We start from the raw sequence: 144,179 nt of genomic DNA, 5'->3' as shown, positions 1-144,179 counted from the left end.
TCCACCTGCACAGAAAGAATCTGGGTTTTGAAGTACAGTATTACAATTATCATTAGTAGAAATGAATTGCTGAGCATTGCTTCCTAACGAGAGATTATCAGTCAAGGGTATCTACCCTGTGTAGAAAAATTACGCAGGAGCACAAATCCTAGATGACAGACAAATGGGCAGTCACAAATCATGATATACTAAAGGACCCTCAGTCGATGGTGGAGAAGGAAAATCATGCAGTACATGGTAACTAGCAGAACCTGATAGGGTCAATGACCCAAAACAAAAATTAACCACTACCTTTCTGAGTAATAAAAGGAAAAAATGCTTTATTGTATACAAGGCATGAAAATATAATAAGAGGCTTTATATTAAACAGAATCATATTTCTGAATATCAGCGCACCTTTTCACATAGCACTTGTGAGATGGATTGATCAGTTTGCACTTATTCTTTGGGTAACAGCCACAAATTTAATTTTGCAGGTTGTTCATGGATCACTTTAATGGCAAGGGCTGCACAACAACAGAGGTTGGTAATGCAGCCTGCTTAATGGCAGACAGCCTTTTTGAATGCCCCTTTTGCATCCTGCCCTTTGAACTAGGTTTTCTGAATATTGTTCCACATTTTAGTGTCACACACTGTTAACTGCTGTTCTCAGTTGGACCATGTTTATAGAACCAAACAGAAAAAGATAAAAATCCTGGCTTTCTAGAAATTCAATGACTTAGTCTTTTAGGGAGTTATGTTGAGCTCAAACTTTGGAATACTTTGGGAGCCTGCTGGATAGAGCGTGCTGAACAGATATCACTCTATGTTAGACTAGATTCCTTCAAATACCCACAATAAATCAAAGTTAGCAACACAGATTTCAATTCTGGTTCTGGGCAACCAAACAAGACATATTTGAAAAGCATGATTTTCCCAAAAGAAAGCTCAGACCTTTGTCATCTCCTTCAAGCCATGTGAAAAGCAGCTACGCTAGCTCTTTTACAACTTGATTGGTGCAGCAGTGACTTAATTTGGCTGATTCTATAATTAAGAAGATACTTAGACTTGTCAGCAACAACACAGCCAGTTTGTTCTAAGTTTAAGCTGCATGACAAGGAAGATACCAATCTTCAGGCTTCTGAGCATAACACATTAATATAATTGTTAATGCCCTGGTGTCTTTTTTTCTCAATTTTCTTTTTCCCCCTCCTCCTTTCCTCCCTTCCATTTCTTTTTTTCACTATCAAGACAAAACTGCATTAGAAATGGCTCTTATCGTTTTATTAGTCTTTAAATTAGGCTGACACAGCCTTAAATAAAGAGATATTTTGTGGAAGAAAAAAAAAAAGAGAGAGAAACTGTTTGTAAAACATAACTCTTGTGCCCAAAGGGACATATCATTTTCATATTTTAAATCTGAATGCATTTTAGTTATTTTGTGTTTTTGCAGCAATCAGTTCACATTATGAGAATAGGGTAGTATAATTATGGAAATTAAGTACAGATTTCAGTTGAATGAACTCATCAGATGGAATTACAGCCTTTCTAGATTGGTCGTCTGGCTTTATGTCAGATGATTTGCATAAAACATTTAGCTTAATGAGAAGGAAACAACAAGACTGCGGAATGTATTAACCCAAGGGGGTCTGAGCTGACATGTAAGAAATATTAAGGCAGTAGCTTCCTTTTTTATTATTATTTTAAAGACAAAAAGGAAGCCTTGAGAGCAGATTAGGGATAGAAAGGTATTTCTTGCTGGTATCATAATTCTTCATGAGTGGTATTTTTCAACACCTACAGTCATACACTGTAAAATAATTTTTCAGGTTTATTTACTTTCATTTGCCTGTAAGCAAAATCTGATATAATCTAGTTACTCTGTCAGATAGTGTTCATGGCTGCAAACATGTCTTTGTGTTCAGTAGTTGAATTTTCTTCTGGTCAGTGGTCTGGAACTTGCTCAAATTATGGTCTGGGATATCTAGCCATTTATCTGTAATCTCTGGAGGGTCCAATTTTCATTGGGAAGTACAACACCATACTTTTGCATCTTTAATCATTAAGCTCAGAAATGCTACCAACCTAAGAGCATATTGATAGCAAATCTACTCAATGCACAGAATATTAAAGGGCTCTTTCTTTCTGTTCCCATGGCAGCACCTACTTCTGGGAAGGGATTCTCCAGGAGGCCTAAGATGCTTTGAAATGACTATTTTTCCTCTTCAGATTTCCAGGCTCTACCTGTGGGCTGCCTTCTAGCCTGATACAGCTGAGCATCTCCTATTTTTTCTGGATATGCTTTTTCTGATTGTAGATTGCATTTTGACATGCCCCCTTCTTATGTTAGAATTTGAATGTGGCCACCTGCAATAAACCATTGTTGTTCTTGTGCTAAGGGAGAGCCTTGTTCTTTGTCTACAGCACTGTGAAGCCAAAAACTGTAGAAGGGAGCAGAATTCCCTGATATTTAAGACTTGAGATTTAATTAAGCGTTCAACACTGTACCTCCAACAAGAGTAAGAATGTACACAGATGATCACAAGAGACCAAGTTAGGGTGTCTTAAGACATAACGACTCATTAGTTGAAAATTACCACCCTTGGCAGGTGGGCAGCCCTGCTTCTGAATTGGATTCCTTGTGATCATCTGGCCATACCTGTGGAGCCTTCTTCAAACTCCAGTCCCTCCAATTGCAAATCCAGCACTTGATTACTTGAAAGAAATGTCCCCAGTTAAGAACGTACTGTTCACCAGCCTCAAACAGGGAGAGAAAAAAAAAAAAAAAAAAAAAAAAAAAGTGTCTGAAGTGTCTGCAAGGACAACTTCAGCCCCGTTGTGCAAATTCTCATTTAACCTACACACGTGAACATGTCAGGAAGTCCAGATTAGCCAGTAAAGTAGCAGCTAGAAATTCTGTGGCAGGTATTTTGATTAATGACATTCTGACTTAGAGGCATGAAATAAACTTCAGAGTTTAGACAGGATCCTGGAAGTGTAAATTTTACTGATTTTTTTTTTCCTCCAAAGAAAATCACCGTATGAGACTGTGTGAATAGAAGAATATGAATAATTTTTCATCTAGGGCTTCTGTTACCCTAGCCTAGAAAGGAACAGTATTAGGAGAGATTGCCTTTCCCTAGTTCATGATTGCTGGTGACAACATACAGAGAAGCAAGTTACCAATTCATTGAGTTGAAGAACAGCATGCTACATGTTGTGCTTAGATTTCAAAATAAAAAATCACATGGCAGTAGGGAATGGAAAAAGCCACTCTGCCTTTGCTGCCACAAGTGTTCTTTCTACTGCTGAGCTCTCCTTAATGAAAAATTGGCCCAGGCTCAAAGAAGCAGAGAAAGAGATGAGAAAGAAATGGTGGTGCGGAAAACTACTGACCCTTGTATCTAGTTGAATACAGAAGCAGCACAGGTAGGGGGTTCCTTAAAAGAGTATGTCTGAATCTATGAGCTTATGACTGGTTGCACTTAGGGATAAAAAGTGAAATGAGAAAACTTTGGTGTGCTGGATGAATGTGAAGATCTGACTAGAAAAGATGAGCTGTAGCAAATTAAAGGCTGCTGGTTCAGTGACCACACAGCCAGCATGAGGAGAACATGACTGCTGGTCATTTCAGAAACACATTAAATAAAGAGCCTTTGGGACCTGTCTTATAGAAATTCAAATCATGGGAATTTTGCTTGCTGTATAGCTGATTTAGTCCTCCATTTTGAATTCAGACCATGTGCCGTCACCATGAACATCCTGGAGATTCTTTCATCCTTCTTGCTGGTCTAGTGAATACCACCCAAAAAATATTCTCAGTAACTCCCTTGTAGTTCATCTTTCTAAAATTGGCCCAGATTGACCTTCAGGTAACTCAGATTCAGGGCATTCCCACCTGCCTCAGACTCCCCAGAATGGTCCTGCTCACAGTGAGCAATTGCTGCCTTCTGTCCCACCAGGAATTTTCTCACAGGGACGTGATTCCTCTACACAGTCTTGATACGGAAACCACTATGGGATCCCTGATCCCTGGGGTGAAGAATACTACAGGAGAGTCTGGGACTGCTATATTTTAAAAATGTGAAGAAAAAAGTTTCTTTTCCTGTTACTGGAGATAATGAGGGGCAATTCATACAGCTAGCATAAAACAGCTGCGGACAGGCCTCTTTGTATTTGTAATTCATCTGAATGATAGTTTCTTTGTCTTTGCTTTGTTTTATGCTCTGCTATAAAGCTGTACATGGCCCTCAAGTTAAACATCAACTAAATAAAGTGATACTTCATGCTTAATAAACACACTCTACCCATTGGCCACAAAATGCTTTCCAAAGGTAAATGAGCATTGAAAACATGGAGAAAACCTAGATCCAGTTATTTTAGATTATAAAATAAGATTGAGTCAGAATATAGGTACCTAAGTACAAAGTATACTCATGCTCCCATCATTTAGGACCATCCATCCCAGAGGTAATACAGTTTCTACTCAAAATTTCCTTGAGTATCTAAAAATTTTATTTCACAGCATATGGTGCAGAATCATCTTTTTTAAAAAAATAAATAAATAAATAAATAAATAAAAAAGGAATGTATTTCTTGCTCCTAGTTCAGGCTGAGCAACTTACACGTGTGATTGCAAACAGCATTCGGCAAAATTGTGAACTCAGTGAAACCTGGCAACAAGACAGCTTCTGCCTTGCAGAGAGAGTGATGATGATACTGCTCATCGGTTGATTGGCAGTAGCTTATCCCTTTGAGATACATTATGTTCCAGCTCTCACAAAGTTTCTAGCACTATCCTTACCTCTGATTTGAGAATAATAATAAAAAAAAAAAAATAATAAAATACAGTCTTGCATGTTACCATGAAAGATTTCAAGACACTGCCCTAGGACCAGCTCCCACTTGGAACTTTGCATGATTGCATGTTCAGAAACTAGATGTCTACCGATGATTCCTGTGATTGAATTGGTATGGTCTCCCTAGCCATTTCTGTCAGAGATTGAGTTCAATGAGTTTTTCCAGAACACCTATATTCTGGGGATTGGGAAAGGATCTGGAAGAGGAGTTTTCAGAGGAGGAAACACTGTCAGAAAAGAAATACCCACCAACTGTTCCCTTAGATCTGGCCCCTGTGCTGAGAAGAATTAAAGATTCATTAACACAGAAATGGAGCACTAGAAAACATAGTCTGGTGATTATAGAATTCAGCTAGAATAGTTTGGGAATGTAATTTAAAGATTATGAACAATGTTCAAACTGTTTACTGCATGTGGCCCCAAGTCACTTGTCCCATAAATCAGTGTCAGAGCTCCTGATGCCTCTACTAATGCTTTATCCATCTGTGTTCCATAAATCCCTCTTTTATTACCTACCACTTTTACCAATCCCGCAGCAAACAAACACGTAGGCAGGGAGGAAAATGCCCTGCCCTTTTTGGAGCCAAGAAAGCAATGAGGAAATAACAAACTTTCAGAACTATGGGAAGGAAAACTGAATCAAAACCTGAATCCCATCAAATCATTCCCTCTTGGCCTGTTCAGAGTCACCAGGACTTCCTACATCTACACCTTCTCCTTACAATAATGGATCTGAGACTCCTCCATGAGGTATCTGCTCATGCTGCTGATAGACAGTGCTATGCTGCTCCATTCTTAAAGGAGGAAAACAGAATGGCATTACAGAGAACATGGTTGCTTTATATTTGGAACATTAAGTGATAACTAATTTGATACTGTGAAAGACGTTTTCACGCCATGTCTTCTGTTTGAAGTATGTATTGTCAATTAATGTAACGCTTTGAGCTTATTCACAAAAATATTTGCTGTTCATTCCACAACTTCCCCCACATTTTAGATTATGCCTCTTGTGACATGAACTACTATACCGATCACGAAAAAGGAACATTTCTTGTAATCATGATTCCTTGTTTGATGCTGTCCAAGGGTGTAGAAAGGAAACTGCAGGTGGAACTGCAAGTTAGTTGTGTTTCAAAAGCTGTTAAAATCTATGAAAATAATATTTAGCTTTGAATAGAGTTTGCCACTCCCACACATCAGGCAAATGTGGCATTTCTAAATGACACCCAAGAAAAAGAAGGAAACCTACTTTTGCACGTATCGTCTTCATCAACAGATTCGTTGCTTGGCCCTCTAACTACTGAAGAGCCCAGCTGCAGGGACTGCTCTGACACCTCTGCATCACCGAGTAACTATGTCACCTCTCCTAGCACCCTCTATGCTGCAGTTTATACATCACAATGGGAAGTGAGGGTGTCTGACAAGTTAGGCCCAGTCTGTTTTAAAAGGTGACATTGTTGTCTCTTTCCTATAATTGAAAACATGCTGAAGTTTGAATTCTCTCCTTATATAAATACTGCCTGCCCACACACTTCTATTTCTCTATTTATTTATTTATTTAGGGGTGGGGGTGCTGAGCTTTAAAAGCACACACATTTGAGCAGAGCGTGAGCTGTGGGCGTACTTCTCAATTAACTCCTCTTTGAGGTCTCTTAACAGTTCGGTGAGGTTTGTAAAGATGTTGAAAAAGACCTGGTGATTGCATCTGTTTGTAATTACTAGTTGTGGAATGTGAATATGCAGTATGTATTTATTGAATTATGCTCTGAATTTGAATAGTATACTGCTGCTTCTTAATTCACTACTCCAATAGGTGTCTGACAATGGGGCTTTTCATCTCATCCCACTTCTTTAGGATAAAATAAATACACTTTCATTTTATTTTGTTGTTGTTGTTGTTGCTTAAAAGTATGCTGACATTTTGTCATCTAGAGCACATACTTTTAGGAAATATCACTTCAATACCAGTATTGCTTAGTAAAGTTTAAAAGGGGTGCAGGAAGAATCAGCAACAACAGAGATAAAATGACTCAAAAGCAGGTTTTAAGAATAATTTTAGTGCTTCATGAAGTGCCCATGGAGGTTACTACAATTTTCTGTAAACTTAAATGAATTTTGCATTGGGTTCTTATGTGTTCTGCTGTGTTTTATTTTCCACAAAATAGGGCCAATCTTTTTCTGCAAATTTTAAGTGATGAAGCTCACTGAAGTCTTTGAAAATGCACCAGCTTCTACCAGAAGCACATGTTGTGTATAATATTTCTACAGAACAACTAGACTCAGGGCAAACATGTCTATGTGAAGTTTCTTCACCCACGCTACAAAATAAATTTTATAGTGATCATACTCACTTATGTATCTATGCACACGAACACTGCTCAGAAGTCCTAAAGTAGAAAAATTCTTCTTTGTCTTATGGCATACCCTTGGTTCTATTCTGTAATAAATATCCTAAGTATTGATAAAGACATATTATCATCTCAGCAGTTATTCACACTAGTTTAAAATGAGCTTCAACAAAGGGCACCTTAGGACACTGTTTAGAGATATTGACAATTTTCCTGATTTAATGCATTACCACGTCCCATATGTGACAGTAAAAGTATTATATTTTTGACAATAAAGGAGACATGCAGCCTAATTAAGTTCAATTTAGAAGGGCTGTAGAACAAGCTGGATACACTAGAAATTCTCTATTTTAGAGTAGTATTGTAACAATTTTTTTTAGCAGTAGTTGAAACTCATTTCCACAGTTCTGACTTAACAAAAGAAAACACAACCAGGGCTCCCAAGTATAATTAAATTGGTATTCATCATTCAGCAATAAAACATACTATACCACTGTGATGCAAAATCTCTTGCAGGGGGTCTCTGCCCTTCTGTTTCAACTTCCTGAAGGCCAGGACAGTTGAAAGAAAATAAGCAAACATCCCTCCAGAAATAGGAAATAAGAATGTACTTCTGCTAAAGAGTGGAAAAACAGAGGCACAGCAATGAAAATACTGAAGTGGTTACAAATACTTCAGAGCAATGCTCTGAATTTGGGGACATGGATAAACTCCTTTGCTTTTGAGGAACTAATCTAAATCATGCTGAAAGTCATGCAAAGAACTGTAGTTCCGGGTAGATGGAGTGTAAGTCCCATATGAGCTATTCCTACCTTCATCACCCAAACTAGAGGACCACGAGCTCACAGTAATCATTACAATATTTCTGCATCATCTATGGGAAAGTTCAATCTACAGATGTCTCTGCGAGCCAGAAGCACAATGCTCCTTAGCTTCTAGCATCGCTTCCCTTACACCTTTAAATCACTGAAATGAACGCAGAATTCTTCCTTGTTGCAGAAAACTAAAGCCTAGCAGTCTTAAGAAACTTTTTTCTTAAAGCACAGAAACAGACACGGCTGAAAAGGGGGTTGATTTGTTTTCAAAATCACACTAATTCCCAAAAGGGAAAAAAAAAAATACTGCATTTCTTTGAGCAGAACTCTGTCATTCCAGGCAACGGTTCTTACTTAATGGCTCGGTATTGCTGCAGTTCCTTCAGCCCTAACACTGAACTTTTGCAATGCTGGTGACTGTGCTAATAAATGCCATGTGAGCAGCATTGTTATCTGCACTGTACCAAGTCTGCATGCATTAGCAAAGCAGAAGTTTTAATCATTTACGTAAATGTATGATATAGCACTTTATGGTATATTAGTGAAGTATTGATTGCTGTTTGAAACTTGTGTTTATGCATTTTGTGCTAATGAAATTTGTACCAAAGACCAAATTGGACAGTGATGTCAATATACATATGTATAAACAAGGGTTATTTTGCAATGGTTCAGTCTCCACAATTATTTTAAGTAGTTTTATGGGAATAAAAGCAGTAAGCTAGTTAAACTATCCTCTAATGACCAATGAAAACAATCCTGATTTTCTGTTTTAAATGCTTGCTTCACAACATAAGTATCAGCCAAGCAGCCTTTCCCAAATCTTTTGCATTGTCAAAGTATTTTGGCTCAATATGAATACACAAAGAGTGGCTCCTGAGACACTGGCAAAGGCATCTGTTATGCAGCATGTTGCATCCAAAAGCCACCTGTGTGTTCATAGATAATGTGAGGCGTTCACAAGTCAGAATGGATCCTTTGTGGGATTTTCTGAAGTTATATCTAAATAATTTTTTCCTGCCAAGTACATTTGATGGGTTTTCCAACCAAAAGATAACATGATTTTTCTGAGTCCCTATTAACTTGACTGCCTCAATGTCTGTTTTTCACCTGCCTTTCTGCTTTGATTTGCATTGCTGTTATTTTTTCCCTCTGGCTTCATTCAGGCTTTTGTATTTTCCTGACTATCTTGCTGTTGCACAACCCTTACTTTCCTGCTCTCTCAGGCTCACCTCTGCACTGGACCAGAATTCAGGTGAAGGGGGTTCTCTGCTGTTGCTGCTTTCACAGTCTATATTGGATTTTTTGGCACTGTTCAGGGGCCAAAAATAAGACTAAAATAGGCAATTTTCAGACATGGCAGCTGAAATTATGGTCACCTTAAACCAGATTTATTAACAGTATTAGAAGAGTTATAAGAATAAAGCCTCCCAAAATCTTGCCGTCAGAACAGAATTCAGTACCTATCCTTAGGGTCCCAAACAAGATAATAATAATACTACTAAAAATATCCAAGAGATGGGTAGAGTAGGGAGAAAGAATTATCACAGAATCACAGAATTTCTAGGTTGGAAGAGACCTCAAGATCATCGAGTCCAACCTCTGACCTAATGCTAACAGTCCCCACTAAACCATATCCCTAAGCTCTACATCTAAACGTCTTTTAAAGACTTCCAGGGATGGTGACTCCACCACTTCCCTGGGCAGCCTGTTCCAATGTCTAACAACCCTTTCGGTAAAGAAGTTCTTCCTAACATCCAACCTAAAACTCCCCTGGCGCAACTTAAGCCCATTCCCCCTTGTCCTGTCACCAGACACGAGGGAGAATAGACCAACCCCCACCTTGCATTATAAAGTAGTGCTGAGGGCAATGCAGTTTTCCTTGCCCTATGAAAATCTTTCAAATTTTGAAAGTGTTTAGATTCTTGGATACAACAAAAGGGAGGCAAGACAGGGTGCTTTGGTATGTGAATATGCTGAAAAATTAAGCACACACAAATAAGGCTTTGTGTTCTGTGAACACAGTAACCTCTTGTTCTCGCAATGAGAGGAATCCTGGCTGATTAAGTTGGCAAAGAAGTGCCCTGATAGCTGCCTTGTTTCCTTCTGTAGTAGGGTTAATAAACTAATGAAATTCTACCTGAGGTCTGAGACTTCCTTCCTGTCAAGACTAGTAAATATATCCCCACAAAAAGTTTTTGGTTCATGAGCAGTACATTTCTTCCACTACAAAATTCCTAACAGGTTGTCCTGCTGAAGCAAACATGGATAACAATGCTATCAGAGAGAAGGTGAGTGAGGATAGAGAAATTCTGGTCTACCTTGCAAATGTAAGCTCCGCATCCTTCCTAACAAGGACTTCAGGGCTTTCTGTAAAGGTTTTTGCATTCAATAAAAATACCACAGTGATTTAATGAACTTTGAGTCATATTCTGGGTGCAGATGTTGGACTACCACCATTAAAGACTGAAATCCTGTTTCCTTGCTAATGAGGTGCAGCTTTGTGTCAAAGCTCATCCATACTGCCAGCCAGCATGCCCCAGTTCAGTGTAAAGGGCAATTTCCAACCAGAGCCATTTGGTTTCTGTGTTGACACCATTAAAAATGATGCCAATGGCAATAACACTTTTCATACAGTGGACACCTGTATGCTTGGAATAGGATAGAGAACATCAGCTCATTTCATTTTGGCTTGCAAACGGCTGCAGGTGGCAAAGCTATTTGCTTGCTTACAGCAAAGAACAGACTTCAAGCAAGAAGCAAAAGGCACTATTACCTCACAGCTCTCTTCTGTCCTTTCCTTACATGCTCATTTAGAATTTAGTAAGACCCATGCGTAAAATGAAATATGTTCCTCAGGAAAAAAAAAAAGAATCGGGAGTGACTTTATACAACTCTGTGAAAGTTCAAGCCACAGAAGTCAGGGATCACTGCATCATGTAGCGTGACTACCACTTGTCACAGAACACATATCAAAGACACTCCCCTAGGTTTCACAGAGCAAGCTTTACGTAAGTAGGAATGTTCCACAGTGAAAAAAAAAGAAAAAAAAAAAAAAAAAAAAAAAAAGGAAAAAGAAAAAATAAAAAGAAAACAAATTGAAAACAAATGCTAAAAGCATGGATGGAATCTGAGTTCTGGTTTAGACTCAGATGTGAGTACACAAAAATCACTTAAAACCCATTCTGTCATGGATTTGTTTGGTTATCAGGTTGCATTATATATTTATTATTATTTTGAAATAAACTCAGAGTAACCTTTTGTATGGCAGGTGAAGAGGAATGGATGTTGCTGGATTCAGACAGGCAGCTAAGCATGCTTTGGGGGTTTCAAGGTTGATAGGCAGATTGGCATTGCAGCTTGGAACCTGCAGCTCATGCTACGAATACAAAGAGCAGACAATCAGACCCCAGACAGGGAAGGAACACATTTCTGGAGCTATGGGGAGCTGGGTTTGCAACAACTCAGAAACTCGTTGAATGAATTAAAACCAAACTTGGAGGCAGGAACCAACCTGTTTGTACACTATGGACAAAGAAGTCTTCATATTTTCCCTCCATTTTTTAAAAGGAGGCAAACTACATTTAACTACATATGAGTTTGAGAAAGCAGTAATTTGTGAAGCACTTTCAGATCTTCAGAAGAGAAAAACTATTTCCAAGGGAGGAACAAAAAAACAGCAAATGAAATTGAGTGGTAGGAACAAAAACATTACAAAATATCACTGTTCAGTTATTTTCTACAAATGGGCTAGTACAATATTCAAAACATGGTTTGTGGAAATCAGAATGCTTTTCTCAGCCGAGGTCATTTCACCTCAGCCAACATTTTTGCAGCCACAGCCAGATAGGCCTTTTAGTTTATGACGTACAGAGCAGAACAAGACAAGCAGGCAGAATGCAATAGAAGCTCATTTTTTTCAATAAAGGAAGCAACTATGAACTGCAGCAAGACTTCCAGTAGGACAAACACAGCTTTATTTACCAACACTGACCTAGCCCTGCCAGTGAATTCCCAATGGTCAAAGAATATTTGCTCTCCGCTATACTTGCAGGCAGCTGCACATGAAGGAGAAAGGTTTGGGAGAGGTCTCTGCAATAAGACCTGGGAAAGCAAAAGAAAGCAAAAAGGAGACAGAGCAAAATCAGCATGCTTCATCTTCACCCTGGTGGGCAAAGTTGTAGATATAAAGGAAGAGTCAAGGATGTAAAAGGACAGTGGCAGATGTAGAAGTGAAGCATATGGTGAAGGAGTCACCATTGTACTGTCACTCAGAAATGACATAGGCATCTGCCTCTACCACAGCACTAAAACAGGATGCAAAGCCACCTACCAGCTAAACCAACAACTCTTTTTTTTTTTTTTTTTTTTTTTTTTTTTAAAAAAAAACAGGAGGCACTTTTAGTTTCATTTCTGTCACATAATGAAGCTATATTTTCCTAGAAATATGCCGGTAATCAATAGAAAAATAAATAATTCTACAGAAGCAGACATGAAATATGAAAAAAACATTTTTATTCCTATTATTATGTAATCTTATTTAATTATGTCTTAAGAATGACTTTTCTCCTGCCTCATACAATGCAGAACTCTACTGTTTATCTTGTTATATCTAAATTAGCAGCATCCCCAAGCAGGTGTTACATTTGGAAGACAACATACAGTAAGCAATTAGAGAATTGTATGTAAATACATAATTTGTCTGAGGAAAAGAAAGCTCTTTGGTATGATTAAGCATCATTTAAAAATTTCATGTTAAAAAAGGTAAACAACTACCAAATGGGATGATGCAGAGTTTGAAAATGCGCTTCCCTGAAGGATCAGCCCAAGGAGCACACTGTGTCTCTGTGCATAGCCAGTGAGAGTTCTGGTCTGACTATGCTGTAGCATTTTCCAATTTTCATACCCAAGAGACTCTGATTTTTGAGAAATTGATGAACTAGAACAAGATTGCTTGTCCACTTGCTCCTTATTAAGCATGCTCACATGTGGTGCATGTATACACTCTTGGGGTACTCCAGCTAGCTCAGGATGAAAAGGAGGCTGTGACAGGAGGTGTGAGCAAACAGGAGAAGCACAAGCAAAGGCAGAAGGACACGATGTAAGCTTTGGCTGAAAAGCCACAGATGTTAAAACTGAGACCAAATATAGAAATATTTTTTCTACATAAATGTTACCTACAGTAGGATTAAAAACAAAACAAAAAAACCCTTCAGAATACCCAGAGAGGGCAGAGAAGAGAACCATAGCCTTTCAGGCAGCTGCATACATCTAATACCCAGCCACAGATTTTTATCTTAGCTCATAGATTCACTGTAAAACTTGGCAGGAAATTTGAGAAGGACTTTGGAAAACTCCTGCACTCCATAGTACACCTGCGAGAGTATAAACAGAATTATCCTTATTTTACTACTGGATAAACTACTGGAAAAGATCATTCTTTCTGCCTAACTTCAGGTATCCTGTGTTTTCCAGATGAAGGAAGACATCCACCCCGATGGATCTCTCCTGTCAAACGAACACTTTTTGACATGAAGCACAATGAAAAATGAATGATTTTTATTATTCGTAATGCTGCCACTAGGTATTGTAACTTCACAAGCTGTGTGGAGACTTGCCACCTAAATTAGACCCTTGAGGCCCCAAATGTTTCTAATGACTTACCAATAATCCTACACCAAAGAAGTAGTAAAAGCAGTTTTATTTTTTCCATCCCAATGCTTATTGATATTATCTATTAAGCACACTGGTGTACTTGTACAAATCATCTTAATAGCAGAACCAGAGACTTCCACCAGGGAAGAGGTTTCCTTCTCAAGTCAGAAACCTGTTATCCTAGTGATTGTTACAGCTAGCAATCATGACCACAGCATAACCATAATAAAACATGACTACAGTGTGACCATAACCAACAGTGCGATCATAGCACCAGAATGTAGATTTGCATTAAAAGACTGCCCCTCAGCCAAAACAACCTGCTCAATCTAGGAGAAGATTCTCCAAGTCAGCTTTATTTATTTTCAGGGCACATGAAATACTGATTTTTTTCTCTGTTTACCTGCCTAAGATATGCTTGCCTCTCTGAAATGACAGAATTGCTCAAGTCCAAGAAATTAAGTTTTCCTAGTAGAAAAGCATGAGATATGGTGTCAGATTAATTTAAAATATGTCATTTCAGGATTTAAATCTAAATATTTGTTTGTTTCCTTACAGTCTATCACGCACAGGGAATTAGTTGGGGTGGTTGTATACTACTGCAGCTGAAGTGCCTTTGGTATCTGACCTCGTTCATTTGACCTTACCTTGGGTGTCTTTACCATACTGCACTTTGCAATGCAAATATATCCTGACTTGATTACATAGAAGCTGTTCCACAAAGATATTCACTGACCCCACTAACAACGGGAACTGCATTTCTTTGCTGAGGGCAAAAATAAACTCATGAGTATTTCTTTAGACACCTCACAAGGAAATAAAAGCAATTCTTGAGTAATTTAGGAGCAAATCAGCATACTTCTAAGAGTCTTGGAGATTCATACCTTCTCTCATACATCCATCACGTCAAACTGGTTTCTACTAGTAAGCTACAGCAGTGCTTTGAAGAGTATGTAGTGATGTCATGTCATCTGATATTGTTAATCCAGTACTTAAACTTGCTGTGCAAATGGGCACTAGAAACTATGTCATATTCATGTTTGTCAGGAAGCGTGGGAGATGCAAGACTAAAGAACTGGCAACTCTGAACCTTGGCTGAAAAAACTACTTTCTCCTTTTACTTTGGATCCCTGATTTTGCCTCTCGTTCAGAGATTACAGTGTTGCACATGATGAATAGCATACAGCAAATTAATATTTAAGAATTCAGCACCAAGAGGTAATTACTCAGCTAGCACAGGCTCATATTATTGATGCTTGGCTCCTTAAGAGATTTTTTTTTTGGAGTGCCTATAAAGTAAATTAAGACATTTAAAACATTATAGTATTACACATCATTACATTTCCTGATCTGCATATTTTAGCAATTGTTTATGTTATGTAGCATGAAGAGCTGTTTCTTGCAAGTTATTTCTGAGAAAGGCTTGAACTCGATTATCTATCTGTAAATTCTGAAAAGGGAGAAAATATCCTCCATGTTGTGGCAAAAGGTTGTAGGCAAATGTAAAAAGTACCTCCTCAGTGGCCTCTAAAAATGTATTTTATACACCGAACTACAGGACAGTGTGGTGATTCAGGACTTTCCTGAATCAGGGCACAACTGATTCAGTCAAAGATTGATCTGTCAGATTGCACCATCTGAGTGGGTCCAGTGTTAATCTTGCTAGAATCCAAATGGAAGCAACTATTACTTTCCAGGAAACTTCAGGTGCTCCAGAAAACTGTACTCTGCAGCTCAGAAATACAGTCTAGCATAAGACACCAGGCTCATTTTCTACTTTATTTTTAGACACATCAAAGTATAGGTAAGGGCTTGAGGACTTGAGAAAGCAAGAACGGAGTCTTGCTAGACAGGAGGTAGCTACAACTTATTCAATAGGTTGTGTTCAGCATAAATAATAAGGGCTATGGTTAAATATTGCTGCTTCTCTGGCAGTAAGAAAAATTTTCTAACAGGGAAACCCATCGCTGTAGAAAAATGAGCTTTCATAAGAGCCATACCTTTGGCTCCTCTCCTCCTCCCTCCCAAAGATCTAAAGAGCATCACAAATTTCAGGCCCTTCCAATCCAAGGAGATTTATCCTGGCTTTCTTCACCCAAAACTTCTAGAACTGTTCTAGAATACTTCTTATGAGGTGAAGTGAAAAGAAAAAAGTAAAGAAAAAAGAAAGAAAGAAAAAAAGAAAAAAGAAAAAAAAAAAAAAAACAACGCAGAAGAGATGTTGGGAAGAAATTCTATGGAAAGAACCTCAAGAGTTCATTTAATCCAAGCTCCCACTCCAAGCAGGGTTGGCTCTGGAGCTGTATAAGGTTGCAAATGGCCGTGTCCAAGACAGAAATGTCCACAGACTCTTTTGGCCCCTGTTCCAGTGTTTAAACAAGTGGTTCACACGTGAAGAGTTTTTTCCTCATAACTCATTGGAACTTTTCATGTTAAAATTTGTAACTCTTATGTCTTGCCTTTTTGTTGTACCCTTCTGAGAAGAATCTGACTCTTGACTTATTTCTAATCCTCTTTTATGTATTGGAAGGCTGTAATTAGAGCTCCCTCAGTCTTGTCTTTTCAAGGCAAAACAAATCCTGTTCTTCTGCCCTCTGCTTATGTGTCATATGCTCCAGCTCCCTTCTGAATTATGTGCTACTCAAAATGGATTTGGTGCCCCAGTTAATAAAGGTTTTTTGGAAACATACTTTACTTGCATGCATGGCTGCTTGTATGTAATGCAATAAATGTATCAGGAGTTTAAACAGAAGGACGTAAGGGCTCTGAAAATATCAGGGGCTAAAGTGAAGAAATGGGAAAATTGTGTCAGGTACATAGGAGATGTCTATGAAAAACTGGCAGCATACAAGAGATCAATACAAATTTTTGCAGAAGGCCACTGACAACTAGAACAGTGTTTGGATTTCCCTGCACAGATCATCATATGTTGAACCGAAACCACAGACACTGGTCATAGTTGAATGAGAGAATCAGGATCCTGAGGGCTTTATGTGGAATGGTCTTGGGTTAAAGCCAGGTAGAGTCGGAATCACATTTGGATTGATGCCACAGGGCAAGAGGACTGTACAAAAATAATTACACCAACAATATTTTGCACTGTTAAGCAACAAAGGCACGATTTTGAGTGTATAATGTCTATTCACTTGTAATCTATCCAAATGATATCTCATTCTTCACAGAAAGGGCTTGGAGAAGGGCCTGACAAATTGTCATCTTTGTGCTGTACCTACATATGTTCCACAGCATACAGGGGTATAATCTTAAATTAATGCATTTTATAACTAGAGCAAAACTCATCTCATTCTGTGGTGTAGAACTGAATGGCTGCACTTGGCAGGCATTTGTGGGCATTTAAGACCTCTTTATAGGCAAAATAACAAGACTCATCAATCCCATATTGTGCTCTTTGCAAAAAAACAAAACACAAAAAAATCTGAAATTGGAAATAACATTTGTGAAGTAATCTTGCATTAAACAAAAAGCTTTAATTGATCTTGTTAAATTTTATCTGAATAAACGTGCAACCAATAATTCAGTAGAACTCTCTATATCAGCTATCAGTCCTCACTCAGACTATCAGCTTGCCAAGTGCTGGTTTATTCTGTGTGAAAGTTTCTGTGTCATGATAGTTTCATAATTACACATTATGACCAGGGGAAAAACTAGTAATAATAAAAGACACCTACACTTGACACTGGTGCCCAAATGAAAAGGCAAAAATGTGTACATCCATTTTGTGTTAAAGGTTTGCTTGAGACAAAACACAAGTTTGCTGGGGAGAGGTGGAGGAGCTGCAGGACAGTCTGGTATATAATAATGGAGCCATCTACTGGAAAGCTGCTGCTGTGAGCACCTCATCTCTGCCTCACTCACCTGCTGTCAGCCTCCTCAAAATTAATCCTCCAACATTTACATCTGGCTCTTATTTGCTGTCCTTCCTTGTTCTACAAGGTGCAGAGGAATACTAAATATCTGTCGTGGATTACCACCTATGTAGTGCAGAAAACAGTAAGGGATCCCTGTGTTCAAGCTGGGTTTACACAGAAATAGTGTTGCATGCCTTTTGTGATCTGGTAGTTTACTTTTGTATATGTCCTGCTGTTGGCCACGCTCCAGCTATGGTTGAGAAAAGGAAGTCAAAGCAGGAGAAATTTGTTGTGTTTCAAGATTGTTGCTTGTTTCTACAGGGGAATGGAAAAGTTTATCTTGCTTTTACAATGCACTAAAACTTCTTTTATGATGGTTTGATTCAACAGTGTTGAGAATCATTCTTCCTGCTTTGTTGTAAGAAATATTGAGTAATATCAGCTCCTACTGAGGTGGGTTTTTCTTCTTTATTTATTTATTTTTTTTTTTCCCCTGTGTTTTTTCTCTTTTTCTTTTTGAAAGCAACCTGTTTCTCTAACCAGACAAACCACTTGTTTGGATAGACATGTTACTTTTGCCCCAGCAACAATTACATTTCCTGACGCAGTTTTAAACTGTCTTACAAGTTGTGATCAACCACCTTTTCAAAGATAGCCAGACTTGTATTTGCATCTATCATAATCAAGGTGCTTGCAAAGTGAAACAGCACTCCTAAAATGAAGCTGATTGCCTCTCATGTCATGTGAAATGGTTTGGATAGACAATAACTGAACAAATACTCTCTAATCTGTTTTGATAATATTCTAAAGTTCATATTTAAGTTCAAGCTTACTGTTACATTGGTGCTTCCGTGCCTTCGTCTGGTGGAGAGGAATAGCTGAAGAGGCCAAGCGGTGCCGCAGCGTATCAGAGTAAACAGGCAATATGTAGTGTTGCAGAAGGACTCTTCTTCAGGTAACTGAGGAAACAGCAAAGCTGTAATTTAGACACAAATTCAGTTCCACATAGATCATCAAATTTATATATATATTAAATACATATTATAATGTTAACTACTATATTTAATATTAAATGTTAGTATTTTAAAATAATTTTATGGTACACAATGAGCCTTTTTCCTGCTCAAGCTAAGCTCTTGTAGACTATAAGGGCGGCTGAGCCAGAATAAGGGCAATGAACTGAAGGGTTTGGATCAATACAAACAGAAAAATTATGGACGTTTCTATAGCTGCAATGTAAATAATTATGTTCTCTAAGAAGCTGCTTGTTGAACCCCTACCAATCACACTGCCACTTTACCAGTCAAGGTCTCCTGCTTCACAAATCCAAAAGCCAACCTGCAAACTGGCAAATTATATTTATGAGAATTTTCCATACAGATTGCCTGGCAGCTACTGATTGCCCACTGCAGGCAGTTGTCAATTAGCTCTGTTTAATTTGCTTGTTCACCCTTGAATTTGACCCTTCAGAGCTGGCAGATAAGCAGTCTCTGTCGTACAAAACCTATATATGTGATCTGCCTGAAGAGAGTAGGCACTCATTTAGTCCACCTGCTAAATGTGGTCATATGTCCACATATCACATTTAAAGAAATAATAACAATATAGGTTGCTGTCTTTCCACTGACAGTAGAAAGACACTGAAGCAACACCTACCCACTTTCTTCTTTCCTTCCTAAGCTTGCTCCACCCCACAGATACAAAAATAGAGTGCATTCTCCAGAGTTTTAAAGCAAAAGAGTCTTGGGGTTCTTATTTTGAATTTCATAAATATACACCTAAGATGACAAAGTTAGAGGAAAACTGTCAAAAATGTCTTTCTAAAAGAAAAACTGTATCCTTTCACCAAACCATTTCATCTTCAGAAAAGCATCCTTACTTTCACTTCATGGAAGATTTGTCTTAGAACCATTTAACAACCATTAAAAAAAAAAAAAAAAAAAAAAGGAGGAAAAAGAAAAAGACAAAAATGCCTTAGATCCTGAAATCGTGATGAGCTTGTAATTAACCACAGTTTGTAGGGGATTTGTGAAACTATTATGCTGTACTATAAGGACACACACTTTATCAAGGCTTGAGCATGGTCTAATTAATAGAGATCGCATACAGCCCATTAATTAACTCAACATGGTAATCAAACATCCAGAAATACTGCTTAACTAACCCCTGGTGTACTCAAGGGCAATGCATTCACTGAAGATGTTATATGTCACGTTGCTGTATGGAACATGTGTTACTTTTGAGGGTGGGGAACTCAGGGGTTAATGTGACAGAAACTATACAATAGCAAAGAATGTATTTTTCATGTGAATTTAAGTGCCCAGGAAAACTACTGCATTAGCCTTAATGGAAAGTTAAGGATCACCACCCTCATTAAATCACAGCTACAGATCTTATTCCCTAACCTATGTTGCCCATATCTCTTGTACTGCTGTAGACAGATTACATCAAACGCTAACAAGTTTTCCAAATACAAATCCTCTTATTCATTTGGCTTATTTATAGGTCTTGCGATCAGTGTGAGCACCTAGGTATGGTTCTCCCCCAGCTTTAGCTGCTCAAGGCTACAAATGCACTAAGATTTCCTGGGCAGCAGCCCCCACCTACTCATCGTCTTGCTCTACTTATTCCCCACCATCTCTCCTTGCCCTCTATCATGCCCTTCCAGCAGGGAGTAGGACAGTTCCCCAGTGATTTGTGACACAGCTCTACAAACTACTGTGCTGATGCTACTAAATGGGCATCATGGAAGTTGATATCATAGGCAGAGACAAGGTTGCTCAAGTCAGCAAGTATTTTTTTCTGTTGGAATCTGAAAGTTAGGCACCTGTTTAAGATGACTCTAATGATACATAGCAATACAGATATCTCCAGAAGTTGTTTTGGCCCACCTATCTCAAAAACCTATCTTATGATGGGATGATCATCTTTGGAGAGGCTTATTCTTTCCAGTGGACTGTAGAGAATTTGTATTCCTAAATTAGATTAGATCTACCTTATACATGGGCAAATTAAATGGTATAAATTTCTTCCTGCTATCTGAGTACAGAAACCTGTCTTACCAGTGATTACTGAGTAATCAACATTAGCTGTTAGCATCTTTACAGAAATTACAGAAAGAGTTCATTCCAAAACTAATCAGTTTGTTGTAAAGTCCATTGAATTTCCTCCATCCCTCTGGAAGATTGCTGTTTCACTAGTTCTACATTTCGGTGAGTCATAATTTAAAGAAACATTTCACATCTCTATTATACAGAAACTCTTATGCTCAAATGAAGGTCACTAGAAAGAACTAAGGAAAAATAACTGAGCTAAGTAAAAAAATAAAATAAAATAAAATAATTCTAAAACAACTTCCTCTGCTCTGATTCAATATACTTATATTACTAAGTAAATCAAACAGTAATAAAGCATTGTCCTCTGACATGAAATCACCCTGCTATAATTCTGCCTCTAATCATCTGTGGTGCTAGGAGACAGCAAATGCTATCATAGCAGGCTGTGATCTCATTCAGCCTCATGGAATTTTTATACCAGAAGGGAATACTACATTTATCTATTTGACTTCCAGTATAATCCAGGTCAAAACATGTCACTTGGTAACTCTGCATCATCATCCTATTTTGTGGTAGGAGTTAATAGATTTCTCGAAAAATATTAAAACAAACAAAAAAAAGGAATAATGAAAACACTTCTATAGCTCTCAGCAAATCATCCCAATGTTTAGTTATTTCTTCTGAGACATGTTAGCACCTGAAGTCTGACCTGTATTTCTGCTGGCTCCAGTTGTCTGCCACCGGGTCTCAGCCTGCTTTCAGTTGCTAAGTTACTGTATTTTGGCTCAAAGTCAACACAGGACAGTTATTTTTCCACTGACCTGTAGGGCCATATCTTCAATTAGAATAAGTCACTATAGTTTAAGCAAAGTTAAGGGGGATCTTATCCTGACTTTGCTTGTTATGTTAAGGAGTTACCTGCTGTGCCTCATGCAGTCTGTTCCCTCATACAGGCTATGACCAAAACACATCAAAACCTTCTCTTCAGACAGATTAATAGGTTGATGACCTTGAATTTACCAATTCAGATCTTTATATGTGCGTTATGAACCCTTTACAAAGGGAAATAGTGATGGGTTAGCCTTGGGCTGCATCCAGGTGCCCACCCAGCTGCTCTCTCTCTCCCCTGCCTCAGCAAGGCAGGAGGAAAAAACAGGATGAAAAAGCTCATGGGTCAACAGAAAGACAGGGGATCTCTTATCAATTACTCTCACAGGAAAAACAGGCTCAACCTTGGGAAAATTAATTTATTCCCAATTAAAATACATTTGGATAGTGAGAAGCAAAGACAAAATTCAATCCTCACTTTCCCCACCCCTTTTTCCTGAGGCTCAGCCCACTCCTTCATTCCCAGCTCCTCCCCTCCCCTCAGCAGGAGAAAGGAATGGGAACGGAGCTGTAGTCTGTACCTAACAGCTCCTCTCTACCAACTGTTTCTTCCTCACACTTTTCCCGTGCTCCACAAGCTGCAGTTTGCTCAGGAATATCCACCTGTTCCCATGTTACGTCCTCCACAGGCTGCGGGGGCATACCTGCTCAGAGCACCTCCTTCTCCTTCTCTGCCCTTGAGGTTTACATTGCTGTTTCTCACACTTTTTCCCCTCATCCCTCACTGCCAGGCAGGATTTTTTGCTGTTTCATAAATACGCTGCCCCTGAGGCGCCGTTGTTACTGAGTGCCTCGGGTGTGCTGAGGTGGGGCTGCCACAGAACAATCTGGAACCAGCTGTGGCCTGCGTGAGGCAGCACAGGCTTCCCCTCACAGAGGCCCCCACTGCTGGCTCCCAGGCAGGGGCACCACTCACAGAAGAAAAAATTAAAAAGGGGAAAAAAAAAAAAAAAAGTAAAAAAAAAAAGTGCAGATTTCAAAAGCTGACACGGTGTCTCTCTGTCAAACAGAGGCTGCTATTACAGAAGTGGTTCACCATGTCTCACCCTCCTTGTTCATGCGGCCACACATCAGCCTCCTCAGTTACCACACTGTTCTGAGGGGTCACATTCAGCTATGTTCACGTGATGTCCTCCAGCATTTTCAGATTAATTCACTTCTATTGTACAGCACTTACTGGAGAAGTATAGCCTAAATTATGAGCCTGGGTTTTGTTACATTGAAAGCAGACACTGGATGATTTCCGTCCACTGCATGACCTGACTTACTATTGAAATCAGCCTTTTGTGTCTTTTATAACAGCCGTTCTTTGCTGGATCTTCTGCTCTGTCTCACCAAACCTACACTTAGACCCCAGAGGAATTGGAAACCTCCCCTGAGTGATGATTCCTGATTTACAGCTCCCTTCCACAAGCTATCGTTGAGACAGTTTGGGAGCCGTTTAATATGTACAACACCGATTTTGTATAGCGATAATTGTTTTTAATCAGAATGTTGTGCAGTACTAAGTCAAACACATTACAGAAGTCTAAATATATTATGTCAACACAGCTACTTTAAATTAAGCAGAGCTAGGCCCAACTCAAGAGCTCCACAGAAAAAAAACTGCTATTCATTAGGAAGTAATGTTGATTTAGGAGGTAACTATCTTGCCCCAGAAGAACCATTATCCTAATAATGTTTCTTGGGATGGATCTACTGGGATGGAAAGAGGAAAGGTTAAGGGACTGTGACCCCTCTATTCACTATGTGATATGAGGTACACACAGTAGAGGATACAGCAGCATTTCATATACATCATAGCAGACCTGGTTATACTATCACTGTTGTCTTTTCAATAGCATAGATACTGCAGACATCCTGGTTGTCTGCAGTAATTAAATATCAAGATGTGTTTTCGAACTGTGACCATGTTATTATGGAAGGGAGAGAGCCTTGAAAATTGTCCAGGGGTTAATTTTGTAGATATATTGCTTTTTAAAAAATGGTTCATAAGGACATTTTGTATAATAATGGACTCATTTTTCAAAGGTGCTGATCCATGGAGTTAGCATACATGCAGCAGAGTATACAAGCTTAAAAGAAAGGGTGACCAAGATACTTTCTCTGCTGTTCCCTGATGTGAAACAGACATCTCTGCTTATGCATTCCTCTGATGCTTATTTGAAATCAATTTAAATTGGGCATTAAAAGTTGTAGATAGTGTTCAGCATGCAGAAAACAGACACGGGATAATGAAAAAGGGACGTGGCATGAGTAAACAGGCTCCTGTCTCCTGCCCTTCCCTCTTCACAATGCCTTTTGTGGTCTCATCAGGTAAAAAGGGAGGAAAGGAAAAGAAAACCATTTGCTTCAGCTGATGGGAATATCAGAAACAAATTGTCTTGAGCACTACTCTAAGTGAATTAAAGTAACTAACCAACCTTAATGATCATTCTGGAAGAGGATCAATCCTTCAGTATTTAATTTTCCTTTGATTCTAAATGGAAGAACAAACAACATCTGTTTTTCCTCAGTTTTGGCCTGTTTACTCTTTAGACCACAACTTTAACAAGGCTATATTTTTGCCCCCACCCCCATGCCTCCATGAGAGTGAAGCATGCATAACCTATCACAATCTGTTCATATTAAAGGTACCATTACAATTAAGCATTTTAAGGGCTTTGAATTTTTCAGTTTACAAAACCGCCCCCCTCACCCCCTTAAAAAAAAATATAGCATCTTCTTCTAACAAGAGCAATGAAATAGAATAAATATGGACATTTCCAGACCATATATGTAATAGAAATTATCAAACAAGGAAACTTGGAAAAATGGCATTTTAAAAGCAATCTCCAGATTATTATTATTTTATGCATTCATAAAATAGAACTTTTCTCAGGTTGTGATGCCTGAGACTAATGGTACAGGTGTCTCTGAAAGAAATAGGACTACTAGAATGTAAAATCGTGTAGCTTGACTCTAGATGAAAATTTTCAGTTGTCATTATCACAAGCCTACTAGAGTCAGCATTCTCATGGGGCAAGAATTCTTCCTAGCATTCCTCACCATTCCTACTCAGAACCCTATGTTCCAAAAACCTTAATACAGCTGTAAAGTCCATGGTGTACTTCACATAATGCTCTCTATTTCACATGCCACGTGCCCATGTCATTTTCCCTAGCATGGCAGAATGGGCAGTGAAGGACGAGCTCACTAGCAAAACTTGCATGCACCAAGAGATAATCAGTGATGGCTACATAGAACTAACTGTGTTAAATAAATTAACTTCCTTTATGCCCAATAGCATATATCCTTGCCTAGTAATTTCCTGAAAAAAAAAAAAAAAAAAAAAATTCAACAACATGAAGGTTGTAGTACATTTTCATTGAACTATCACAGAATCACAGAATTTTCTAGGTTGGAAGAGACCTCAAGATCATCGAGTCCAACCTCTGACCTAACGCTAACAGTCCCCACTAAACCATTTCCCTAAGCTCTACATCTAAGCGTCTTTTGGAGACTTCCAAGGATGGTGACTCCACCACTTCCCTGGGCAGCCTGTTCCAGTGCCTCACAACCCTTTCAGTGAAAAAGTTCTTCCTAACATCTAACCTAAAACTCCCCTGGCTCAACTACTTGTATTTTTTCAGGAAAAAGACAGAGACTCAAAACAGATGGAACAGTCTCTTATTGTCAGTCACTGTTATCATGTGCAGAGAGGATTTGCATGAATGGAAGACAATAGAGAGTGTGTATCCACCAGTACTGATGTCCCAAACCACACCGGTGTAGTGATAATTTCAGTGTTAGCCCCTACCTGCTGTACCACAGTTCCTGTGAAGAGAACACTATTGTTTAGCAGACAGTGCCTGCCATTGCACTGTGAGCTCAGCCTTTTCTGTGGCCCCATACACAGAGATGTGAAATCCTGCACATGAACCATGTTTTCCTCTGTGCCAGACCTTCCAGATCAGTAAGTGGAAGGGGACAACAGATTCACCTGTTGTGTGACCACTGCTCAATGTGCAGAGTGCAGGCTTCAATTGGAGCTGTTAAAGGCAACTGCCTATCACATTCTCCCCATCTTCTGTGATCTTTTACAGTCTCTTTCTCTCACAGGCTCATGGTTTTGGACACAACCCAAGGTTCACCATGTGTGTTGAGGCTTGTGCTATTTCGAACAGTGAAGTAGAACCACCCACCACCCTGGCTAAAATTCAGATTAATTAGGACCCCCTCAGTCCATCCTTTCTGATGATTAAAGGCTAGAGATAGCCTGTAGAGATGACACCTGTCAGCATGAGTTATCGAAATACATTAACCAGATATTTAGCGGTGGGTTGGTTTGTTTTTTAACTAAAGGTGCCATTCTGTTTAATTCAAACAGTTTTAACTACCACCAGAGCTTCAGCATAAGAAGTTATTACAAAGCTATAACCCATTTTGAAATGGGAAGACAGCAAGGCCAAATTAAACTGGCAGGTCTGGAAATTTAAATTCAGTAGCAGTTCAGGTTATACACTACACTTAGGTAAAAAAACCCTAATTCTATTTTAAAGGCTCATTTTCCACAAATGGCTGAGCTGTTTAAGTTAAAGTGAATAAATACCTAATGAGTCATTAAAGTCTATAAGACTGTATGGCCTCCAGGCACTGGTACCTGGATTCAGCCAATTATAGTTCCGTAAGATAAGATGAAGACATCAGGTTGTTATTGGAATATATAAAGGTTGAAGACACTGTTAATAAGTCACTACAGAATGTGATAAAATTGTTTAAACTGTTTAAAAACTCTCAATGTGTTTTGCTAGACACATTTTTACTGCTAGGTTTTTCCCCATAAAGTCTAATCCTTTCTTTGCACAGACTTGAGAACTACACTCTGCAATATTGCATTAATACCAAAATGTGATTTGTTTCTACATTTCCACGTTTTTAGCACGTACTCTGGAGGTTATGAAATATTAATGGTAGCAATTCCTCAACCATGGCATAAAGAGAATATGAAGGAAAAGAAAGAAATTAAGGAAATACCAAAAACTGTTTTTAAAAACCAAAGCAACTGTCCAAGAAAAGAGTCATAAATAGTGAAAGCTATATTTGCTTTTTTTTTCCAACTTGATGGAAATTATTTGCACATAGCTCCTATATATCTATCCCTACATCTTTTCAAGCTGAAAAATTGTGCCTTTTCATAATTAGAATTTTATTGTGCTGAGTCTGTTTATTAATTTTCAATTATTTTACCCCACAGAGCTAGGTCTATAGCTCTGACTATACCACTCAAATACATTATGAGAAACCTGTGAAAAACCACCCTGAACACATAGCTACTGGTCTTGCAGATTTGTACGTGTGAATAGTTTTCATCCCACTGGTTTAAGTTGTTCAAGGGGAACTATAATTTGTCCTCTCACTGCCTCACCCCCAAGGCATGCATTCTTTAAGTACCTCTGAAACAATTTTTTTGTCCTTTTTTAAACCCTTCAGTGCCATCAAACCTACCAAGAGTCAGGCCTTTCTAAACCAGCCCCTTTCAGACAGACCACAAAATGTTGGTGCTTTCCCTACTTCTCTCAGAGCTTGCTTCTCTTGTACCCACTTCTTTTCTCTTGACTCCACCTGGAAGATTTTTGGAGCATTTTTATTGTGCGTCTGTACAGTACTTAGTGCAGTAGCATCCTGATGTCTCTCCAGGGTTACTTGCTCTTGCTGTTACCCATCTTAACTAACTAATATAAAAGCAGGGCATCGGGGGCAGTTAATGGGACAATTCACAAAGCCCAAGGTTAAGCACATGAATAAATACAGAATAAGAAGCTGCCTGATAGGGGCTGAAACATTTCATTTGTTAAATTCACCAAGATTTTAACATCAGAAAATTCTCGGTACAATTTTCTTTATGACTTGTTCTCCTATGACTAAGTAGCAGTTATTTTAAAAATTGTGATTCTGTCTTAAGAACTACCATATAAAAGCCATAGACCATACTATATTTTTACAAGCACATTATAAACCTCCCAGACTGATCAAGATTTCTGACAGGCACATTTATACATTTTCATTCCCCCTGCTTTCTCACATAAATGTACTGAAGGTTAAAAGCACACAACATTGCTAGCATAGCTTTATTTCCCAGCAGCATAACTTGCAGAAAGACTTATGTTCATGCCCTGAACTAAGGAGCATCTTGCCTTATCCCCTTTTGTGCCCAGAGCAGAGCTTTGGGCCAGAGCACTGCTGAATTATCATCTATGACTAATTCAGTTTCCCACTGTTGCAGTTCTGTTCTGTTTTGGCTCAAAGTCACCAAAGGGGAATAATCTTTCTACTAACTTATAGGACCAGAACCTCAGCTTGAGTAAGCCATCGTAATTCAAATGACATCAACAGAAATAAGGCATTGTGTCAGTTTAGGGGCCAGCCTGTGGATCCTAAAGACAAACTAGCACGTTTGTTGCACCAAATCATGGATCCTTGCCTCAGTATTGCAACATGAAATATTATCCTGTAAATAAATGAAATATTATTCTGAAAGTTGGGGTGTTCAACTACTTCCAAATTACTTTTGCATGAGCCCTGCTTTTTTTGTGTGTGTTTTAAATATTGTTCATAGCTGCAAATTAAACATTTCAGGTATTATAGATAATGGAGAGCCAACATCCTAATGGCACTTGGAGTCATGCCTATGCAATTCAATCTCATTTTTAATAAGGGAGATTATTTTCTTGTTTCTTGGTTATATTTCCCAGTTATTTATTTGCATTTTATTTACTATTATATTTTATTAGGATACTGTTAGCTACAGGCCAAGAACCTAATTTGAAACTTGCTTTGAACAGCTGTGTCTAAGCTGTTAGTCTAAAACATATTGTTTTATAAGTCCCGAAGTGTATTAAATATGTATAGGTGACAAGAAAAAAGTGCAGCTTGGGTTCAGAATTGAATACTGCTGAGATGTGTAAATTTTTTTAAGATTATTACAAATATTTTTTGTAATTTAAAGGATAGATTACCCATGGGTTGAATGGAAGGGTAAGTTTTTATCATTGTTATTTTTAAAAGGGTCCATTCTTTGCATAGAACAAGTGGAATAAAGTAAGGGGCATTTAATAACAAAACAGTAATATGCATGTTTAATTTTCTCCAAGAAAAGAAAGACAGTCTTTATTTTGGTTTGCAGCTATGAGAAGAAATTTAGAAATGAAAAGATTATAAAGTATAATAGTAATTTCATATAGAGTAAATTATAATTGCACTGCAATTTACATCCGTCAAAAGAATGTAATGTGAGAACTACCTGAAAAGACAAACTGAGCTGGCTAGGGAAAACTTTCCCATCTGGAATGGGAGCTGAAGAAAAAGAAATAAATGACTATCTTTAGTAAGCATTGTGCTGCAGATGAAGACCTCAAATTCCCCTCCTTATACTGTTGCCCTGCTTTGTTGGGCATCTGCTTGGATGAGGCACTAGATTATTTTCTGTTTAAGGACAATCTACTAAGGCACTGACAAGTCATCTAGGTCCCAAATACCAGAGTAAGAATTCTTTACATTTTTTAAGCATCCTGCATAAGTAACTGAATCCATACTTGATGCTGCTGCACTTTTAGCTTGACAGTGTTTTGAAGTTATAAGGCAGCTTTCATTCCAGGATCTCAGTGTACCATTAAACAGCGTTTATGTGGGCAAGAACAAAATGCTACCCGTTTTGCAAAGGAGCCAACAGAGATTAAATTTTTTTCTGAAAAATCATTCAGCAAATATTAGCCAGAAAGAAAGGAGGAAACAAGCACCCCCTGCCAGCCTTGGTCCATAAGCCAAAGAATTAAGCAGTTCTCAGTCATGCTTACGCTCCTGCAACTACATTCCTTTGCTTACTACATCCATGAAATGGAAGGTCCGCTATGCTGGATGAAGTGCTCAAGCAGTGACTCTGTATTTATGGTGATGCTGTACAACTGAACCTGCACGGATACCACAGGAAGAAGGGAAAGTCTTCAGTTATTTGCAGCATAATCCAGAACAATGCCTGTACTGAAGTACATACAAAATAAACAGCAAGCAGCTGTTTATTTTCAATAACCCTATGGAGCAGAAAAGAAAATGCCACAGAATGACTGCAGATATAGTCTCCCCAGATCTAAAGAGATAGTGAAAAAATAAATAAATAAATAAAAACCCAATAATGTGCGTTATTAACCTGTTTGTTTTCTTTTTTTTTTTTTTTTTTTTTTTTTTCCTTTTTTCTTTTCCCTAAGAGCTCTGAAGGAGAATTTATCTTCCGGCAAACCCTGTTTTCTTTAACATACGTAAAAAATTTCCTCTCTGTTTTGATGTTTATCTGACTGGGCAACAGGTAAGCCTAGGCCTCAGCAGCATGCAGGAATGGTGTGGGTACACAGCAAAACAGAAAGGCCAGTGAGGTGTTTCCTCTGCTACTGACACAAAGCACAAAGAATCAATTGCACACCTGAGTGCCACTTTAGCCTTGAATGAGGATGAATTGTGTTCTGTGACTGCATTGCTCAGCTGCAGGACCGCCAGAGCACTCAGCAGGCCTGCATGGTTTGCTTTGTTGCTCGCTGTCCCTCCAACCTTCTGTCCAGGTGGACGGAGACTATCTGCACAGACCGGGTCCCAGCAATTCTGGTCCAGATGGTTCTGACCTAGATTCTTCAGTCTCTATTTTTCTACCCTTACTTAGTGGGAATCCTCACTAGTCAAACCAAGTTGAACCTGTAGTCCAGGAAGTGAACAGTAAGTTATTACAGATTCCATTTATAATACAAATGTCTCCTCTAACTCCGAACAAATGAAGAAAACAAAACAAGGTCACAAAGACATAACTAAGGAAATATTTTTGTCCTTGGATTCATTAAATTTGCTTAGATATAACAAGAGAATCTTCCCATCCAGGCATTTTTTTCCAAAACTATTTTAATCAGAAGAATTGCTGACAGAAAATGTCATTTAACTTAGCACCCATCAGCTGCAATCCACTCAGAGCTGTGAATGTTTCACAAGCCTTAAATAGACTGAATGCTCCTTCCTTATAAATTAGATATTACAACCATTAAAAAAAAAAAAAAAAAAAAAAAAAAAAAGAGAGAGAGAGACATACAGGAATTAAGACTAACAAGGCTGATTTCTGTGGCTCAGCTGACCTGCTTTTCAGTGACACCAATAAAATATCTGTCTTCCTGTGTCAGTTTAAGTTGTAGACTGATTGATTTTGGTTTACAATCAATTTATTAAGCTAGATACCTACAACTTTTTATTGATGATTGCTCAAGAAAAATGGGAACTGTGGAAGTTAATCCAGAAAGGGAGAGACTTGAGACCTGAATCTTAATTTCCTCATCTAACTACAAAACTGATCTGCTCCTAAAATATTATTATAAAAAGGGTTGGAAAGCCCTCTGAACTTACAAAGAAAATAGATAAGGCAAGAAGAAAAATTAATACACTTAAATTAAATATGGCAAAAACAAATAAAACAACAGACTATTTGTTACATACTATGGACTCCATAGGAAAGCATTATACCCATTATTTCTTATTATTGCTCCAGGAAAGAAATGCACAGGGAAGGCGAAAAAATGAAGTTAGCAATGATTTTTCACTATGAACCTTTCTCCAGGGATGAGTTATAAAGGAAAAAATGTAGCTTGGAAGAAGAGAGTTAGAAAGCGAGGATTATCTACGTTTATATATTTAGTGAGACACTCGCACCCATACTTACATTGTTATAGGGAAACCATTCCATTAAACAGCACTTTTACACTTCTTTTTATTTTGTCTTAATACATGGAAGAACTGCTTACTCAAGAAGTAGTAAAATGATGTAAGCATTATGGCTAAAACTGCAGTAGGTAAGAAGACAGTATCCAGTATGAGATGAACTCTTTCCAGTTAGGCTAAACTTCTGGTGTAGGAGCCAGGTATTCGTCTCTGGGTTAATTACCAGAGTGATTACATGCGTGACTGTCTCTTCACAGGACTACTATACACAGTTTAAGTACAATAATGCTATAAATCTGCTTCAGTATTGCTTAAATTTTATCTGGGGAAAGCTGAACACCAAGGCTCTCTAAGTATCTGCTGCTTTACAGAGGACCAACAACACCAACACACACTACGTGTATAAAAATGTGTATGGAATAGACCGAGGTCTCATAGGAAAGTGAGCAGATGGGATGACAGACAGCAATGAGGAGGTGTGGCATGACAAGAATATGAGAAGTTTTCAAACACAGAGTGGTAGGAGAGGGAAATCAATTAGAGAAGGTTGTGAAGTGTTGATTTTAAAAGTGGTTCAGAAACATCATAGAGTGAGAAGTCGAGAATGATGACAGCATTTGGGTCGATAGTAGGCATTAGATCAAAGGTAATACTACACAAAGTGATGCATGTAATATCATACAGAACAGTAGGTACTGAAAGTAACCTTTCTTAAAGTAAGTAAATAGAGAAAAGACGAGTGGAAATACAGAAAATAAAGAATGTGTGGAATAAGCACACCATGCAGAGGGTGGAATAGCTAAAAATCCAACAGAAGCCAGTGCAAAATGAGGTTGCCTTTTAATAAGTTTGCACCAGCTGTTCAGTAGAGGATGGAGGGATTACATTCATTATTTTATAAGCTCAATTGCCAAATCAAACCTTAGAATCATTGGTTATGTTTGACTACTGCAAACAAGGATTATAGTAAATCTTTTGCAAAGGCATTGAAATGAAGCAAAAATGAATTTTCTGCCCCTCAAAATGTTTTTAAAATGGATGGAGACAAAGCCTTAGTACCTACCAGTCTAGAACCCTCCCAGTTCAACATCAGCATAATGCTGTACTAGGATGACTACTGTCAGCATATCTCCAGGTTCTGCAAGTGATGTAACACACAAACACGAGCTCTTGGCCCAGTGGTGCTGGCAGAGGAGACCTCGCCGAGCCCTGGGTAAGCCACTCAATCACACACATTGACTCTAGCTTCATTGCTTGTCCCCTCTGATCCCCCCTTGGAAGAGGGAAGAGGATGGCAAACATGGATTGCTTGTGTTATTACTGGTAGGATGTAAGCCTGCTTCGATCTGAAGCCATTTAAATACATGGGTCCAGAGTCATGCCCAAGCTAGCTCATTAACAAAGCTTATGAGCTCCAACCAATTGTTTCATTAATATGCATGTACAGTTTCCAAAATGGAGCTAGCCCACATCTGCCCAGCTTTGAGCACAGACAATGAAGGCTGGATTTGTCTGATATTATTTGATACAATGTTGGTACAACTTGTAGACCTAATTCATCAGGGTACATCAGTAATTAAGTCAAAGAAATGGGACCACTCACAGGCTTTAGACTTGGCACATGCTTACAGAGCTTTTTGCGCTGGAGCTGCTAGAATGAACACTCGGAAAGATCCCTTGACAATGTGCTTGGTCTCACCTAGACCTCTTTCAGGGGTTTGTTTGGGAAGTATCTCATGTTGAATTATTGATCATATGTATAAACAGATGGAAAGAACTGACCTACTGCCAAAGTGAAAACAAAGAACAAGGGGAGAGAAGGAAATTGTAAAGTACAGAAAAGGTGGGGTATGGAGTATAGACATTACCTATATTAAAGGATATTCAGTGTTATTCTATAATCAAATAACAACATTATCCCTTCTGGCTCACATTAATACTTTGGCTAAATCCTTTAAGTAGATTAGAAAGAATTATGGGACCCTACTGGAGGAAAAAAAAAAAAAAAAAAACATGAACAGGTAGTGTGCGTGTTTTACCATAGATGGCTACCAACAAAGTACAGCCTTGGAACAGAAAGAAAGGGGTAAGCAGACTTACTTGGATTAACGAGTGGGTACTTAGTGAGAAAAATGAAGGTTTGAATTTATTGTATTTTTTTTGGTTTACATTTCCTCTTCTCATAGCTTCTATGCTCAGCTGCTCCCTGTCACTCTGGACAAATTTCAAGACAAATTCCTTCACTCATAAAATGGTAACCCCAAGCCACTTAAGGAAGGATTGCAAAAACAATCTTCATGCTGCTTAACTTCATATTGTCATGTGGCTTAATGTATTTTTTACACTTACTGGGTTATATTCTAGCCAGGGCAAGTTGGTAAAGCCCCACTGAATCAATGAGGTAGTGCTAAATCCTCCAAAGGTTCCTCTGATTTTCACCCTCTAGTGGATATTCTGACAAACTAAACATATTACTTCCATACTTCTCTATTCATAAGAAAAGCTTCAAACTATAACCCAGATCACTCCATAATAACCTGCAATAAATGTACAACACCTGAACATACACTCGTCCTCAATTTTTTGTTGTTAACATTCAAAGGATAGGCTTTGTCCAGGACTTCTGATTTTTTTCATTTTCCTCTTCAAGCAGTATTTATCAGACCTCACGCTTGTCTACTTGGAGTGCTCACCCACTCTAAATGCACAGCAAAACTCTAGTCAGAGAACAATACATCCAGAAAACACAACACCTTGTTTAAAAATATATAAGTACATTTTTTGTTTGAGCACACACACACACAACAACATTTCAAATGCATCAAGAAAAACTTCAAGGACACCAGAGCATCCAGGGCAGACTGACACTGACCCTGTAGAAGTAAGACCTGTGATAACTTTCCCTTTAATCCAGTTTTCTTCTACAGCCACCTTCTGCTTACTCATCTTCATTGATGCCCTTGTTCTTATTTTGAAATGTTCCCCAGACCTCTTTGCTACATCCTGAAGCTTCTTTACTCTCCAAGAAGCAAAATACCTCAAGCCCACGGCACCAAAAAAAAAAAAACAAAACTGAAAGCATACAGACAATGATCTCATTATTCAGAGGTGTACACATATATCCCATAAAACTGGTTAAATATACTGACTAATTTTTCAGAAGAATTTTTCATTACCATTGCACCTAAAAGATTTACTATCTGAAGTACTGTATAAAACAATTACTAAAGCTAGGCAAAAGAGTAGCAATGCAATATTTTACTGTGCACAGCAAAAGAAAAAAAAAAAAAAAAAAAAAAAAGAGTGCACATATTAGAGAATTATAAAGGCTACTGCAGAGACTGCAAATGCTTTAACAATCTATAGATGCCTCTTGGGGATTTCAGCTAAGGCAGCTTCTTCGAGCTGTGGGATAGAACTGCAATGGAAAGGCAAAGACTGGTACAATTGCTGGTAAAAAAAAATAAATGTTCAGAACCTGCATGTGGTCATCAATCTAAGACATGAGGAGCTCTTGACAGCTGGTATCCCCACGTCCTCACGGCTGCTCCAGGACAAAGAGCTGGACACAAACACGGCAGCAGCTGGCCGCTGGCCGGCCCGCCACAGACCTGCCCACGGCACGACACTGGCTCTGCTGCTCATGACCATGAGGCTGTGGGAGGGCAAACAAGCAAAACCTGGTTCATCTCCATTGCTACTTCAAATACAGTAAAATTAAAAATATATTAAAAATAAGGAAATATATATTTTTTAATCATTATTCACCACCTCCTCTATTCTAGCATGGATATTGGCTACACCGCTGGTACAATTTTGCAACAGCATTTTCTCCAGAAATTATGAAAGATCTGGGTTAGGACTTTAATCCTACTCTTGATTATCACTATTTTCTGATTTATTTGGATTAGAGTTATTCTGCAAATTTTCCCCTCCAAATGTGTTGTGCCTCTTATTGCTAGAACATGTGTGACCACCCTAGGATCTCCTGCCACTCACAGAACAAGCTTACGAAATGTGCTTGCTGTGTACAGACATACCCTGGTGAAAGAAGGCAAATATAATTTTTCCTCTCTTTTTTTGCTCTTTAAAAAGGGCAATTCCCTGGAAGCTTGCAGTAACCTGCCATAGTTTCATGTGAAGAGCACAGCCGAGATTGTAATATAAGTGTCAGTCACTTGATTGGCAGCATGTAAGGAAGTGTTATTTTTCTCTTCCTCACCCCAATGAAATTCTGATGACAAAATTTGTGCTTATGAAGCTAGACACAGTGGTAGTTAGTGCTCAATAACAAAACACTTTGAGGACATCTGCTGACACCTCCTATAAAGAAAACCAACACAATCTAAACTGGATGTGCATCCCCGTAATGCCCAGTACATTTATAGGCCTTTTTTTTTTCATGCAATGATTAGCATGGAGCTGCTATTAAGAGCATTAGTCAGCAGTTAAAAAAAGCACAGATATTTTGTTTATGTTTTCTGTGAGAAATGAAGTATCACTTTAAAAATAAAATGTCATTCTTCTTCTTCTTAAAAAGAAAAATCTTATTAGAATTCTGCATTTTGGAGAACTGGGTTCAGCAAAAGACCTTTTAGAAGCATATATCTGCCCCAAAAGCATGCCTATGTTATGATGAATATTTCGGAAAAAAAGACCCTAAGACCCTTTGGTAGTGGCTTCAGAGGACCTTTGGACCATATTTATTTGAGATCCTGTGAGTAAATATGCCTGTGAGATGAGTACCAAGGCCAGAATGAAAGATAATACTGGGATCTAGAAAAGAAGATTGACTTTTTGCATCTGTTCAGATGTTCTCAAAAGTGAAGCTGCCTGAACACATGTGAATGCCTAAGCCACATGTTGGTAATTCCTTGCTGTGTGAGGAGCTGGATGAACATAGACTTCAGAAATCCAGTCTATAAATTGTAAGAGAGTAGCAAAGACTTGGGACAAAACAACAATAGAAGAACCCATCAGGCAAGGAAAAGTTGAATTTGATACCGCCAATGTGAAACTCAACTTAACTTCAAAAGGGTCCTTGAAGATACAGACCATCTCCTCTGCCCTGTGTGAAGCCAGGATTTGATCCATGGGGTCTTGCTGGTACCCTTCTGATACACTGTCTTGGCTACTCTGGGAAATGCTTCCCTCACAATGAGCTGGTTTGGCTTGAACAGTTTAAATTCCAGGGAGATCTTTGGAGCACTGAAATATTAGTGAACACTCCTTGAAATATTAGTGAACACTCTTCCAGCCATCGAGCTGGAAGATCTTAGGTAGAGAGGTAACTGCCTGAAGTGCTGGGGAGAAGCGTGGGTGGGAAGCAGCTCAAGGAAAGGGTGGGCAGGCAAGGTTTTAGGGAATGTGCCATCCTACTCCCATGAAACTTCATTAAGGTTTAAGGTAACATCTTTACGACCAGTCGAAAATGTCATTCTAACACGACACTCCAGTGTTTCCATTTTTAGTTTTAGTGCTCATCTATATGATCCCAAGAGCATGTGGGAAGCAACATACAAATGGGAATAATAGAAATTAATTACTCCATTAAAATAAGTGGATAAAATCCAGGCCCTATTGAAATTAATATCAAAGCACTTTCACCAAGGGCAGGACTTCACTTACTGGATGTACTCTGGCATGTAGCCAGTGTCAGTAGATCAGTGTCAGGGTAGCTACAAATGACTGCACTGGCAGTGATGGAGTACAGGCACTTTCTATTTTTTCTTTTGTTTCCTTATTCCTATTAACACATGCAAATGATGTGCATTTCTGTGTCTTTTTTTGCTTTAGCAGCCTCAGTTAATTTGCTGTTAACATAGATTTTGAGCCAGCCTTTGCAGACATTTATTTCACCTTTTGAGGGGGAGGGAAGAGAGAGCAACAAGCGGGGATGGAGAGAGATTAAGAATAGAAGAGGAACAAAGCACAGGAACATATACTGAAGCTACCTTATTGTTACATTAACAACCTGAGCAGAAGTAATGAACTAAAATGTATGGTGTGGAAACATTCAAACAGCAGAAGCATTTGTAAACTCTTCACTAAGTTTGCCAGCTAATTCTGTGTTGCACTTGTAGCCGTATCTTTGGACCTGCTACAGAACAACGGCCTTTGCATATCCAAGACTATATTTTGAACATATTTATCAGACATATGCCATTCAGTGGTGGTGGTTAAATGCTCTATCCGTAAACCATTATACTCTTCTAGATTGTGGTTTCACTGCAACAGGCAGCTGTTTGACAGAGAATAAGCTCCTGGGGACAGCAGCAAATCAAATTAAATATATCTCCACAGAGCTATCATAGAGGGTTGCATGGTTTGATAGGCTGCATCAAGAGCAATAAGCACACAAAGGAAGAGCAAACCTGAGATAAATCAAGATAGACCAGATGATCAAGCAGACAGACAAATCACTATTGGCTCCCTGAAAGTCATTAGGAGTTCTAGTGTTGATTTCAACAGAACCAGTATTTCAGCAAAAGTTTTTAATCCTATAAGAGTCAGAGAGATTATCTAATTATTGTTCTCTTCTCCTTTTATAAGCTTGGCCATGGGAAATAATACTCACTGATACGCTAATAAATAAGCTTTCTGAGAAAAAATACATGTGCAACATGATAATAATCAAGATTTGGTTCACTCTTTTCTATTATTTGTTTTCCTTGTATAAACCCATAACCACCCTAGAGTTTAGTATGGGCTAAAGAAACAAAATGGCTTGATTGCTTCAGGGAACAGACACAGACATGTATTCATCTCAAATATTAGGTTACTCTCATTAGGAACTTTTCTACAAACAAGATAATATGAGCACTTCCTTTCCTCCTACTTTTCTATCAGGTATGCATCAAAGCATACATACTTGTATGTGTGTATATATGGTATACATGCATCAAATACTTACTGGTATATGCGCTGTACATTAGGGAAGGAGCAGAAAGAGCAGAAGTGCCAACACAGTGAATAAATCCCTCTTGATAAATCCTATTACATTAACAATGACCTACACATAGAAGTGTGCACTTCAGGGAGGCACAAAGTGTTCACATGATACCTTACTTCAATATATTTTCTATCAAAAGCCTGTTCTCTCAGTACTCCCTTTCTCAGCCACTTGTTTCAGCCCGGACATATTCAAATCCTCCATATCATTTCCTTCTGAAAAAGAAATGATACGTCTATGTAGAAGTTCCAACAACATTGTTCTGTTTTAAAACCATTCACTCCTACATCATTCATTCCATGGTTATTGCTCTCTCACCTGACATTTCACAGGATCCTGATTGAACTGTGTAACTGTGGCCTACTACAATAGCCTTTCTTGTTTTCACTGGTTTTCCGAGTGACCTTATCTTAATCAGATTCATAACGAAAAACATAGAGAAATGCAGCTATGCTGCTCTGACTCACAGAGTAATTTCTTATGCTCAAATATAACCTTTGTTTTTCACTATGGCTCAGTCAAGCATCCCCCTACAGGCTGCCTGGGAAAAAAAAATAAATTAAAGGAAACAGTGGACAACTATTTAATGGTAAAAAATTGTGAGCAAGAAAAGTGCCAGATATTTCTTTCAGAACATAGGGAGAACAGGTATCAGTTTGCTCAAGTGCATATTACCAGTATTTCACAGAGATGCTTTAGGCTCTCCCTCCTTGCTAAACCTCCAAAATCTTTGCTTGCCCAGGCTCAGGGGAAAATAATCAGCTAAGTCCATGAAGCAGTTCAGCTGTACTGCTGAGTTCATGCTCCTTGTCAGGTCTGCAGGGTCTGAGCAAGGATTAGCCCTACAGCAGGGTCCCTGGCACCCAGGGCAGTGTGCAGCACGGGCCAAGTCAATGGGATGCAAGCAAAACGTCACCTGCAGCATCAATTCTGCTGTGGGTCACCAAAACAAAAAGGGGAAGGAGTGTGACCAAAGCAGAGCAGGAAGGAGAGTGGTGCTGGAAGGAGGCAACAGGCACCATGGGAACCTGAGTTCTGATGCCCTCCTTCAGACCTGAATGCTATCCAGGCTTGTTCTCATATTTTCCCTGGGATTCTGAAGAGCTGTCCCCAGAGCAGACATTCACAGGCACAGCAGGAGATTTTTCCATTGTTTTTAAGTGTCAAGCAAGAGACAGCTGAGCCCCAGTTCATAAAGTTGTCAAGCAGTGTAGACTAACAGTCAAAACACAGACGCTCCACTTTGCACGAATAATGTGCTACGAGAGTACTAGCTCAAATCAAGTTGCAGACATCTCACGTTGGGCTCCCAATATTAGTGGGACACTTCTGTCACACATGGTTCTGCAGCAGTTATCCTGCCTCTTCCCCAGCGGAGCTAACAGCCCTGTCAAGTAGCACAGTGACATGCACCCCATGACCAAGTCTGCAACTGCCACATTACAGAAAGGCTTGAGAGTGTGCCATAAGGAAAGCAGGGAGCTTCAGAATTTCAGTACAGGATCAAAGATCTATAGTACAGTACATATTTTGAATACAGAACTATTTGAAATTTGGTTAGAATTCAAAAGACTTTTATTCAGAAATCAAATTAAAACCTTATACTTTCACTATCACCGTTCTCTTAACTTCAAAAGTCTTTATGAGAGCTTTACTTCCAGTAAGTACATGAACTTTCAACAAGGCCATCTCTTCTGGAGAATATTCTTTGGGGAGAAAACACACACACACACACACACACACACACACACACAAACAAAAAACGCTTTAAAAGATTAAGCAAACATCTTAAATATTTAAATTGCATTTTAAACACTGTCCTGGGACATAAAGACCATCTAAGTATTTTCTTAGATACAGATCATACCAACTTAATGATTTTTTTTTTCACTATTTAAAGTTTTAGCATCATTTCAATTTATTTATTTATTTATTTATTTTTGTAATTAAGCAGAAACAACCTAGGTCATTTTAATTCTAATTTTTTTCCCTTTATCTGTCCTGCATCCTCAATACTCCCAAATTCCAGCTGCAGTTAAGATTCAGTGCATGATTCCAGCCTAATCCCCAGTAATTGGGTTCATGAGTTGCCTGGTTTATGAATCACATTGGGGTGGGAACTTTGCATATCCGTTTCAGCAAAATAGTTACCTTAATTTTCCTCTGTTTTCCTGTTCTTTCATTAAAATAAATAAATAAATAAAAATAAAAATTAGAAGGCTCTAATAGTTTGAACAACTGTAGTATACATATATATACATATAAAGCTTTGGTTGCCATTTCTAAGAAAAGGAACCAGAATACCTTTTATTTCCTCATGATCCTACCAATCCAGCCTAGTTTATCTGTTTCAGCAACTAGTTGCATAAGCTGCCTTTCAGAGATTGTCCTTGTTATTTCTATCCATAATAAAGAGATAATAAAAAAGGGAAGAGATGGGTATTCATAAATATTATACAGAATAGAAAAAGGCAATACCTTTTCCTGTTTTTCAATGTGATGTGAGCTATTGCAATGAGATAGTGCATCCTGCAGTTACTGCAGCTCCAGTCACATGAAAAATTAATGCAACTCCTTTAAAAAATTGCATTTGCAGCATTTATTACAGCCTTGAAAGCATGTAGTTCGTGTTTGCATTTGGAAGGATTTCACTGTGAGAAAACAATCAATACATCCAAATTCAACACTTTCCAAGAGAACAAACCTCCCACTGACTTCAGCAGTGGCAGTGCTTAAATAAGATCAGCAGATTCCAGTGCTTAGCAAGCCAAATTAAAGGGAACTTCTGAGCCTTACCTTAAGAAATCTGCATAGACAGCAAGCATCTGGTGCTGATACCAGGCTTTAACTGGGGTTGATAACCAGAGAAAGCTGGCTAAGATGCCAGCTGTTCTTCCAGCCCTGCACCTCTGAGGGAATTAGGAGAGCCGTAGGAAACTAGCCAAGTTCTGGAGTAGTAGCTAATGGGTGGGCTGGTATCAAGTTCGAAGAAGGCAATGAACAGTGACAACTTCAGCAAGGTTTGACATGTGTTGTGTGAACTACTGTCTGCTGCAAGACTCATCAGGCAGGTAATGGCTTCTGGGCACTGTCGTAACAAACCTGAGCTGAAAACAGAGCCTGGAACCCGATCCCACATTAAGCTCTCTTTTGGCTCTCAGCTACAATCTGAGTATACAAGGTTTAATAACTTAACTTAATAACTACCAAGGCAGATTACATATTGCTGTATCCACAGCATTCTCCAATTACTAACTAATGCTGGTACAAATTTATTTTAATATGAATAAGTATATGTTCATTTTATCATTTATTAGATATTATGTGGCAAGAAGCTTTTTTTTTTTTTTTTTTTTCTGAAGAATTTCAGACATTCTTAAAAAAAAAAAAAGTCTAGTGACTCGTCTGACTGCAAAGTATTTTCAATCTGACCTGCTTGCAATTGCTCGAATACCTAAATGTAGGCACCTAGCTTGGATGCAACACTATCAGATCGTTCAGCTTGCCTTATTACCCTGCATACCATGTATGTAGATGCCTTAATGCAAGTTCCATGGCAGCCGGATATGGAAAAATATCCACCAACAGACAGGCACCTGAATAAGTGCAGAGACATGTCTGAACAAGCTTATGACACAGGATTTCCCTTTAGGTCTATTCATTCAAAGAGGAGTACTAAATCGTGAGAAACATCCATACAACAGCCTAGTGGTTGGCTCGCCTGCTTGAGAAACCACCTCTGAGTAGCATTAATAACGTGGTTTTTTTCTTCCACCATATTTTTTCTGTGTTTGGAAATGAGTATCTTGGAGACATAACATTTCTGTTCTATTTAATTTGTTGAAAAATTCAAACACTTTTTTTTTTTTTTTTTCTAATCTTTCTGTAAATGTAATTGTTCCTCATTCCTTATTTTTCTAAAGAAAACAATGCTAAAAATGTGTAAATGCTCCATGGGTTTCTTTATTAAAGCACTGAAGAATCGGACCACCATTATCTTAGTTATTATCTTAGTTCATCAGGTCTACTAAACCTTTGTATTCATTTGCACAGAGACCACAGGCAACATGTTTTGTAGGCCATGAAAGTCTGAACTAAACTAAAAGAGTATAAACTAAAAGAATATAGCGAAATACATAGGTTTATCTGCTTCAAGAAACATTTACTGCTTTCTTTAACAGGACTTTGTGTTAGCTCAGCATCTGCAACTAATCTGAATATCTTCCCTTCAAGCAAGATTTTGGCCTCTCATTGACCTTCCAGGGCACATGCTAGAGCACAGTTCCTGCTAAACTCCACACAACTTGTACCGATAGAGGCCGTACTCCTGTGAGAAGAAAAATGGTGTAAGTTGGTCATAAAACAAGCGTAAGTGACAAAGTAACATCATTTCTATTGATTTGCTTTCAAGAGCAGGATGCAGCTGCGAAACCGCGATGCACCTAACAGCACAGCAGTTCTCATTGCTTATTGAGGAAGCGAGCCACCAAAACCAGCCTCCGCTTTTTCCTTCTAGACAAATGGTACCCCAAGGTGGGACAGAAGTGTCCTGAGAAGGTCACAGATCCAGGCTGAAGGGCCAGGGTGGTTGGTGAAAGCTACTGGCAAAATGGGCCCTCCTGAGGAGGCGATCACAGGACGTTGTGAGGGCCTGAGCAGGTAAGTCCATGAGGTGGTTTCTGTGAGGAACAACCACCACCACACCTTACAGCTTTGGCCTTTTCTTCCCCCTATGGACTGCCCCAAGTGGGACAGCCCAAACACTGTTTAGAGCGTTACATCATGGCCTAAAGTCACAGTTATTTCAGCAGTGCTGCTTAAAAACCTGCACTCAATAGCACTGCCTCCTACCAGAGCAGAAACTTGCGTGTCACCCTGGTGGGACAGGTGAATAGCATTAGTTCTGGGAGGGCTGCTGGCACGGTCACACACAGCACTGGTACAGAACTGTAACTTTACCAAACCATTCTCAGCTTTTAGTATGTCTCATTTTAGAACTTATAAGCGACAGATTTGAAGCTACTGCTCTTTTATTTTTGCCAGTTGTCACCCCATAAGAGACCCGTGGGTGTTACCTGACAGCTATCAATGCCCCTGCTGCTAACGGCTGCTCTTCAAAACCAGAGTAACAATTTTTACATGTTGAGAGGAAGGAGGGGTAGAAACTGGCCTCCTCTTGTCTTTTTGAGCTGTGAAGACACCCTTTGATACAATAAAATCCCTCTCTAATGACATGCTTATTATCTTAAGATGTAGTACAGATGGTGAATATTTATTTTTTCTCTTCAGCATCATTCATGCTAAAATCGGTCTTTAGAAATTGGAAAATCCAAGCACTGCTAGATGCTTAGGAGTCAATGACCAATGAAAGAAAACTAATAGCAATTAACAGCTGGTGGCTTTTATGAGCAGGGAATGTCTCACCTTCATTCTCATCTGATTTTTTTGCATTTAAAATTGTACTGTGAATCTGGTATAGAACTCGCGGTAGGAAATTGAGCCTCCCATTGCTAGCTTATCAATAAAACAGATGAAGTGACCTCAGAAAGCAAAACACAATCAATAACCAAAACCATAACAATGGCTGAAGAGGAAATAACTCTGCAGGTGCTAGGGCTCTGATGGAGAACAGATGTTGGGTAACAAACGTACCCATCCATAATGCCTCCTGGAAGATGCTGCAGATCCTTGCCTTTAATCTGCTGCTCAGCCCCACATCTCAAGCACCTCAGCACAACTCCTAAGAATTTAACTAAACTGAGTTTATTGCTAATGCAGGAAGCAACTGGTAAGTCAATTCATGAGAAATGTGGCATACACATAAGGCACAGCAGAAGAGGCAGACTTGTTCACAACATGTCAGCTAAATTACATTGGTAGGCAACTATGCAGGCAGTCTGGGAACCGTGGGGTACAGGAGTTTATCGGAATTTTAGAGAAACTTCTGTGGCTGCTTTGACATGCCAAAATGACAGTATCTGTCTTCCCACTTTCAGGAGTGATAGGAAGAAAGAGACATGCATGCTTCCCTCAAGCCAAGGGCAGATATTAGCACTGCACGATAATGTACTTTCTGCACTGGGTGTAAGCCAGAGATCTGGGGACGTAATTTAAGTGGTAACAAAATGCTAGCAAGGTTTGTTTTCCTCATAAGATATTATCAAGTTATTGAACTAAGTCTCATACATTTGTTTGGGGCTTCAAGTGCAAAAATTCATTATCCTGTAAGTGTAGCCATTACAACTATTGCATTTTCTTTTATTTCCAACTGCAATAAGCTTGGAAACCCAGCAACAGGATGAAGCCATCTTCTGACCATCACTCAGAACAAAAGTGTTGACAGAACATTGGAACATGCTGCCCAAGGGGCTTGTGCAGTCTCCTTCCCTGGAGACTTTCAAAACCTGCCTTGATGCATTCCTGTGTGCATGACTTAACCCCTACAGTTCTATGATTCTGTGATTTAGGTGTTCCTGCTCCAGCAGAATTGGACTGGATGATCTTTCAAGGTCCCTTCCAATCTCTAATGTTCTGTGATATTCTGTGATTGTGTTATTCTGTGAAAAGTAGCACATCCTGTAATAGTTCAGCGAAGATTGCTGTACTAATATACTTATGTGCACATGTTCACCCTAAGGCACCAGGTAAAGACCTGATTAGCAAAATGCCCATTCCACTTGAAAAAGAAAGTGTGCATGTAGTTTGTTCGGTCACCTGCTCTGATGCTCTAAGTTGTAGACAGCTGCCTTTGATGAAGTGTTTGAAAAAAAAATATATATATATAAAATATATTCATGTAACACAGTGTTCTCCTGTATGTTCAAGTCCCAGGTCTAAAACTTTCACATCAAACTTCAGATGGAACTTGAAGCCATATACTCTAAAGACTACACACACATGCAGTTGTGCAGACTACTTACCATAACTATTGACCCAAAAGCAAAATTAGACCATCACTCTGACATTACTTCCTCACATTGGCCAGGATGGAGGTGTTTTTTTCAAAGTCTCTTACTAAAAATTTCCCATTCTTCAACTGTTTTAAACCTTAGGCCTTAGTTCCCCAGCTCTCAAAAACACAATGAAGGCAACCTGGAATGTAATTGTCACTTCTGATGACCAGCTGCTGCGTAAAAATGTCTTCCACCCCTCCCCCCCCTCAAGAGAGTAACAGGCAGGGGGATATACCCTTTCCTTTAATCGGTACTGTGAAATCTACCATGAACACAAGCTAGTTAGCCTGACTTTTCTCTGGTTAGAAAATATTTATAAATAAGGTCCACGTAACGGTTACCATTCCAAAGAATGGGATTTTTCTCTAATAATGAATATTTAAAAAAAAATTGCAAAACCGATTATATAATGTTATTTTAGGAGAAAGGCCAATTTCTCTTAGTGAAGAAACTTACAGCTTTCTTCACTCCTGTTTTCATACAAGAGCAGGGACTCTACCACTTTCAATTCCCCTGTATAATTCTTCTCCCAAAAACAGGAACAAGATTTGACCATAAACGGAAGAAATTGGGAATTATATGACAGCATCAAACTGTGCTAAGATGGTCTTACTTCTCTGGTGATACTATTATCGACAAAAGGTGTTAAGTAAATCAAGGTACACAATGAAATACAAAACACATGATTTAATGAGAAATCTTATTTTATTGGTTTACACATCACGCCTACCTCTTCATTAAAAAAGCTCTTTATCAAGTCTTTTATTTGAACACTTCCTTCTTGCTCATTATATTTTAGCAGACTAAAGTGCAATTATAATATTACATACCTGCTTCCCTGAGAAGACGTGATTTTCAAGAACATTAATACAAGGCTTTTCTATGCTCCCAACAAAGCAGAATCAGTGAGATTTTTAGTGAGTTTGAAAAAAGTAGTAAGATGTTTTATGTAAGGGTTCGATGTAGAAAAAAGCAATGGTATTATTGAAATAAAATTGTAGACTACTGTTCTGCTAATATGTTTCACCCAAAAATTACTTTCATACAGTGCTACTTTCCAGGTGCTTTGGTACTGATTTATTTATGGTAGTGGTGTGACAGAGAAACACAGCTCTTTTTGAAGCTGTGGTTTAGTGTTGTGGTTTAACCTGGCAGGCAGCTGGGCACCACGCAGGTGGTCACTCACTCTCCCCAGAGTTTTTTTTTTTTTAACCTTTCTTACCCAGAAAGGTAAAAGTGCAAGAACTCATGGATTGAAATAAAGACAGTTTACCAGGTAAAGCAAAAGCCACAAGCAAAGCAAACCAAGGAATTCATTCATTGCTTCTCATCAGCAGGCAGCTGTTCAGCCATGTCCAGGAAAGCAGGGCTCATTGCATGTAAAGGTTTCTTGGGAAGATGAACGCCATTGCTCTGAACATCGCCTCCTCTTCCTCCTTTACCCCAGCTTTTACTGCCGAGCATGCCGCCATATGGCACGGAATAGCCCTCTGGACATGCTGGGTCTCCTGTCCTGGCTGTGTCCCCTCCCAGCTCCTTGTGCACCCCCAGCCTCCTCACTGGCTTTACAGCACAGGGAGCAGAAGAGCCTTGACTCTGGGTAGGCACTGCTCTGCAACAACTAAAACCATTGGTGTGTTATCACCACTATTTTCATCAAAAATCCAAGGCACCAGATCATACGAGCCTCTGTGAAGAAAATTAACTCTATCCCCACCAAAAGCATGACATTTATACAGCCTTATCATCAACAGAATAATGGTATTGCTGTAATATTTCCCATACAAGTTACCGTTGTCTTGAAACTGACTGAGAATTTAGTCACCCTTTAATACACACCTCCAATTCATTTGTACATAACAGATGTCTAAAACTCAGTGACTAAACCACAACAAACCAGACTTTGAATATATGACAATGTAAATAAAACAACTGATAATTTAAATAATTTTGCATCCTGCTGTGCTGACTAAATTTGTTTTATAAAGGATATTCTCATGTAAATACGGACACTGTATACTTTAAAGCTCTTCATAGGTGAGGATACCTGTTCTTAGTTCTTTTAGTACTTAGAGCTTGCTATTTTGCTGGAACTGAGACACCAAGGAAAGAACCTGTTCTGAGGCTTTAATGTGTTTTGTCCCTAGATACGCCGCACTATTGCTGGCTGTATCCTCTAAGAAATATCGGTAGTTTACCATCATGCCACAAGAAGCTGTAATGCCCCGAGGACTCATGTCTCCCATCCAGTTTATCCGCCACAACTCAGCGCCATTCTGAAGATGAAAGTTAGCTACCGGATTAAGAGCATAGCCACGATGTTTCTCTCCATACAAATACCAGGCACACAATCTCATAAGTGGCGAATGCAGTGCTTTGACTAATGTTTCTGATTTCACCCATTCACTGTTAGATAAGAGCTTTTTTAGAGTTTCAGTAGTAGAGTCCTCCGTGATCTCAGAGATTTCTTGGCGTTCTGATTCTGTAAAAAGTTCATTTCTTCCCAGTTCTTTTGTTTGTGAGGAGAGGAGACCAAGAAGCCATTTCGTGAATCCAGGGATAGGCGACAGAGAAGAAAAAGCTTTTATCTGAGGAAGGTCTTTCTACAGACAAAAGGAGAAAAAAAAAACTCATGAGTTTTGTACTGACTCACAATTAGAAGTTTGAGTAAAGATGAAGGATTCTGAGAATTAACTGATACACATAGACCAAAAGAGGGGGGGGGGGAAGTCTATCACACTGACAGTAACAGGTAAGTGACTAAAAAGCATTTGGAGTGCTAAGAAACTTTAACACTGACTGAATTACAGTCCGCACACGCCATCTATTTAAAAGTACTTACATAGCACTTACCAAACCTTTCTTCTGGCGTATAATTTTATAGGCAGAAATAAACAAATGCAATCATCCATAAGGATGTTACTCAGAGGAAAAAGATTTAAAAACAAGTAAATCAACATGGAAGTTGTCAAAACCTTTTCAATAATTTACTTTTTATGTTTAAAAAATGAAAGACGGTTCATGATTTCAGACCATGAGGAAACCAGTAGAGGTATGATGTTTGGTTTTTTGTTGTTGTTTTGGTGGGTTTGTGTTTTTTGTTGTGTTTTTTATGAAATAACTCTTTCCTGAAGTTTTGGAAGAGGTTCTTTATACATGCCAGCTACCTTTCATGTTATTCATTCTATGTTTGTTTTGAGGCACAATAGCAAAGAATAGAGCAGGTTGTTAAACTCACTCTTACTTGGTTTTAACAAAATTGACATCAAAACTCAAACCTGTTCAAGGAGCAGGGGGACAAGGAACGGAGGTAAGCCGCTGATGAGGTGGAACAACCACTGTGTTTTAATTACTATTCATAAAGGAGGCAGTGGTAAGAACAGAGACATTTATCAGCATTATAGAAGCATCTTAATGTCAATGGAAAATTGTCTTTAAATGACTACAAACTACATTTTGTTCTACTTTAAGCATTTCCCAGATAACCATTAAAAAGTCATCATCACTTAGACGCTATCTTACGCTAGCAAATGTTAATGGCATGCATGCTGCTACAGCGCCTGAATTGCACCTGCACTGCTGCAGCCTCAGGTACCGCTGTGCTCCGCAAACTGCTGCTGTCTGTGGTCTGTTTCGTGAGGATACAGGAGCCAGGGAAAGCAGACATGCCATATTCCCATTACAAGTTGCAGCACTAAGCCATGCAACGTTTCTAATAGCTTCAATAATTGAAATAATACTCAGCTGGTTATTTACATCTTTTTTTCCTTTCGACATGGAGCTTCCCAAATAGCATACTGCTATTCTGCTGGCTTCCAGCGCCATGATACATCCAGTCATCTCAGACCTACTACCATCTCCTCACTTTTGTGATACACAACTGCATAAACTGACTAACCTTACCACCTCCCCTCATCAGAAGTTCATTAAATAGTACACAAATACATAAGGCAAAGAATTATTTGGGGACCAGACAGGAACAAGATCAGGAGATAGAAGTTACAAAGAAACATCCCATTTCATCTCCTTGGAGAACTGGATAAAGCAAAAAATTTAATAAAACACTCATTTCTGTATCATATTGAACAAAACAAGCATTTCTGTAATCAGAGAGCCCAGGAGATCCTGGCTGGGTCATATTCCCAACAACTACAGTCAGAGTGCAATATTACTGAGGCGTTGATCTCTGACTTTTTCAAGTCTCCACTCAAGGACACTATAATATTTTATTTTAAGAGTCATTCTGAAGCATGTGTTTGTAGCAAGATTCATGCAGTACAACTACAAGGTTTCACTGCATTTGGATTTCATAGAAGAAAAAGCATTCTTTGGAAACTGATGGAAAGATGTCTGTGGAAGGTAATTTCTAGTGATATCTTAGCACCTCTTTCCACAATTTTTAAAAATATAGCATTTATAAAAAAAACATTATTAGGGTTGTGTAATTTCTTACAGCAAACCACGGCCACTTAAGACATAAATACAGTGAATATGTTTTAATTAAAAAAATGTCCCTTGGAGTAGACAGTTCAACATTTTCAGGAAAGTTTCCCCCCCTTTTTTTTTTCCCTGATTATATTATTTCATCCTATAAAAACTGCCTTTGAGAACACATGGCTTAGGTTTTTCATGCATTCTTCACAGTTGTTTGGGGTTAAAACCTGAGAGAGGAAGATGGAAAGTACTGTTGAAATTGAGGAAGCTGAAATTATTCTTTCAGGTTAAAAGGAAAAAAACTGACTGGACTGGAAAAAAATGCTGCTTACCAGAAAGTGGAATCTGAAAGTCTTCTGCACCACCACTATGAAAGCACAGTATTTGAAAATACTGTTTTGGTAGTGAACTAAAACTAATGGCTCTTCACACAACATCCCCCGTGCTTACATAGGCTAAAAATTCTGAGCTCCTCTTAGTTTGCAGAGGTAAGACGGTAACACACCATCCACTATGACAAAACAAGTGGATAGTTTCTTCCCATATCTGTGTCTTAATACTAACCGCTGCAACGTTCCTAATTAAGGAAGGAAAATGACAGGACTTGTGATGTTGACTGCTCTTTATTTATCATTCACTTCCAGGAGTGACCTGCTCATCAAGCCCAACCCAAAAATATTTATCAGAAAGTTGGTAGCTCCTGCTCTATTAATAAATACAAAATGGATTTATTTATTTAACTTCTTAGGACAGATAAGACATAGGAAAGTGACCCCATTTTGAAGCTATAGTACAGACTATTACATATCTGATAAATTCTTGAGTGTAGGAGCTTATCTTAGCCGGCCACTTCTTGTAAAAATAAATAGATGCAGTGAAGTGTGCACATTTATGTTGTTACTAAATTGATGTGCTAGTTTTTAGGACTATTGGTGGAGATCCATTAATGTTTATTTTCTTGTCAGAAACCCACACACCATTAAGAAGCAGCTGCTCATTTTGTTTTGGAGTGGATTTTTCGTTTTGACCGTCTTTTAGTTTTGGGGCTTTTTTTTTTTTTTTTTTTTTTTTAAATTGCAGAAGCGTGCAGATTTCTCCTATTATCTAAAACTCATCTGAAACTGTCTTGCACTCTGAAAGCTGTAGTCCAAGGTCACATTTTTCATCAATGAAAGCAAAGTCTGTTTTGGAAATCATAATCTCCCCAGGTCACCTAGATCAAATTAAGGTAGCAATTATCAACAGTCCAACCAGAAAGCTAAAATCTGCCACCAATTGTTAAGCATTCTATTGAGTCACATAGTAGCTATCAGTTTTCTCCCCCAAATGCCACAGGCTATAAAATTCTAAGCAGTTTTCTCAAAGGCTCCACCAGTTATCAGTGTCTGTCATCTGCGGACTGAATTGCTATGATGTACCTTCTGCAGAGCCACAGACCACTTAGATTGGCTATAAACACATTCTGAATTAAATGTCTGTTAATGAGAAATCTATCTGTCTGCTCTTTTGCCAGCACCTATCAGCTTGCTAGAAAGGCATCTGCCTGCTTGTTTTCCAGCATCAGCACCCACTTTTTTTTTCTTTAAACTAGTTTTCTGAGATTGTTTCAGAATTCATTTCCAGGAGCAACACAAGCTTAAATATAAGAAATGGAAGAGATTATTTATGCTGTCTGCTCCCTGCTCTATATACATCGGTATAACCAGCAATGAACATGTAGCCTACTCTCAGATCTGTACAGGGAGAACTGGGACTAAAGTAGCATCAGCAGATGAATGAATTCATCCCACTGCTTGCCCCAAAATAATCCAAAAAAGCACATACTTGGACAACAACAGAAATGTGTTTACAAAACCCTTCTAAATTACTTGTGTAACAAACTTTCATCAAGCAACTAACAAAAAAACCCCACCAAACACCGTATTTAGAGCAGCATGCTATCGCCCAGGATTTCCTTTGTTCATGACACAAGCTCCTTCCCTGAGGCCCTGTTATTCTCCCTGTTATATCCCTCCCTTTTACCCAATTACATTACGATACCTGTGGCAGATCGTAATGTACCAATACCTGTACCAAATTGTAATGGCTATGCAGAGATTAAGGATTCAACCTACTGACTGTGCGCATATAAAGAGATGAAACTGAGGACCCATTTCTGTGACTCAACTTCACACATCCTCCAGCTGCTTAAGTTACTGCAAGACTCCAAGGGAGGCTGTTGGCTTCTATGCAGAACCGCAGACTAACTGAGTTTAACACCAAGGGTTGTAATCCTCACCAGAGCCTCTACTGCTGCACTTTCCCTAACAGTCCTAATAAAAAATCATTTGCAAGAAATATTTTCATGAGGCAAGCTGTGATAGACAGTCTTTGAAGGTAAGCAGTGCTACCCAATATAAGTTAGCAGTCTATGTAACTGGTTCATGAGAATTAGCAAGAAGATTTCTAAAAATTAAGGTCTAAATTGCCTGCTAATGAGATTTTCTTTTAAGGAATCTGGACATGTTATTTTATTTCTAGACATAACTTTGTAGTGCAGATACCATCTAGTTCAATGTCTCAGTACAGTTTTCAAGACTCTTCCCAAATGAAGGTTTCACTGGAGAGGGGGAAAGAATGGCTATTAGCATGTTTCTAACTTAGCTTATGTCTTTTTCTGATCTAGTGATACACATTCATGACATGCCTGATTCAGAGTTTTCCTTATGAGGAATGACAGCTGAGAATTCAGTTTTGAGGTTACAAAGACATTTACAAGTGGAAGTGTCAGAGCAGGTTAAGCTAAGGCAAAGTCAGATAAAGGATTTTTACTAGAGGGTAAGAAAAAGTTTTAAAAGTTTGTAGTGTTTTGGGAAAGTTTGAATCAAGTAACATTCTGAAAATCAAAGGTCCACAAAAGTTAATTCAAACAAATAGAAAATTACATAAGTGTATTAAGCATCAACTACTCCTGTACAATGAACAACAAAATCCTCAAGTCTTTCAAATGCTCTCTGCAAAGTATTTTTTAATCAGTTAATTTAAAGACAGTCTCAACATATGTAACCTGCAACACCTGAACATTTAGCAGTGCTCTACGGAGAGATTTGTTTATTGCAAAGCAATGCAAAGGTAATAGAAAAAAAATATTTTCCTACCAGAGACTTTTTTTTTTTTTTTTTTACAAAGGCAGCTGCAAGCTTAATGAGATGTAATTTCTGATACTAACAAATTTTTTTTTTTTGCTGAGAGTACATTGTTTCAGCTGCTGTCAACAAGTCAACTCAGCACTACTGTGGTATCATTTGTGCCTTCTCAAGTAAATGACTATTATGCTGCTGCAAAGAATTATGTTCAATCTGAACATACACAACCTTGGGAAGTCCTTTACTTAGACCTGACCAGAGAGAAAGAGTGCACATGCATGCAATTTAATGCACTGAAGTGGGACTTCCAGAGAAGGGTAAAACAGGCTGCCAAGAGCAGTACCGATCGCGTGCCCTGCCTTTGCCTTGAACCTAACTGCAGTGTAAGTATTTCACAATATAAGTATTTTGAAGCTGAAATGCACACAGCTTCTCTCCTCTGAAAGGAGGAGTCTGCCAAGGCAAGAGTCACCACATCTACAATGAAAGCTGAATGAGTAAACATCACAGAAGTACATTAAATAATTTCTCACCCCAAACACTGATAACAACAGCATGAGCACTTAGAGTCACTTCACAGATGGGAAATAGGTAATTGGAAATGGTTCTCACAGATTTCAAGACAACAAATTCAGGAACTATGCTCTGGAATGAAGAGGAGGATAGAATTGGGAAGATAAGAAAAAGATATCAAAGAACTGAAAAAAACTATAGAAAACCATATCCATCATGGATAAACAGTCCCGGATTATCCTTCCTCTCTCTAGCTCTGTTCAGCCCTATAATGGCACCCCAAAAAGATGAGGAATGGTGTAGATGAGATATGTGGTGGTTGTTACTGATGTATAACAGCCTTTAACTTGGCCGTTCATTAAAATCACTGTACATTTTCAATAAATTGGGGCTTTAAGCCCTTTTTAACTCACAAGTTATAGAAGAACCAAAATAACGACATTTCCACATGCTTACAAGTGGTACTTCAAGCAGTTTGGGATTAAATTCTTTTCACTCCAGACCTCACAAAAATTATACAGCTTGCCATCTACCTACAAGAAGGGGTCCTTTGCTGTCCAAGCTTTACAACGTTGTCATAAAATACTACCAAATAAAAAGATTCCTGGAAAAAGGCATGAAATGTATTGTAACTTTAGACTTCTATATACACTTTCTTCATATCCATTCAGCAGAGAAATAGATCTGCAGTGGATATGAGGTGAAGCTATCTATCTGTTCTGCCCACCTCAAAGTAAGCCAAAACCATGCTTTGATTTTGAATCAGAAATGTGCCGAAGAGTCAGGGAAAAAGTCTTTTCTTGTGCTATGCTCCCATCGTTACTATTATTAAATTAGCCATAGTAACTAGATGGGCTTTTGATTTTGTAAGACCAGTAAGAGTGTATGTCTGTTCAAAAAAAAAAAAAAAAATCAATTATCTCAAACTACAAGGTGCAGGTTAAAGTAACATTATATGAAGTTGCTCGGAAGGCAAAGTGACTGATGAGTGCCATACTTTTAATTCACAATGCAGAACAAAACTTGGATGTACAATAATACCTTGTTTTGACAGTTGCTATTCAAAAAGAGTGACTGGTATCTGGCTAAATAAACCTAATAATGTGTATACAAAGACGGATCTCATCACCGTGGGATTTAAAATATTAACTCACCTTCTACATCTGAATTCCTACATGTAAATAAGCATTGCTTTGCACTTCATTTTTCTGTATGCATTGCTTTGCATACGTCTTACACGCTGTTAATGGCCACAACAAATTACTGATTTTTTTTCCCCAGGTTAGTGTCAAAACTACTTTTTTTTTTTTTTCTTCACTTATTACACAGAATGTTATTTGTTTATGAAATGTGACTCGAGTAACAGGCGTAAGACCAGAAATTCCAAACAAGGAATGGGACACAACAGTGCTGGTTATTTTATGCCTTAAGAAGATTCAGTAGAAAAAAAAGGGCTGAAGATGCAAAGTGAATGCGGATTATATACATAAAAATTCATAATGTCAATGTAGTATAAATGTGCTTGATAACAAACAATAAAACACTACACAGAAACTTCATTTATTACAACATGAATCTTATGATAAGCAAGAAGGTAACAAAAAATACTAAAATCTTTATCTTTCAAATGTACTCCAATCAAAAAAAGAGACAGACACTTCCTATGCTGATTGAAAATTCTATTGCTATATGGTTCAAAAAAACATGAACAGTGAGGGAAAATCCTCTAACTCCCTCCTAAACATCAGTTTGACTGTTACTGCAGTCTCACACTTCTGAAGGACATTGGTGGCTAGCCAAGAGGTAAGAGTGGGTAGAGGTGACTTATTGTCCAGATGCGAAATCTGCAAGGCCATTAATATTTTTAGAAGTAAGCCAAGATTGGGAGGATGAAATTTAACTTCAAAAGGTCTGACCTAAAAGGAAAAACCTGACCTGTAAATACAAGCTGGTTTTGGCAGATTATTAAAGCCTACGTCAAATTGTACAATCAGATCAGGCCTCCTGAAATACTGGCCTGCGCTCAACTTCATAAATTTTCACCTGCACTCAGCCTGATCATTTCAGGTTGACTGAAGGATGAAGAAGAGTATCTGGCCTTGTTCTGAAGAGATGAGGAGATTAAGACTTCTAGCAACACACAACCAACTGTCAGTTTTTGTACTCCCAGATAGAATAAACTATATCTATGCAGCACAGAATAGCATTGGGAATAGGAATGAGAAATAAGAGCACAGATAATGACAGTTGTTCCTGAATCACAAGAGAACAGCCTGATCCAGTTTTTAAAGGTATCTCAACCATTCTGTTTTCTACTCATTGTGTATTTGATGAACAATGAAGGAGGGCTGTATTTTACAGTGCTGAAGTGTAGAAACTCTTGTCTTAATTACGAATAAGAAAACAATTCTTCTGTTAGACAAATCAAATTTCAGAACTTGGATCTATGTTATCAAAGCATGGTTTGTCCATTTTCCTTTGTAACCCACTCATAATTCTTCCAGTGTTGTAAGCAATTTAGTGATGGACAAATACATTGTCAATGGGGTTATTTTATGAGAGCAACTCAATTATCCAGAAATTATTTTTCAGATGTGAAAGTAGGTAACTGCATGAATTTATTCCAATTTCCCCTCAGTCAAGATCAGACAGATGGCACAGCCTAATTATACCTGGACTATTGCACTTTAGACAATTAATTTAAAAGCCATTTTGAAAGCAAGAAGCAACAAAATTCAGCCAAAATATCCATTAAAAAAAAAAACTTCAGGGCAGCCAGCTATGATTCAGTACTTGACTAATCAATCATTTTGTAGTAGTAGAAATTTGGTGCATCCAATTTTGAGTTATTTTTGTAAATAGAACTGAAGTTCTAAATCATAGACAATTTTCCAGGCATCATTACTAATCCACAAGTTGGAACACTGAAAACAAACACAGGCATTGACCATTACTTTGAAGTGGTATCCCTGTTAATAATTTAATACTTAAAGACTGTTAAATGAAATAATGGACTTAAAACAGAAATCTGACTGTCTCTTTCACAGCACTCTGTATAAATGAATTTTCATTCTTTTCTCCTGTTACTTGAAAGAAGGCTCTACAAGGAGGCCTAAAACTGTGAACAACAGACCCTACAGCACACCACAATATTCTATACATTCATAGATTTTCATAAAGTAACTGATTCCTGTAACTTTCAAGCATTGAAGACATCTTCCTATATTATAAGAAATGTCTAATATGAAAAAAGATATTTCTTTACTCAGACATTTTTTACCAGGCAAACGTGAACATTATATATAACTGGCAGCAAATCAGTGTAACAAACAGGAAAAATAATTCATTTATGTAATGAAGTATTACTGCTACTGGAGCAGCCATTAGATTTCAAACAATAAACAATCAGGTACTCTGAAAAGAGAAAATGTTGATCAAGGCCCTGTTAACACATGCTGAAGAGGAAGGCTCCTGTTTAGCATGTGTTAACAATATCCCACTCGCTCAACTGTGGGACAATAATGAATCTGATAACATACACATCAAACTAAAGCTAAATTAGAGATACGTTCAACAGAAAAGCACTAACTTGATTTTTAAGCACCTGTCCAACTGGAACGAGCATATGTCAACCAAGTGTCTACACTATCTACCTCTGGCTGACATCCACCAATCGCAGAAAATGTTCTTCCAACTCTTTCTACTTTTTCAAAAGCTGATCTGGTAAGAAGTTGAAAGTGCAGTAGACCTGGCAGTTCCCCACATTGATAAACGTGAGGAAATGGAAACTACAACAGAGACATAAGGGGAGCACGTTGGCCAAATGTTATGTTACGTGCCACACCTACCTGCAGCTCCTTTACGACCCGTTTGATGAGGTGATTGCCAAGTTCTACACCTTGCAGTCCTTGCTGAGCCAAACTGATTGAGTAGAAAATTGCTGTTGTGATTTTGTCTGCATCTTCTGTTTCTAATGATTCCACATCTTTTACTATGGACTGGGAAATGAAAATGAAAACAAAAAATTAGTTGTAGTTATTACTCTAATTATAGTGAGGGGACCTCTCTTTTAACTTTCAAATGCATTAACACATTTTCCCGCTGTTTAATTCATTATTCTCTGTGAAAAACAACAAAAATCTAATCAAAAAGTATTAAGAAGAGCTACTTATCCATTAGGAAGTGCAGAAAATAACTGTAATGGGGTTTAAAATTTTCAGAAGCATTTGTAACTGCTTTGAAGTTTTAATCTCATTTACTGTCATTTCTTAATTTCTTATCTTATTCTTCTTGCGATTGAAGAAAGCTCCAAAATTTTCTGAGTACCCCTGTCATTTTTAAAAGGAAAACCAACTCTCTCAACTCTTTAAAAAAAATGAAACAAACCCAAGGCATACATTGTAATTTGAGCACTTTGCTGCGTACTGAATATATCAGTGACTGTACCTGGATGCTGCTGGAGATATCACTGGTTAAAGCAACATGCAAGATTATCAGTGGTTCTCCTGGGATTGCACAGTGAGAAAAAAAGTAGCATCTTCTATACGGCCCAACTCGGCGCTTCAAATCAACCCAGTTTCTAACAGGATGCACAGCTTCAGAACTCAATGAGGGAAAAGAAAAAAAAGTGTTTTTTTGTTTTGTTCTTTTTCATTTACAAATGTCCACTGCCAATCCTACAAGCTCAGTACTTTTCCCCACTGATATCAGCAACACAATTCTCAAACCAAAAAAGGAGAATCAGGCTGCAATTCAAAAAAGTATAATCCATCACCAAACTGTGACAAAGTCAACTGTAAAAGCCTACTGCATACCAAGGCTTTCTACCTCTCTCAGGGATATGCTCATTATGAAATTTCATTTGCACCTTCTATTTGGTGTAGAATACCTGATTCAGATGACTAAGTCATTGAGTAAGTCTGAACACACTTCTGAGGAATTAGCTTTCCCAAACTACAAAGGAGAGATATGATCATCCTTGTAGAATACTTCAAAATTTTCACAAAAAAGGTGAGAAAAGGATTTCCACTAGCAACACTGTCTAGCATACAACTTTAAAAGTTCAGCTTGATGCATATCTTAGTGCATTTCTGCTCTTCTACTTCAACCTACTCTAAAATGTATTCATCACTAATATACCACCCATATAGTGTCACTTGCTTTTAAAAGTATTCAGATATTACTCCAGGGTGTTTTGTAAATTGTTATTTTGAATATTTATGTAGTGTACTGGGCAGATACAGGAATGCAACATCTTTTACTTCAATAGGTTTTAGTAAGCTAGCCAAATGCTTTAATGTATCTTGACAAACAATATATACACCTAGATGAAATTAAATTTCTACTAGCACTCCCACAGCCACACCTTCAAACAATCATTCAAAAGATTCTTTTCTCTACGATATTTGAAAGTCTAGTATGTTTGCCAAAATACCCAGAAGATTAAGTGACATATTACAAATTCTTTTTATTTGGAAAAAATCAGCTTGCATAAGACCTATTTTCTTTGCCTCATCAACATTTTAGTCACGTATTTCCACAAATTTCTTTAGGGATTTTTTTTTCTTTAAGATTTTAATATGACAAAATGCCATACAATTTAAATTTTATTCAATCATCTCCAACTTCATCACTACAATTTTGAGTATTAGACAGAAGGTCAAGAATAAATGCTGTAGATCTGCTTTGGCAGGGAGGTTGGATCCAATGATCTTGAGGTCCCTTCCAACCCCTACAATTCTGTGATCCTGTGTGAATGCTTATTAAAATAATAAACATAATGGTCTTCACATAGAGCTTACAATCAATTCTGCACACCTCACCAGTTCCAACCAGGAAACCAACTCTGGGAGTGTGGTAGAGAGGGTAACTGAGAAGGATGAAAGGAAATTCATTTACTAGAAATGACAGCTGTCTACACATGCAGCATGTCTGCTGAAAGACTGTAGTGTGGGACAATAGATCCCCTTCACTGTTTAATTCAATCTTTCTAAGTGTGCTCTTAAGTGCATTAAATGCAACTACTCCTTAATTATTCTTTGCCTATGGCAAAGTATTGAAGAAGCAGTTATCTTGAAAATAGTGGATCTCTACAGTTAGATGCATTTCATCACCACTTCACTCACGAGCCTTAGGAACCTTTAGCACTTACTCGCTAATTTTCTGGAGCACTTCACAAGGTGATTGCCACGTGACCCGTTCCAAATTTAGGAATCCTGTTGAAAACCACTCTGAAAGCATGTTCTTCAGAACACCACTCATTTCCTGCACACAGAAGAAAGATGGACATATTTGCTAAGTAAGCTAGGTATAGCATACAAATGCAAATAAAAACAACCTTAATTACTTCAAACTACATCTTTGGGAAGTTCAAGGAAAACAACAATGCATCTATTTGATGAAAGACCTAACAGCTCAGCTTTTCTCACACAGGACTAAAACAATGACTGTTTACAGACAGAATGAATTTAACATCGGTAGTAAACTGCAGATAGGAAAATGGAAGATAACACAAAACAACATAGATAAAAAGCAATCAATAAACGCAAGTGTTCGAGTAGTCTTGACGATAAAGCAGCAGTTGCGCCGGTGCTCAGATGCATTAGTTTAAATATTATGGAACAAGTTTTAGGAAATTTGATGAAAATAAGGATTTTAAATTCAAGAAATTTTTCTACCTGTGAATCTCTTCCGAGTATTCAAGTAGCTCATGCCTTAGGAAGATTACTGCACTAAATCCAACAGTACTGCAGCTGCACGTGCCCGCCCACTCAGGATAATGAAACAGAAAAATGCATACCTCTGACAATGATGTAGCTAAAACCATAGGCTTTACGGAATTTTTAACATCTATATAAATGTGAAAAATTTTGAGGAAGAAAAGCAAAAGGAGCAAAAAAAAAAAAAAAAAAAAAAAGACTACAGAACTCAGAAATCACAACAGACTTGAAACAGTGTGATACTGAATTAAAGCCAACTCTAATACCAAATACTTTCAAAAGCATTCATCATCATAATGAATTTTATATTCTCTACTAATTTCCTACTGCCTACATTATTAAAGACTTTCTGTCTAAAATTCTTTATTTGAGTTTAGAAAGTATTCTTGAAGTCAGCACAGCATGAATATTCCTTAGAGAGATTCTAAAAGCTTGTTTTTCCTTTATTTTTGCTTTGCATATAGGACACAGTGTGATACCAGCACCACCTTACCAGCAGCCTGAGCAGAACTGTAGGCTTACCTGAAACTAACTTAATAAATTAATTCTTCGTTGGTCTTGCTCAGGAGAGCTGCCTTTAAGTTACGTAATAGACTAGCTAGATGTGCCGAAAGTCTTCTGTCAAACTCTACTTCCACCTGTGCTTGTATCACAAGGCAACATATGCTAATAAATGAATAAAAAAGTTAATAAAAAAAAGCTTTCCTTGCTTTTCTTTTGAAAGCTCTGAAGGCTTTCAAAAATAACCGTAAATCATATTAGTCAAATATCTCTTGGTGTAGTGACCACCTCCACATATTTCAGGATTATTGGTGGTCTTTTTGTTTGGTTTGCTTTTTTTTTTTTTGGTCAGGACACAATGTAAGCCAGAAAAAAAATGAGCTACAGTTGTAGGAACTGGGGTCAAACCATCAGATTCCTGTGGCTCTCCCATCATCCATCTGTTTTTTGGAGAAGCAGCGCCACTTCCAGCTGCAGGCTAGCAGCTAGGAGGGAAAGCTGCTGATGGCTGCGCTCCCACCAGTCAGTTTGAACGCACTGCTCCGCATCTACTGGCACTGCCACGGCTCAGATGGCAATGAGTGGCTTGGGAGGAGGCCAGTTATACTACGGGGAGACTGGTACAAGTGGAAAAGGCAGAAATCTGATGCATTTTGCCTCTTTGAAGTGGGTACAGGTTTAGCAAGTGCACTCCACATGATGGACATAATGTTGCCCAGCTGAACTAAAAGTTGCTTTCCAAGATGCAGAACGTATTATTGAGCTGCTTTAGGTCCAAGGTAATGCTGGTATAAAAGCCATGCAACTGTAACAAAGAAAGTGAAGCAGATGTGCTTTTGGTAATGATTTTGGCAGACAGGAGTATTGTTTATGGGCAATTGTAGCTCAATTCAAATAATCTGTCACTTGTAAATAATAATGTTTCATACAATAACAGGGCTGCACGCAGGCCAAAGAATTGTGCATACTGACAAAAATTCTTTGCGTAGAGAAACACAACATACTCTGCAGGATCCAAAACTCAGTTTAATTCAAGTCATTTTGAGCAAAATACTGAGTTGTGTTTAACATTATAACAGACTAAGTCACTGAAAGGTTCAATTCAAATAGCATTCTCAAGAAAGGTTCTGCCTTTCCATAAATGTAGTTGTAAATAAATTATTTTAATTTCAGAGGAATTTCTAGCCATAAGATTATTGGCACAGTTTCATTAAAAAAATAAAAATCACACATTTATTATTTAGCAGCTCAATTTTGAATGTGAGCAACAAGACAGATTAGTATTAAAAATTACCAGCTATACTTTGGTTTCTAATAGCTGTGTACAATAAATTGTGATTTTGCTACAGGGCAGCAAAACGCAGACTTCCTGATCTTCACATCAGGTCCCTATTTATTGGGGAACAGATGGGAAAATTTATGAAAAACTTATTTTTTTTTAATTAAGAAAACCTGCTTTTGATGAGGAAACTATTTCTTCCATTTCCCTAACTACCAAAACAAAATATCCCTTACAATAAAAATTCATATTCACATATGAACAAATAAATGCAATATGAAGCAGTAGGAACAAGCGCTCCATGCAGATTGGAAAGACTGCTCAGTTACCATCAGTTGCTGGTCAGCTGTCTCACGTTTTATATTGCTTGATATCGTAATCTTTTATTATTATTTTAATTTTTCCCCTTTTGGGCATCATTTTTGCTCAATTACACAATAATTAAAGTGTACATAAGCATTTTCAAGTGACTTTATTACCTGTATATGTTATTTACTGTACTCTACTGAATATTAATGCTTTATCAACTAATATCTAACAGCCCAAGCTGTTTCTGCATTGATATGCTTTGAGGAAATACAAAAATGTTTTACATTCACACCACAGTAATGGGTAATCCTTGTTTTAATAGTTTTTTACTTTGTGGTTTGAAAGGCCTAAGACCATCTAAGAAATATTTTAGACTGGGCAAAACCAAAACCCCACTAGGCCATATAACACATTCTATAATTTCCATCCAGCATCATGGAGATTCATTTAATTTTATTTCCACATTTTGTTTTCAATGCAAATACAAACACACAAATTATAGAACTGTTACTGCAACATTGCCTTTAAGTATGCTAGAATTTAAATCAAATCCACAGTAACTGAAAGGCTAGAGATGTCTTTTGATAGGTAAATACCGAACACTTTGTTTTTTTCCAATGGAAAAACTTTTAAATTTTGGTTGTTTCTCTAGATAAGGGCTGCTTAGATCTTTAAAGGCAACTGCTTCAATATTCAGAGTGAACATTGGTGCCCTTGTCAAGGAGAATAGTTATTTCAAGTGAATACAACTGTATGAAATACATACGTATAAATACATCTTTTTGTGGATGTACCTAGTAAAACGCCTATTACCACAAATATCTCCTCTCCCCAGATAGTCATGTACAGTCTACGTACCAAAAAAAATCGCCCCTGAAGTCCAGTTTCTCCACAAATATTTAAAACCATTTTCCCTGATTATATGTAGTGTCCAAACCTTTGAGACACTTAAGAAAAAATAATAGATCCTTGTATTTATGAGTGGCTGCTATGAGGGGAAAAAAATCAAAACAATTATGGCACTTCTTCTGTTTTTCTAGTAGACAAACATGAGAACCACAGTATTGAAAATACATCTTAACTGCTGCTTAATTATGGAACCAGGCTTATTTATAAAAATTATTTTTCCATTATTTCTTGCCAGCAACTTGAACTTTCAACTGACTTTTTCCTAAATCATATAGAAAGATGAAGAAAATTCTAAATGCGATAGATCACTGTTTGCTACCAAGAATGTTGTTATGAATTCTTCACCAGGGCCTATATTTCAAATGCCAAAACTGAGAAAGCAAGCAAAATATAAAAAACACCTCTCAGTAGGAAAGAGCTGGGGCAGAAAAAGAAGTAATGTAGCTGGGAGCGTTCTGCACTGCAATATGGAGTGCTACACTCAAACAAGAGGGTTTCTGCAAATTTCATGCAGAGCATAGTAAGGACGAGTCATCAGAAAATTAACTCGGGTATCAAGACACCAGAAAACACGCCCAGCCTTTGGTGGAAGGAAGGTTAAGAGATGAAAAGAACAAGAGAAAGGGAAAAATTTCGACCAGCAGCATGAAAAAGAATTGTGGCCAGCTACACTGTAATTTAACTTTTCAAACAGCACCTCCTGACACTACTGGTTTTTGGAAATGGTCATTGTAACATTATCCATAAGGCCTATGATAGTATCAATGGAGCCATACGCTTAACAGAAAAGAAAACCCACCTCTGGGACGCGTCATGATTTTTTTTCCCCTTTCAATGTATTTTCTACATATTTTTCGTGGACTCCTTAGAAAAGAGGCTGCACAGCTTCAAAAATACAGTTTTCTGCTAATTTTTGCTATCTGATTATTAACAACTCATCACCTTTTAAACATCCACAGAAAGACACTGTCATAACAACTTGTCACTGGAAGTACCAATAATTTTCTCTTCTGTCTTGCTCTAGTTGACAGTTTTGCCTTATAATAATGAACTTAAACATGAACTGAACCCTGCTTACAGCACGTGCCTTTTCTTTGCACAGCCTGCCATTTTAAGCATTTCCAACGCATTGTTCAGAGTTCATGTTAAGGATCTATGGAGGTCTTCCAGTAAGGCAGTCACCATTCTTCTCCGTTTCTTATAAATGAGCCTTTCTAACCCAATTTGCTTTACACTGGATCCTGACAGATACGACACTCACAGAATTTTTCTATGACTTCTGATTTAATGGACACTCTTAATACAGTTCAGTGACCTCAGTGCTTTGAGGCTTTCACAACTCTAATAATGAGACGCAATTTGGAGAGCAGAGCAGCAATGCACATATCACACACTACATAAAATCAGAGTAAGTTAAGCAAATGTATTTCTTCGATTAAGTTTAGTTGATGTTTAAGGTAAAGAATGATTTATGAAACAGGCAACTGAAAGCTTTATGAAGGTGTCTGTACTCAGGAGTAAAAAGACGACTAAAAGACAACACTAGACTAGAAGACAACACTGCCCTAATTTGCAGAGCTTCATCTATTTTGTTAATGATTCAAGAACGATGACATTAATGGAGAAAAAAACGTCAGGTATTTTGCATCTTCTTGGTCTAAAAGTATATTTTAAGAAATTTAGATTGATGAGAGTTCATCACATGTAGTGATGATACTGCAGGATTTACTACCCATCCCCAATTCCAGAGCTTCTCTGTAATTTTTTTTCATCTCTTTCTTGTACTTAGGGAATCCAGTCAAGAGCCGCCCTAAAACTGTCCACTAAAAGATCACAAGATACATCTTGTATCATGAGAACCCTTCTCTACTCAAGACTTAAACGTTTTATTAAATAGAAAAAAAACAACAATCCCCACTTCAAAAATGGCCTGAATATTGTGCCGTATCGATTTCTCTATTCTTGACATTTAACCTCAGAACAGGTAATACAGTAACTCACACCTACATCTTGAGATGTCCACATAAATACGCACGCCCTCACACAACTTCTTGATAACCCACTTGAGCTGATCACCTGCCAGTAAGCAGCTCCATCACAGAGACGGTCAGAACTTCCCGCGGGCTGGGAAGTAACCTCTAGTAGCCTTAATAGCCTCTAGTTATTCCGATGGTTGCTTGTAATAGAAGCAAGTAGATTTTAAAGGCCGAGCAAAACATTCAATTCAGAAGCAAGTCCTAACTTTTCCCAGACAACCTAGCAAGAAGAGCTGAGTTAACACATAGCTTCACATCTGGGTTTTCACAGAAAACAAATTAGACTAACACAAATGAAACTCCAAACTGAAAAGAAGCAGAATCTGGAGTAAATTCTCATAGCCAAAAGGGTCGCAAACAAACAAACAAACAGGCACACCAATTCTAGCTTAAGCTTTCCTGGCTACACGTTACTTACCGCCACCTCCCACTTTAGCCTACATTACATTTGAAAAATAAATCTTACCAACAAGTGCAAAAAGAGACTGCAAGAACAGATTTAGTGAACTATGCACGCTCATACATGTATGACAACACCAAACCGTTCAAAAATGTTTTGAGAAGAACCCTTTTATTGAAGCTTCGGTTTTGCAGACAACGTTCTCCTACTTTCAAATGTGTTTAGCTTGTTTCTGACATAACGTATTATTTGCTGCACAGGCGTTCATATGTTTTACGCATTTCTATTTTGCTAATTTTGCAAATTCAGTCTGGTTTTACCAAGTTTTAGTCAGTACATGTGGCCAACTCATTGTCTTTCTTCCAGAGAGAATCTTCATTGCCTTCATGACGTCCTGTCACTGCCTGGCACCGCTGGCTGCTACGTTGCTCCTTCTTCCATGCTCACAACACCTTGCTGCACCATATAATCATGGCGGATGTTCCACCTCACCCATTTTCTACACAGTGCTGAACAGAGCCATGATACAACTCCTTTCTCCTGTTGATATCCTTCAACATTAGCGCGGCTCAGCTGCTATGTCACTTGCGGCCCTATACTGGGCTCAGAAGTCACCTCACTTCTGCGGTGTCTGGTGCAGCATGACACTGCCTGGCAGTTTTAACATCAGCCACATTGTGTCATGCTGTGGCAGCCTAGCCTTTCCTCCAGTGCCCTAATGCTAGCCCACAGGAGCTCACAGCCAGGTTCCCACTGGAGAGGCCATTACTTCACACCACCAGCCGCTCCCTTCCTTCCAGACTGAGCTGTGTGAGCAAATCCAGCTCCTGCTGGTGCTACGGCTTGCGGGAAGGAGCTTTGCTCTGTTACACAGTGAACTGGGATCACAGGACTCCCCACGCCACATCCCCTCAAGCCTTCCCCCGACTCATTTTGGGGAACCCCGGCCCTGCCCTCACCTTGACGTGAGGCCCATCCACCGCCTTCGCCGCCAGCCCCTCCACCAGGTCGCCCCTCAGCTCCACCAGGAAGCGCAGCCCGCCCTCCAGGCGCCCCAGGTGCTGGAAGAGCGCCCGGTAGCGGGGGGTGAGGTAATAGCGGAGCCGGTCCTCGGCCTGCAGCAGGGCCCCCTGCTCCCTCTCCTGCTCCCGGGCCTGCAGCACCTTGGCGCTGAACTCCGCCACCCGGCCGTGATCGGCGCCGAAGTCGCGGGCCAGGCAGCCGAGCAGCTCGGCCCTGCGCGGCCCGGCCTCCAGCCCGCGGTAATACCGCACGAACTCGGCGCTGCGCCGCTCCGCCGGCGGCGGCGCCTTCTCCTTGGTCTCGTAAGGCGGCAGCAGCGGCACGGAGCGGCTCAGCAGCTCCTCCATGCTTGCGCCTCCACGCTCAGAGACGGAGCCCGCCGAGGACTGGCCCCGCCACGGCCCGGCCGCCCTCAAAACCCGTCGGAGGCTCCGCGGCACCGCCCAGGGCCCGAGGCGGGGTCCGAGGCGGCTCAGGCCGCGCCGCAGCCCGCGCATCGCCGCTCCCTGCACGGCCGCCGCCGGGGCCAGGCCGCGGCACCGCCCACGGAGCAGCGTCGGGCGCGCTGATTGGCTGGCGTCGCGGGCTCCGCCAATCGGAGGCGAGAAGGAGAAGGGCCGGAGAGTGTGGCAAGTGTGGAGGGGCGCTGCAGCCGCCATTTTGAGAGTGGCGCACAAGCGAGCGGTGTTCCTCTTCGAGAGGTGTTCTGTGGCTCGCTGCGCAAAGCATTTCTCTCCCTCCTTTTTTCACTAAAAGGGTGGTGAGGCACTGGAACAGGTTGCCCAGAGGATGTGGCTGCCCCATCCCTGGAGGTGTTCAAGGCCAGGCTGGATGTGGTCTTGGCCAACCTGAGCCACTGCCTGTGGCAGGGGCTTGGAGTCAGTGGATGTTTGAGGCCTCTTCCAACCCAAGCCATTCTAGGATTCTATGATTCTACCCTTCACTGTACAGCCCAACGGTTCCTGTTCTGTTTTCACCTGTTGCTCCCATTTTCCTTGCACACAATGCTGTTTCCCCCACAGCTCCTCTGTACCCAGGGCATGAACTAATTGTGCTTTAGGCTAAGCTCCATGGTGACCCAAAGGCCCTGACAACAAAACTTTGGCAACATGGGTAAAGCTGATTTAAGACTGGCAACATCTAAAACAGCATGTCCCCATGGTCTTAAGGGAGTTAACCTGTTCGGGCTCCTGGAAGGCTGCCAAACTGAGTGGCTGAGCAGTGTGGGCACAAGGGTTATTTCGCAGTCCCAGGAAATCTGGGCCAGGCCGGATGACATTTTCAGTCTGAAATAAGTGCATGAGATTGCGCAAATTCAGTTTTGTAATTTAAGGATGTAGTCCTGAAAGCAGTGCGCTCTCTGGAACCTGTAAAAAAGCCTCCAGTGGTAAATCCAAAAGTCCTCTTGGGGAGGAGTGTGACAGGACTCTTTATGAATAAAGTTAAATGTATACACACTGCCTATGGGTTTTATACGTCCAGTTTTACAAAGATGTATTTGTTTCTGACATTCCATATGCTCTATCCTTATTACTGTGACATGCCCATTAATCCAAGAAAAACATGTAGGTCAGATTGTTGTCAGTGAGATGAGGACTGAGCAGCAGCTGTCCCCACTTTGGGAAACATAAAGATTCTTGATTCTCCACAGCTGAAGGAAGAATTGAAAATAGAATCAAGCCCTCTCTACCAGTGAACAGAGAAACATAAAAACAGCACCATTATTTGTGTGAAATATAATTAAAAATTTCTAGAATAATATTCTAGAGCTCACAAGGAAAAAAAAAAAAAGCGATGTCAGCAGTGTAGCACTGGGAAACTGAGGGTCATAAGATAAGCTTAGAAACCCTTAAGGGAGGGAAATATGACTCAGAAGGATTACAATATATGAAAAATACTTCTAAAAAAATCCAGAGGCAATGAATTACATTTCAGAAATTCCCTTAACAACTTTATAACTTCATTTTCAGTAAAAGTAAAAACACTCAGAAGTTGGCTGGTTACTCCTTCTGTTTCTCCTGTAAATCATAGAATAGAATATAGAATATCCTGAGTTGGAAGGGACCCTTAAGGATCATCAAGTCCAACTCTTGACACCGCACAGGTCTACCCAAAAGTTCAGACCATGTGCCTAAGTTCACAGTCCAATCTCTTCTTAAATTCAGACAGGCTCGGTGCAGTGACCACTTCCCTGGGGAGCCTGTTCCAGTGTGCAACCACCCTCTCTGTGAAGAACCCCCTCCTGACATCCAGCCTAAATTTCCCCTGCCTCAGCTTAACCCCATTCCCACGGGTCCTGTCACTGGTGTTAATGGAGAAAAGGTCTCCTGCCTCTCGACACCCCCTTACGAGGAAGTTGTAGACTGTGATGAGGTCTCCCCTCAGCCTCCTCTTCTCCAGGCTGAACAGGCCCAGTGACCTCAGCCGTTCCTCGTACGTCTTCCCCTCCAGGCCTTTCACCATCTTCGTAGCCCTCCTCTGGACACTTTCCAACAGTTTCATGTCCTTTTTATACTGTGGTGCCCAGAACTGCACACAGTACTCGAGGTGAGGCCGCACCAGCGCAGAGTAGAGCGGGACAATCACCTCCCTTGACCTACTAGCGATGCCGTGCTTGATGCACCCCAGGACACGATTGGCCCTCCTGGCTGCCAGGGCACATTGCTGGCTCATATTCAACTTGCTGTCTACCACGACCCCCAGATCCCTCTCTTCTAGGCTGCTCTCCAGCGTCTCATCGCCCAGTCTGTACATGCAGCCAGGGTTTCCCCGTCCCAGGTGCAGGACCCGGCACTTGCTCTTATTGAACTTCATGCGGTTGGTGATTGCCCAAATGAAACAGGCTGTCAAAGACAGCTTCTCTCTATGTCAGATTCACACACTAATATTTTCCAAGAGAGAGGAATTCCGAGACTTTCACCAATTAACATGATGATATTTTTATGCACACTGTTTAGAAACATTGATGCTGCAGTACCCATTAGCTGGACACAACTTTTTCCATTTGAAAAATAAAATAAAACATTATTAATCAATGTTCCATAATGAGAGGTGGAATTATTCTTATTTTATTTTATTTTATTTTATTTTATTTTATTTTATTTTATTTTATTTTATTTTATTTATTTTTTTACATCAGGGTGGCTAGAAGTTGAACATATTCTTCTGTATGCTTGATAGTTATCTTTAAATGGCTTTGTTTGTCAGATACATGATCATATCATAAACCTCTTTACAAGCCGTGATGCAGATTTGGTTAACGTAACCCTAACATTTGTGCCAGAAGACTGCTTGTGCCTAGTTAGTCTTTCAGACTGTTCTTGGTAGTGCACATCTGCTTCTGAAAACAGTATTACAAAATGGTTACCTCTGTCTCGTCAGCCAGAAAACCTAAAGACGTACGCGCATAGGTAACTACAGGAAGACATGTCTCCTTAGTGTCTCAGGACCCTTGTGTATCTATGAGTAAAATAAATTAAATCAAAGCATTAAGGTATTTACAAAAATATAGGAAGCCTTACACGCCGATTCAGTTTCTGTGTGATTCAATGATTCCTAGAAACTTTAGGAAGCTCAACACAGGTATGTTAATAAAGGGAGGGTGGTCGCAGAAGCTGAAGGCTTCCTTATAACCTCCCAAGATACAGCATTTCTTAGGATCTAGTCCAGTATTTCTGGCTTTTAAAAATCGTACACAGAAATTCATTTTGACATCCCTCACAGATTGGCCTTGGTTATTCTTGAAATAACATACTTCTCTTGTATAACCTACAGGCAGTTAAAAACTAGCTACCTAGTTGATTTACAAGAAAATACAGTATGATGTAAGATATAAGGCTTTGTGAGGTAATAGATTTCTTTTGAAATCTTCTATTACTTCTTTTGTTCCCTGGGGAAAACTATTATTGTTGTCAGCTGCTGCTTCAAAAATGAAAATAGGTCTCTTTCTGTTGGGACCTGAGGGCACTAAAGGAGATTAAGGGGCCTGACCAGCTTCACCTGGGGCTTCCTCTCGCCCCTTCCATGGGCCTTGGAGCCCCATTTTGATTCAGCCTGGAGCATTTCAGATCTTTTCTGAACTAAGTTGTAGGAGCGTAGGTCTCCAGTGCAGGCAGAGCCTTGTCTGTGCCTGGCCGCGGGCCTTACTGATCCTTATCGGCATCCCTGCTTCCTGGCCTGGCTTTTGACTGCCACCACGGGCTTACCTAGCGGTTACTGTCCTGTGTCTGACTCTGGTTGCTATTGCAAGGTCTGATTCTGACTCACACCCCTGGCTTTACTTTACACATTGGATTTACATGTTGATCTGGCCTCTCAGTTGAAGCAGGCTGCTAGCGAGGCCTGCCCTGCTCACCCCGCTCAGGAGTCGGGGCTGCTACTGGCCATAGCTCCTCAGCCTGTTGCTCCAAGAACTTGCCTTCCTTGAAATAGCAAAGACTCTGCTAAACTTGGGAGACTTGGAAATTAATTTAAGATAACCTTAAAAAGTGAAGTATTTTCTTGGATTTGCTGAAAATATATATATATATTATTATCAGAAAGCTGGAGATTGAAAGAGACTAATTATACTTTAGTAATTGTCACTTTTGTCTCCCAGCAAAATGAGAAGCATAAAAAAAGATGGTAAGTCAATCTGACTGTTGATTTTTTTTTTCCCCTCTTTTTAATCAGTTCAAATGTTAAGTAAAAATAAAGAAGATAGCCTGGATTCTTTGCTGAGTAATTTTTCTGTAATTAAGATAGACTGATTTATGTTGGATGTGAATACAGTCCTGTGGGTTTTAGTATTTGCACTTATATGTGTGCAAGTATATGTAAAATGGGAGTCTTAAATGAGGAGAAAACCGTGCTACTATTAAAAAGAATATCTAAATTTCCATTAACTTCAAAGGAAGAAGATGGAAAGAGGCATTTCCAATAAAGCCTGTGTTTATAACTGTTCATCCTAGAGAGATTTATAAAGCAATGTTACTCCACACCTGCCATAAGGGTATCACGACTTCTATTCTTATGTGTAACCATCAGGCATATACACAATTTCTTTTTCTAAGCAGAGCTCTCAAATTAAAGTTTTTTTTTTTTTTTTTTTTTTTTTTTAATTACCTACCAGAACATATTAAAAACATCGAACTATTTATTTTATTGAAAAACAGCCTTTTTCAGTTTGATATCAAGAAAAAAGCTGAGAGATGATAAAGGGCCTCTTCCCCTGTTTTTTCTTTCAGGGTTGGTGAGTTAGCAGTGCTTACAGTGTCATAACACAGTGGCAAGCTGCGTTGCGAGCTTTAAATGAGTTTGGTAATGGCTTTGGAAAGAGTTTGTAAAATGACTTTAAATGAGAGAATATCCTGTTTTGAAGATTTCATAAATCTCAAGAAGTATAATTAGAAAAAAAATGCTGCTCTAGTTACTTAGTGAAAAGCAGGATCTTTTCAGCTTTCGTAGTTGGCCTTCAATTATTTAGGCCCTCCAGATAGGCAATACTATATGGCAATTCTGAGGCTTGTTTTGTTACAACTCCCAGAGCTCTCTGTTTAAAATTAGATAGCAATGTTCAATTGCCAGAGCTGTAGCCGGTGTTTAGCTTTAATCTTAATTTTAGATAAATATGATATTGTTTTATAGAATTATTTGGCTTTAAACACGAGGCTTATAAACAGAAGCAATAAATTAAATTCCACTGAACAATTTTGTTAGAGCTTCATTAGAAGGCTAGTTGGGTCCAGTGTTTTAATTCCTCATTCTTCAGATCCTCAAATACTTGTTTAATTTGCCTGCAGAGAGTAGTTCTCTAGGTAACAAAATGAATTGCTGAACAGAATAGGTGTTTGTCTTTAAGATCAGATCATTGTAATATTTGTTTCAAGTGACTAATCTTGCTGTTTTGAGCAGTCTTCTGAAATAATGGTTGAGAAGTTAAGGATTTTTTTTTTTTTTCCCACAAGTTCCTGAAAAATCAGAGCTTTCATGATTTAAAAAAAAAATAAATAATAAAAAATCTGGTCTTGCTAGTTCTACTAACTTTAAGAATATTTGTAACTGTCAGAAGGATGAATACATTTCTCACACTTAAATTTTACTTAAAAAAAAAAAAAAAAAAGAAGAAGAAATGTTCTTGATTCTAAGCAGTCTTTAAGATTTCAATCTATAGGTAAAAACAAATGTGATATTTTTATTTTCAGTCATGGGGATTAAGTTATGTTGGAAGTTGCTAATTTACAGATAAACACTTATTTGCTTCATTGTTTGATGCTTGATTGTGTGCTTACAGTATTTGATAGCAAATAAAAATGGAATCTAGCAAGTGAGTTTGAGTATGTACTTCATCCTTGTTAGTCCAGAGTCCTTGCAATTAGTGTGGAAGTTGGCACATACAGACTTCAAGCTTTTTTTCTTTCTTCCCATTTATTCTGGACTGATGAGAAACAGCAACAAAACTCCATCTTCTATTGATAATTAACTTCTGTTTTAGCATAAAAAATAGAAGACTTTGAGTATGTTAAACAAAGTTCCTTCCCTCCCCCCGCCCTCTTGCAAATTGTCATTTTTCTTTTTCTTTTTTTTTTGTCTTTTCCCAACTTTTGTGAAATCTTAGTTCATGATTCAGTTTTTAGATAGTACTTCTATTAGTATTTACCCAGTTTATTCAGTTCCCTGAACTTGAAGGTATCAAGAAGGAGAAGCTGCATGTCTCAAATATGGAAACTACTTTGTATTTTATTCCTGTGTTCGGTCACAGCAGCTGGATGAGAAATGTAATGAAATATTTGGTACTCTTGGTGGGAGGACATACAGCTTTTCGTCTGTTGTGACACGGTTTTAGATGTTGAGCTAAACTCAGGTGTCCTCTTAGTTTGTGAAGCAGTTTGGAATATGTGAATTTTCTAGTTTTCATTGCTTTCTTTTAATTCTCCATCATAAAAGACTAGATTAATAGCTCCATACAGCCCAATGAGACAGAGTGAGCTCTGTGGAGCTTAGAGCAAAACATGACCCGAAGCGCTGACAGTCAAAGCATTCTTACTATAGTAGAGGCCTGATTTCTTGTAACTGGATTATGCGCAAAGTGTTGCGTTGCCCATGAGTGACTTTGGCATTACCTTGGATGACCAGTCTCTCTCCCTCCCTCTCTCTGATTAGAATGATTTCTGTGTTTTTTGTTTTTTGTTTTTTTTTTTTTTTCATCCCCTTCCAATTCTGCTTCAGGCAGAATTTTGCTCAGTTAAAGGATTAACTCAATCATATGAGAAGCAATTCAGGATGCAACATAGTTAGTTACCCTGAAAATTTTGCTTCTGCAATTGGTACTTAATGCTGCGGCAATGAGTGTAAGCTGGCTGTTACAATCAAATGAAAACTTATGTGGTCTCTTCTTTGCTAAAAACATTCACTGGTTTTAACAGAATAAAGCAAATATTGGGAAACTAAGAGAAGTGGCAATCACACAACATTGTGCCCAATATTCAGAAAACAAAATGTTTTGAAATCTTTTGGTTATATACCGATGGCAATTAAAATAATGTTTTTATATTATTGTCTTCAGCAGACTTGACTTTATGTTGTTGGAAATAAGAAAGGAAAGCAATTTTTATTTTTGAAAGTTACCTATTGGAATAATTGTGGTCCTTGGACTCACTTCTCTTGTTCCGGTGTTTTGCTATGTGAAATAAGTACGGGGTCATATTTCATAAAGTTACCAGGAGACTAATCATATGTGTAATGCTAAAGGTGATACACTGAAGTGTTTACAGTGTTAGTTTGTGTATAAAACTGATAATACTGAATTTGCAAGGGTGTCAAAACTGATGATACCAGCGTATTAGTCTTTATCACCGACTCTAAAGGTCTCTGAAAGATCAGTTCTCATTGAGGTCTCTCTGCCTTATTCCCTTGGTTAATGTATATATTATACTGACTCAGTGTGTGTGTATATATATATTCCCATGTGTGGAGATGGTGATGCTAATTTTTGTAATTTCTGTTGTTACCATGTATGTCCTACATACTATTTGCTAACTTTCTTAAAGTTGCTACAACTGTAGAATGAACAAGAGAAAAAGATCTTCTCAGCCACTTAATCTGGCCTTTTTAAGTGGTGTATGCAAAGGAGCTCTCACTGGTGATATCACTGGTGAGTAGGAAATAGATATCGATTATCTTCTGTTCTGCTCATCTCACCAAGTTTCCAGAAAGGAATTAAATGCCTTCCTATCACCCAACTGGCAGTGGAGGAATCTTGGTGTCTGTAGCCATCATCGCCCAGCCAAACCTAGCTAGCAAATATTCTCCTTATGCCTTCAGATTACAGGGCAGCAGGTCAATGCTGTGTCTCATAGATGGTCGAAGGGGATTTCACTAAGCTCCGTAAGAGGCTGTGTAAAGAAACCAGTGATTGTTCAACTTTAGCAGCACTGGAGGTACAGCCCCATATGCTATGGCCCAGCAGGCACTGCGGTGGTTGTTGCTAGACATTGAAATATTTCTTGCTTAGTACGTTGTTTTTCCCTGCCAAGGATGGATTGTAGTCTATTTTATGTACTAATAAAAGGTATCTTGGAGATTAAGTGTTTTAGTGTACTTACTTCCAAGAGTTGTATGTCATTTTCTTGTCAGGCTCCAGCCTATTTTTCCCTCCCACAGAAGCCCACCACAGGAGTTCAGAAATGGCAGATGTCAGTGGTCTGTCCCTATTAGCTTTTGTGCTGCACAGTCACCAGAACTAAAGATCTGCACTCCATGTTTTGCAGTGGACAATATTTGGGTGCAGTCGTGCTGCAGTGTAAGGCAAGGGGATGGTTTGGAAACATGAGAATGCCTTCAAGTGAAGGATGAACGTGTTGAATAATGAAGTGATTTTGAAACTGTAAGCTTGAGCAAGTATCTCACACCAGCAAACACTCGAATTTTGACTGAAACTGCTCATTGTGCTGTCATTAAAGAAGAAAAAGTGAAAAACAGACACTTCTATGTCAATCAGTCCAAATGCTAAGGATCAGATGTAATATGTACTCAATGCAGAGAGCTCCTTCAGAATTAAATTTTGGCTGTAGTCCTTGTTCCTAGGCCTGAATTTTTGAGCCTCGCTGCATGCAGCTGATGTCATTCATGTGCACCCATGAGATTTGCGAGCAGAGATTGAAATGTAAATGTCTGCGCCCAAGTTTAGGGAAGAGGGGAGTTTTCTGAATTTTATACTAATGTGTGTGAAAGTACTGTTATGCCATTACTTAGGGATCTAAATGCAGCTGGGTCTAGTTCATAGTTTTCATTTAAACTTTTATTGATTACTGACCCCAAAGAAATTACCCACAAACTGGAGCATGAAAACGTGTGCCATGCAGAGGTGTATTTCATTTAATGTGGTAGTAAATATAGTTATACAAGAGGGAGACGAATCTTAGGGAGACTTGTCTGATGCTGCAGATGGTTTTTGCAAATACTGCGGTGGCTGGTGAAATCTCTGAAGGATAGGAAAAAAAAGAGTCAAGGCCACAACCTCAATTTAAAGCATAACAAAATTAGAAATTGAAAGGATTTGGGAGGGAATGCTCCTCTTAGGAAGAAATTGCGATTTTGTGTCTCTTGATATGCCACTGTATTTCTGCCCTTGTAATTGAGTGCTGTACCAAGGATGTACTGTGTGTCTGGTCTCCCTTTTTACAGTGAGTGGAGATTGGGGCTGATAACTCTTCTGCACCTTAACTGCAAGGCCAAAGCCAGGATTTGGTGCAAAGACGTGTACCATCATGTGTGTGCAACAGAGCATGAGTTAATGCTGAATGCGTGCGTAATGAATTCACGGTAATACCATGTATTCAAAAGAGTTGAGTTAAAGAGTTGGATTAAATTTCAGATTATCAATTGTTTGTTATTTTTATAATTAATATTATTGTACTTTATTTTCAAAATACTTAATAAGCAAATGTCTACGCTGTAGACGGGTTTTAAGAGGAACAACTGAATTTGTCACCTACACGATACTCTGGATGGGATCAGAACATGGATAGGATCCATGTTAGCAAGCAGTTTATCTCTGGAATCGCTCGTGATCTTTGGAAGTGGCATTCAAAGTAATTATGTGAATCGAGAAGGAAAGTCTCAGTGTTGTGATTCTTTCATGGATATCTTCTTACTGCTTATTGGAAACATTTTTAAAATTCTTCTAGTTTGCGTTCTTTGACTGTGACTTCATCACCTGCAACTTCAAGTGCCTTTTATTCTGTGGTTACTGTATGTTCTTGTGGACTCTAAGGAAGACGTGTGTAAGAACACTCAAATTCATTTAATGTTGGGTTGTGTGTCATTGTACAAAGCCAATGTAGGCATCTTTTTTTAAAACTCTAGGGCTTGCTCTGTATACAAGACCTTGTCTACTGTTGTACTTACCTTGAATGGGTGTTTCTTATTGGAAATCCCCTTCCAATTTGATGTTTGTTGTTTTTAATATATATACTTGCATCCTAACAATATGTGACAGGATAGCGGACTGATAAAGCACGAATACCTCTGAATAAAGGAACTGTTCTGTCTTAGTAAATTTGTACTAAATATATATATTGAGAGAATGATTTCATACACTATTAGAGTATTTCCATGCACTAGCAGTTGATTCTGATGACAGTGTTTCAAATTTAATATTTTTAATGTATCAAGCATAATTCTCTTCCTGAAGCCTTGACAGTCATTCTTTTCAAATGAACTAAAGGTTTCTTCTTTGCTTTGTAATTATTCCACAGATTAATATGTTGTAAAAGGGCTCATTTCTATGCCTCAAATTAAGCTAGTTCTGTTTCAGCTTTTTCTTAATTACTTGTGTAAGTAAGAGTCATAAACCCATGGCAGAGAACAAATTAGAAAAAAAATAAAAAATAAAAGGCGGCGGAGAGAGGTGGTGGTGGCATCTATTTGGCTTCTTTAATGATAAATTACTTAAAACTCTTTCTGAAACAGCCCCTACAAAGGAAATATTAAGGAACTTAATAGCCTATATGTAGTTATGAAAAGAACATAAAGTTTTCAGGCAGTAGTCTCATCAGGGACCCAATTGTAAACAGTCTGGAGTGTACCCACTTAATTATGTGAAAACCTGGCATGGTGCTCTGGGGAAGAATTAAACAATGCTAAACCTGCATCCCACACTCAAGTGGAATATTTAATCAAGTCAAAAGCTTTGTTGTACCCTATAGCAAGCCAAGTTAAATCTAGGCTGTTAAATATTTTATTAGTGTTGATGTTCATTCTAGCCATATATCAGATCATGGTAACAACAACAGAAGTATTTCTCTCAGTGTAGGGCTATGGTACGTAATTTTCATTGAAGCTTGGGATGGCTATTATGGAAAGTGGCCTCCAGAAAAGCTGCTTGAGCTAGGAAGTGGCCTGTGCTGAACTGTGTTAAGATCATCTGGATTCCATTCAGGAAAGAACAATTCATAAATGTGTGCCATTCTAGGCCCCATCAAATATATTAATGGATTAAAAAAAAAAAAAAAAAAGGGACTATTGTACTAGTCCGTATTGTACTAGTCCACTGACATGGGCTATTTTTACTCAAACCCAAGGACACCTCTAAGGAAGAGAAAAACTAAAAGAAAAATTGTGTTTTTTTCCTTCAAGCTCAAATAACCAAAAAAAAAATAGGTTTCCTTGTATGATACTTTTGAAGCTGGTCATATCAAAATTATTTAAGCTTATATTTTAACCTTTTTTTAAACACTCAGTGCTTTGGTAAGCTAACTTTGACAAAAAGCAGGTTTGTCCTGCAGTTTGGCAAATACCACGCATACCTCTATTAGCTATGAATTATTTGTTATGTGTTCAGCGTTTTATGATGCTTGCAGTGGAGGGGCACCATAAAAGCAGTTATATGCACATTGTGTCAGAAATACATTTCTCATAGGTTTTGAAACCTGAGACATTGTTTAGGGATTAATGCATAACTGTGTGCCATAAAGTAAAATGATAGCTGTCTTCTTCCTTAAATGTTCATTTCAAAATGTACTAAATTCAGCTTTAAATATTTCTAGACACTAATGATAATTACAAACCCACCATTGTCTTTGGCAGTTTAACACAGATAAGCTTTGAGTGGAAAATGAATAGCTTTTAGTAAAAATAATGTATAGGTCAAGCAGCACATAAGAGGCCACATGTTCTAGTAGTACATACACATTTCTAGTGATTTATTTTTTTTTTTTGGAGGGTTTTATCCCATTGACATCCAGTAAATATAAATACTTCAGAAGTGCCAGTTAACTGAAAGTACAATGAAGTTATAGGTAGCTGAAAACAACACAGGCCTAAGGCCCAGCTTGGCCTTTTTCTATTTTCTGATTCTTGTTCATACAAGGCCAAAGTAGGTTTGGGCCTAGAATTCACACAGGCATTATTCTTGTGTCCACAGTCATTTAATTTATTAAAATAGAATTCAGTTTTCCTTCTGAAGAGGGAAATCAATAATGTTTTATTATTCTGTCACTTGATGCCTCTAGAAACCACCTTCTTGCTCCAATGTTCTGCAGTAATGAAGCCTCCAGTGTTGCTCCTTCACATGCTTGTAAGCTTTTTGAACCTAAAATGACCTCTTGTTTATTATGTTCTACAGAATAAGAGCAAATTCGGGGAGGGGGAAAGATTCATTACCTCGTCTGGATAATTATGAATGCCATATTAAATATTCCTCTGACTTTTCTCCCTTCAGAGGTGAAATGGTTCCTTTTATTGCAGTCCCTGTGGTAGGGCTGCTTGAGAAGTGTGGCTGTCAGCTGGGCTCTGAATTGGTGGAGTTTGCAGTCAGGATAATATCTAAGTTTCCCAGCCCTGAAACTTTAAAGTTTAGCTCATTAATTTTGTAACTGTTGGCCCTCCTGTACTCTTAATTAAAATAATAACAATAATTTTCAAATTCCAATGCTCTTACATTATCTTGTTTCCTCTGTTTATTTAATCAACTTTTTTTTTTTTAATTTTATTTTTAACTTTTTTAAATTAATTTTTTTATCGTTGAAAATGTGAAAATGCATCATTTTTCTTTAGATGGCAAGTCAAACACATTTGGGGGTTTTCACGTTAGAAATTATGCAGACAAGTAATATGTAGTACATATCTTCTAGATCTACAGTCTAAACAGAAATTAGAAAAATAACAGATACAAAGGCAAGGTGCTTTGTCCAAGGTGTTGCAGCTCTAGGAGCCAATATTTCTTGCTGCATTTTCCAAAATCTTTTGGCCTTTTCCAGATATTTTCCATCCTTCTCTTTGGGTTTATTGTTCTCTTATGGAAAAAAAAGATCCTTGCTTTTCTATTTCCTAGTTTGGATTGCAGGAGTGCTTTGTCTGCTTGTTACATTCATTTTCTTGCTTGCTGTGAGTACTGGTATGGATAAAATAGCTCTTCAAAATATCTAATCAAATTTTCTTTGAAATGGTCTTCACATTAGAGGAAGGCATTTTGTCTCCTATTGTGTAGCTTCACTGAAAAGCAAGCACATTTACACCCTAATCCTTCATTTAAGCACACTATTAATTCTATCCATATGACCTGTTGAGGCATATATATAAATAGAAAAGAAACGTTCATCTGATTATACAATCAAATATATAGGGCCTTGTAGTAATGGGATTGTGATGAGCATAGTTAAATTGATTTTTAGCACGTTGTGATAGGGTAGGAATAAACTAAGTAGTTCTGAAAGTAGCTCTACTGCTGAGTACAACATCCTGACCCTTGTGTCAGTACCTTGCAAGCCTGTGATCTGATGTGATGGCCTTATGCTTGTTTATTTTGAGTTTGTGACTGAATTTGCATTTTCTGATGGATCTTGGTGCGTGTGGGTATTAGGTAACTTGTCAGATCATGATCTATCAACGTGATGTGTTTCAGTGTTTCCTCCTAGTCACTGACCGAAGTGTGTTGACTGTTGTTTTTACTAGGAAATAAATGCATATTTATTGCTCCAAGTCTGAGCTTTTTCTGGTACTCATACGAAGCCAGCACTGGGCTGGCTGCAAGCAAGCTGGTCTCTGTGTTGATGGATAGCTGCGGCGCAAAAGCTTTAATATAAAGGAAACATTTTTTCTCTAGAATGGATATAGAGATGAGGAAAGCCACTGAACTGATGGATTGAAACTGATGGAAATATGGTTTTTTCCTGTTTCTACACTTTGAAGGCAGAAAAAGCTTGTACAATGCGGGATAAATAGCTTGAATAACGTAATCCTATTACTTTTTATATGTCTGTATAGACAGTGCCTGTCTTGAATCTCGCAATTGAAATACTAAGACCAACAGCTTTTATCTAAATAGGAAACAAAGGTCGCATTAACCACATCACCTAAAGATTTCCCATTTAGATTTAAGGCCGCTTTTTGACAGATTAGAGAATGCCAACAACACACAAAGCACTTTGTAAAAGGTTGCAGCGGTTAATACGTTGAGTTATTTTTCTCTGATTCCAACAGACAAACTCATGGAGTTCTTGCGTGAGAGCTTTCTGCAGGGTCTGTTCTGCATTCGATGTGTGCCATGCTTTGCTTTTGCTGTTGCCTTCATTTCCACAGGGCATCCGCCTCCTGAAAAGTGCTTCTTTAGCAGAAGTCTTTGCGAGGCTTTAAGTTGATCCTTTTTGTTGTCATTGTTCTGGTTTCTTTGTCTTAGGCATGTGAATATTTAGACAGAAGCCACAGTGGATTTCATAGGTTTCAAAAATTCTTTTCTTATTTTAATTAACACACAAGTCCTTCATGTCAATGTTAAATGCTTTTCACTTCTAGTAATATTACCTGCCTTTAATAGCAAATTGTTCTTGTAGTGGTGATGTTTTTTAAAAACAGACAAAAAAGCAGGAAGCAGGATCACTTGACAGGAGTAGAAAGCAATTACAGAAGCCTTCTATCAGCAGGTGTGAAGGGGCAGCAACACTTGGCAGGAAGGGAGTGAGCCAGCTCTGCTCAGGTCAGTAAACTTGGAACCAAGCTCAGCTGCAGGCAGAAGAGCAATCCTGATCATGGCTTCACTCTGTTCCCTTGAGACACTGTTGCTTGAGATCTTAGAATTTTTTTAAGAGCAGTACCAAACTGCATGAGATTTCAGTGTTGTGTTCAATTAGTTCCAAGGATCTGTACGGAAAAGATCACGTTAAAGAACTTTCATTTAAAAGATGGATTATTTTAGGGACTGAGGTGGTACTAGCTCATCCGGAAATATCACTGTATATTAATTACTCGAGACCTTTTGATGTAATTCTTATGTCTGGTTATTGAGATTCTCAGTCTTATAATGTTTTATTTCATCTTCAGTAAACTATTGCAGGTGTACCCCTTAGTACTTTAAGCATTTCTTGCCATGGGTATGCTATCAGCATATTAAGAAAATAGGTAATAAAAAGAAGTCAAAAATGAGAATGAGTCTTGCTAAGAGTTGCATTTTAATGAATGCCAGTTCACAGACTAGTGGAATCTCTAGTACATGAGCAGCTCACTGAATGCTGAGATACTGGAAGATAAAGGCTTTGATTCAAATTCCATAAGCCATGCTTTTAAGAAGTGTGGGTTTTTCTTCTGGTATAAATTGCAACTTTTTTCTTTTGTAGAAACAAATAAATAGCTAAGCCTGAAGATAGTTACCTTAGATTTGCAAAACGTATTCCTGCAAACATCTATAGAGGTATGCTCAGTATTCCTGCGTATGCGTACTTGAAGAACCCCTGGCATCCTTAGGAACAGTTCTTCTCAGCCCATGCCAATGATTGACTCTTAATTTCAGTGTTGTAGGTCATTGTAGTTCTTGTGTGTTTGTTTATGCAGAGGAAATAAGTTCCTGATAAGCAGGTTTGTATCTTTTATGAGAAAACACGGTGTTGGTTGAATTGGGAGTTTCCTGCAAAAGTGTCATTTTGATCTACAAACCTTCACTGTAATGAGTGCAAAGAACAAAGTCACCACGAGAAGGAGACTAATGAAAACAAAATCTAGCTGTAATAAGAGACCAGCAAGAACAGTCTTTAGATAACTCTGGCTTCAAAAAGCTGACAGTTTAATTAAAATCATTATTGGGAACACTAGGTAACACAGCTTTGCATTTAATAGAAATGTTTTGTAAAAACGAATGTGTGACTAGCCAGTAACCATTAATTTAAATTTTGAAATGGAGGATAATGGCTATTAGTAGGCATTTTTGCCATCATCTTGCACTGTTTGCTGTCTAGCCATGTTACAGGCACAATAAGATGGTGGTCTGGCTTTGCATTTTGCTGTCTTGCAAAATGGAGTCATTTCAATGTTTCAGCAAGATTTTGGATGCTATTGAAGCAAAGCATATATATACTTAAGTACAGAGCCTTATGTCATGGAAAGAAAAAATATAAGAAAAAAGGTAATTACTTGTGTGTTTTTCCTATCCTATTAACGCTAATCAAGGATGTGCTTACTGTCTTGAACGCTTTTAATAAAAACTTGAGTTTCAGGTGGGATTCATTTGGGATGCAAGATGAAAACCTTTTTGAATAAGAATATTGATAGCTTCCCTTCAAACCTCAGAGACAGTTGTTTCTAAGCTTATCTTTGCAAAGTTCATGCAAAGCTTAGTGTATGTCTTGCTTATCTTTTGCATGTTGTAGTGCTTCAGAATACTGCTTGACAATCATTTACTTTACACCACTGTGAGTGAATAAGAATTAATCCAGCTTTACAGTGAGGCTGAAAGAACTGAGGCTAAGCGATTTCCTCAAGGTCATCCAGAAGATTATTGGCAGAGCCAGGATTAAAACTTACTTTTTAAATCCTAAAAGATGAGAATTTGTAACAGGGCCTGAATTAGGGGGGAGGCATGGGGTGGGAGAGGAAGACTCTTAGGAATGTATTAAGCAAATTGAAATACTTTCTTGCAAGCAGCTTGTTTCTGCCCCCCCCCAAAAAAAACCACGTAGGCATACGAGAAAAGAATTTCAATTTTTCTCTTTTTCTGTCTTTCCTTTGCAATTCGAGGTGCTTAAGATTAAGTGTTGGGACCAAAGTCTTCAAAGCTTCCCTTCTCATCCCCCTGGTAGGTAGGTCCCCTTGGAATTTATGTTCACGTAAATGGGGAACGAGAACTTGAGTCTGGCTCAGAAGAGGTATTTATATATGCTTTATTTTTAACCTTCATATAAACCTCTACTGTAAGAAGATTAGAGTCAATCTGGAAATTTGAGTTTAAAAAGAAGTCTATGTATACCTCTGTTTTGATGATTTTAGTTGGCTCTCTGTCAAATATAGTTTAATTCTGCTAGGGAGCTGGCTTCTAAACAAAATCTGACTAGCCCTAAAAAAATCCAGAACCTTGAAAGGCACACATATCATTAGTATGAGACTTTCTTGTGTGCATGCAGCGGGGGTTAGATGCCAATGATTCTTTGTGATGTTACTACAGTGTGTGGCTTTCTATTTATGCTGTGAAGCATGTTTGTATATCAGGAAGCTAAATGAGGGGAGAGTCTTCATTAGCGCTCGTTTTCCCCCTGTTTTTCTAGGCAGGCACAAAACTGTCTGTTGTCTGGTTCAGAGTTTAGACAGAAGTCCTAATTAAAAAGTATCATAAAAGCTTAAAGGGTGTTCAGGTGACTTGTTAGGCAGCCAAATATGCCACATGCTACTGAGTCCACAGAATGCATATCTGTGGAAGCATTGACAAAACAATAGTACTTGGGCTATTTAGATTTAAAACATTATTGCACTTATTTCATGCTAAAACACATTTAAGGAACCTTGTATAATACTTCTTGAGCAAACCTCCAGAGCAAGTTTTTTTCATACGTCCATTTAAAAGCTTTTAAACAGACTCCTTTTCAACCTCCAGTGTTTATTCTAGTTAACTGCTCCATAATGTATTTTTGCTCTTCCTTATAAAAGAGTCCTGGATCACAGATACATCCTCATGATCCTGTAGGTAAAATTTCAGTTCTGGTGAGTTGCCTTACTAAGGGAATTCCTTTTTTTTTTTTCTTGCCAAGCTGTGCCATGGAATTTCCCTACCTAGATAAACTACAGGCAGCATAAATTTGACCTCGTCCATAGGTCAAATGACCAGTTGACATCCCTTGTTGCTCAGAAACACTAATACTGAACTTTTCAACATGTGGTTATTTCTGGTACTATGCCTCATGTGAAGTAGCTTGACATTATTTCTGCATATTGGATCCGGAGTTCAACCAAGACATCAAAACATTTGTTTATTCTTCAAACTTGTAGATCCCAGTTGCCTTAAGTTTATGCAATAATTCAGAAACCAATCCTGAAAGGATAAATATTTCTGTGCATGTAAGGAAAGAGCTGCATGGAACATCTGCTTGTCAATTGCTTGAATTTATTGTGGCCAAATACTTAAGAATTTTGACAAAATGAACCCCAGGAGAAACTATTCATCTTCAGAGTGGTCTTTTGGTTATAATTTTGTATGTGTAGAAACTCCATTAGTTCGTAAATGTAATGGCATCATCAGGCTTTGTGGATCCTAATAACTTCCTGGGGATTCCTCTACAACTAATTTGAGGAGGTGATCTGAGGATTTGGCATGAGAATGCTGTGATGCGCAGTGAGCTGAATCTGTGTATTTTCAAACAATGTGTTACTGCAAACTGCGAATTTCAAACTTCAACACACTGGTTATTACAGCACATCTGGCATTGCCTGCTCTTTCAGGTGAGAGCTTGTATTCTTCCTGATAACTTATTAAAAAGACAACTTGAGGTTTAACAGTGTCATTTAAATGGGCAGAGATGGTGACAGTTTTTCTGTAATTTTGGGTGGGACTTTCTTTGCCTTGTTCTTCTTAAAGTATTTTATGGACCGCAATGAATTGGAAAGTGTTATACAAAAAAAAAAAAAAAAGTTTTTCCCAAAAAAGATTTATTGCCCTTGTGGTGTTTAATCATAAGTGATGATGAGTATGTATCTTTTACCTGGGGCTTCAAACTAGATCATACCTCATTATGCTGAAGCTCATGCATCCTGCTGAGATTTGCATGTACTCAGTGGGGCAGAACTTTGCAGCTGTAGTTCATGAATGAGCCATGCTGTAACTTTTTGGCTGCCCATGATGCGTAGAAATGGTTTCATAGTAAAGGAATTGTTTCCTGAGGTCTAGAAACCTCAAAAAAAAAAGTCAAAAACCTCAAAAAAAGTCAATTTGAGGGGCCAGCCATAAAGCTCAAATCTCCACAATTCCTTAAAAATATCAGAAGTTACCTGAATTCTGTTTGGAACAGAAGATCTTTCTAGGGATACAAAAAAAAAAAAAAAAAAAAAAAAAAAAAAAAAAGGACAAGAACAAATAAGTTTGCTACAACTTTTATCTACCAGTAGAGGTGCATTTATTGGCTCGTATGCTTATATAATATTTACTTCATTTATGAATTCATTTATAAGCAGTCTTTTCCCCACCCTATAAAGAGTAACTTAATCTCGCTGTACTTAAGTTTGTGTCTTACATTTGCACTGTTTACTGGGTGCTTCCAAAAATGTGGCAGAGATCTTGACAAAAGAGGAAAGAAGAAGTGGAGGAAAAAAAAGACTAAAAAGTAAAAAGGTTCTTAAATCAGGGAGCTGTCAATAACATCACACAAACTAAATTTAACAGCTAATTTGCTGGTGACATAAATATAATCCATGTAATTCATGCATCTAATACAATCTGTCACTTGTGTTTGAGGAGAAGAGCAAGGCAGCATCTAATATGTGGAAGAAATATGAGTTTGTAAGGTGAGTGACAGAAATGTTCATTACTTCAGTTCTTTCCTATGGTGCTCCTCCCTTTTTCAGGGAATTTTTTCAGCTCTTAAGAGTTTGATCATAATGAAGTCCTGAATTATTATGTTGAAGGGACAGAGATTCTGACTTCATCCTTGTCCAAAGGTAGGAAAGAGGCCATGTGCTGCTTGAGATCAAAGATATGTGTAAGTTGATATCAAATCTCCACCACTCTTTCCATATCCTTTCCAGACTATTAGATGCACATAGGGGAGTAAAAGTCTGTTATGCGGTGTGTGACAGACGAGAGGCAATCCAAATGCTATAAAAGACAACTGTAAGGATGTGCTGCTATAAAATAATTTTAGAATAATGGTAGAGTTGCAACTGGAAATATAAAACAGGAGGGAAGAAACTCTGGGACATTGCAAAATACTTGAAGCAAAACCTAACAAAATTTCCAAATTGCTACTTTATTTTTCTATCGCTTTTATAAACGACATATCATGATTTGTAGTACTGAAACTACAGAAACTGTGGTACAGAGCAAAATCCTATCAGTTGTAGCAGCACAAATTGTCATAAACTTATCAAACCAATCCCATTGTAGAGAGATCAAGACACTGACTTCAGGTTACAATTGTAGCCAAGAAACTAGGGATATAAAAAGAGCTGCCATAATTCATATTTTGGCTAATATTTCATGTTTCACTGCGGTTTGTTTTTTTGCTCCCTGTAGGGTTTTGGAGGAATGGGAAAATGGAGCATACAACAATTTACAAAGCTGGTTTCTATAGCTAGGGACAAATTTTGAGAGTGACTTAATACCACGGCTGAAGGGAGGTACGACTCTTCCAATTAACTACATCTTCATAACAATATAAAATGCTGCTGTATACAATTGTATGGGGAAAAAAAAAATCTACTGTGAAATCTTTCTTGCTGTGACAGGCATTAGTTCCTGTAAAAACGTTTTCTATTTATTATATGTTGGCATTTGGGAGCGCAGAGACACCATAGCACGCTGCAGACAATGTGATATTTATGTGATGTGATAGATGCATTTATCCACAGGCATTTTTCTATTGGCTTAAGAGATGGTGTTGATCTGCAAATGAAGATGTTCTGCTTGCAGAATGGCCAATGGAGGAAGCAACTTAGTGCCTCTGGCTCTTTGTTCATGTATATTGTACTCCTATTATATTCTTTTGTTAAAGCAAATGGCTAGCTCTCTTCTGAATTGTACCTGTGGCATTTATCAACAAAGCATAATGAAGACAGCATATTGTCTATAAGCTATTCTTCTACAAACGTGAAAGCTCTGAACTTGCTTGGAGGTTTTTAAAAACAATCCTTCTAGTTAAGTACTTTTGAGTGTTGCAAATGCTCAAATATTTAAGCTTGAACAAGCAGAACAAGCAGTTCCAACTTTAACCCCCACACACCTTTTTTTTTTTTTTTTTTAATATAAAGATGAAACTGGAGACATTTTGTTTTAGAAAAGTATAAATATAGATATTTTAGCCAGTTTTACATTCGCTGTTACTTTGGGGAAAAGAGCTCATTGTTCTCTGTCTGCGTAATACTTGTTTTTTCGCCATCATAGTCTAACTTTATGTCAGCTCTTAATATGCATCCTTGTAAAAGCATCACTTTTGTACCGATTTCATACGTATCTCACTGACTTAATCTTAAATGATTATTAAATGGTAGTGTATTTATTGGCATGGCCTTTAGGATCCTCAGTGAGATCTGGAGGCTTTTGAGTTATAAAAACAAGCAATAGCTGTTTCAGAGCTGGAAATCTGAGCAGGTAGCTTGGGGAGGAGAGGGGAAGTGCATCTACAGTGTAGCTATCACTACATGAGACTCTTTCAACAAAATATATCCTCATGAGAAAACAGTTCTGCTAAAAAGGAAACTTTCCACAAGTACATACCAACTTCACTGAAACTTAATTGTGAAAGAAAAGTTGAAAGGAGTCATTTAAATAAATGTCAAAACACTTCGTTTCTGGAAGAGAATATCTTGAATTTTTCCAAGTGTGTTAATTTTTATACTATACAGTGCTGAAATCTAATATTCCTCTTGACTCAAAATACCTGAAATTTTAGTTTTATAGGAAACTCATAGTGTCCCTTGAGTGAATTGTGATGAAAATTGATTTCACAATTGATGTTTTTGGTGGCTTTGACTAGGAAAAAACAAAAACAAAAAACATATTGTACTCTTAAACAGGCTTCTTAGGTGTTTCTAATATTTTTGCATGGATATTTTTGCATGGAATTCACATTTTAGATGTATACAAGAGCAAAGATCAAAGCAAGGTATGCAAGGGAAAAAAAAGTCAAGCAGGAAGAGATCAAGTGACATTGGTAACCAGAATGAGGTTGAAAGCATAAAGCAAGGCATGTGGTACAACTCAGGCAAGGCTAGACTGAAAAGATGTAAAGGGTGGTTGGAACAACCAGTAATAGGAGATAAGAACACTTTGCAAATCACTTTGGCATCAGTGTCAGAAAGCCATTGCTTTTTTTTGCTTCAGTCTTACCTGCATTTTGGAAACTTTTGCATTTCTAACAGCCCATTGTGAACATTTTATCATGGTGTTAAAAACTACTTCATATTTTAAAATTACTGAACCCCAAACTTATACTAAACCATATCTTTTGATATATTTTTTTTTAAGCCTGCGGAATGTCTTATTCTTGATTTAATAAAAAGGATGAGCTCATATCTTGCTATGTCATCAGGTTAAACCTTTAAACATAGATTGCCAGGTTTGTCACAATCGTTGCCAGTGAACATTTAGTATGTCTGCAGTGAATTAAGTACATGTGACAATAAGATATTAAGCACTGGGAAGGAAAGCCAGACTAGGTGAAGTCAGAATTCCCCTGTGCCCCTTTTGCCTATGATTGCCAAAGCTTCTCTCTGTGCTTGCTGTAATTCCAGCTGTTAATGCAGTGCTAATCACAGCAAGGGAACAGCTCCTACATGGCTAGGTGTGGTAGGGACCAAACCAGCTTTAACACTTCAAGGTTTACTTTCAATCTCAGTTTGGTGAGAGGTTTTAGAGGAGAATGTATTGATACTGTTTCAATAAGATGATTAGGTTTTCTCAGATATGATGAAGCCAAATATAGCGTAGAAAATGATAGTAAAAAGTCATTTTTTATTATTTCATGTTATTTCTGCAAAGCTCTTTTTATTATTTGCAAAACAAAGGACGGGGAACATTGAGTGAAAATACTACTGATGCTGCACTGTGAAGTCATTCGCTACTGTATTCATTGGCTGAATTTCCAATTCTTTTATTTTCCAATGTGTGCTTTGGATAAAAATAATGTATGTGCTTTTCCTTGGTGTTTGGCTGAAACAAGATCATACCGATGTAGAATCACTTCTGACTGGCAAAGCACTCTCTGTTAGTGTCAGCGAAGGGAAAATACGAAGTGGTGTAGGTGGTTTTATCACTGACTGTAAGTTCGGCTGAAACGTGGCTGCATGAAAATACAAGCTCCATTGCATGACTTGCAGGAGGAAAGCATAACCAAGGGAACATTTTTAAAAAAAGAAAACCAGCGCCAAGTGAAAAATGAGGATTGTTTTTTCCTTTCTCTTTGTTTTCAAAAAGTCAAAGTTAAGCAATGATTTGCTTTTGAGTCAAAGGATGCTCATATATCCAGAAATGTTTTTTGAATCTGTTTCAGTGACCGTGAGCTGTTCGTTCTTCAGTTCTTTGGCTTAGCACCTTATACTTTTGTGAACAATTACATCACCAGGGTACAATGAAATGGCAGTAAATGATGGTTACTCTGCTAGGATTTGGGTCAGGACCCCTTCCAAGAGAGGTGATGCATCATGGAAAGTCAATTCAAACAAATCACAAGATTTTCCAGGGGAAATGTAGCCAACCTGTCTTAGGAAAAGTGAAATTTTTTTAAGCCAGATCTGCTCCAGTCATAAAATTGTTTTTTCTATTGCCAGTTTAAGTCCCATGAGGCTGTAAAATTGAATGTTGAGCAAGTGTTTGAAATTCAGGTGCAGTTAAGTTTATTATGGAGGTTTGGAATTTGGGGGAATAAACTATCCCTTGATTTGGCATAATCTGCGATGTTCATGAAGCCTTTCTCCAAAGGGGCTGTTATAAAGAGTTTTGGAGAACAGTTGTCTCAATGATCATAATGTTCAAGAGAATAAAAAAACAAAAATAATATTCCTGAGAGCACTAGGGAAGTGAAGCCAAGTGAATTATAAAAGGCTTTCCTCACGATTGCTCTAATTTTGTAGAAAGTGCTATACCTATTGTAAGAGATGTCTTGTGTTCAATTCACATCGAGTGTTTTAGTACCAGACCAAGAGAGTTATAATTTCCTCCCCCAGAGGATAGTAATCTCACAGCAAAAGGTATGATGGGTAGAAAAAGAGGTACTAAGCTAGAGGGAGGAAAAAAAAAACAAAAACAAAAAAACCTTTTTTCCACCTAAGCATGAGAAGAGGAACTACTGTTACCGTAATTGTATTCATATGGAAAATCTAGCTACAAACCTTACAAATTTTCTTGCTTTCCAACGAGTGAGAAGTCCAAAAGCCAGACTGCATTGGCTTCAGTTTGTCTCCACTAAACCAACTTTAAGAACTGTTCGAGAGAAAGCTATTCCTTTTACTCTGAAACTGAGAGGTGCTGTTTATAATTAATGCACAACGGCCCCCTTTTGCAGTCAGTCCTTGTACATCTTATTGAAGAGATTATATCCTTGCTTCCTTATGGCCGTGTCTGAAAGCCAACAGCAAGTTGTGGTTGTTTGAGCCTGTGGTTTTTGAAAACCTTTCTAAACAGTATGACATTAGAATGGCTCACCCAAGCTCGGGATATGTGTTTGTTGTCTGCAGGATCTCAGCTGTACGTAGTGACTGCAGGGAAATGAGTCTAACTGGCCGAAGTGATACTTGAAGACCATGAAATTTCTTAACTTTGGATGTGCATCTTTAGGAGAGTATTCAGTCACAAAAGCTGCCCAGAGGGAAATATAAGTATCACTTGTGCTGGTACAGTGTTCATGACCAATTGGCAGAAGTTTATGAAGAAATAAGCCATTTCTTATGGTGACAACTACATTTCTTAGAACTAATGGCATCTGTATGGCATCAAAAAGTCAGTTGGTCATTAGTTTGTATACCCCTGCCAGCTTACCACTGTTGTTTAATTAAGTTTCTCATGAGAAACAGTAGGACAATTAAGCAAAACCATACAATAACAGATGAATTCTCAAGAAGTAGTATGATTTAACTTGTTAAGTGAATTTTCTGAAGTGTAACACATTTTTTTAAAACACCAGTTAAGACAACATTTTTTGAATTCCCCCCTAAAATGATGGAACTTGCTGAAAACATTAAGAAAGGTGAGATAAGGTCAAATCATAATGTGAATTTAATGTTTCTATTCCCAGCCAAACTTAATCAGGCAAATGCATGTAGTTTATTTTATTTTATTTTTTTTGCTTTTAATTGTATTGTGTGACTGATGATTTGTGACCATTGTGTTACGCAACCCATCGATTAATTAAGTCATCCTCTGCTCATTTTTTATTATACTGTCAGTTAACTGTATTTTGTTTGGTCTTAATTCCTAATATAGACTTGAGAAAGGTAGTCTACAGAATACACATTAACTTTCGCTTTTCTGAGTAAGAGATGATTCCTAAAAATTCTCAGAGCAGGTGGAAGTAGTTTACAAATACTTTGAATGGGAAGTTCCTGACAGCAGGTGAACACCCTGCATGAGCATTTGAACTTCTCAGGTAGCAGAAGGACAGGCTCTCTTGTTTTGGAAAGACTTGTTTCTCAGTGCAGACAGAAAGTGGTCATTCTTGGCTTTGATTTGTTCCTCTACCTTTTAGTACGATAAGGGCTTTTCTGTGTTATAAATGCTAAATATTTCATGTTTGAGAATTTTGTAATAAAGCAGAATCTTTAAATTTGTCTTAATGTATCAAGGCTGCAAAGAGAATGAAGTAGCAAAAGATTCCACTTTTTTATAGCTCCCAGTTATTCTTCACTGTTACTACAGAGAGCAAAGCTGCATTTATTGCCTCTTAGAGCAATACGTTTTATGGTTATGTGACAGATGACTTCAGGCAGCACAATACATTTTCCTTTCTGAGGTTTTCTTATGTGTGCATGTATGTCTGCCCTTAAAGGGAAGAGGGACTTATCAAAAGGAATTTCCAGAAAAATAAATACAATCTCAGGAAGGAGTAGAGAATGGTTCTGTCTTGAAATTAAAGTGAGAGAAAAAACAACAAAAGAAATGGTAAGTACATATTAGAATTTACATTCTGGTTTAACAATAAAGCACCCAAATGAGGAAAATCTAGTCTCAGATTCTTAAGCACTCTAGGTAAACATATGCAAACTGCCGTTTGAAAGACTCGGTTGTCTTTTGTTGACAATATAATCTCTTCTTTAATTGATAATCACAGTTACACTTAAAGCAAGAAAAAAAAAAAAAAACACAAACATTTGATAATACTTACCTCTCTTCAAATCTATCACTGATCAAAGCTATCAAAACAGTTGCATAAATTGCTATATTTATTACTTCATGTCTAATTTTATTTACAGACTCAAACTGCTTTGTCTAACTGGAAGTATCTGTTTTTTCTGGGTTGTGGGAATTTTTCCCAAATTGTCCCCAAAGCCTCTATGACATAGTAGGTTTCTACCACTTTGTATTTTAAGCAGAATCAAAACAATATAACACAGACCTCTGGAGTTTTGTAGCAAAATGAGATCAAAACCACAGATGAGACAGAATTTAGGCCTGAAGAAGACCAAAATTAGTGAGAATTTATAATGTTGTATGGGTTTGTAGGTATCACTTTTCCACTGTTTGTAATTACATGACTAGAGCTAAAGGCTTGAAAGTATAGTTGAGAACATGGAATTTTTCTGTGTTAAAGGAGAAAGGTCCAAAAGTAATCTTGACTCCAGGTTCTGTTGATGTTCTTGTATGTATATGAAGTGTTGCACTGAAAAGTGTTGATTCCAACACATAATGAAATTGAAATGATGGTTTATGAAGAAAAATAAAGGATGTATACATGGGTTCCTTTTTGATAAGGAGGTCACACACTGTTTCTTCATTGTTTTACATTCTTGGAAGAGTGTCAGTGTCTGGTAATTTGACTGACAGTACTGAAGAACCTCTTAACTGTTCACCTGAAAAAATATTTTGCTTTTTTTGTTGCATTTTGCAGTTCAGATTAGTGCCTGCTTCTTTCTGCTGCACTGATAGTTAGTTTACAGATAAATGGTTCACTTCCTGCCTGCTCTCAGATTGGTAAGTCACGACTGAAATGCTAATAGCAATAAGAAAATTACAAGGTAGTTTGAATGGCTAATGTATAGAAACAAATGTTTTGTGACTTATATAAAAATCAAAAGATTGAGCTGAATAGATTCTTCTACTTTTGAATTTGCAGTCGCAAGTTCATTGCTTAGTGCATAGAGGGAGATGATAGTCTCTTACATGTAATGGTGTTTCATTAACTTCCCTATTTATTCAAATTATGCTTTTACTGTTAGAGAACTGTTATGTTTACATTTACATTTTATAGTCTTATGTTTACTTAAGAGAATAACTTGAAAACATTCCACAGATGTAGCAGCACTGAAAAGCTGCCACAATCGAGTGAGAAAGTGCTTAGTTAGGAAATGCCATTTAATCAAAAACATCCACACTAGGGGGGCAAAGCACTTTTGTGATAATAAAGGACAAGCTGCTGCATGACCAGTGTGCAACTGGAGAGTGCTTGTGCTTTCATTGGTCTTTGTGGGTAGGACAGTGTCTGCAAATGGTTAAAGCATCTGAAGCAATATTTTACTTCAATAATAACTACAAAACCTGTCCCATCAGCTGTAACAGCAGAAAACTGACTTGGTGAAATATTCCTCTTAGTGGCTGGAAAAGTACCTTGCTTATACCATCATCAGGAGACTTTATGATGGGAAAAGAAATTCAACTCATCCCTTATTTGCAGAAATCCAGAGCTCATTTTTTGTTGTTGCTGTTTCTTTTTGCTTGTGTATACTCACTCCTCATCCCTCTTTAGGACATCTTAACATCATTTAAAAGGCTTGTGGGAAGAGGCATCAAAGATGATACAAAAACTTGTATCCAGTAATGAGAATGTCAAATCTTAGCTGAATTACTGAAAGTTTGTAACCCAGAGATGTGGCTTTGGATGAAGAACAGGTTGTATGGGTGGTATATTTATGTGTAGGGCTTAATAAGGAAGATATTTAAATGGGTACTAGTAGAGTGTTACACAAGTTGATGTATCAGTGCAGATGGGATGATAAACTCAGTATTTTCTATATCGACCACAGTAACCTTTGTTGTCTTAAAGCAGAACAGTCATCTCCCATGAAGCTACTTTGCTACTATTAGTCAGATTTCTTGTTTATCAAAGTATGGTACCTTAAAGTCAGAATAAGAGTATCTTACATTCACTCAGAACCTTTCAGGAAAAAGTTCCCCTTTTCCAATTAGGATATGGGAAACAGCCCAGCTGGGAGTGAACTTGACAGGTTTTTAGGGTTTGTAAGAGCAAGGAATGTCACATACCTGACTAATTTTGATGTGTAATACCAACTTGACAAGAAAAAAAATATAACTATTGGATATATATTAGGTCTTCCAAACTTTGCTCTTTTGTGTTGTGTTTTTTTTTTTTTGTTTGTTTTGTTTTGTTTTGTTTTGTTTTTAATTCATTCAAAATCATGTTTTTTACAAGTCTGGTTGTGGAGCAGAGTTTTAAATTAATGCACAGTACTTTGCTTGTATGCATGCCATGTGTTTCCTAACAGTAATGAACAACAGGAGGCAGAATAATGTGTGATCTTTCTGGAGAGTTAAAAGCAAATACCAAAATATGGAACACAAGACAGAGGAAATCCTTGGCTCCTACTATCAATCAGTTGCTTCTCAGATTTTTTTTTAGTGAGTAAAATATATAAAAGGTTTATTATTTTCCTCTGGGCTGTTGCTTACTCTCCGCTTCAGAAAGCTGAACGCTTTCCAGCACTAATTTAGCAGGACTGCTAGTAGCCTTGCTATGGGATTGTTTTACTGAGTAGTTCCCTATTCTTGTGTAGCATCCATCTCTGTTCACTTTTCTTGACTTGCATGTGTTTTTCTAGTCATTTAAAAAAATCTCTTGAGACACCACACAGATTCATCTCTCTTTAGTGTACAGCATTTGAACCGACTCTTCAGGCTATTTGAAGTATTAGATGATGCACAGGTTGCCAAATCAAGATTACCCAAGTTAAAATGTGTTTGTTTTAAACCAGACAACGTAGTCTTAATGCATAAGCACAAGATCAATTTTCTATAGGAATATATTTGTGTGTGTGTGTTTATATATACATATATATATGTTTTACTACGAAGAAGTAGTCTGTGCATTGCGTATAGTAGAACTTGATCTGTGGATTACAGGCCAGTGACTCAGATGTAAAGCTGAAGTTTGAGCACAGAATGTGTAGATTGTACTTGAGTTACTGGCTCAAGGCTTTCCAACTTTATCCTGGACACCTGAGTCTACAGTTCTCTTACTGGAGCTGAGCTGCTGGGGCCTGGTGGTTGGAATCTACCTGCATGAGGGTTTTTGACAGATTTTAGGTGTCCAAGAATTATACAATGTGATTCCGATGACCATCTGTTAGAAACAAAGATGTAGTGACTCTCTAAACATATATGTGGTAGTCCATTTTGCCAGTATTTGCTTTAGTAGCAGCAGTGGCAGGTAGACTATTGTATGCTGGGAGAACGGCTGAATTAACACTGAATGGAAAAATAATACTTGAATGTGAACTTGAGCAAATCTGTTGTGCTCAGAGGATCTCTAATGCTAGTTTATGAAGGAGGGAAATGAGCTTTGGGAACCTTAATACTTGACTTTAAAATTACATTTCTAGATCCTGGGACCAGTGTGTTCATGGTCATTTCAGGTCAAGCTGCCGTAATTGTGTAAACTGTCTCCTCAGCTCTACTCTAGCTGTTCATGTGCATCTTTCTTCAGTCAGTGGGAGGGTTAAAGCAATGTATTCTCTAAACGGATTCTTAGGCACTTTATCTGTGTTAGAGCAAGACAAGTAAAGATCATATTGGATAATTAATTATAAATTTAGTCACTTATCTTACAAATCTTCCATGTTCTCATTCCCAAGGAAGGGAAAATCTAGAAGTATTAATTGGTATTTCTAATTAATAACATTTGCAGATGAATTCCAAGCTATGAATTTTGGCCAAACTACTCATTTGGGGTGTCAGTTTCCTCTGTGATTTGTTGCTGGATTCAAAAGGTCCTTGTTTTGCATTTTGGCTAGCTTGCTGAGTCTTTTTTAAGGAAAGTGAGAGTTGAAAAGTGCATTTCTAGAACATATTTTCAAATGAAATATCATTCTTGTAGCTTCGGGGTTCATAAATATTTACAGACAAACCAGTATCTGTTAGAAAATACTTTAACAGATATTACAAATGTAAGAAGAGAGAGAATTAATATGCAATACTTTATCATAAAGGCATTTGCAAATATATTCTTGCATTACTCTGCTAGTTGTGGTTATTTGTTCTTTTTACAGTGGAGCAGACTAAAATTCTTCTTTCAATCTGTTTGCTGCTGTTATCTTTTGAAATGAATTGTGTTCCCCATACAGCACCCACGATCGATGTAAATACGCTTTGATTTTTTTTTTTTTTTTTTTTTTTTTTTTTACAAAGCAACTACCCATAAATATCAGAGTTCATTGCCAGGTTAGTACATATTGTACTACTGATTTTAAATTGGAGGACTTGCTTGTAAACACTTTCTTTTTGCATTATCATTTAGTAGTAGAATGATGTGATGTTCCACTACCAGTTTATTTCCAAGCACAGTTAAATGCTTTATTCCATCACCTGAGCATAAGAATCCCCTTTCCTGACTTTTCATGTATATAGGACTCTGTTTTGTGTTTTGGATTATGAGGTCCCTTAAAAAGAATGGAAAGATTTTTCCATTTCTTGATGAAACTGAGATTAAATTCAGAAATCCCAGTAAGAATGTTATATAAATATAGTAGTTAAACTCTAAAGTCATTGCAAAAGGTTAATTTAAAAGGGCTAACTGTGATTCAGCTGCAATATTCCCAAACTGTGTTTGCAATGTACTCTTTGTCTCGAGAGGAAGAGTGCGTAGTGAATGTGAGGTCTTGCTTGTCAAGCTACTGGTCTTCCACCAAAGATAAAAATGTGCATTTCAAAGCACAAATGGCTTCCACTTTCTGATTTTCCAAAGAAGCTTCTCAGAGAGTTTTTTAAAAGAAATTTGCAGTGTCAGTAGTTAGGGAGATAAAACCCAGCTCACTGAAATTCTCCAAGCTTTACACTTCAGAGACATCATCAGTGCATAGTAAGGGGAATAAGAAAACTATTTTCTTACCTCAGTGCAGTATCTTGGCTGTTTTTTTGTTTATTTGCTTAAGTGAAAAGTTGCTCATTTCCCAAATGAGGGCTTGTCTCTACCAGCATTCAGCTTCATTGAGGCACAAGAAACTACTTTGAAGGCTCTTTTATCACTCAGATGTTCATATATTTGCATCTGTTTCATAATGTTTCTTCTCCTGATTTGTGCTATTTGCAAATGATATATAGGTTTATCCCAGATTTATTTTCTGTAGATAGCATTCTCCTGTATTTATTTGTTTTGTATTTCTTTCCTAGAGCAAGCTAGTATTCATTAGGTATTCAGTCCCAGGTTATTGTCTCAGACAAGACTCAGAGTAGAGGTTTTTGTCTTTGATGCTGCGTATTTATTGTTTCAGGGTTGTAAAGGGACTGTTTTTGCTGCTTTTTTTTTTGGTTGAAATAAAGGTTATTCTACTAAATCAATATCAAATCTGACATACGTGAAGCAGATGAGTGCATGGAAGCTCAATATTGAGAGTTTTAACTTCAGATTGGGATTTTTCAACTCAGAATTATAATGAGGAATGTAAGTGGGGTTGTTTTTATTCCCAGATTAACTTCATATTAATGACTTTTTAAAGCTGTTTACTTATACAAATACTCCTGACTCTCATGACAACATCTGAAACGTACAGTTACAAATGCCGTATTCGTATTCCAACATAGTCTGCTCATCATCCTTAACCATTTTGTTAACCATTTGAAAAGTCTGTGAAATTTTACCCACTAGCTCACTTCTACAGACTCGACAAGGCTAGGAAGTGGTGGTTTATTCACTTTTATGCATCCCTAAATAGTCTATATTGTGTTGCAGACCTGGCAGTGAATGTAGGTAAAGGCTATATTGCACAAATAAGAAGCAAACTTGGATTAATATTTACCCTTGACTCCTCTGCTGCAAGTAACTCCTCCAGTTTTAAGGAAAACAACGTCTCTACTTGATATAACTCCTGTGAGCACTGGAGACCTTTTCTGAGGGATGTATCTCCCAGGATGTGGATGTCACTCAGATTCTAATGAAAGCTTTTCCTCTGATTCAGATTTGTATGAAGCCTTGTAATTGAGGTTTGGTCCCTGATGCTTTAATGTTCCCAATGCTTGACTCTGAAAGTAGTTTGGCTTTTTCCTCCCTTTTTCAAAATGCTATTTCCTTCATGTTGATATATCAACTTACTTTCTTTGCCTCCCACCTTCCAACTTTTCAGGCCTTGTTGAAGGGAGGTTTGTTTATAAAGAACCGGAGTGCTGAATACTGTGTGACTTTGAATGCTGGAGGAAGCAACATGAGACAGAACTGATGAAGCAAATTTATGCTTCCTAATTCTGTGACAATATCCCCACATATCCCTTGAAGAAAGGCAGCTCTTTAAAAAAAAATAGCTCTCTTAGGAGAGCTCTGAATGAGCAAATACAAACTGGTTTTCTTATTTTAAAAGCTGTTGGATTTTTTTTTTTTTTTTTTTTCCTGTCTAGCTGTTAAACTTTTCCAGCTTTAAGATGGAAGCAGTTTTCCTTTTATCCTGCCTCCCCTCAGACATGATGGAATTTTCCATCTGCCCTCACCTAAGCACTCCAATGCCTTATTTATGCCACCAATAATTTTTGAACTGAACTGAAACAACAACACTTATTGCCTCAGGGAATGGGAAAGCCTTTCAAATGATTTAGCCCCTGTGGATTATCAAGCCTTATTGTATCCATATTCCTCCTGTCTGCTAGTGAGAAGCATCAGATTGCTCTGTACAGATGTTTAGAGCTTCACGTTCAAGTAATGATGAGATTTCATTTGGCTGTGTAGTTCTACCCTGCCAGTTTAAATCTACTTTTTTTGTACGCATTTTACATCAATGTATTCCTTTCTTTTCTGCATGCAAGGGGAAAAATTAGGAAATTAAATCCCACTCTTTAGCTGCAAACTTCCTCTATGTCACTGTCTTCTCTTCTCTTTCAAGGTCCCAAATCATGTTTTAGTTTAACTGTAGCATGCATGGGAACGCATGTAAATAAATCTGTGGTTGCTTTCATAGGTTTTAACAGGTAAAAAAGCTGAACTTCTTTGAGTAAGCATATGGAGGAGGATCACATAAATGAATTGTAACTTCCAAACTCAATTTCATATTTTTTGAAATTAGATTACTTGAAATGTTAGATTATTGCTGGAATTGGATTTGTTGGGTACCTATGGCTGAATCTCAGCTGTTTATAAAGGAAAATCAGCACTCCACATCCATGATAGCCGAGGCAGAATGGTCAGCCCAGCCTAAGGGCTTCTCATCTACTTACCACACAGTAAGTCCTCACTGTAGGAGACACAGAATGAATTGAATTCAAGACACTGTGAATGAGTTCAGGATAAAAACCCTGCTGCCTTAGTACTGCCACTGCTGCCTCCTACCTGGGGGAGTAGAAACAACTAACAATTTATAGGCAGATCAGTTTCCCAGTGTGTATGCATATGGCCAGACTGAAAGAATTATAACTGCAATATAGTGCTGAAACCCGATAAATCTTTTCTGAAGAAAATATTCAGTGTTTATAAGGTGACCTGTGTCAAGACTATTTTTGGTTAGGAAAAGTTCAAAGTTAACATTACAAACTTGCTTTCAATTGACACAACATTGTGTTCAGCACTGTGATTTTAGCAAACTAATCAATTTAAGAATATTCTACATTGCAAAATTATTAAACATTTCCTATAGTCAGCTCCCCAGGGTTTTCCAGGGCTTTTATGCTTACATAAGAATAAAGCTTTCATCAAAAGATTAAAGATGTTGTGGTGTTGTTTTTTTTTAAGGACCAAAACCTTCAAATTCAGTGATGTTTTCCTATTGAGTGCCTTGTATTTTAAGTAGGTAGGTATTTTTTTCGCTTGTTAAGTTTCTGCTATTCACACAAACTTTTCCTCTGAAATATTTTATTTAGTGCTGGTGGCACCATAGTGTTCTGGGCATTAATTTGCTGCATTGCCTGAAGGAGCAACACTTACTTCCAGGGGATGTTTTCTGGGTAACATTTTTCTAATATTTCTATTATATCATTTGCTTGGTAACAGCAACAGCTGCCAAAGTCACATCAGTGCCAAATCACAGACAAGTTGTTATTAATGAGATGCTACTGAATTTGATTACATTAATTTGTAAAGATATTATTTGGTCTGAGCATAATCTTTGAAATCAGTTTTTTCTGCTGCACTTAGAAACTTACTGTCAACAATGTTTGGGATAATTGGTTCTTTGTCTTATGGTAGTAGCTAAAAATGTTTCATGTTTAAAATGAAGACGCTTTCGCAATATCTGCTTTACGGAGAATTAATATTGGCAAAGAGTTTATCAAGTTTTTTTAATGCAATGTTAGGTTAAAAAAAAAAACTTTGAAAGCAGTCTTTGGCAATGACAGTAGCGTGGGGTGAATAGAAGTATTTCTATTATATAGAATAGTATATAAGTGGGGTGAGTAGAAGTGATTGCTTCTGTTTTGGGGTAGAGATGAGGCCATTCTGAAAGTAAGCAGCGGAGACAAAGCCTGTAATGACTTAATGCTTCATTTTTAAAACAAACAAAAGCAGAATGATGATTTCATATATTAGAAGAATTATGTCCTTTGATAACAAGGTTAGATTGGGTAATAGGTTAATGTGATGGATGTGTCTCTAGCTTTTTCTTCCTCTATGCTGTAAATAAAGGAATACTCAGGCATGGCCAGGATGGCATCTTGCTTTTGCTGTTCTGAGGATTTGCCTTTCTGGGAGTTAGGATCACATCAAATCCTTGCCATAGGTAATAAGGTGAACAAAGAACTCAGTTATTTAGTCCCTAGAAATATATTTGTCTTGCTAACAACTCCCAGTAGGTGTCTGTAAAAGTTTGCCTACTCTGTTATGAATTGCAGATAGGAGGAGAAGAAATATGAAGATGGGATTAAATGGAAGATTCTGGAAAAACAGAGCCTGTTGTTTGACACAGCCTCTGGCCCACTGCCTGGAGATGTAATGTTTTTTTATGATGGTAATCACCTACTTGACGAGATTATTGATCAACGGGCCTTAATGTCTTGTGTAATGAGCTCATGAGCACTAATTGTTTCAGTATGGATTTTTATTTGGTATCAAGGTAGCTACTGAAACAAGTTTGGTAGTTTATATAATTGATTTGTTCCAAGAGATCCAAATGCTGAATCAACTAACAGTAACATTTAAAAAAAAAAAAAAAAAAAAAAGAGTTAATCTTAATTCTGCCAAGCGACTTGCTTTCTTCTATAATCTTTAATAAGAGAATTATGAGATAGATCAGTAGTAGGAAAATAGCTTATTTTAAATGTTTTTGAAACCATCTTTTGTCTGCCTTTCTTTCATACTTTATGCATTTTAAAAATAAAATTATGCTTATTCATTAAATACCATAATAAAAATGTTTTCTCGTACAACTGTGCATACACAGTTCTGATGCAAAGGCTATCAAAATATTTGTAATCTATCTATTACCTTTTAGAAGGCTTTAGATCTGACCTGTGTAATAGTGGTGGCTGTCTGCATGGGGGGAATTAGGGGTGCTGGGGGGAATCTGAGTTTTTCATAGGGTAACCCCATACGTAAGGAAAGATGTGGCAGCTACTTTCTTGTACTGATGACTCGAAATGAACGCTTGCAGTTTGCTCTAAAATGTCAAAGCCCTGACAGAACCAGTTCTGAACATGTACAAGAGCATTTTGAGTTGGCTTTTCCTCTATAATTTAAATGTATTGTTCAAGGAGGGCTTTTGTTAGAGAATTGTTTCCAATTTGCTGACTTTTTTTTCTTTCCCCTAAAACGTGTAAGCTTTGAGCACTTTTCAGATCAGGTAGTATAACTGCACATCCATTGGGTTTTGCATGAACATAGCAATTGATTCAAAGTTAAACAAAAGATGATGCTTGTGGAGAGAGGAAATTAAAATTTTATTAGGTTCAGCAGCATCAATCCTGATATATTTTCCACTTTATCTTTCAACCTGAATTAAAAAATGCTGTTCCTCACTAATTTTATTCCTTTATAACTCACTTGAAAAATGTATATAAACCTCAGGTGCTCAGCGGTTTTTGCAAATGTTGACCCGTGACTGGTCAATTTAAATTGCACCAAGGTCAGATCTACCATCCATAATTCATCTAATGAAATGCCTCATAAAATCTGAAAAATAATACACTGAAAGGTGCAGAGGGGACAGGGCCTTTCTCAGCTGTTGAAAAAGCAGTAAAATGTTATGGTATTTCTCTTCATAGAAGCAATAACAAAAACATTTCTAACCAATAATTTGACTTGATTTTAAAGAACATTCAACTTGATTTACAGTGAAGGTGTCTTATGAATATATTATGTACGTAATGCAGAACTGGGTGTCAACCTGGATAAATAATGTGGTGGCTGTTCTGATTTTTCTGTAAAATAATCTCTGCTAGGCTTGTATTTCTGTGTCTGACTGTCAGTGACAGTAAATAGTGATTGGGACTAAAAGCAAAAATATGTTCAGGGAAAACAAAAGCTCTCAAACCTACTTGGTGGTGTTTCCAGAATAACAGTAACATTTGTTTTATTAATACCATTACACTCTAGTGTCTTCTCAAAACATGTCAGATTCATCTTAAACTGCTATTTTTCTAGCTCTAACTAAAAATTGTGTTTTTTTTTTTTTTTTTTTTTTTTTTTTTATGAACAAATATTTAAAAAAAAATGCTTTTTTGCTCAAAAACTGTTCTGGAGTTTTATTAAATTATGAGATTAAGATGGAATGTTGCAACTTTTATTAATGCATTACCTGTATTAAAATGGCTAAATGCCATTTCCACTTACAGCCGGGATTCATTGGGGTTCTTCTGAATTGATGCCAGTTTAATTGAGATCAGTTGGGGCTTCTGTTGCTCCCTGAGGATAATTGCAGCTAGCTCTAAGCCCATTTGTTGCTATGTGATGAAATAAATGACCTTTCTCTGCAGTTGCTACAGCATATTGTAAAAACTCACCAATCTACTGAATACTGGCTCATGGGAGTGAATTCATATATATGTTTTAAGGTTACCTGTGTGCTGGTTATCTCCTGTGCTTGTCTGTGGAGTGGAATTAGAGGTATTTAAATGTGAAGCACAGGGAAGTACCAATATATATTTTTTTAATTTGTGTAGATCTTGATCTGACAAAGCACGTAAATTCCATATTGATCAGCAGGACTTAAATATGAGTTAACCATGCTGCTGAACTGCAGCCAGAATTTTTGGAGTTCAGTGGCAGTGAGACAGAACTCTATTATAAGCTATCAAATAGGAACTTTGTGTTGGGAAATTTCTTTCACATTCCTCCAACACTTAGAATTATTTACATTTCAAAGTAAAATGGGTTACTCCTGTGTAAGTGAAATGGGATTATTTTGCTTTGCCTGAAGATTGAGCAGGCTATCATATAGTTTTCAAGTCTTGGACAAAGGCTGAAACTCAAGTGGGAAGAACATAAATGACACATTAAAGTGGTGTGTTATAAAACCCGTGATAGGTTTAAAAATGGATCTATGTTAAGAAAAAAGAGATGAAAGGGCAATTGACAGAATGGCATTACTGTAATAATAGTCACGGTATAGCTGAATAAGGAAAGATAGTGGAATGATTCTATAGTTTCAGCAGAAAATACCCCCTAGCTTAACATACAGATTAGAATATATACACTTTTTACAGCTTCAAAGTTTTAGGATTAATGCTGCTAATATCATCTAGAACACAACTTCCAAACAGAAGATCTGAAGTCACTATGAGAGGAAAGTCCTCTTATAAATACCAAAGTTGCAGTAATTCCCTCTTTGTACATGGGGTGAGATACTGCTACCCAGTTAGCCTCACACTCTTCTTGCACCTTGCACCTCACCACATGTCTTCGTGCAGGCAAAGAGATGAGCATGGCAAGTGCTAGCATCTCAAAAGTCTGTGCGTGATGCCAGCAATTTGAAGCCCTGTTCTAAATGGCTTCTAATTCACTATTGTGAAATTAGAAAAGAAGAAAGGGATGAGTAAGAGACAGCATTGTTTTGAAATTTGCTCTGGATAAAACTATCCAGTTAACTTCTTTGATATAGCCACAGGAGAACTGGTGTATGTCCTATCAGCTTCAGCAACAATTTTGAAGCTATCTTAAATGACGTTTTCAAACAGAAAGCAGAAGCAGTGTGTCATCTTTTGTTTCAAAGATGTTGATTCTCTCCCCAGTAGTCTTGCAGGTGGGAATCAGGGATCTAACCCACACTCGGTACTGAGATGTTTTTTCTTAGTGATGGGTAAGGCACGCTGTGTTTCTACTGCTGTCACAAGGGCTGTCATTGTTCCAGCAGAATCATGGAGTGCTCCAACAGAAATCTGGCTACTACAGTGATATCCATCTTGGGGGGAAAAAATGCAAATTTGAGCAATAACATAGCTAGTGGAAGAGGTAGAAATATATCTGGCAAGCTGTGACTGAACTGAAAATTCATTGCAAGAGCACTTTACAGGTACCTTTCACTGCTCTGGTAGTGTTGCTGAGTTGTTACATTTTATAAGATTAAAAAGAGAAGTAAATTTTTTCAGTTAGATCCATGGATTTGCTCACTGACTTTTGAACTGTATGCCCAGCAACTCCTGGCTCCAGGACACGTGTAGTTTTACAGAGGGAGATGCAGAGCACGTGTAGTCTAACAGATACCTGAAAGCTAGGTGTTTACATGTGACTAAAGCTGGCTGGTACGGGTGCATCTAATAGCCGTATATTTACCAATCCTGTGCATCTGAGGAGTCTTTAACATACAAAGGCTTGTCATCTTATTGTACTGTTAGGGTTATCCTGCAGGAATGGCTGAACTGCAGGGCAAAGCAGTTGCAAATGAGCTGTGTCTCTTACCGGCAATAGAGGGCCCTGGAGCTGGCTGTCCCAGGGCTTACCCAGAGGCCCAGGAAGGTTTTGCTGTCTATGCTGAATGGGTTTTGTCATGGTTGTGCTGTTGTGAATCCGTGCAGCCTGTTTGCAGCTTAACCCCTATACTTAAGGGTTATGAGCTGACTGATACAGTGATCAGTCAACTCGTCCCCAGTGAATTTTCTTCCCCGTGTCCTGACTCCATCTCTTGCTGTCTTTCTTTTAGACCTCTCTTCTCTCAGACATGTGCAGCAGCGGTGAATACGGATAGCAAGACTAGAGTAAAGCTGAAGGTTTCCTTAAAACTGTATTTAGCTTGGCAGCCTTATTTGAGCCAATCTGTCCATTCCGCTTATGCTGAAATGCCACCCTGCGTCTCAGCTTTTCTTCCAGCCATCATTTGGTATGCCAAAAACCAAACATTTGGCATGGTACCGAGGGGGGAAAGAGGGAGAGGGCATCACTGATGAAGGAAGCTAAGCTTTCACTACTGCTAAAGCCTTAAAACTTTATAGCAGGCATCAGAAACCTAAAGACAAATTCAATTCCCCTTATTGTCTGTATTTAAAAATAGATCTAACTACATGATTGTGAGAAACAAGGATGGCTTTCTGGGCTTTCTCTGTAGAGTTGAGTGCAAAGTAATTTTGTTTTGATGGACGTGATTTTCATCAATAAATCATTGAATTTCTTTAACCCAATTCTGATGTATTTTTAAAGGCCGCATAATTTCTCAGCAAACATTTACCTCAAGCTTATGAAATCTGCCATTTGGATATATTGCAATGAAACCTTTATACTGAGGTTAAAAGTTCTGTTTGTTTGTTTTTTGTATATCAGCTTTCAACTAGGTCTGCATGTGAAGGATATTTTTGTAGGAAACACAAGCGTTGGAGGTTCTTGCCAAACTTACTTCTTCGCTAATAGTATTCATTGGTTGTATATGTAAAAATAAGTTACTGCCTCAGCTTTGTTACTTGCCTGGAAATAGGGGTCTGATATTTGGCCTGCATGCTGTCTTGATTTGATGTTTGGTTAAATACTAATTTTTGCCTTGATGCATCTCTCTGAGAAATGAATATTAAAAGAAAGAGCCTTGAGAGCAGGAGAGGAGCTGGCTTATGTTGAACAATTATAGAGCTTGTTGAGTGTGCTTAGATGAAAGCACCCAAATTCTATACCATCTCTTAGCACTACCTCCTGGTTTATATGTGGTTCTTTTTGTTAGGTATTTTCTTTTTAAGATTAAAAAAAAAGGTTTTAATAAAAGTAGAAAGGTAACTTTTTAAAATACAGATACTCTGGATTCATCTTCCTGTTCCCCTTCGAAGGATATTATTCATATGGTTTCAATTCTTGGTATTAAATTTGAGGTCTTAAGTGAGGCTTATCAATTGCTGATATCATCTGTCTTGAGGCCTCTCTGTTGAGCATGGGATGCTTCAAGGGAAAGCCTTCTAAAGCCTCAGGCTGGATGCAGCAAGTTCTGCTGTCTTAATGTATAGCCAGGATGGTGCAGCTCTCTGCATGCAGCAGGGCAGTAGCAGTCAGCCCCCAAATATGTCTCCCTCTGACTTACCATTTCTGCTGTTGGAGGGCCAGTCCTTTATGCTAGTGCTTCCAAGTAACTGAGTGTAAGGGCTGTGATCTCCCCTAGGAAGCTGCTAGCACAAGCCTTCGGCATCCCCACACAAAGTGTCCGCTGGCTTTCGAGCTGCTTTGTCCATCCGTTCATGCTGCAGATGGCAGCAGCTCAAAGTCTGGCAGGCGTTCACAGCTTTCAGGCTAATCCTTGTGACAGCACAGCTCTCCCAACCAAGAATGCTCTTGCAAATCCTGAGGTTGCTGCCTTGCAGCCCTGTGAGGTGGTGGTACAGAAATCTAATGGCTTGCAGCAGCGCACACGTAACCTTTTGAGCATATGCAGCCCAGCCTCAGCCCTATGCCACTGCCAGTCACAGGTGACAATGTAATGTTACGTTTCCCTGACAATTTATCAAAAGACAGAGAGCTAGCGTTACCTATTGATAGCAGCGGTCTCTGTGCTGCTCGTGTCAGTGTCCCCTGCAGAAATATGGAAAGCTGTGTGTGACAGGGACTTGGTTACCTAGAAACAGAATTGCAAAGGAACATCAGCCTTTGGGGAGCTTGAACCATGCTGTAAGATCCGACGTGCTCCAGTTTCTTGTTTGGTGTGTGCTGGTGTTACATGGCCCAGTGAGATGCACAGGTCCTTCTGCCTGTTCCCAAATTCTGCAGTTTGCTAAGCCACTTGCTTTCCAGATGCCTGTGAAATGTTGAGTTGTTCTGTACTTGTTTTGCCTTTATTTTTTATTTTTTTAGCATCTGTTAGTTACTAAGACCTGGATTCCAAGATTTTTGTTATTTTTCTTAGATGTCAATACTATTTAGGAAGCATTTCAGCTGCTTCACATACCTATTGTGGTAAGGTGCCCTATGGAAAAACTGTTTTCTTTCAAGCCCTAGTTATATTGGTACAAATTAGTGAACTAGAATTATGATATTTTTTGTTTGTTTGTTTTGAAGACTGATATTTGTGTTCCTTGTAGGTGAATGCATATATCTCCCTTCTAGTTTTCCCCCACCTGAAAGACATGTTTTCTTTTCAGGCCATAAAGGATACAAGAGAAAGAATGAGTATTTATTCTGCTGGAGGTGTCAGACAGACTGCCACCTTGGTCAAACAGCACTTTGATTTTGAAAAGGGGTGGGGGGATATCCCAGCTGCCATGTGAAATCAATCTTCCAATCTGTTGTAGAACAGAGTTTGCTTTGTGAAGAGGAAGAGGAAAAAAAAAGCTCTCACAAAAGATAGATGCTTCGTTTGTGTGTTTGCTTATTGGCTTCATTGTCCTTTGCACCTTTCTTTCACCACTGCATCAGATACTTAACAAGCTACCAAATATTAAGTGTAATTAGGATCTGCAGCTACCACATACTAATGATGGAGTTATTGCTAAGCTAGTTATTCCCATTTTGAGGTGCGATCTCACTTAATACTTCTCTGATTGTCTCTAGGGACTGATTCTTGCCAGTTGCAGGCTTGTGCTTATTTGGAGGGAATGATACGTAGAGATGGAAGGTGTGTTTCCAGCTTGCTGGAGCAGGAGAAATCTTCTACATGGTGTCCATTTACATTTATTACCCTTATTAAGCTCTGTTGAGGAATACAGCATTGTCTTCATTGATATCACAGTGAATCTCAAGTAACAAAGATAATCTACATACTGCTAGGGTCTTAATATAAGTGCATTGAAGCCCTTCTGGGTTAGCTTGAGGCTCAGAATTCTGCCTGTATCCTGTGGTATAGTCCCAGTAATACAGCTGCTTAAAATAATTAGGCATCTATTTTTCTGTCAGTTATCCCGGGAAACCAGGATAAGGCCCTCTTTCTTGCAAGTAATCCATGAAGCCTAAGAAATATGAGACCTTAGAAGAGAAAAGTTGGGAGAATGGGGAAAGAAGGAGAGATTAGTACCAACTAATTTTAGCAATATATATTAGAAGCTTGGAGAAATTAATCTCCTAATATGATAAATAGACAGCAGGACTCTGAAGTTAAGCTCATGCTCTGAAATGCTTAATGTAGGAACCTACCTCTCCTCCAGGGAACGGGAAACTGAACGTAGTTCTTGGGGTGGGTGCTTTGGATCTCTCCCTTTTTACTCCTTTAAAAGAGCTACTGACTGATTCGTTCCAGATTTTGAAGAAAAGAGCAGTAAGTTTGAGCTGTCCATTGAAAAAGGGACAACTGGCTGTGTAGGTTTCAGTGCCATGAGATGGACACATCTGTTTCTCTGATGTAGCAATACCAGATTGCTGCATCTGCCACTGCAGAGGCTGATCCTAATCTTCCAAAGAGCACTCTGACAGGGCTCAGTACTGCTGTAAATTTACCATACTGATTTTGGTGTCTCTGGATCAAATTATTTATAGTTTGGATCTCAACTTTGTTAGAATGCTGGTCATGCAGGAAGATGGAAAAACTGATGTTAGTAGTAGGACTTTGCTTCTTGCTGTTGCATGTAGTACAATATAGTGTATTGCACATTGCAGCATCTAGGAGAATTGCATTTTAAATCTCAATATTTAACAACAACAACAAAATAATAGCCAGATCAGTTCTATAGATACCAGTTGAGGTCCGCTGGGTGGTATTTGATTACTGAATGTATTCAGCTTCCTTCCTGGTGCTTTTATATTTACCTATTCTTTTGCTTAAAGAGATAAGCTTGCTTTGAGCTATTCACTTTTGAGAATAAATTCTGTAGGGCTTGAAATTGCATGTCTGTGCTGGATAGATCTTTTAAAGGTGAGCAGAACAAAAGCGCAAACACCTCATCCCTCTCCTGTTTTTGCCCAGCTAGCTTTACACTTCTCCTTTACACATAGCATCCATCTCGCAACCCTCAGTTCACATTTTTTATGCTGTTGTAAAATTTCCAGACTTTCAATAATCTCTGTATTAATTTCCTAATACTGAAAATAAGTAATTACTCACATTTTTCAAAATGTGCTCCAAATTAAGAGGCTAGACTGCATCTTCTTTCACTAATTATTTCAGGAGAGCTCATCTACAATGTGTGACCTTTTCTGAATTTGGGCCCATCTGGCATTTTCAAATGGAATTGAGTATTGATCTCCACACTGTTAATTTATTGTTTAATTAAAAAATCATAGTGCAGTGATGTGGTTTGATTGCACATCCTTTTCCACATCAACCAATTAATGTAGAGAGCCATCACAAAACTATCACTTTTTATTATTATTTTTTATAATGGAGCTTCCCAGAAATGTAGGTCTCCTCTCATATACCATACTAATGGTTTGGAACACCTTTTAGCATAAATGACCTACAGAAACTGCCATAGAAGGTAAATTCTCAGTTTATATTGTTTTGGTATGACCAAGGCACTGTGCTTCCTGGGCTTGATTGAATGTTTCTGGAACCTGATTGTGCATCTTAGGTCACTGATACCTGGTATAAAATATAGAGATGTGGTTAGTAAAGACCAGTCATCTTATTCAATGGAGGTTTTGCTGTGCTGCCCTTACTTTCCGGGGAAAGAAATGACATTGCTTGAATGAGGTAACATCATCAAACTTTGTACTTTTGAGTTCCCTTCATATGGGTGAAAAATATTTAAAGCGAACTATCAACACTTTTGTCTATGATTTACTTAGTACACACCACGGCGAGACAGAACACTTGGTTCCTAACTGTCTTAAAAGACACCTCTTAAAAGTGAAGTCCTTATTGTCCCTGCCTTGTATTTCTATGACTGAATAGGTTTTTTTAAACTGAGGTGAGGTATTATTGAAGTGTAATGTCTTCCCCAGCCCTTACTTAATGCTTCATCTAGAATCTCCTGTGAATGAAAATTTAAAGCTAGAAATACTGGTAGGGATATTTTAGTTGAGGAGTTGTCTTATAGTCAGATCTCTGGAATGTATTAAAATCCTCCTGAAATGTTTTACTTTGATCTTCAGTATATCTGTATCTGAAATGGCAAACCCAGATACTTACTAGGTGTGTTCAAGCAGCAAATTTGACAATGGGAACTTAAATTGTATGCTAACAATTTTAGAGCATGCTTTTTCTCCTAAAGGCTGTAGAAGCAGAGCAGGACAGTAATAGCATGCCATGTAGCAAACCCTCGCTTCAACTGGTTCACTTCTTACTTGTCTGGCATGAGGATCCCAGAAAAGATCAAGGGGAATTTTGAGGATTGTGAGGCTGCATATCTTCCTTTGTGCAACAGAATAATTTCTGTTGTTTGTGATAGTGATTTATGAAAAATACCTATATTATCTATATTTTTATCATCAAATAATTTTGATCAAAATAATATGATCACTTTTAGCACAAAAGGCATCTGGAAATAAATCAGTGGTGTTAAAACTAACTTGCCCTAAGCCTTCAAAGAAACATCATTATTAGATAATAACTTCTACTTGTTTATTCAAGTCATCTTTGCTTTTCCAAGTCCACTCCAAAATAAATGGCATGTCAAAATAACACCTTGCTAACAGATCATCCTTTGAGAAATTATAGAACCAGGAACTCCCAAATTATGGCAGTTTTGAAATGAAGAACAAACTGCATAGTTTCAAGGAACATTATTAGAAAACCATATATCATTCTGGTGGAGAAGCACAACCTCAGTGTTCCTTGCAAATAAAGGTTTGTATAAACATGAGCAGATTTTTATTATTATTATTCAGCCAAGCAGAATCCAATGAAAGCAATTTATCTTTGATCTTTTGAGAAGAGCTTGCAGTTTGCTGTTATTAAAAATCTTAAGTGTAATTAGAAGTAGAAAAAGATGGATCTAAAATAATCTCTTTCAATTGTATTCCTTTTAGTAATTCAACTTAGAAATTAAGAGTAAAAATTTCCTGATTTTTTTCCTATAATGTTCTTTCTTCACAATGCAAGTCTTCCAGTTATCCAGAATTGTGGTAAAAGTATACTTATAAAGGACTTAAAAAAAAAAAAAAAAAAAAGCTATTGGTAAACCTAAACTGTGATCTCAAGCTCATGGCACATGGAAATCTTCTGACCTCTCCGGCCTTTGGATCAGGCTCATAGTTTATTATCAGAGAGTAGTCCTTAAAACTCATTTTCAAATGCTATGTCAAAAGGAGTTTTATTTTAAAACATCATAAAAGACAGAGGGCTAGAAAGCTGCAGAATGACCAGGTAAAGTAGAAAACCAAACGCTGTCTTAGCAGGTCAAAAAAAAGGTCACTGGTTTTACAGTTAGAAATAAGCCCTCAATTGAGAATGACAGTAAGACTTTTACTACTCCAGTTCAAGGAAATTAATGTGTAGCGGTGTAAACTGTCATCTGAAATGCTTTTGCTACTCTTGTGGCTATGACAGATTAAAGGGAGAGGGGAAAATGGGTAAGAAATACTGTCAAGAGCTGATTTTAAGGAATGTGGAAGGCCAAATGCAGGGATTGTGGAGGGGCCTGGAAGTGGCCAGGCTGTGTGTGTGTGGTTTATTAGCCAGGCTTTTTAGCAGGTGGTGGAAGGAATTTCTTGCTTGGCAATCACAGCAGTCCAATAAAAAGGTCTCTGAATTATTCTCCATCTTGGTCCTTCAAACTTTGCATTCGGTTTTCTATTTACCTACCTCCCTGGCAGGAGCTGAGCTGGGGCCTCAATCCTGCTTGCTTTCTTATTACAATAAATGAAGGAGGGCATCTAGACAGAGCTGTTCCAAAAGGGTTTCACAGCATCTCCGTGGTGGTTATGCCAAGTTCTTGGATATTATTGTATGTATTGCTTGATTTACTGCATGTGGACTTGAAAGACATAGGTATATCACAGCATGCAATTAGAAAGCATTCAGATGATAAAACCTCACTTTTTGTAATCATCTGACTGTGATTAATCATAACAATACAACTTATTAATTAATCTTAGGAAGCAGCATAATTGGAACTAGCATTCTCAATTCACTTGAATGAATTTCAGCATTTATTTTGCAGCTATTTTAATGAAATGCTGAAATCATCTGTGTATCAATCTATTCATTACCAAATGAGATGAATGCAACAATCCTAAGTATTCATGGAAATATCTTCATTAGAAAAATCATGTAATTAACCTGGAGTGTTCTCTAAATGAAGCACCTAAACGTTGCATATTTTCTTTCATAATTGCAATTAGAGAATATTAGTTTCTCATTCTCCTTGATTATATTTAAAGTAAAAATAGCATTCAGCATGATTTAAGGATTTTGAACAAAAGAATAAACTTTAGGAAAATGCTATCAAATGGAGCTTTAACCTTTCTTGTTCCTTTTTTTTTTTTTTTTTTTTTTTTTTTTTATTTACTGGTAATAGTTATTATCAAAGATTGCACTGTAACAAGAACTGTTCTGGTTGTGGGTCCAGCTTTGTGCCGAATTTTGTCTGCAGCTCTGCTCGTGTGACCCTTACTTAAAGGATTTGTCATCGAAGTCACTTCAGTAACTTTCTCCCATTCCTAAGTAGTTCAGCTGAAATGTTGAGTCCTGAAACAAAGTGTATGTCAGATACCTGCTTTTAAGAATGTTTTTGGGTGTTTTTTTTTTTTTTTTTGAGGAAATATCTTTTCTATTTAAAAAAAAAATATGAATAGTTCAATATTTAGATGACTAGTAATGGGTTTTGCATAGCACGTACTTGACTCTCTTTTCCTTTGCAGTCAGAAGTGACATGACAAAGTCCTTGTAGAGGTATTAAAGTAAAGTATTCTTGAGGTTTAAGATTGAAATAATTCTTACAAGGTAGAATATGGATGCAAACTGTTCATTCGCATAGCTAAAAAGAGTTTTCCAGCCAGCTATGAACTGTCTTCAGTGGCATTAAAGATGCCCTCTTTTTTCCCTCCTTTTTGTTTTTCCTCTTAAAGAAATAAAGGAAACCAATGAAAAAGCTGTACAGGGATTATCAAGACCTAATTGATGTCTTCAACATAGAACCTCCCAAATAATTTTGAGTACAAGGGGATAACCCAAAATAAATTATGCTAAAGAAAAAAAACATACCAAAGTACTGTCTGAATATGTCTTCATCAGCTACTTCAAGTAGGATCTAATATTTGAAGGACATCTGGTCTAATAGAGAAGAAAAGGTTGCATGAGTAATATGTGAATTCTGTTTATTTTTGCCTTGGAATGTGAGGATAAAAGGGAATGGTATATTTTAAGATAGAGAAACATGACAAGCACACTGTATGAAACCTGACAACTTCTAGGTAGTCTGACAGTGAAGCGATACTATTGATGTTATGGTGAGCTTCATTTATCAAGAGATGGGTGTGGATTTGACTTGCAAAATTTGTAGTAAGACTATACCACTTTCGAGCTAATTTTAGGATCTGTGAGTACTTATATCTTATATCTCTGAGTAACTGATAACTCGCTTTTTTTCCTCTTTTAATATAGGACTATTTAACTGACTCTTCAATGAGGTGTTAGAGTGTGAGTTAATGTTATGCTTTTCTCTAGAGGTCTTCCTAATTTTTATTGTAAGAATATAGTTTAAAGCATAAGTCTGTGCTTATGTGTGCAGTATATAAGGTATATAGTATATAAGAGAGCAAATTCTTATATGTTAGAGGGAGCTACACAACATGACATCAAAGAAATAAGTGCCCAGCTTTAAGGACTGCGTGGATAATTCTCCCATACCAGCCAGAAGATTGTGATCTCTGTTTAAACAAAAGATTTCTTCATTTTGATTAAACTATTTATCCTCATTTCAATGAAAGATTCTTAGCTTATTAAATTAGAAGCTGCTCTTTAAGAGAATCACTGGGACAGCACAGTTCAATGTTATAAATTTTAGCAATGAGAATACACCCCCTCAAGGAGATGGACTGAAAAGCATTTCTGATCATGTTGTTATCAATCATTATCATCAACAGGTAAAACATTTGATTCCTAATAGAGGATTTTCTTATTTTAATACAGTACATTATGTCTGGTTTGATCAAGAAGGAAGATTTATGAACACACTGTCTCTTCTTTGTTCCTCTAATAACTTTTGATCCTATTAGCTATTTTCAACTAAATTTGACAGAGTTGTAGTGGTATCAGTGATGGTTTCTGTTAACAAGTAGTTTGAAAACAAGCAGTTGGGAAAGGAGAATAAATCCCAATGGATGGCCTTACTGTCTGCGATGTAAATTCAGCCATGTTATCAGACATCAGAGAGTTCACATAAGGCTGTGTAAGTAGCATGGATATATGAAGTCTCATGTAGAAACATTGACTGTTGATAATGAGATGAATATTTGTGTGTAGATAAATATATCTATTTTCTACTCCCATAGAAGCCCTATAGGAGCAATAATATCTTGCTAAAATAGGCGTCTGCTATTGCGCTGCATTTTGAACTTATCTCTGAAGTAGTTCATTTTCCTCAGGCTGTTCATTTTTGCCTTTCTCTGAATGTGAGAGTGTCACTAGTAGAATTTTTCCATGAAGTCGGAGATTTTGGTTTTGCCTTTAGTGGGAAAAGAGACACGCTGGCAGTGAGAATTTCTGCAATTCTGACTTTGTCATATATCAGATATGTGGAAACCTGTACTCTGCAGATCTGAGCAAACTGACTTTTCTCATTTGTAACCTATGGGAAGATCAGATATTTCCATCTTTTGTTTACTTCCTTAATTAGGAAAAAAATAAATAAAAAACTGTTGATTTGGAGAATACTTTTGTTTTGACATTTTTTCTCACCAACAAGATGTGTTTGGGTGTTATGAGTCACAACACTTCACTTTGTTTGCTGAACATAGATGACACATTTAAATCATTTAAACATAAACCTGAATTTGTTTTTGAAACTTTAACGCCTCAAAGAAATGATGTTTCAGGCCTACACGTTCCATAAGTGGACCCTGGTGCTGGTCTGGAAGCAAATTTAAAGTTTGAATTTTATACCAGAAAATTACATCTAAGCTTTGTGAAATCAAAATATACTTACAAAGTTACTGATCATCTTGATGCAAAGACTTTGTGGAAATTGTAAAAGGTGAAGATTTCTTGGGAAAATTCCTGTCTGAAGATCTGAAATCCTTAGGGATATTTACATCTCAAAACTCAGAGTTCTTAAGCCTTACAGGATGTGACTTTTTTGAGCTGAGACATCCAGAAGCAGTCCAGAAGCTTAATATAACTTGAGCAGGTGAGGAGAAAATGAGGTTGTAAGATACAAATCACTTTTTTGGGGGTGGATCAGTTGCTTCCCAACAGTCTGTTGGTAGTAACCCAGCCATCTTTTTCCTCTTCATGTCCAGAGCGTGAAACTCTTGTTGTGCCCATACATAGCCAAAGACCACCCTGTCACCTTCTCTTGAGAGAAAAGACTTTTTTTTTTTTTTTTTTTTTTTGTCAGCTACTTGATTCTAAAGGGACTTCTCTGCTGGCCACAGAGTGATGACTTTCCTAACGGTGGTTTTATCTCTACCCCGCTGCCTTTCATTTTCTTTCACTCCAGGATTCCTCCTGCATTGATTCTGCAAGGTTTTTCTGTCCCTCTCATGCCATGCTCTGTTGGCTTGGACAGCTTCCCCAGTACAAATACTGAGCCTGCGAAAAAGCTGCAGGCTACTGATTTGACATTGTGAAATTTGTTGTGTTTAATGTTGCTTTATTTTATTTTTTTTTTCTGCAAAGGGGATTGTTGAAGGCTTTTTGTCTCTTGTTTTTCCTACAACATTTTTGAGCTGAAATGCTGCCGGAGCAACATTTTCAAGCAGCAAGAAGCTTTTTATTTTCAGGGTTTTAGATGGAGCATTCTCAGTAGCCTTAATCACATACATAAAGGTTTTAGTATTTCTTTTGTATGGCATTTTATGTTGTCAACTGCTGTAGTCAGAACCATTTCTGAGACTCGAGATCTATCACATCATTGGGTTGTGATGACTAACTTAGAAAAGCAAATCTTTGTGGAAGATGTAAAGAGACCTGGAAGATAAGAAAAAGGTGCATTTTATTAAATGATGCATTAATGAGGCTTCACATTTTTCAGCATAGCACCTGTTTATACTGACGGCACTAGAGTTCATGGATGTAACTTTCCATATTGAATATACAGCTTGTTCTTTCTCTTGTTACAGACTGATTATTCTGGTGTAAATGCATCACTGCAGGTAAATTCTTTTTTATCGTAGAACAGCCATCTGTGTTTTTAAAAACTTGATGAGGCTTTGAAAAGCCAAGCAGCATCAACTACTTACAATAGCCAATTTTGATATCTTTAGAATCAGAGCATTCAAAAATAATCTTCAGCAATAAGTGCAAGTAGGTTTTGTGGTGCAATGTGAGGCTTACGTGCTGGTTGTCTAAGTGCATTCTCCTTAAGCGCCTTTTGCTTACATTTGCCAAATTTAAATATTAGATAAAATATTTTAAAATGGTGCCCTAGGCTCCAACTTAGTGGTCTTAATTATTTGCTGCCTCCTTGCACAAGGTCTTGCCTACTGAAGTAATTGCACTAACAAATTACGGTATTAAAGTATCTGTCTAAACAATTTGTAGGTACAGTCTGATATTTAGATGCATAAAGTGCTTCTCTGAAATCCACAGTTTATGTTGCATGCAAAATTACACCTGGAAGAGGAGTATCTCTGAAAAATCAGGGTCATTTATGTGAATATAACCAGTAGTCATAACCAGTGTCATTTACATAATTATAGAAAGGCACTGTGCTGTTACCCCATGGTACTTTCATCCGAGTCTGTGACACCTGTCCAGTGGAATAAGATCCATTATAGCATTTGCCTCTTGAAAAGTATCCATATAAGTGATGTCATATCTTGATGTTGCCTCTTTCATGGGAGTGTTGAAAGTTGTCTGTAGACATTGATTTTATAGCAGACATTGCCATTGTGAGGCTTTCTTACTACTTTCACTTCCAGGAAACACTTCAGAAGTTAACGCAGCTAAGAGAAATTAAATGACTTGCCCAGGATGTTGTACACGGTCAGTGGCACTGGGAGGGAGCACTGGAGACTAACTTAGACTTGACACCCAATTTGTAGACAAGTGGAGTAGGTGAGTTGAATCTTACCCTCAAGCCATTCAAGGTCTCTGTACTCTTAATGAAGTCTGTGGTGAGAAAAAGAGCTCCCAGTAACTTAATCAAGGCAGCATTTAATTCAGAACTCAGTCCCACTGAGCATTCAAAGGTTTTAGCCCCATGCCCAGTTCTGGCATCCCTTCTGAGAATGCTTAGACACCTTCCCAAAGCATATGTAATTGTGGAGGTTCAGCTTTCACTGGAATTATCTTGCTGTAAATCTGAGCTCTTGATGACAGGATAGCATAGAAAGGGGATAGTAAAAATCTAGTGTGATCTTGTTTTTTCATCAAATGTAGCATTCTTAACAATGACAGCTGATATTTGAAAACATTTATATTGAATTTCTTGCTAACATCTGTGAGGTTACATGAGATAATAGGTGCAGAAGAACATGAGCAAAGTGCACGCACATGGTTCCATTCTGACAGCAGCAAAATATTAAAAAAAAAAAAAAAAAAAAAAAAAAAAAGAATTTTGGGCAAAGGCATACAAGAAAATTCATGATAGATATGCAATGGCTTGTAGGAGATAATGCAGAAGTGAGATGAAAAGTGAAAATGAGTATAGCTCCCTGCTTACTAGCCAGGCTGTATGGCAGACATTTTCTATATAAAGCTGATAACTTGGGAGTCAGGTTTTTGGGTTAAAAATTAGCCCCACTAATCTAATCTTGATACAATACTTCACAACCCATGTTGAATATAAATAGTCTGACTACTTTAGTTACAATCTGTAGCCAAGCTTCCGACATAGACTGAAAAAACATTTCAGTTCTCCTAGATGACTACATATCTGTGTGCTTGTACTGTGGTTGAAGTTATCTGTTTTGCTGGAAAAAAATGGGATGCATAGTTTCAAGAATGAATTTAGTGGGGTGGTTGCTAATTTCGAGTGCCTTAGAAACCAAAGTAATATTTTTTTGACATCAGATATTTCCTGTGTGCTCTTTCAAAAGAAAATAGCAAACTACCCAACAAAGCTTATAGCTGTAGCTGTTCAGTGTTTTGGCATCATATGTTTGACAACAGATTTAATGTTTCTTTGCTTTCACAGCAATGCTGTGAAGAAAAAAAGAAAATCCTGGGAGTAATGGGTTAATCTCTGTGGTTTTTAATTACTGGGGAGAGAAAAAAAAAAAAAAAAAGAAAAAAAAAAACTACTGGGAGGCAATTGTTCTTGTTAAAAAAGCAGAAATTTCCCTTGTCTATGGAAGTGACTAATGCTTTCTGAGCTTGTCGTGTCTGTAGGAGCTTCAGGGCTGAATGGAAGAAGATGACACCACCCACGGCAGTTAAATTTTGTCTTTCCAGGCTATTGAAGCTAACTTCTGAGAAAGACGAGTGAGCCCAAGAATAAAGTACTGAATGAAGAACTGAGGAACATCAGTTCATTTCCCAGCCCCAGTGAGTTCCCTCAACTGTTGCAGGCAAATCACTTAATGTTTGTGTCTATTTCCCCTTAGGTAGATTTGCAGTAGTACTTTTCCACCTTATTTAGGTGATAGTTTGATTTCTGAAGGTCTTAACAGTTGCAGGATAAAGCATATAGTAGAGAAAAAAATATTTTAATAAATGACACCTTACCACTGAGGATCATGATAAAGCCTTATAACCTTAAGGGATTGTCTGGGTGTAGAACAACACTTTATTCTTCCAAGCTTTAAGAATATGTTGTTAAGTTTGAAACTGAAGGGCATAACTCAACTGAATCAAGGGAGCCATACCAGGAATCGATTTATTCAAATTCTTTGAAAACAGAGATATTTTTAGAGAAGTAGGATTAGTGAAAGATTATGAAATACTGCCAAATCCAGGTCCAAGGCACAAGGCACATATCACAGGTATCCTGAAATAATATTTGAGCTTACAGAAAGTGGATGGTGAGATCTTCACCTAATTACCTGATAGGTGAAAGACTAAATTAGCTGCTTGATAATGATGTGATTTTGTCTTGAAAGGATGTATGTCTTGTGGGTGGTGTGGAGTTGTCCTGTGGTGAAAAATAGCATGTTTCAGCAGTCATGTGCTTCTAGATGTCTGGAAGTCTGCGGTATTAATATAAACTGGTGAAGTAGAAAACAGTGCACTATAATTACTTTATTTTTCTACCTTCTGCTTCTGTTTAAAGATTCCTGAATTCATGGCCTTTAAGAATGCTTCTTTGAGAAGGAACAAAGAAGTTTTATTTCCAAATATGCCACTTTTGTTTCTGCCTTACCTCTTGAAATGTTGTCAGCATGTTTTCCTCCTCTTCTGTGGCCTCTGCTGCTGCAACATGGGGAGTTTCTGGGCAGAGACTGAATGGTGTGCCAGCGTTAAGCTGCAGGCAGAATACCTTCTGACAAAACTGTGTCCAGCAAACTTCACAGGCAGCTTTAACAAGGCTTCTGGAACTGATAGGACTGTGAAGTTAGCCACTGTGACAGCAATTTATAAGCTGTGAATAGAACACTGTTCTGATTATATTGATTTTGAAACCTACCACCAAGGCTGGTATTCATTGACATTCTTGTTGGCAGTGTGTCACAGAAGCTCCATCTATGTTAAAAGTGAGATATATTAATACTAGACTTGTCAGATTTGTCTGAACTCAAATCCAGACAGTGCAGGCTTCAAAGGTATCATCAAGAAGATGCTCTATGTCCTGGGCAGCTTGGACTTTCATGATTTTTTTTTTTTTCTACTGTGATTTGCATGCCTCATCTGAAATCTTTTAAATCTTTTCCTTCTGGGTCTTATCTGTATAGTTAGTTGAGCAGCCATAGAGTCTAATTAGTCATCTTCCTGGTGGTAGATATTCATTTTCTCAGGCCGGCACCTGTGTAGACTGTAGGATTGTCCTTTGTTCATGGAGGGCATTCTTAAAATGTAATGGGGACAAAACATTTGGGTTGAAGTCGGCTGTAAGCATCTGGCCTGCGGCAGCCCAAGTGATGGCAGCTACACTTGGGTTTGCAAAGTAGGGCACTGCAAAGCTCTGGCCTCGTGGCTTCGTACCTCCCACAGTACCTCAGCATACACAGAGAAATTAAATAAATTCAAAAGTCTCGATAAAAACCTTGGGGGGCTGGCACGCTCCCTGGTCTCCTTGCAATAAGGAAACTTTTTAACTTTTTTAATTGCTTCCATTTTTTTTTTTCTCCTTGATGGTGACATTTTTTTTCCCCAAGTGACTACAAGAGTAGTTCATTTATCATTTTTCCTTCCCCAAGCCCATGTGACTTTGTTTTCCTTAATTTTATTTAATTGATTATAACTAATTGACTCTTAGTTTAGGGAATAGAGGTTTCTGAGCCTGCTGATTGGGTCTTCATTTATTTTTGTTCAAGTCTTTTTCTTTCAGCCAACAACTGAGGTACAAGGTTATTCTTTAAAAAGGGGAAGGAAAAAAAAAAAAAAAAGAAGAAGAGAACAGGTTTATTAACTTCTTGTTAGATTAATAGAAAGAGAGAAACTATGCTTTCTGCATCTCACAGGGTAGCAGAATTATATTGAAAAGGCAGCCTGGGCTTCACTGCTAGCCCAGGCTAAAGCTGGCTCATGTGGCTGTGGTTTCTGAAACAAAGAGCACGAAGAAGGTGGCAGCGAAGGCTCAGCTGAATGCAAGAGGTGCCCTGCCCTTGGTGCAAGAAAGTTGCTGGATGCTTACCTTAAAATCTGTTAAGCCTTCTGTCTGTTTTTGATTTCAGTAGCCCTCAAATACAAACATAACTACATCTGAGAATTAAGCTTTCATGTCTATCTATATACACTTTTTTTTTTTTTTTTTTCTTTCTGGAGTTTGTATATATTGTACCAAAATCTGGGAACAAGCTACAGTAGCATATTCCAATGCATCATCTCACCAGTACAATGGTGGATGTGCTCTTTTAAAAAGGTAAGAAAAACAGATTGCCTTGGCAATGAAAATAATTCCATTTCAATCTCTGTTGTGTAAATAGTCATATTTATTTTTTTATGTAAAATACTTGGAGATCCTTGAGAGAAAACATTTATTTGATAGATGCATGAGTGCATTTAAAAATGAAATGCTAGCTAAATAATATTGATTCATGAGCCTTCATAATACAGCTGCTTTTTTTTTCTTTTTTTCTTTGCCATTCCTTTAACCCCTCCTTCCCTGTGGGGAATAGTCAGAGGTGGTGCTCTCAGCACATGAGTAACCCAGAAAAAGTTATGTGATGACTGGGAATGAATTGTTAGGCATGCTTCTCATGTTTTAACTCTTTCCCCTTTCCCACACCATTTCTGGCATATTTTCGGTGCTGGGTTTTAGAAGAGGACTCCAAGTAGTCCCTTGATCCTGAAAAGATCTGGATCAAGCTGATGGCAAACTGTTTATTTTTGCAATTTTATTGTTTGTGTGTATGTACCCACAAAGGGGTGGGTGGGGGATTTTCTCCACGGCCCAGTCCTATTTCCATTAATCTGTCTGCCTCCTTATGCCTTCCTCCGTGCTGTTTGGAGATTATTGCATGGGCTTCCTCAGTGAACTGAGAACAAATGTGCAGGAATCCTGCTATGCCATGAAAGCCAAGGGAATCTTAAAGAAACTTTGATTTTTTTATATTTATTTTTTTTTGTCCAGAAGTTGTGCTTTGCCCAAGAGCGCCATCTTCTGGATGATGTCCGTCTCCATTCCTGAGAGCACTGCTGTTGAGTTAAATTCGGCTTGAAGGGGAAGACTACTATGTAGAAGTGAAAGCTTGTAAACCAGTGCTCGGGGGAAGACTTGCTGTCTTTTTCTATTTAGCAAATGCAAAAGCTTTCTCTAGACTACTTCCACTTGCTTTTGCAGGCATGGCTCTCTGACCCACTCCTCCCCAACACTGCCACGAAAGGGCTTCAGAATTTCCTGTGTTTCTTGCCTGTCTTTAGGTACCTCTCCCCATGATCCTGCTGCTCATTGTATTTTTGCAGTGAGTTCCCTTTCCTAGGCTCTTGTTTAGATTCTCTAGCCCTCAATTTCATTCTTCTGGGCTGCTCACTGACCATTAACATCTGTATATCTTGACCAAAGGGCAAGTCCCTCTGAAATACTCTGAACTCCTGAAGAAGAAATTGTCTTTAGGTCTTTGACCTCGTTTTGGTCCACTATGAGATTAAATCATTGACTTGAGGTTTGGGAGAGATTTGTGGATGGAAGTGATGCCAGTTCAGGTCAAGGGAAACCTTATGGGAAGTCTATCTTTAAAAGCTGAGTGCATTTAAGCATGATTGCCAACAGAATCTCTTTTGAATCAATGTTCTCTTCTGCCTGTGTCACAGCACAAACAGGCAGAAATCCAGTAAAGTCTTTAAATGTGAAAAGAATCCAATTAACAATCAGGTTAAGAGAAAAAATAAACTATTTTCTGTTCATAGATGCCTTCTTTTTAAGGGCACTACTTCAAAAAATTCCCCCTTTTTTCCATTGCAATATTACACATTTCCAATACAGTCTGAAAGATTAAGTCACAACTGGAAAGTTCAACAACAATTCCATCACTTTTCTGGCATCTTGGACAGACAAGATGCAGGGATGTAACATATTGAATATGAACTCTAAACTCAGGACTGGGCATGTGCTCTAGCTATAAGGAAAAAACAATCACAATTAAATGGGCAAGATGGAGACAAGGTCTCTCTGACCTCATTTTGCATTGTTTTCCTATTTCATGTGTCACATAAACCAGGGGAGATTTTACTTGGTAGGAGGAACTTTGGGACTGCAAGGGTGGTTAAGCATGGAAGAGATTTCCTTGGGGGTGGTGAAGTCCTTATCCTTAGAGGCTTTCAAGAACAGATTAGAGAAACGTCTGTCAAGAACAGTTTGTGTAGCTTAGCCTGCCTTAGGCAGAAAGATAGACTGAATGACCTTTGAGGTTCTCTTCCAGCCCTATTTTGATGATTAATCCTCAGAGGGAGTGCATATACTCAGTGCTACATTTGATCTGAGCCGGGATGCAAGCACGATGGTTGTTAGAGCAAAGCAAACACTCCAGCTGAACATCACTCATGAATTTTGCTTCAAGTGTCTGTATCACAGAAAGGAAAGCTGGGCTTGCTTGTCTGAAGGGGAGAGCCCTTGGGGTGAGGTGGCTGAACTCCCCGGGAAGCTTTCTGTCATAATTGGATGGTGCTAACCGCTGCCAGCAGCAGGAGAATGTCCCTTCTTTGTACCCTGATTAATCTCAGTAGATTCTGCTAAACTCTCTCAGCTACGTATAACCTTTCTCTTTTGTTCAAAAAGACGGTCAACTTGCATCCATGTCTGTAAGATCTTCATTCACCCTGTGTTACCATACAGGTACCGCACATTGTTCAGGTGAGGACAAGTGAGGCTGAGCTCTTTGGGGCTTGTGTCTTCCTAGGTAAATCTAGACAGCCCAGCACAGCAGGCTCTCAGGACATCTTTTCTGAGGACTTTGGACTTATTACAAGCACTTGCTATCATAGGGGAAGCAGTAACAAAGAGAATTCCGTTTGGAAACACTTGGAGATCTCTATTTCTGTAATTATCCCTCTGTAATAATCTATCTTGATGCAGTTAGCTTAGGGATATGGTTTAGTGGGGACTGTTAGTGTTAGGTCAGAGGTTGGACTCGATGATCTTGAGGTCTCCTCCAACCTAGTGATTCTGTGATTCAGTTGTGAAGAAGGAGTTACCAGTGATCTTATCACATGAATCGCATTCATGAAATATTTCCCAAATCCCTTTTCAAACCATTCTGCTTTCTTCCAGCTGCCTTCCTTTCCCTCTCACTCTTACTAAGGAATGCCTCCACCAAAGCATCTGGATAAAGGTAGTGGGAACAAAATGCACCCATCCCTTTTTGCGGCTTCCCTTGATAAACCAGTGTTTCACTAGAATGGCTCTGGAAAAGTAGTGTTCAGATTTAACATGGAGAACATTGTTTGGCAGGACTTCTTTTGGGTCTTGTCTGCTGTAAATGAAGTTATATGTTAAAAAGGGACCTAAATGCTGAAGTTTACCAGGTAGGATTTGTATTATGCTCTTGACATAGAAGCCTTTAAGCCTCAGTAAAAATTTTCTTTGCAGCTTAAGCTTACAGTAACTGGTGTGACCAATATCTGGGGATATTGTAAGATCTATACCATACTGCTCAATATCATTTGATTGTAGTAGAGTTTCAGGCTATTTGAAGAACATGTCTGTGTCTTAAGGTGCTGCAAGAGTTTCAAATCTATTATTTACATCAGAGTTGCAAATCTATTATTTACACCACATAATGGGTTTTACTTCCATTGCTTTTTAAGCCAATTTATCTAGTCCCTGAGTATGCGCTCATATGCGGTCAGTAAGCATGTATGATGTTATCTGGTTGCTTTGTGTTGATCCTAGGCCTGTCTGAAAGGCATGAGCAGAGGTTTAAATTTGGGATGTTTTAGTTTATTTTAGCAAATGTGCTTTTGAGACATTGAAACCGCCAAGTAGATAACTTTTGTGAGAAACCTCCAAGCATGCCTCTGTTCGGTGCTTAGTAGCAGCTCTGTAGATCCATCCACTGCTCAACTTTATATGTACTTTATATGTAATTGTGACAAACCAATGGAGATTCAGGTCTCTGGTATTTGGGTCTGCAGGCTGAACACCCACTGGTGGGAGTGTCTGGGTTTAGATCATTAGAACTGTAGTGTTCAGCCCACACCAAACTCCTGAGGAGTTGGAAAGTAGGAACTATTTCAGTCTCTTTTGTTCCCTCATCTTGACATCTCTTTCCCTATCTCTATCCATTTTTTCTTCTGGAAACTGCCTTTTTTGAAATCTTTTTCTCCCTGAATTCAGAGAGGCACAGCAAATATTTTGTCTGAACGTTGTGAAGCTTGGTAGTCCAAGGAAATGAAATTAGGACAGCAAGTAGGTTTCTGTCCTTCATTTACAAACTTGCTCTTGAGGCAAAATGGCTAAAGACATTGGTGAGCTTGCATCCTTACAGATCTGCCACCTGTGATCACAAAACAAAAGGCTGGAAGAGGTAAGAGGGGTGAGCTACAGGAACAGCGTGTAAATGAGGGGTGATTTGCACTGATTTTGTTCAATTGCGTGCAGAACTGAATGGAGACTGACCTGCTACACTGCTCCGTTTCCTTAGTGAGTCAGTGGAGCAATTTCCTTCTCCAAGCTGTCCAGACTAGACCTCTCATGAGTGTTAAATTTGCATTTCTTTACAAAATGCTCTCTCCATATTATTTTTGAATATGCAATTACATGGCAAACATGCTTGTATTTCTCTTGATGACTGTATTTACAAGACCAGCATTTGTGATGCTTTTAAACCCAAGATTATTCAGTCTTCTAATTTTAGAGCTGTTTCTTTCTCCCTTCAATACAAACCTGGTGTTACCAATTGAAAATTGGCCTTGGCTTCAACTTGCAGAATTATAAACAAATTGAGATCAATTTTTAAAAGTAAGGAAACTTGTTTTTCTCCTACATTGTTTTTAATGCACATGTATTCTTCAGCATGGACTCCCACTAACAGTATGCACATCACAGAATAAAGCTCCTCACAAGGTCCCAGCTTCCCCATGAAGATATGGGGAGACACAAAATGGGTCCCCTCAAGTAAGGATTACAATCATCAGATTAGTGAAGAGGGGAAGTTTCTGTGAGACTGATATCCTTTGGCAGTCTCTGTCTCGTTACAGATGTGGCTGTGATAAAGAACAAGGTCAGAACTTTTCTTTGTGTTGGCCTTTTGCTAAAACAAATTTAGTGCTGGTTAAAGGTATAAGCTTCTAGTGATGGAGAAATGTCTTCTCTACCCACAGGTGTTATGGCAGGATCCTCTTGCTTTTGTTTTCTCCTCAGATCTCTCTCTCTCCCTCCTGCCCCCGAGCCTTGTTTTCAGTGAGATTTCTTCTTCCAGAGAGCTACCACCAGAGGCTTTTGGGCTAAACCTCTTCATACCAGATTACACATGAATAATTCAAGCACATCAGCATTCATCCACACCCCCACCAAGGCTGTTGCCCAACTGAACTTACTCCTAGCTACCCTTTTTCCCACCTTTGTTCTGTTTTCCACTGCCCCTCTCCCTTTTGAAGGCAGACACCCATACTCACTGCTCCTTGCACAACATCCCGTGGGGATGGCCAGCTGCTGCTGTGGATGTCTTGTGTGACTGAGCTGCTAATGAGAAATAGGTTACTGCAGAGCACGCTGCCTTTGAGTTGTGTGCTCAGGTCAGGAGTGATTTCAGCAAGGGAGATTTCTGAGCAGGCTTGTTCATGCCTCTTGCTCGCACACCTCGCAGCAGCAGGTCAGGAGTGACCTACTTGGGGACCTTCCACGCAGAAAGCACTGGCCTCTATCAACTGAAATAAAAACCTCTCTGGTAATGGCCTACTGGTAGTGGTAGCTATTCTGTTCTGGAGCAGGAATGTGTGAAGTTGTAATCCTGGGCAGGGAAGCTCTGAACTTGAGGCCAATGATGGGAGAAATGTCTTTGTTCACGGCCAGTCTCTGAAGAGGTAACTGGCAGATGATTATTGATTTCCAAGTAGTCTGCAGTGGTAAAAATTCTTTGCGCGAGCCTTTCCTCAGTCTTCTGTGTGGACATTTCCATTTGTGACCTGTGATACTCCAGTGGAGTATCCACTCTTGCCCTGTTTGCTTTATGTCTTCGCTATCAACGAGGCACCTCGCTTTGCAGAAAGCCTCTCTGCCCACGCGTTGCTTTTTCTCATTTGTAGATCACTGCCTCAGTAGGGTGCAATCTCTTGAAACAAACATTGATAATAAAGATAAAGAATGGAGAGGAACATTAAAAATTGTTTGGATGGGTGAGATTATCAAAATGTAGAGGCTTCCCATCCCTCCAGAACAGGCCTAGCAGTAAAGCTAACTCTTTTGGCTCTCTCAGTGACCTTCTAAGTGACTTTACCTAGACACCAATTAGCAGTAGTTTAGTCCAATGGGATTAGCTTAGAGACTGATAAATTCATGTCATGTATGCCTCTGAAAGGCCAGCACCAGCCTTTCCTTGCTGGATTGGGTATGAATGGGCACATGAAAGGTGAACTATTCTATATTCTATTACTTATCCCCTTGGGCAACAAAGTCATCCCCTGTAAAGCTGAACTTTAAATATGATGGTTATTAAGGCTTGTCCAGGCTTGAGATTTAGCTCATATAAATTCTGACAGGAACAAATGACTCTAAATTGTGACCAAACTTTTCTTTCTCCCCATTCCCTTGCCCTTCCAGGTCTGCGGTTTGAAGAGGAAATGGTGAATAAGAATAGCACAAGAAGATAAACAACTACTTGAAAACAAAGTTTTTCAGCTCCTTTCCTAATGTAAAACTTCACAGCAATGTGCAGTTGAAGGCAACGTGGCTGTGACAGGTACTTTTCTATTTTAAAGTTGACTAAGAGCAGGTAACAAGTGGTGGGGGAGTGGAGCATGTCGAGCTGTATGTAGGGCTTAGTGGAGAAGATGGCAGAGCATAATGCAATTTCCTGGGTAAAGGAGCTATCAGATCATACACAAAAGTATTGATGGAAAAGCAGGTTGACCAAAATGAATCACTAATACATATTAGGGAGTGGCTAGATCTGGGAATTATTTCTGGCTCTTATTGATGGGCAAGCCATTTTCTTTTTCTCATTTTGTCCCTGTTCCGTTCTTCCTTTTTTTTTTTTTTTTTTTTCTTTTTTTTTTTCCTGTTCATGTGGCAAGCACCAAAGAGCAGTTACTGCGGGTACTGCAAAGTTGAATTAATGTAAGGTCTGACTTCGTGTCATCTCATGGACTAAAAATCATGTCAGCTTCACCATCTGTTCTTTCAGTTTGAATGAAACCTACTAAATTCAGAATGGCAAAGGAAAAGTAAAGGCTGGGGTGGAAGACTGCTACCACTGAGTTTCAGGGTAGGAGGGATCGCTAACTCACCCCCAGCCTACCCCAACTCATTTTTGTCAGGAAGCAGCAATGGTTAGGCAGACTTCCCATAGATCGGCACAGGCAAAGCTGGCAGAAAGCCCATGGCCACAGCAGTCTGCTGCTCAAGGCAGCTCTGCCTGGGTTGCATCCACCTAGAGCTGGCCGTGAAAATAGTCCGCTGTTAAAGACAGCCTGCATAGCACATTTGTCAGATCAATTAAATTAGCTTAAAAAGATCTCTTATGTTAAGTAGATGCAGCTTTCTTGCATATTCAAAAGCTGTTTTTTCAAGGACTACATACAGCATCTAGCCTGCTGGGGCTCTGACCTCGCTGAGGATCTCGAAGCAGTATCAGGAGCTGACTAAATAGTTTTATTTAGGGTGAAACAACATGTCCTTTGACTTAAGATAATGGTACTCTGCGAAGCTGCATGAGTCTGTTATTAGCCAATGGTCCCTGTAAAAATACTCAGTGATGTTGCAGAGCGAAAGAGGATAAAACCAAACTGTCTTGTGCCAAGTGATAAAACCTTTTGCATACGGTTATACTACTATCCTTTGCCCTTATAATGCCTTTCACAGAAGGATCTTGAGACATTTTCCAGACGTTAGTTAATTAATCTCCATAACATCCCTGTGAATTAGGTGACTTATCTACTATTTTACAGACGGGTGAACTGAGGCGCGTAGAGGTTAAGTGTCTTTCCTGAAGTTAAACAGTGAATTAGAGGGAAACGCTGGGAGTAAAATGAAGGGCCACAATTGTGTTTAACAGCCATGTTCTTTCATCAACACTACGGTTAGCTGAGAAAGCTACCTCCCTCTCTAGACCGTGTCCTGTTTAAAAGGAAGGTGGTCAAGTTCAAATATTTCTGTGGGTGTTTGCAAAACATTAGCTCATTAGTAAGTATTTTACTTGTAGTTTAAATACGTGACATGGATTCTTGGGTATTAAGTGAAAGATTGTACTATGTAAAACAGTGGTTTCTTATTGGAGCCAATTAAATCCTTCTCACGGGGGAATGAAACTGTGTTTAAAGACACCAACTGCATGTGTATGTTTTCTCAAAAAAGCACGACCACCTCAAACTGAAATGTATATTTTTAAATGGCTTCCAAGCTTGGCATTATAGTCTCTCTTGCACCTCAGAGAAATTGATTTTCTGCAAATGTTCAGCAGATTCTTTGATCATACTTTTTTATCAGAGGAAAAAAAAAAAAAAAAAAAGGAACTACTGAGTTGCTTTGTATTTAAGCAGACGTTCTGGAAGGTTGAGAATGCATAATTCATATTTGCAAATGTTGACAACTTGGGGAAAAGAGGTAGGTATTCAATACCTGTCCCACGTGGTATAGCCTGTCTGAATGAATATATACAATAGGAAGGGTAGCAGTCTTGTAGAGATATAGTTGCCACCTGTGTTTTGGCAAGCACCATATTTACTGGCATAAAGCCCATTCATCTTTGAAATGCTCCAGCTGCTGATGATCTGTTCTATTTTAATAAGGTGTCTCCAGATGTTTATGAAGAACCAGCGCAAAGGAGATGATCTATTTGACAGGCAGAACGTGAGTATGGGCCTCCCAAATACTCCGTTGTGACTTTCATGATTAATATTGACACGTTGAATTTGGCAGCTCTTACCGAAGCAATCTACTGCCAGATGGTGAAAGAATGGAAGGGGGCTGGAAGGAGAGGCAGAGAGACTTTCCACCTGCTGCTACCCAGTCAGTAGTCACAGTGCCTGGCACAGCTAGGGATGAAGAGGAGGCTGGAGGGTAGTAGTGCCGTATGATGGACTGGGTGGGATGGACGTTCTGGTCCTGCATCCCTCTTTTTGTCGATGACAAACCTAGGATAGGTCATCAGCTCTTCTCCCACAAGGGAAACAAGCATCCATGGCCTCCTTCCAACCCGCAACAAATTACCTTTGTTCTTCCAATTAATTTAGCCTTCTGCTTAGTGTGCAGCAAATGTATAATTAGCTCCAGGAAGACAGAAATGTTATTTCAAAAAACTGTTTGAAATATCCCAAAGAGGCATTCCAGCAGGCTTTACCCAGTATTCCTCTATCTCCATTCCCACTTTAATTACCAATGAGCCTCCTTGTTTAATGCTATTTTATGGAGCTGCTCTTTCTTTCTCTGCTGCTATTAGAAAGTTGCTGGTGTGGAAAAATCATGGAAAGTGTCATGAGAAGAATCATGGCAGAATGAGCTCGTTTTGAAAATCACTATTCAAAACTAGATGGAGGCTTATGGGTTTTTGTTTGTTTTGGGGTTTATTTATTATTTCTGGAGCCTGACAGTGATAAATTATCAGCAGAAGAATGCTGAATCTTCCATTCTTTCCTCTTTTTGCTTGGGAAAGTGGGACCAGAATTATGGGTGAAACATCGCCTCTCTTGACTATGTAGTCTCTTATGATAGCAGAACAGTGCAGGCATAGAAGTACAACATAAATTTGACTTTCAGTGTAGTTCAAAATTGTGCTTATCCTGCATTTGTCAAGATGGGGTTTGAAATTCAAGTGAATATAAGAAGAGAGAGTTTTCATCCATAAGTGAGATAACAATGTGATCTGTGGCTTTCATCTCTGGATTCCCTGCCTCACCATCCCTAGAGACATGGGTTTTTAATATCCTGAACTGTCACCTGAGCTGGAGGAGGACACCAATAATGCAGCCATCCATCCCATCTCGTGCACGGTGCCAGCTTGCAGAAACAAAAAGATTTATTTCTTCACACCAAGTGTATGTTCATTCTGATTCTACCTCACTGAAGTGAGTTGTTTCTGATTTTTGCTGGGGTAATAAAAGAGAATAGGATTTTTGCAGAGAAGCACAAATGCTACAGATTCTTGTTTTGTTTGAAAAGAAGTTCAAGCCTTCTACATCTATTTTTTTAGGGGAAAGTAGGTCAGAAATGCCATTTCCTATTTGGTCACCAACACAATCTCTTGCTAAAATTCTGACCCATTTCTGTTTTTCAGACACAGGGCTTACAATAAGTAAAATAACTTCAGATTCTTGTATTGCTTGTGTTTAGTTTTGCAATACCTTCCTATTCCTATTATATATTGTATCCCTATAATGCTCTATATGTATGCCCATGTGGTTTTATCAGTAGTTGATATGCAGCCTATGTGCTGGGTAGAAATACTGCAATCAGCAGTGACTGAGGAGGACTGGAAGTCAAGGATACTATTCTGTCCAGTTTCAACGCTATGGGGAATTTGACTGTAGTCCGACCCCACACTTCAATAAGAGGTCACAGTCCCAAAGGTGCTGGTATTGGAATGTGTCAGTATGTCACTTTTTAGCTGAGGGCAGAAAATAACTTCCCTTAGCAAAGAAAGAGCTGAAGAAAAGGAGACTGGCTGTGAAAAACTGAAGGGCCATGTCCCCTCTTGCTTAATTATATAACTTGGAAAGTTCCTCCCCTGAACCTAAGCAAAGTATCTTTATTGTCTGAAGTATTTCTCTATCCCCAGTGGATTACCCAAGTGTTATACTTACACACATAGAAATCTTCCAGCACCATCTGGAATACAATTCACTGCTGCATTGGGAACTGGCACTGAAATGACCAAGGAGTTCAGGACAGGAAATGAATGATGCCATTATGCCCAATTTCAACTTCACAGCAATTTTGGGAGGCAGAATGTCAATACCCAATCTACAACCAGGTCATTGGGCTATCAAGCCTGGAGTTGAAAAGCACCCTGGATCCTGCCATCTGTTAAGGCCTATCAGTGGCACTTAGTGCCACGGTATCTGAGCATCTAATGACTACAAGGAGTAAGGATCTCAGCTGTACTTCTCATCCAGAACCTGATTCTTCCCTTAACGCTATGCTGAAGCATTGCTTCATTACAGAGGGTAGAGTGCCATCTACTGAATCAGGCTGGCAGTGTGTTTTCGTAACTTCCACAAAAATGTGAAATGATCTCGTACCTTTATCGATTTATCCTAGTGCTCTCTGCTGACTATTCATTTAAGACAGCCCTCTCTGCTCCTTCAGTTCAGTCCTCCCGTATGTTCTGCCTGGAGCTGAGCACTCTAACGATAAATAATGGACAGTAATTTAGCATCAGTGGTGTGTTAGAGTCACGCTAGCAATTCTGAAATCACATTATTCCAACCACTTTGCTGTATGGTTTTGTGTCATTTTGAAGACTATTTGACATATTTCATAGAAAAATATCTTTATCCAAATAATATAGATTTCAGATTTTAGGATCTTTTGCAGTTGTATAGCTCTTGAACTCTGCGCTGTTTGTGAATGATTATTGCAGATCCCACTTATTTGAAAGCTTCCTAAGTTACATTTATAAAGAGTTACAGAACATGGCTGCTCTGAGAGATGAAGGGAATACAGGATCCACTCAGTGGCCAGGAATCCTACAATATATTGAGATTGATTCTTAACTCAAACATTGAGGGTTTTCTAATTTTCTAAATTCTAATGAACTAAGTGGTACTGTTCTTGCCATTTTTAAAGGCTATATACCCCTGTTAGCTAAAAGGAAAAATGAATGAGATTTGCTCCTTTCATGTAACCTGGAAGGTTTGCTGTCCCATGGGCCCTAGGTTTGACAGTTGTAACTGCTTTAGTGTTTCTTCACTCATTCCCTTCAGGCAGCAAATCTGTTCCTGCTCTTTGGAACAGAAAAAAAGTAAAAGGAATTGTTCTTGCTGTCATCATGAGGCTCTGACTCCAGTGTGACAACTGCAGGCTTTTGGCTGTCATTTGGAGGTTGCTGAACTATCTCACTAAAGGCAATAGAGACAAAGAAGTGTGCCTCTGAACCTTACCAAAATTCAGGATTCTAAGTTGGGTCTGGCTTGTGCATGCGCTCACTGATGTGATGTCTTCAGAAGCTGTTTAGTTCCAACAACTATACCTAAAAACTGATAAAATCAAAGAAATAGTTGAAGTATAAGACATGTATTTTCTGTGCAAGCCAGCTTTCCTGGACTCAATAATAATTTCACACTAAGGCAAAACTCTTGAGCTGTAATAAGCTCCTGTGATCAAAATGTAGCACCAGGCCTAAGGTGTCTGCTCAGGGAAAAAAAAAAAAAAAAAAAAAAAAAAAAGATATTTCTGTCACTGAACCTACAAAAGTATTTCCTCTATCTGGTAGTAAGACTTCTGCCACCTAGGTGATGATTCAGCTCTATGCATGGGAAAAAGGTAAAAAGCTAACCAGGTAATATAACCGTAAGACTTGCATTTCACTAACAATCATTGTAACAAGCAAGGCTGATGTTTAAACAACAATAGTTATTCTAATGAAGATTACAAGATCTTTAGTCATGGATTCAAATTCCTTAGTTAAACATATAGAACGAGATATGTGTAATAAATCTGAAGAATTATGTAGTGTATATTTATTCTGTGATAAAGCATCACATGTAGGACCTCCTCCAAAAAGGTCCACAGGGTGTAGTGGGAGTTGCTCCAGAACCACAAAACCTCACTGAAGTAATGACTGAGTGTCTGTAAGAATGGTTAGACTAAATCTGTCAGGCTTCATAGCATCATTAAGCTTTGGAGCAGGCTGAGAGATTAACTAGCTTCTCAATGTTTGTTCTAGTGTGTGTTTTGTTGTTGTTGTTGTTGTTGTTTTGTTGTTGTTGGTGGTGGTTTTTTCTATGATTCTGAAATCAGAATTGTAGAAATCAGAGATAGGAAAACTGTGATGTTTTGTGATGGTGGTCAGCTGTTCCAATTTCTGTTTAGCAGAAGTGGCTTTCAACGAGCCTGGCATTGCCAGGCATTTAGTCTTCCCCAGCTTCAAAGAAACACATTTCCAGTAGTTGTGTATTTATGCTCTGTTATGAGTGCATGTGTTTGCTCATCACCTTGGAGCTGGAGATAGTGCCCACAGTACCCCGAGGTGAAGCATACATCTTCTGTGTCCTTGCAGTGAGGGCATGTGCCCTCAACCCTTTCTCCCTCTGAGAGCTGAAACTCCCTGTTTATCTCCAAATAACATTTTTTTTCTACTCAGACCTAGTTAATACATGCTAACCTTAGTGTAAACAGTTTTTTCATAGAAAAATTCCCTCAGGAAAACTTCGTTTGATTTTTGAGGAGTTGCTTAGCTGTAATCATGCAGAATTCTCTGGGTTTCAAGCCGTGTGCCTCCTGCAGAGGTGTTCTGCCTGCTAATGATAGGAACTCAAGCTGTTCATTTTGTTTAGGCAAGGACGCTTGAAGGACAGCTTGCTACTTTCACCATCCCTTCCTATCTTACACAAGAAAAACTGCAGAACTTTTGCAGAGTAAGTGTTGTAGTCCCTCTGCTTAAACCTGCCTCTGAAAATACATGGGTGTTGCTATCAAGAATGAGCCACTTGTTTCTTTTCTAAGAGGTTGCTGTAGGGAGAGATTTCCATCCTTTTCTGATACAAGCTGTAAAACGGTGAGAAAAAGTGACTGATACCATAGTGAAAGCTTTCTGTCTTCAGAATGAAGACATACTACAGAAACACTAGGCAGATACTTAAGAGTGGATTTGTAGTACGCAGTGAAAATGACTGTTCACTTAGTTCCAGGCAAAGCTGCCTCCTCCAAATTATTTTTAAGGGAATCAGGCTTATTTTAATGGGCTGGAATGGCAGCCCTCTTGCAGACTTGGAAGAAGTTGTTACTGCAATCTTTGCTGTTCACAGCATTTCACTACACTTCTTCCTGCTCCAAGGCATCCTTGTAAATCCCTGTTCCAGTGCAAACCCCTCTGTTCCCTGAAATGACAACTGTGGGAAACTAGCACTGGGTCATAGCCACATTCTCATCTGAAGGGGAAAGGACTTGCATCTCCACCAGATGTTTTTTGAGACAGCTCTACACTGTCCCTGCCTCCCTGTGCTGTTCAAGAAACCACCTGCCATAGTCCTTTCTTGGAGGAATTCAAGGAGGATGCGAGCTGTTGCCCCTCTGTGCCTTCCTCAGGGAGCCAAGAGCGTGTTATCATTCTTCTAGACAAGTCCTTAGTTTGAAATGCTTGGGAATGTGTATTCCAATAGTGGGCATGCATGTTTATATGCAATGTATCTCGAACAACAAAAGGTAATGAATCACTTTTCAGGCTGTTTGCATGCAATTAATAAAGCGTTAGTAATACAGAGGATGGTAGCCCCTGTGTTAACGCTGCCTGCCGGCTAAATTCCTCTAAATGTCTGCTCAATTTTCCCTGATATCTTTGCCAGTGCTCAGAATACAAAATGTGTTTTGTGACAGTGGCTCTGTGTTCTCGTTAATCCGGCATGTTGTTCCCTCTGGTAATGGGTGAATGGAGCTCAGGACTGTGTTAGAGGCCCCAAAACACACAGCTTGCTTCAGCTTGATCCAAACCCCCTCACATCTTCTCATTGCGGGGTTGTGCGCAGTGAAACAAAGCACAAGAAACAGAAGAAAGTTTGCAGAAAATAGAGGTGTGAATAATGCCGTGAAGGAAATGAGAAAATAGCTTTTGGCACCTTCAGACCAAGCTATCTGGGTCCTAACATTTCTGTAGCATGTTGCATGTTAGCTGCCTGCTCTTCCTGCCCTGCAAGAGAGGCCCCTGGGCTGTGGAAAAGCTCGTATTGATGAGATGTGGTTGATAGCTGAGGATTTTATCATTCAGTGCAGGTGTGACTGCACCTATATCCTCCCTGTAGAGCTCCTCATTCACCTGTTACCAATGTTGATTAATCATTCTTTGCAGGTAAGGAAAAAAAAAAAAAAAAAAAAAGAACATGGGGTTCAGGGGAGAAAATCTACAGCAGAAGCCAGCGAGGTGAGTGCGTTTGGGCATTAAACATGGCTGAGAGAGATTTTGAATTCTAATCGTGACTTTTCCCTAAGTATTTGTTCTGCCCTATCAGCTAATACAGCAATGGTGCATACATTAACATCCTGAAATTGAAATAGAGATCAAGGGTATCGGGTATAAATTGGTTTTACAGCATAACGTTAAATAATCAAACCATACTGGAGCAGCCTCTGTGACAAAACGACTTACATTTTTGGTGCTGCTTTTTAAATGTGATTATGCATTTTAATTGTTTAACTTCAGTCTATGGAGTAGTTTCAAGGATGTTTTAAAATAGCTTACAGCATGAAAAGCCTCCTGATCTTTAAATACGCCTCAGGTTCAATAAATTTGTTTTTAATTTTGCCTGATGTGTGAAACAGAAATTTTGTTCAGTGCTTGCAGGGGGGCGGAGCAGGGTTTCATAAAACACTCTGGGACAAGGAGGCTACACAGGCGTAAAGGCAGTAGAAATTTACATTCTGCTTCTTGTCTTGTATCACTGGAAGAACACAAAGCCCCTGTAAATATCACAGTGTTTGGAGGAGCAGTACACTTCTGCTGTTCTAAGCCTTAGAAGGAGCAGCACTATGGTATAATGGGGCTCAAATAAAGATGCAAAGGTGGCTGGTTCGTCTTGCTCCTCTCCTTCAGCCATTCATCTCATTGTTATCTCCATGAAGTGGAACCCTATCCGTGGTTCTGGGTAGCCCAACCAAATGTAGAACCAATGCCAAACCTTACTGAATTTGTTCCTGCAGTATGTAGATCCCCTCCCGTGACTGTGAGGCAGGAGCGGATTAATTTGGAGATGCATCTTGCAAGCATGATAATGCATGAAAACAGAGATCTAATTCTGCACTTTGTTTTTACTCCTGACTATTCAGAGAGCAGAAAGTCATAATTTACAGTGCCAATTGTCAGCATTTTTAACCAAATCATTGCTTAAAACACTGGAAATATGATAGGAAAAAAAAAATGGCAGATGGTGTCATTCTGCTAAATGTTGTTTACTGTTGTCTGTTGTTTTAGAAGCGCTCAAAGTGGAATTTAAACAAGAGCTTTATCATGCAAGCAACAGACCTCTCCTTCAAGGGTTTCAATTTAATACATTTCTTGTTGATGAGTGGCACTAATAATCGAGGTCATCGGTCACCTTGAATCCCAAAGTCTTTGATGAGGATGTGGTGGGGGAAGGCCTTGAGCACGTCCTTGATCTGTGTGAGGTAATTAAAACTTCAGTCACCTCCACAGTTCCCAGTGGTAAATTCCTAAATTGCTGTCTTGATTTTTATTTTAAAATGGTTCTGACCTTAAAGAAAAATATCACTGTGAAGAATTTGTAAAGAAATAAAATTAAGTGCTTGTAAAACCAGTTTGTGAAAGTAGCCCAATCATCTCCTCCACTGCCACCCTACAGTGCTGAAAGAATTGAAGACCTCTTGCTTAAGGATTGTGCTGGTTCTGAATACATCTTTTGTTCAAATGTTCAGTTTAAAAGGTGAGAACTGGGGCTGTTTATGAAGAAGAACACAACTTTGTGCCGCTTCACACAATAGAGTAACACTGAAAATTTGGAAAAAGGACTTGCAAAGAATTTCCAGACCACTGAGACGTGGATAATTGTCTTTTAAGATGCACCCAGTTCTCAGTTGCATGGTACACTTGTCAAATTTATTAAAATGACACATCTATTTGTAACCCTCTGATAAGAACCTGATTAAATTTTTTGCCTGACTCGTTGGAGATCCCAGTGATGTCCCTTCTAATAAATGTCGATTGCATTTGTCATTAATTTTAACATTTGCAGTCCCATTAATTTTTTAAGAAGGTGTGGTCTGTTTATAATGGTTTTCCTGTGTGTGCATTAACAGCAGGCGAGCTGGCTTCACTGAATAAAGTGAAAGGTTTTCTTTTTATTTTTTCCCCTATATCACATTTATATTCATTGAGAATCCTCAGTTACTGGAATGAGGCATGTTTATAAAAGATAATAACATGACTGAGGCCTGTACTTGGGTCTCTCCGCATGAATTGAGGCAGGCAAGCACTCAGGTTGTTTTATCTTTGGTGACCAGTCATTTTCATAAAAAAAACTTACTGCTGTGTAGAGGCAGGAATATACTTTCTCCTACCAGATCTGGTGATGAGCCTTGAAGATTGTCTTCCTGGTATTTCACAAGTGAAGCAAATCTTTGCAGAATCAATCTGTTTGCAAGGATCAATGACATTTGCATTTCTGGGCCTTAGATATTTATCTACTGCAGTATTCTTTATTTATTTATTTTACTGCTTTCTAACTCAAAGAGTATACTTAAAAATATACTTTTAAGGTTAATATATTAAGGTTAATATAAGCATACTTTTTAAGGTTATTATGTTTTGAAGAGACGATTTGGCTGAAGTTCATTGCCTTACAGTCTAACTGAATTGGGCACCTGTTGTATGATATGAGAACTCTCCTGTTCTATAGCAGCCGGTGAACTGAATAAATTCCTATTCTGCTATGGAGCAGCCCCTGGGGAAGCAAACAGACACTGCCTGGGTATCGCCTCTGGGATGTATTGTGCGTCAGAGCTCAGCCCCACTTCAGCACGAACACTCTTCTCAAGTTGGGTCTTAAATGCATAGACAGTAGCAGATAGCCTTGGGTCTTAAAGTGTGTGTCTTGTTCCTCTGTTATCAGTTGCTTCAATGTTCCCAAACTACACAATGTCTGTTGTGGATAACAGTTACCTGCATCGCTTCCCATTCTCCAGTTGCTATTTCAAATGGAATTTAATTTCTTGAGTGAGGATTGCATATGGTACAGCTTTGTAGACTGAAGAATTTTTATATATGCATTTAACTAGATGAGCTTCACTTAAAAAATAAAAAATGTAGGTATCCAGCAAAATAACATGAAAAACACTTTCTGTTGATGGGTGTACATTTTCCAAAGAGACAACACCTATTTGATCACTTATCCCAGAGCTTATATGATGCAAAGTTTTTTAATCCCATGCTTTATTTTCATAATGACCTAATTTCATTAACTCTACATCAGAGTCAGAAAAAAAATATTCAGCAAGCACCATGTCTTTCAAAACATGCTAAGACTTAAAGCTCAGAAAGGGATTTTTATATCCCATTAATTTCTTAATTGTAAACAAAGCCTCAGTACCTTGTGTAATAACCACATTTCAAAACAGCATGTGGCTCATTAAAGTCCTAACATCTGAACTTGTATATTAAAGGTAACCAAATAATTAATCTGAGTAGCATTCCTTCGATTCGTGAGACTGTAGTGTGCCCACTAGAAGGCACTATCAGCTAGAGAGTTATAATATCAAGAAAAAGAATAGAGTGAGGAAAGAGTTTCATATAAATAATTCCATGTGAATACCTCCAGAACTGCTGACAGGTGCAATTTCAGAGAGAGGATGGACAGTGCATCTAGCCTTGTTTACAGCTATTTCACAGCAAAACCATAATGAATCAAAATTATTTGGTTTTCGAGGTTACAGTGTCAAATGTGTTTACAGTATGAAGGAAAGCATTACTTGAGTTTTCAAGGTTGGAGGAAGAACCAGTGAGCAGCCTCAGCACTCCCCCAGAAAGACAGGAGGGTGAGGTCTCTTTCTTACCAATTTCCCCAGTAATCTTTGGCAAATCAACGTCCCATGTATCATTCTTTCTGAGGAAAGGAACCAACAGAACTTTATTGGGAATGCTGAGATAACAATTCTAGAGGGGGGGGTTAATGTGAATTTGCGCAACCATTCCTTGTCTCCCTTGCGAACAAGAGATTGCAAGAATTGCAAGATGAAATTGTATTAACTCCTCATGAGATCCATCCCCAAACTGGCAGTAGTGTGGGCAATGGTACTTACCAGGAAAGTTTTTCTGAGGAAACCTCCCTGGGTTCAACTCAGGGATAGGAACGGAGGGCTTTGAAACTACCTCTTGCAGACAGGAGCATCGTAGTTTAGGGTCTCTGTATAACCGGCTTCATTCAGTGCATGCACCCCATGGTATTTATTAGTTAAAGAGCTACCTGTGTGCAGTCTTATTTACTGTGCATTGTCAAGACAGAGATTAAATGAAAAATCCTCTTAAGGACACCATGATTCTGTGTCACTTAACAATGGGTCTAAGTGTTTCAAAACAGGGATTTATGTTTTGAATCTCTGTAAATGAGAGCATCGCTCCTGTTGTAACGACAGGTGAGGTAGAAGTTTCAGACCTACTTCTGTTGCCAAGTGTAAATCACTTAGAACAGTATGCACAACTTTGTGCATATGAAACAGCTTCTATGATCTTCAGTTTGCTTGAGAGTTCTCGGGTCTTAAACAGACAGAAAATGATACTGCTATTAATGATCTGCTATGAGAAGTTTGGCCGAAGACTTGTGTGGTGTCAGTCACCATTTTTGTCATAGAAAAAGACTGATTCTACTTGATGTTCCTAATATGGATCTTTTGTGAGAATGCTTCTATACTCAGTAGTTACGTGGAAACTGTGTCAACTGTAACAGCTGAAACCAAACCCCAAATTCCATGCTGAAGAAAAGTGGGGGTTGAAGAGGATGGTGATAATGAAAATTTGGAGAAGTAACAAGTGGTAAGAGCAGAGACAATGGAGAGCCTGCAAAACTTGGGCAGGACCATGGTTATGGGGTTCTGTCTTCTCCATGCTCTGTTTTTATTTTTCCCCATAAATACAGAATCCAGTCTCTGCTCGCTCTGTGTAATTCTGTACCTCATGCTCATTTTTGAAAAACAGATTCACTGTCCACTTACTTGCTCCTTAGCCCACTAAGGAAGGGAAAGAATAAAGAATAAAGAATAAAGAAAATGACAATTTCAAGAGATTGTTTTCCATCCATTTCACTGCCTCCTAGCTGGCACGTATCAAAGCAGAAACCCTCTCCCCTGTTGCAGGCAGGCAGGAGGCAGAAATGACCCAATACCCATATTCACCTACAAAGGCAAAGCAGACAATTTTGCTGTCATAGCATGGGTCTGCTGTGTCTCTGAACTTGAGCAAGTCTATGTGAAATTGCACTAGATTTGAATTACAAATGTGAAAATACATCGTCCACCATACCTGCATCTGCAAGGAAATCAGAGTAGGGTGTATATAATCAGTAAATGTTTATGAGAATAAATTGTAAATATGTCAATAATAAAACACAGCTGTGTGTTACCATGATGACAGCAGAAAAGGTACCTTAAAAGAAGTGCTTATGTAGACTCAAGCATAGAGATAGGATTAAAAAAAAAAAAATGCAAGCCCCAGTCTCAAATGACAATCCTAAAAAGAACACAGCATTACAGAGCTTGGTTTAAGTTAATATAAGGAACGGCTTTCTTCACATGTATCCTGGTTTCTGCTGAGATAATTGCAGATGGCTTTGGTCTATGCTGTAACCAACCAGCACAATGCAGATGTGACAAGGCATGAATTGTGCTTAGCCTTTTACTGTACAGAATACATTTATGTTCTAGACTGTATTTTATAGACAGAGGTCATGCTAAAGTTTTTCCATAACTTAAAACTAAATACAATCTCAGATAAAATTATATACTTATGCTAGATTTTGCTTTAATATATATGACCTGACTATTTGTTAACACACAATAATTTATTAGATTTTTTTTTAAATGACATTACAAATAGCCTAAGGCTGGTATTACAAGGTATATTGATACATTTTCTATGTTCACAAAATTGCCCTATTATTATCAGATTTTATTACAACTTCCTCTCAGTTTTGAAAAATGACCTGTCATATTGCCTTCATAACACATGGGTACTAATTTGGTGGCTCTCGAAGAGCAGTCTTAAGCAGGGTCCACATGTAACTGCTGACTGCCACCAGTGCTTTCTTGAATTTGTATTTCAAGCTGGAGTAGGATTGTAATGATTGTCAGTAATATGCGACATAGGTCATTTTTCTTCACACCAGTGACATATTACAGATTCTTCTAAAAACGCTTATAATTACCAAAATACTTTAATGTAATCCATTAAACTTCAGGCCCATAAATGTGGATATGATTATAAAAGCAAACACTTCTAAACTAAGTATTTTGAAGAGTTCCAGCTCTGTTATTCAAAGAGTAGCAAGGCTTTACAATTCTGACTGGATTCTCTTTTTGTTACTCAGCATCATTGCCTTGTTTAGCAAACTGTTTTGTACAACAAACCAGCAATTTAAACTGAAAGAGCACAAACTCCCACAATCCCATCCCTATTCTCTCAAGTATCAATATTTTAATCATAATTGCTGTTCAAAGGTGATACCAAGTGACACACGGTCAGTTACAAAGTAGAGGTTTACAGTATTAAAAAACCTTGAATCCCATAGTGAGATTTTTCATAGTAATAGTCTGTTTAAATACACCACATTTGAACGGCAGTCATAGCTTCACTGTGTACAGATGCCTGTAATGTTTAACCTGTATTTCTGTCCTATGTTCTAGGAACACACATGTAAGGTAATACGATGAACATGAGATATGATTTTGATATTCAGTGTCTTACATTTCCAAAAATCACCTTACTACATTTATGAGGAAAACACAATACATAGTCATCTGCTAGTCGAGACTGGTGCTCAGAGCTAAGATTAATGCCAAGTTTCAAACTTGTGCTTCACTCCACGAAGTTACATAGAAGTTAAGATTCCATTTAATCAAAGTCACTAGATGTTTAGCTATCAAAAATGAAATGTCTAGAAAAAGTATTAAAAAAAGTGACAACAAAAAAAATACACCCAGTAGTTGAGATCCATAAGATCTGTGTTTTAATAGCTAATTGATTCTCATAACAAGAATTCAGAGAGTGAAATTACAGTACACAAATCAAAATATAAACTAACCTATTCCTACCTATACAATATACATTAGGAATGCAAGCTCTGTAACAATATAAAAATGCTTTTACACACAGTAGTTGCAAAAAGCTGTTCGGTAATTCCAAGGGACTGTAGAAAAAAAAAAAGTCTTCCAGCATTCATCTTAAGTTATTGGCAACCTGTTGGGGAAAAATAATAAAGTATTACTGAGAAGAATTTAAAAAACATACGGATCAGAAATTTTCATTTCAGGGGGTTTAAGCTAAGAAAATTGGCACTGGGGGCAATGAAGCCCATTATAATTTGTATTTTTGTCAAAGCACACAAAAAATAGATCCTGTAAAAAGCAAAAAACATACCCATTTCAAATATATATATGTGCTTATTACACAGGTTGCATAGTATTCTAGAACTGACCTCGGAATTTCAGGCATGAGGCTGAGACATGTCTCATTTAGCCACCTTAAAAAAAGATAATGTTAATCTAACATCGTATGTACGTTTATTTACCAGCTCCTTTCCATGGACTGCAAAAATCAAGTTCTGTA

At 38.3% G+C, this 144,179-nt stretch overlaps 2 protein-coding genes and 1 long non-coding RNA gene across 5 annotated transcripts in view; 1 reads left to right on the top strand and 2 right to left on the bottom strand.

The window, feature by feature from the left end:
* Window positions 1-45,783: 45,783 nt before the first annotated feature.
* MLYCD (malonyl-CoA decarboxylase) lies at window positions 45,784-66,869 on the bottom strand. The gene is made up of 5 exons (XM_084533045.1): window positions 66,282-66,869; window positions 59,321-59,433; window positions 57,616-57,772; window positions 57,018-57,167; window positions 45,784-47,700 (listed from the first exon to the last, which is right to left on the bottom strand). The coding sequence occupies exons 1-5, from the start codon at window positions 66,840-66,842 to the stop codon at window positions 47,167-47,169; spliced, it is 1,515 nt and encodes a 504-aa protein (XP_084389171.1). The 5' UTR covers window positions 66,843-66,869; the 3' UTR covers window positions 45,784-47,166.
* Window positions 66,870-70,348: 3,479 nt separating this feature from the next.
* On the top strand, window positions 70,349-131,716 carry LOC311443197. Of its 3 annotated transcripts, none has more exons than XR_014697119.1 (4): window positions 70,349-70,594; window positions 70,943-70,968; window positions 128,306-128,444; window positions 130,492-131,716. It is a non-coding gene; the product is annotated as an uncharacterized lncRNA (long non-coding RNA). The 3 variants fall into 3 exon arrangements; XR_014697121.1 differs by adding an exon at window positions 100,380-100,437 and having other exon boundaries at window positions 70,361-70,968; XR_014697120.1 differs by having other exon boundaries at window positions 70,361-70,968.
* Window positions 131,717-142,397: 10,681 nt separating this feature from the next.
* Window positions 142,398-144,179, bottom strand: part of HSBP1 (heat shock factor binding protein 1) — a 3,291-nt gene continuing 1,509 nt past the window's right edge. The window contains exon 4 of the mRNA XM_084533247.1: window positions 142,398-143,810. The gene's annotated coding sequence lies outside the window, so the exon portion shown is untranslated. The remainder of the gene's footprint in view (window positions 143,811-144,179) is intronic.

This window comes from Aythya ferina (assembly GCF_964211825.1).
Source record: "Aythya ferina genome assembly, chromosome: 12".
NCBI classification, from domain to species: domain Eukaryota; kingdom Metazoa; phylum Chordata; class Aves; order Anseriformes; family Anatidae; genus Aythya; species Aythya ferina.
This window is presented reverse-complemented; position numbering and strand designations above follow the sequence as displayed.

Bases quoted from the DNA above. Each gene is read 5' to 3' on its own strand.
- MLYCD (XM_084533045.1), bottom strand. From the start codon at position 66,842: ATGCGCGGGCTGCGGCGCGGCCTGAGCCGCCTCGGACCCCGCCTCGGG. The intron at 59,434-66,281 runs GTGAGGGCAGGG...TTCTGTGTGCAG, and splicing joins TGGATGGGCCTCACGTCAAG to GAAATGAGTGGTGTTCTGAA. The intron at 57,773-59,320 runs GTAAGTGCTAAA...TCCCTCATTGAG, and splicing joins GTGCTCCAGAAAATTAGCGA to TTCTGAAGCTGTGCATCCTG.